Here is a 109,481-nt window from a genome sequence, read left to right as displayed (position 1 = left end):
CAACAACAACAAAAAAATTACAGCTAATAGAAACATCAATTCCTCTTTTATATCACGTAAACTGGAGACCAAAGCACTAAGGGGTTTACTGGGAAAGTTTGGGTAAAGTACAGACGTGTTTTTGTAGCTAATAAAAAGAATGAGGAAACGGGGGGGGGGGGGGTTTAGTAGAGTCATAGAACTGTTAAATCTTCACTCTACTAACCTGCTCCTTTGATCTTCACCTATTCATTCACCTCATTGTGCTTAGTAACAGCAGATAAGGTGTCTTCACAGTGGATGACAGAGAATAATAACCTCACATGAAGAAATAAATCCTGCTACATAAACATTCACTTGAGCTGATCTCAGCCTAAGCGCACACAGCGCTTGCATACACGATGTGTGTGCTATCATGTGGATGAGTAACATTTGAAAGAGATGAGAGAAACCTTTTCTTGGAAAGGCAGTGACACCGGCTCAAGTGGGACTGCACTAAAGTGAGGGCAGACTTTCCTTTGTTTGTAATGTAAACATATTGCGACAAAACCCTACTGACCTAATTAACGACAACAAAGAGTTTCTGATTACGTGCGACCGGCCAGAAAACTTTCAGTACGTCAGCTTCATCATCATCTCATCTCAGCTCACAGCTGTTCACGGTCTGTGGGGGAATTCCTAATTCTTCGAGTAGGCGCAGCCTTCCTCTTGCTTGCTTTATGGGAACAGGGGGCCGGACTAGTCAGATGGTTTTCCTCAGAAACTATTATGTGTTGATTCACTGTGAGAGGGCGGGCTGATTACTCCCACTATTTCCTTCTTACTGGGAAGTGACTGTCGAGCTTTACGAAGGGGAGGGAATGTATGAGAAACGGAGAGGAGGGAAGGAGGCCGATGGGTGATGTGAAAGGTGGCGATATATAAGGGTTTACGCTCCAAATGTCAGATCACAAGCTGTGTCTGTCCCTGGAAGTTGGGGGGAGATGGGAGCCGAAGCCCAAGATGCAGAAGACGAGAGCAGATGTTCACTCGGTTTGGGAAGGTCTGCCGCTCATTCTACACTGAGTCATCTCCTGCTGTGAAGATGGGACTTGAAGAACACTGTAAACAAGGCCTTGGTGACTTTCATTTTTATTATTTTTCTTTCTCTTTGTGACTTTTCAGCGGCAAGTACTAAGCTGTAAGACATTTTGGATTTCAACCAAATTAAGAAACATTTTATTTATTCTTAGCATACATGTACTGAGACTCTTTAAAGAAATCCAAGTGAACTTTCAAATGTTTTTTGTTTTTTTTAGTCTGATAGACCCTTTCAGTGCCACGCAAATTTATGGAAGCTTATCTACACGTGTTGCGTCTCTTTTCGAAAGTACCTCAGTCTGACCTTAGTAACAGGCTGTTAAACCGGTTGTTTCCCACTCCTGCCGCTGGATAATTTCCTGTAAGTGTTCAGGTGTGGCTTTTCACTAAGTTTACTGTTGTGCATTACATATGTCCTAAAAGAATGTCTTATAAGGTCACAGCGGCTAAGATAACATTTACTGTCCCCACTACTGTCAATAACAGGCCAGGGCTTGAAAGAGGGCTTGAAAGCTTTTTTTTTTTTTTAGATAGAGGAAGAGATCCTGTCATGCGACACAGGCCTGTTAATGGTAAACTCACTTTCCATGACTCAAAGATAAAGTGATCAACTGTGTGCATGTGTAATCATATTGTCTCAAAGTTCTTTTCCTGGGAGTGTACAGCCATAACTGATTAGTCATTTCATTCCTTGACTATCATTGTGATCTGTTTCAGTGCTTGAATCGGCCCAGTAGTCAGACTTTCGTTTCAGTGGTTTTGGACTGTTTACAGGAATTCACAGGCTGGAAAAGAAAAAGAGGTTTTCTCAGAATACCCTGAAAGCATCTGCATTCTCTATCACCACAACATTTGCGATTATTTATATCCCATCAATTACTGTCCTTAAAATATCCTCATATTTCTATAAGAGTTACTTTGAGTTTGTGAGACTGTTGAACTTCACTGGGATGAGTCATCACTCTTCTACTGAAAAGACTTGTTGCTCAATCTTCCAAGGAAAGAAGATGGGGTGACATCAAACCCACATCCTCACAGCTCCTCTGAGAAAACAGAGACAGTGCTAAAGGACTACAGATGAACATGTTTGCTTGATATAATAGATACTTTATTGATCTCCACGGAAATTTGCCATCAATTGTAAGCGGCTTCATTGTCTTTTTTTTTTTTTTTTTAAGATGACTTGGATGTATGGTGGTGTTGTACGACAACTTGAATGACTGATTTACAAAATGTTCGACCATGAGAACTGAATTCCATAGATGGTGGCATCCGCTGGTGTCATCTATGGGCTCAGTTCTTTTGGCCTGGCATTACATTGTCAGCTTGATTACGCAGTCAGAAAGAACCGAAATGTGACAGTTATTCTAAGGTATTACATCATAATTGTGTCACCTTTTCATCTCTGCACATCTAAAGATAGCATGTGATTGGAGGGATAGCTTATGTTTTGATGTCTTTTATTTACTGAGTTTGTTTAAGTTGATGTCAAATTGTTGTATTCTAATAAGTAAAAAAGATTTAAATTCAACAATTTTGACTTGTATTTTTGTAATTGTTATAACCTTTTTCTGTTTTAAATCATTGCAACATTCATAAGTCATTTCGCAAGAGCTCGCGCATTCGGGGACAATGACAATGACAATGATGTCAAATTGTTGTATTTTAATAAATAAAAAAGATTTCAATTCAACAATTTTGACTTGTATTTTTGTAAATGTTATAACCTTTTTCTGTTTTAAATCATTGCAACATTCATAAGTCATTTCGCAAGAGCTCGCGCATTCGGGGACAATGACTCAGAACCATATGGCTAACCTGACATTTAGCCCACACATACAAGTGCCTCTAGACCGGATTCTGGTAAGAATGGGACTAATAAGGGCAAGACTCTGAAGCAAAAACACATTTCAGAAAACCAGTTCTAGTTTTTAAACACTTTTACATTCTAGGACACATCATGTACTGCACAAAAACGCCTGATACTGCATCCTCCACCACCTGCTACCAAAGGAAGAACCCATTTTTGGGCAGCGAAGCCAACTGCCTAAAATGCTACGCCGGAAGTGAATTTGCACACATCATTTCAGTCAAATGAATAAAAGTCAGTAGTAAAAGTCAGCATTTTAATTCAAGGTCAGTTATGAAGGCTCAATTTTTGCCCACCATTATTTTAGTGGAGGCTGTGTACTTGAACTATTGCTGTGTGTATGGTGTGAACCCGTATATGAAATATGCAATACTGCTCTGAATAAATAGATGTTTGTCACGTGGAGTAAAGGTCATATTTCATCAGGGAAATTAAAAAGTTTCTCATTTTTATTTTTTTCCCGCAACAAAGATAACTATTGCCTATCTTTTTAAAAGGCAAGGGTTGTAATGATGCATACAAACAAACTCAAGAGTAATATGTTTAAGTTACAGAGGAAATGTTATTGACCGAGTTGACAAGTTTTCAGTTTTATTAGGGAGGGTGTGGGGGCAGAAATAAATTACATTTGTCACCTGTTTAAAAGCCTGCAACTGCAACGTTTAAAAACATTTTTGGTTGTTGGCCTAAAATGAAATAATTGAAATGTTTGTATTTCTAGTTTAGGGTCTTCTGAGTACTTGAGACACCAGTTGAACGTTTTAAACCCTCTCTGAGCCACACGGTCCTGAATCTGACGTCACAGCCTTCTGCTTCCTGATTGACAGAGACATTAGCCAATTGCAATAAGGGTAAACTCACGGCCCTTACAGACAACTATACATTGGCCATTATAACCCGTCGATCAATGACGTCACCATCCGTTTTCAACCAATGCGTAGGTGGGATTTTTGTCGGGATGTGTGCAACAGGCTGCGTCCCTGCTGGGAGTAGTTCAACGATCGGGGTTCAACCTCTGTTTCGTTGGACATTATTACTTTTCTGAAGCCTCTTTGCATTGCGATCGTCTGTTTTTGTTGGACCGGGGAAGGTAACAATAATATTTGGCCATAGCTACTTTTTAAAAGAAGACCTTGCTCAAGGCCTTGGCATGGATGAGGTACGGCCTACCAGCGGTGCTCCAGCCCATGGGATGGTGCCACTGTTTCCCCCTGGACTGCAGGCTATCTACGGAGAATGTAGGCGGCTTTACCCCGAGCAGGCAAACCCACTTCAAGTTACAGCCATTGTAAAATATTGGTAAGTAACAGACGTTTTTTTTGCTGCACTGTCACACAGAGGAGCGACTTTGTTTCTCCAGCATCTGGCACAGTGGTGGCTCGCCATCAGTTAGCTTAGCGGCTAGGCTAACTTTCTTTTTTAGCTGTTAGCACTACAGTTACCGAGATACTGTTATTGCGCTACACTGAGTTTTAACATTCAGGGCCAAGTTCCACCAATGAAATAAGGCGTCTCTATCAGACTATTAGCTGTCAGACAAGTGTTTCAAAAACAGTACCACAACTGAGCTGTTCGGGGTGACAAGTGAACACACTTCCTGATAACTTTTTGATATGGTTGTTGACCTGTTACCTTATTTTCAATTCAAATAGCGCATTTCCTTGCATTTCACAGGTTAGGGGGGCCGGACCCTTTAGACTACATCAGTATGTACAGGAGTATGGGCTGTCCGGCACAGGATATCCAGGAACATTGGCACTACGTCAGTTTTGGACTGAGTGATTTGTATGGAGATAACAGAGTTCATGAGTAAGTATACCAGCACAGCAGTGTTGCAGAGGTCTTCAGAGGCTTGATACTTGTTTGAGATTAAAATATTTGTTTACGTTTCCTTCTTTCCATAATATATTTGGTAAAGTTAAAAACAACAACAACTTTCAAAAGCCTTTGCATTTGCATTTGCCTTTGCCTTTTGCCTTTGGTACTAGACCACCTACTGACTAACTATGCGAGTAATGAGCCAATATTATCATCTCAGTGTCACATCAGAGTGACTTTCACAACTCACATTGACATAACAAAGGGGCTCAAGAACAGAACAACTTCTAAAGTCTGTGTGTGTGTGTGTGTGTGTGTGTGTGTGTGTGTGTGTGTGTGTGTGTGTGTGTGTGTGTGTGTGTGTGTGTGTGGTTTTTAGATTTACAGGGTCAGATGGGCCCAGCGGTTTTGGCTTTGAGCTCACATTCAGACTTAAAAGAGAAGTGGGAGAGACGGCACCACCGACGTGGCCAGCTGAGCTTATGCAAGGCCTGGCTCGATATGTATTTCAGTCAGGTAAGGTCACATCAAAGGAATGCAGCGCTTAAATTTCACATTTATGTAGCAATGATATTTGATCATTTTCACGGTGAGATTATTTGCTATTTTGAAAAGCAAAGTTTGAAATGGTTCTAAATACTTACTTGGTACTTTTGCAGGCACATTCCATGGAATGTTTCCCTGGTTAAAAAAGATAGATTCATTTCACTTGCCAATTTGTGTAAAGAACCTATAAAGACATTTTAAAAGGGAAGGCATAATACAAATAAGAAATGGAAGATGATGAGAGAACCTTTATGTTAAACCAAGTAGCAACAGCTTGAGATTGGCTTTTGGTATTAGAGGTGACACAATCTCTGTAGCATTTGTCGGTATCTTCGACACCACCAAAGTCCTTGTTGCTGCTCTTTGTTCTCATTTTAATGTAAAACCACCACAGTTGCTGTGTATTTTTTTTTTCCCCCACAGCAACAATTGGGCTTGATCTTGCCTTTCATGAATGTCTTCTTCCTGTGCTTTTAATGGCTGTTCACAGCAGTTGCTTCCTCCTTCCATCACAACTCAGAAAGTCATCTGTAACGTAATGGTCAGACCAACCAAGCAGCTTTGATCGGAGCTCGATTGAAACTTGGCAAAATGGCTGTGTCCAACGATGAAGGGTCTACATCTCTTGTTATTGCTTGCAATTATTATAAATATGTTGAAGATTAGACACCTTAGACATCCTGTGACAGGACGTCATCCTGTGACATCCTGTCACAGTTTCAGTGTGTATTTTAGGAGAGGTTTGTATCAGCAATCAGAGAGTGTTTGAATCTGTGCTCCCATGAAATCTCGCCCGGGGCGTCTTCTAATTAACTTAAAGGGATCCACTGTGTGACGTGGAGTCATGTGGTTTGCTGTGTTGCTGCCGAGACAAGTGATTGGCAGCCGAAGCGTGACAGTGGGACTGCAGCAGCCAAAAAGTTTAATCAATGCCGCCGGGTGTCCCATCAAACACGACTTGGAAAGGCTGCATTTTAATTGCGACGTTGGATCTGGTGTGAAGGCAGCGTTAATGTGAATAAGACGTTGTGAAGTGAAAAGGGACAAGGGGCCATTTATGAGCCGTGCAGACGCAGAGGCAGCTCCTCTCCTCTCTCCACCCGTCCCATCCCATCCCTTCGCTCCAGCTGGGGTCAATTTGCGCCTGGGTGGGCTGAGCTCCTGAGTTAAATGAATGACGACTCCTGGCCGTCATCACCCCCATTTTTCTCCCGTAGCGAATGCTCGCTGGCTGCATATGACCCCCCAAGACGACCATGATCACAGTGGAAGCGTTGTTTTGTGTTTTACTTTGTGCAGTCCGCTCCCTTTTTTTTTTTTTTTTTTCCTCTGTTACTCATTCTCCTTATCTGTCATCCCTCTTCCTGTTATTGCAACTTTCCTTCAGAAGCCCCTGTACTGTCGAATAACAAGGAGTTGGAAAGTATGACCGCTTTCCATTGGTGGATGAAGGCACCGGTCCAAATGCACAATGCAGATGGAAGCCTCATGGAAAAATTTGAAATCTTTGCATGTGTGTAAACATGTGCGTTAAAAAAAGGAAATCTCTGTTTGTTTGTTTTTTTGTCCTACAGAAAACACATTTTGTAGTGGAGATCATGTGTCGTGGCACAGTCCCCTGGATAACAGCGAATCACGTATCCAGCACATGTTGCTCACCGAGGATCCTCAAATGCTGCCGATTCAAACCCCGTTTGGCACAGTCAGCTTCCTCCAGGTAACATTTCAAAACAAGCTCTTATTTTTTTTTTCTGTCCCATAAGGTGTCAAAGTTTTGCATCCAACTCTGTGTTTAGTTTTCTGTTTCTATGGAAGAAATTGGCTCCGAACAGCTGTAGTCAACACCTTTTTTGCTGATTTATGCTGTTTCTTCTAGATTGTGGGTGTGTGCACAGAGGAGCTACAAGCTGCACAACAGTGGAATGGCCAAGGCATCCTGGAGCTGATGCGTGGAGTTAGAGTGTGAGTACAGGAATGAATCAGTTCAGAAAAGATTTGTCACTGGCTTTATTTATTTTTTTCTACCAAGTCTGCTACCTAATTCAACCTAATTCAAAGGTTTACGTGTTTCAGCCACATAATTTTCTGTTGTATTTTTCCTTTCTCTATAATTTTATATTTTTCAAAATTGGATTTTCACAATTTAGATGTGAGCTATGGCACATTCAGATATTTAGTTTTAGTAAATTTGTATCGTAGAAGCTCAGTAAGTACAGTGACAGTTGAAGTAATAGTGCAGTTTATTGTTCATTGAACTCAGATAACAAATGCTTGCTTTATTGGCTCTAAAACACAGTGTTAAATCAGTATTAATCATTTACTAACTGTATGTATCTAACGCTGATTATTGTACCATACGCAGAGCTGGCGGCCCCTGGCTGATCACCGACATGAGAAGAGGGGAGACCATTTTTGACATTGATCCACATCTACAAGTAAGGCTTAAATCATCATGGAATTCTTCAGAATGTGCGATCTGTATTTTCCCCACCATGAACTGCTTCTCTTTAATTTTGTCTTCCTCCTTCTTCAGAGGAATTTCCGTAATATATTTTTGGAATGATGCCTGACGGTGAAAGATGTTTTCTTATTAAAAGTTAAGGTCACGGACTAGTCTAGATTAAGAAACCAACTGTTAAAAGGGAAAATTTGATATAAAACAACAATTTTTCGAGCTGTGCATTTTGAAGTCACTGCAAGTCAACAGCATTTGAACTACCGTCCGGCGTCAACTAGTGTTAATTATTGCGTTTACTTGTTGCTCATCCAAGCAGGAGAGAGTGGACCAGGGCATTGAGACGGAGGGATCAAACCTGAGCGGGGTCAGTGCAAAGTGTGTGTGGGACGATCTGAGTCGCCCGCCAGAGGACGAGGAGGACAGCCGCTCCATCTGCATCGGGTCGCAGCCGCGGAGGCTCTCAGACAAAGGTACGGCCGCTCTGATCAGGTAGCGCAGGTGGTCGCAACGTCTCGTGGGATAACTTCACCTCGCCCAGCAGTGTTGTTCGGATTACTCCATAAAAGTAATCCATCGACTGATTACTGAGTACTCCTTAAAAAGTAATCTAATTACTTCTTTAACTACTTTGTCTCAAAAGTAATCATTTACTTTTTACTAGTAACTTTAGTTACAGTTGCTCAGTGTTTTGGAATGAACTTTATTAAAGTGCAAATTTTGCAATTGCAAATATTGCATCTGTCCTCTTAACATGAATGAATGTTTGCTCTCTGAACACAAACTGCACATTTCACAGAACAAAGTCATGTACAGCACTGGTGCCTTTTTGCACAGCCCTTGTGACATTGTTGTTTTTGGTAATCTTCCAAAATTTCAGACATTTTGTGGATCGGACATTTTTAGCTTGCAAAATATTTTGGAAAGGTAACGGACACGTTACTTGATCAAGTAATTATGATATAATTACCAGTTTTCCCACAGTAATCCCATTACATTACTCTGTTATTTAAAAAGTAGTTTAATTACAATGGTGGATTACTTAGTCATAGATTACTCGGCCACACTGTCGCCCAACTCCCTCTCACCACAACCAAAGGAGAAAAGAAAAGTGTGTGCGGTTGGAAGAGCTTATGCAGCTCTTTGGTGTGTTGACAGACACGGAGCAGATCAGGGAGACCTTGAGAAAGGGACTGGAGTTTAACAGCAAAGCGACGCTGCCACCCATCAACAGCCAGAGACAGAGCCACGAGAGACCTCAGTAAGTGTTCCTCCCACACAGCAGCGCAGTCACTTCAGCCCAGAGTTGCACCCACGGTAAAACTCTGCAGTGTCTGCGCCAGTTTGACGCATCTGACACGCCGTTGTCTGCTTGCTCGCGACAGACGTTCGTGTTTGCGACGTTCCCCGTTCCATTTTGTGATCTCAAAACTATAATCCGCCTCCTCTTCTTCCCCTATTTCCTCAGGAGTCGGAAAGACAGCTTAGAGAGCGAGAGCTCCGCGGCCATCGTCCCGCACGAACTGGTGCGGACACGGCAGCTGGAGAGCGTCCACTTGAAATTCAACCAGGAGTCGGGCACGCTGCTGCCCCTCTGTCTGCGGTACTGCCGCCGTTCTGCTCAGTTTGCAAAAATAATCCCCCTTTTCTTCCCGTCACCAAAAGAACGCCGGCAATCGTCATAACCCGCTGTGTCGGTCGCCTGCAGGGGTCGGCTGCTCCACGGCAGACACTTCACTTACAAAAGCATCAACGGCGACACGGCCATCACTTTCGTGTCCACGGGGGTGGAAGGAGCGTTCGCCACCGAAGAGCATCCGTACGCAGCCCACGGCCCCTGGCTCCAGGTATGCATCAATTCGTTAGTATAAAGTTTTTGTGTGTGTGTGTGTGTGTGTGTGTGTGTGTGTGTGTGTGTGTGTGTGTGTGTGTGTGTGTGTGTGTGTGTGTGTGTGTGTGTGTGTGTGTGTTTTTGAACCAGCTTTTTCTCGTGTATAGATACTGTTGACCGAAGAGTTTGTGGAACAGATGCTCGGGGATATACAAGACCTGTGCAGCCGCGAAGAGGTCAGTGAAGAGCTGCTGCAATTTCTGCCGCATTTCGTCGACCCTGTTGTTAAAATCTGCACGCTCTCCGTTCATCCAGGCGAAGCTACCGAAAGAGTACAGTTGGCCAGAAAAGAAGCTGAAGATTTCTGTTCTGCCAGACTCTGTGTTTGATAATCCGCTGCAATGAGACGGCGGCAACAACAACAAAAGACATAATCGCAAGAAAATGCCAACAAAGCAACCCACACACAAAGCCTTCCACCGTGGGACGTCGTGAACGAGAGACCTCCTCGACCAGGCAGAAACTCTCTGGGCGAGATGATGCAGCTTTTCCATGATGCACCTGCGGGGGAACCCATTTCACTCCCTCAGATGAACTTTCTGAAAGAGCTCTCAGACCAGCCGCACTGTTTTTGTATGTTCTCTGTGGCGTCAGTGCCTTTGAAAATGTCGACACCAGTCTCGCAGACGGTAAACCTGTAAAAACATCCATTAAGGTGACTCTCGAGCTGTCGTGCACAACAGCATTGAACCCACAAGATAAAAGAAACGTTTACTATTATGTCTGAGGATGTGTCCCGGATGATGACCAGGGTGCTGCTCCCACACAGCTCTATTTATTCCTTTACCATTAGAAAGGATGAACATGTTACAAATTGAACCTTTATCAGTGTTTTTATGTATATTTACAAATGCTGGACATTTTTTTTTTTTTTTTTACACTTTTTAAGTTTTTTTTTGTGGTCTCACCAAAGTTTCAACTGTTGGCAGTGAACTGCCAGTACCGTCTGTGTCTTTGTATGTATTTGTCTTGACTCACTGATGGCAGAGGCAGGCAGGCTGTGCTGTGATGAGCTTTTATCCGTAACATCACACAGGCATCTCTGCTGTTTCTTATTTGTCAAGGGGTTTTAGCACCTGTGCCGAGAACGTGACGCCAACATTTTTCTCCTTTTTTTTTCTTTTTTTTAAAAAAAAATGTTTGTTTAAGAATATAACACTATCTGTTACAAATGTTTAAAAACCTGGAATTTATGTTCAGTCTTTTCTAAGGATGGCCTTTGTTTAAAAGATGAGTATTAGCATCAAAAATGCTCAGTGCCTTGAGGTAATAATGACCACGTAACCTCTGTTGACTCCCAATGCTGCCTTTGGCTTCTTGACACATCCCTCCAAGTCTGAGGCTGCCGTGCCAAGTGTTTGGTTTTTTTTGATACAGAAATTGCATTCCAGTTAAACACAAAACTGAGATGAAAAATATTGCTACGATGTCTTTAAAGAATTGGGCTTGTAGAACATGAGTGTCTTACTTTGAGTGTCAAAGGTTTAAAAGTCTAGACGATATGTATTTTGTGATTTCTATCTTATTGACTGAACTGACTGATTGTAATCCCAAGTGCATTAAAGAGTGTAGATATGTACACAAATAAAGCTGCAACACTAAAAATACATCTAGGGAATGTTTACTCAAGTAGCCTGTCTATAAATGGCAGTGCCAGTTTACTCATCAATTCACACAAATACCACCACCAGGAGAATTTTTTTTAAATATTAAGATAAGTTCCAATGAGGTAAAAACAAGAGAATTATAGTAATGTATATTTTGCAATGTTATATTATAAATATGATTATGACTGCTTAATAGGCCCCACATTAAGGAAAAATCTTTTTGCAGTTGCTTTCAAATATGAATAACATTAACATTATTTGCAAAGTCTATACTGTGGGAACAGATAGCTTTGTTATAATAGTGTGATGTGGCCCGAGATGCCCTGGGCATCTTTGAGTGAGAGATGTAATACTGGAGGTCTTCATGTTAAATCAGGCTAACGTTCAAATTTGCCAGGTCCACACTTCATTGCATGTTAAAGTGTAATAATAACCACGTTTCGTGTGTGTGTGTGTGTATATATATATATATATATATATATATATATATATATATATATATATATATATATATATATATATATATACATATATATATATATGTATATATATATATACATATATATATATATATGTATATATATACATACATATATATATATATATATACATACATATATATATATATATATACATATATATACATCGTATATATACATCATATGTACATATATCGTGTGTGTGTGTGTGTATATATATATATATATATATATACATATATATATATATATATATATATACATATATATATATGTATATATATACATATATATACATATATATATATATGTATATATATATATACATATATATATATATATATGTATATATATACATACATATATATATATATATATACATACATATATATATATATATATATATATATATATATATATATATATATATATATATATATATATATATATGAGAGAGAGAGAGAGAGAGAGAGAGAGAGAGAGAGAGAGAGAGAGAGGAAAATAAAAGAGAATCCACACTGGGCTTTTGTGCTCATTCACCATCTCTCCGGTAGAGTTTGCTGTGGCCGCTCTCTTCGGCTGCTTCCTGCCGGCTCCTCCCCGTCTATTTATCAATTGTGTGACGGTGCTGCTGGAGTGGTGGAGGGGTCCTGAGGCAGCGTGAGAAGCACCGAGTGACTGTGACCTCCACACCGACCAGTCTTCTCAGCCTGGCCGCGCTTCACGGTCGGAAACAACAACCACGGAGTTGTTGCCGAGTCGAGAGAAAACAGCCGAGATCGCGTCGACTTCCGGGGGGGCGGGGGGGAACCAACCACACAGACGGAGGCTCGCGGGGCGGACGGACGGACGGACGGCTGGCGGTCTGACCGGAGGGAGCTGCGCTCATCGCCGGCTGGGTACGGAGCTCTGCGGCGCTGTTAGGTGCACCGGTGTTTCGGATTAATGAGCGACCCCGTTAACTGGCGACTCGGCCAGAGTGAGAAGAAAAAAAAAATGCGTCAGTGGTTGTCGTAGTTACAGCGCAGATAGACTTGAACCACAACAAAGGTGGGGTTTTTTTAAGGCAAATGTTTGGTGTTGGCGTGTGTTTGTTTGAGAGAACAGCTAAAGTGCGAAGGCAAAGGTATTTTTAGCTGGTTGTTGAACTACAGTGGGGAAAACAATCAGGTTCATGTGGCCACGATGATCAGCCTTTTTTTGTTGTTGTTGCTGAGACATAGCTGCAAGTCGTGTTGTGTTTTTGGTTTCTCTGCTCGTTCAAGTTAGTGGAAAAACACAGTATTTTATGATGACATGGCTAATATCTGTTTACTTTGGCTTCATTCGGGGGGTTTAGTTGAGGCAGATTCCCGGAGTGAGTGGCTTTTTGCTGAAACAGACTGAGCAGGAGTCAAGAGGGTTTTTGAAAGTGTGACTTTTAATGCAAGTAGGATTTTTCATCTCTTGACAACTAAATAAAGTTGATGGTTGACTGTCCTTGTGATGTTCGAATGTTAACCATTCACGAGTGGGGGTTCTCCAATTCCACTCTTTGTTGTTGCAGACACGTTCAGCCAAAAGTCAGCAGTTCAGAGGCTCAATTATTAATCCTGCTCAAGGCCAATCATCAATTTATTAGACTGGTTTGTTAAATCCGAGTCACCGCAGTCTGCTGAGCACAACAAAAAACAAATTGTTGCCATTTCTTTTCCTCCACGCGATCACGCCGAGTGTGTTTAATTTGTCTGTGTGGAAATTCTTTGTGGACTTCTGGCAAGCGTGACCTTGCACTCAGTCCAATGCGAGTGTCACAATCCTGTTTTGACTGCGACACCGAGGCTGCCTGTAGTTGTCTTATCACTCTGTTATGCACCGCAGCTTGTGTTGCCATGTTATGAATTCCCCAACTTCAAGTCACAAGCTTATTATACTGCTGAACACATTTTCCAAGTCCTGTTTTTGGAGGCTGGTGGGAGTTTCACAGCGGTTCCAATGTGCACAAGTGAAATTGTAAATCAGCTACGTGCGAAGTTTCAAAGGGCAACGATAGGAAGCAAAATTTATGTTTTTGTGACAGGCTGTAAACAGACAGCAACATATCTTGTTGTTGTAGTTTTTTTTTTTTTTTTTTTTTAATATAATTTATCATGTCAAGCTGCATCCACTAGAGTCTGTGGTGAAGGATAAAGATGGGAAAAGGGTTGTAAAATATGACATTTAAAATGAAAATGAAAGTTAGTTGGACCAAGTTCTCTCAAGGACGTTTCTTTACGAATTTCAGCAGGGCCTCACATTTAATAAACAAGTCATTCTCTTTATTTGTCCCCTTCCAGTCACAAGGACCAGATTGGATTCCAGCCAAAGCCATGGACGCGAGCTGGGAAAACAACCTGGAAGAGGAGCTCCTGTGTCCCATTTGCCTCAATGTCTTCGAGCAGCCCATCCAGCTGCCGTGCCGGCACAACTTCTGCAAGGGCTGCATCACCGAGGCGTGGGCCAAACACGCCGCCGCCGTCCGCTGCCCCGAGTGCAACCACCACTACGAGCAGAAGCCCCCGCTGGAGAGGAACTCCAAGCTGGCCAACATAGTGATGCGCTTTAACGCGCTGAGCTCCGGCAAGGTGGCCGCCTCGCTGGACTGCGCACTCTGCGCCCGCGGCCCGCCGCTGCCGGCGCGCAAGGTGTGCCTGCGCTGCAAGGAGCCCTGCTGCCAGGCCCACGTCCAGGCGCACCTGCAGCAGCCGTGCGCGGCGCCGGGGCACCTGTTGGTGGACGCCGAGGAGCTGAGCGCTTGGACGTGTCCCAGCCACGAGGAGTACAGGCTGTTCCACTGCGAGGAGGAGCAGGTGGCCCTGTGTCCCTTCTGCTGCATCTCCCACTGCACGAACCAAAGGCACGCCGTCTGCGACGTCAACGCCAGGCGCTTGCAGATCCAGGTACGTGGAGAGGCGCCCACCCCCGACCCCACCCCAGCCGTCTACTCTCACTGATTTGTGGACTTTTAAAAGATCCGACAGACGCATTACTCTTTCATAAAAGCTTTTCTATCCCCCTCCCCTCCTCCCTCTGTACATTAGTGTATAAAAGCCTGCTCGCTTTGCCTCTTTTTTTATTCACATCTGATGCGAAAGAGGTGGGCAGGTGAAAGCAGCCGCACCCCCCCCACTGCAACCCCTCGAGGGAGCGCGCACATGCACACACACGCCTGCCTGCCTGCCTGCGTGCGCCACATGCCACTTCCATAACCTCAATCGAGCCGCGCATTCCATTCCGACGCGCCCTCACATTAGCCGCTGTGTGCCCCCCGGGTGAACGGCGTGATGCAATCTGAACCCCCCCACGCCCCCAAGGAGATGATGTCGCCTGCACGGTGCGGCCTGAAGCGCACGCAGTTTATTTACGTTACCGGACTTGATTGGTTTTCCAGGTTTGGCCCATGAGGAAACGGATGAAAGATGGGAATGTGAGGTTCCGGGAGGTGAGAAGTTGAAGGTTTTGAGACGATTGAGGCATAAGTCAACTGTAATGTAACATTATTGCGCCTATAGTGTTAATTTGTGCAAATCTCAGTTGACATCCATGCAGCTGGAGGCCACCTGTGTGCTGAGGTTTTTAAGTCGGTTCGCAGTTTTCATGTCTGTCCTCATCTTGAATGTGGAGGGCAGGAGAAGAACCATGTGACCTTTAAAGATCCCACACCATGCAAAAGTCACCTTTAATAGTGTGTCCTCTGACACTAATCTCTGTCAGTTATTGTATCCTCTGCGTCATTGTGTCTGGGAAAACAACCGCTTGTGATGTCACAAAGGGCACTGACACCTACCTCAGTTGGTTCTTCTACCAGGTTAGCGGTAGAACCCTCAGCTCGGTGTCCGTGCCGCCCCCTGAGATCACCTCGCGCTCGTTTGATATTTGTTTCCTTCACAAACGTGAAAAATAAAACGTTTTTGGCAGGAAGTTAAAACACAGTGCTGTTTTTCTGGTAGGCTACAAACAGAGGGCTAAATGGAGCATTTTCTGGAGTCAACATGCAAGTCTGCCTCACTGGAGTCTGGGATGAAAAACAAAGAGCAGGAAATAGGTGGTTTTGATGTGCTTTCATTCCAGTTGGAAATGTTGCAGACGACAAAATGTAATTTTTTTGTTTTTTTTTCCTTCTGATTCCTGGCGCTCTGCTTCCAAGCTATGTTTGGGACAAAAGATGTCTGTTCAGCCTATTTCACAGCTGCTCTCTGCACACAGACGAACGCAGCCACCCCCAGCTCCGGCGCTGCTCGCAGGGAAAATGGAGTCACCCACAAGTCAGAGGTTTCTGACTATTTTAAGTCATCGCTGTCAACGCTCGGGCCTTCCGACACGCCGAGCTTTCCTGATAAATACGGCGCCGGGCCGAAGTTTTCTCCCGGTGTACCACGTCATTTGACCGAGTAATCTGAAGCTGAAGTCTCTTCATTACTCGTTGAAAGAGCTCTGCTCTATTTTGGGTTTTTTTTTTTTAAAAGGGGGGGTATTTTAAAATTCCCCTGGCGGCACTCTTGTTGCTTTTGGGCTCATATCCTTGGTTACCTTTGGCTCAGATGGAAGGCTTTTAACAGCCGACCACACGGAAGCGCGCCGGCCGTTCCGATGCAGGAACAGGAGACTAATGTAGTCACACATCACCCTGCTTCCACTCCCCGGTTGAGAGGAGGAGCCGTCCCACGCGGCCTCACCTTTGGCTTTCTCACGCAACTCGGCGCCTCGTGGCAGCCGCGGCTGTTTGCGTTTCCTTGCGTGCGCCTTGGAGTTAGTCACTTCCCCAGAATGCAGTGGGCCGTCCGTTGACATCGGGCGAAAGGGGAACAGTTGTCGGCTGATTGTGAAAGAGGCTCTCTGTTCCGTCGGAACCCTCGGGCTCCTCATTTAAACAGGAGTTTCCTGGCAACCCCTGGGTGCCTGGGTGCCTAAATGGGACAGTGGGTGGGAAGAAGAGCCACGGTCGGCAGATTTAATCTCGATAAAGGTAGGCTCTCACGTAGCAACGGAATGGGGATCAGCAAGCAGAACCGACCCCCCCCCCCCTGCCCAACCCCCACCCTCCCACGCAGCCCCTCCTGACTCTTTCTGCACACAATGTGACCAGCAACGGACTTCTAGGGGAAACGCTGTCAGATGAGGAAGGCAGAGTTCAGTTCAGCAGCCTCACACAAATAGTAATAGCGGAAAAGGGGAAACCGGCATATTGCAAACGGGGAGAGAGCAGATGCTCCATTTGACCTTCTGTGTTTGGATAGGCGGGGCCGAGAGCCGACTGGCGGTCGACTGGGTGGAACAAACACCTGGCTGTCAGTTTAGGCACCGGCGCCCTTCGTGTCATCACTGGAAACTGTGTTTTAGCCATGGATCTATTATAAGAACTGGATACCGGACTGGCAATATGGCGGTGCGCTGATTTTTCCCAGTGGCCACTTGAGGTACTGCACCCAAAAAAATCCCATGGGCCCAAAAAGCATTTTTCCTATAGACCGCAATACAAAAATAAACGCATTTAAAACGGCTGACAAGGACGACTGTGACCTGAAACGTGATTGAATCTGTGTATGCGCTGGGTGAGCAACTTCATTGAAATGTGTGGGCTGCCATCTTGGAGTCTTGGGGTGTGGTTTTAGCATACAATTTTTAAACAGTGGAGCAAGTGGAAAAAGCAGCAAATGATGGGGCGTTTTCATTTCTGGGAACTTGAACAGCAGGCTTGAGACGCATCAGTGTTGTTACATTAACATCAACATTGGCATTTGCAAAAGTTCAAATGCATTAGCAGTAATTATCACAATAGTATTCTGTTTCTCTCATTGCCAGCCTAGAAGTTGTAAATGATTGACTCGACAGTGTGACCTAAACACTAACTAACTTGCAGCTGTGCAGTTTTTAGGTAACAGGCATTATGGGTTGCTGTCTGTACAGGCAGTATGTAGTAAAACTGCCAATAAAAGAAAGAGAAGAGAACTTCCTTTCAGCGTCAGCTGTCAGAGTGACTCCACCACCAACTTTGTGGGCATCTTTCTCCGTCAGCGTTCCTCTCTGCCGCCTTCACTCTCTCTCTCTTCCCACTTTCTTTCTTCCCCTCTGACTGTTCCCGGCGTGTGCAAGCACACTCCTTTGACTTTCCCTGCCATCCCATGCGGAGTGCAAAAGAGCGCGCGCACACACAGACGACAATCCATCACCAGTGCAAACAATGGGAGCGACGCATGTGGCAAGAGCAGAAAGCACGGAGTGGGGGGAGAGCGAGCGAGCAAGCGAGACGTCCCCCGCTCACTCGCTCGCTCACCCTCGCGCAAACATTAGCATTCACACATGAACATGTACACAAAGCGTGGTTGTTGCCATGACAGCCGCTTTCCTCTTACTCCGGCGTGGTGCCATTCCCCTGCACTAAGAGAGAGTTCATTAGCGAGCGTACCTGCCCTCCCCCGTTTCCCACTTTCACGTCGTCCGACGTCCTTGGCCACGCGCTAAATGGAGCAGAATTGTGTTCGCTTCTTTCTCTTTTCTTCTCTCTCTCCTCCCCCCCTTCACTTTAATTAAGCCAGAGGAGGAGGTGTGCCGCTCCCCACGATTGTCTTCACTTGATGTAACTCGGTAGCAATCAGAGGTGTTTTTGTGCAACTGCTCTCCTAATGAATAAATGCAAGGCAGCTGTTGTTTCCTATCTGCTCTCTCTCTCTCTCTCTCTCTCTCTCTCTCATCTGGTTTGGGCTGGAGGTCTCACCAGCTAATGAGTGGCCGCTGAGGTCACAGAGCAGAATTCGTGGCCCATTTGTTTGCTTTATTTCCTTTCTTCTTCTTCTTCTTCTTCTTCTTTATCATTGTGTCCCGCTGCGAATCGCCTGTCTGATCCACCTCTGGTACGTCACCTCGCCGCAGGCCGCGCTAATGAGGCAGCAGGAGAAGCTGGATGGTCGCGTGGTGAACATCGACGAGCGGCTCGCCAAGCTGGAGTCGGACAAGACTCTGATGAAGGTACGGGGCAGGCGGTGCACGCGGGGACACGGCTCAGAGCAAATTGGCCAGTTTGTCTAAATATCTTCATTACATTAAAGAAAGAAATTAAATGTTCTGGGGGGCATTAGTGAGTTATTTTCTTATGCCGGTCTTGAAATAGTGCCGAAATAATAATACGAGCGAGAAGAATCAAATAAATCCTGATTGAAAAATAGTTTTATTGATTTTTTTTTTTTTTTGTATTGAAAGTGCATGACTGTAGCAAACAGTTTAACAAACAGCTGCAGCAGCTGCATTTTTTCTTTCTCCATGCTAAGAAAAATGGATGCGGCATAGGCTGCCGAGCATGGGCCAGAAATACCCAGTAACCAGTAATCACAATTTTGTTCCTTTGTATTCAATCTATTTTGGCTTCAGAATCTCTGCGTTGATGTTTTTATTTCATTCCTCTCAAGTATTCCATGTGACATTTACTTGACCCCACTTAAGTTCCTCTTAACTTTCCCAAATCACAGCAACGTTCTGCATGTCAAATGTTTAATCGGCTGGAAAAAAAAAATCAGCTGTAATAAAATCAAATCAATTGATTGCCCTTACTGGACCCGAGGAAACATCTTGCGAGCCACAATCAACGTTGCATAACATTTTTAACATGCCGCTAATAGAGCGCGCTCTGTTGCTCATAAACTCTATTTACCGTCTCAGTCAATCTAAGTCAGGTCGCGTCCTGTCTCCCACGTGGCTTCTCTGCACAGGCCACGGTGTCGGAGCTGAAGGAGCGCGCGAGGGCCCAGTACCAGAGGATGCACGCGCTGCTGGAGGCCGACCAGGCCGAGACGGCGCAGATGCTCGGCGACGCGTTGGCGGCGTGCGTGCGCAAGACCGCCCAGCCCGCGCTGCTGCTGAAGGAGAAGCGGCGGGAAGCGGAGAAACTCCGCCGCTCCTTGCAAATGTTCTTCCAGCGGTCGGGCAGCCTGAACTTCATGAAGGTGCGCAGAGCAGAGCAGCCGGGGGTGCTTGTTCCCGAGGAGCCATGTGGCACATTCGGTTGGAGTTTTTGGTTGTTTTTTTTTAACAGAGACCTGTGTCCCTTTGTCTTTTTCAGAACACGAAATCTCATCAGCTGCTAATGAACAGGTGAGCGCTTCCAATCAACTTACAAACACATGTTTTTACTATTTTTTATTAATATAATAGGCTTGCATGGCAGCAGAGTTTGAAATTCAGTGGATCTTAACAGTTAATCTCACATTCAGTCCTTCATATAGAAAAGCAACCTTCTCTATTCAGCCCTGCTGTTGCATAAAAACTGGTTTGCAGGCTTCCTCTATGCTGATTTGATGATCGTACGGTGGTATAGTTATTTTATAATACAAATAGTACTGACAATAAAATAATTTTCCTTATAAAATACAATATACAAAACAATACATTACAAAACTTTAAATAATAGCAGCATCACATTTACCCTCCAAAGCCCCATTTTTATATACTGTCCATGAAAGCTTAAACAATACAGATTTGTGCAAAAATAGTGTAGTAGAATCTTTTTTTTTTTTTTTTTATTGACACCGTTGCATAAATAAATTTATTGAGTGGCAACATCCTTACAGTTTTTCTTTTGGGGTCCTTCAAATTTGGGTAAACAAATGGGTGACATGGCAACCAACATAAAGTGCCCTATGACCCATTAGGAAGGAGCTACAGTCATGGAACCGACACTCAAGTGTTTGTCTCATCTTGCTCTACAATTGACTAATACACTTTTTTTTTACGCCACATAAACCGGAAGTGAGGTAAAGTGGGCAAATTAGCACAAAAACCGTTAACAAAATCGCCATTGTTCTCTCCCAGACGACGGCCATGGAAACTCAGAATTATCCTGAATGCTGCAATAGCGGAAATTTTATCTGGAGCTGAACATTAAAAGAGTGACTCCCCCTTTGTTGTGAAATGTTCTGTTTTCTGGGTGTGTCAGCTCATTCAGAAACTGACCTTGGACTGGTTTAACGTGTCCGTGTGCCGCCGACTCTTCCCACAGGTCAAACCTTCACCTGAGCGCCGCCGTCCCTCCGCTCAGACACTGGCACGCCAACTCCCACCGCCTGCTGTCTGAACTCTCCAGCAGAGAGAGGAACCTGCGCAGGATGTTGCAGGGTGAGAGATCTCACCGTCGGTCAGACGTGAGTAAAACATCCGTTTGCGGTGTTTACCTCGCTCTTAACTCCTCATCTCTGCTTCGCCAGAACCCATCAACGAGAAGTCCATCCTGGAGATCGTGCTGTCTCACGCCGGCTCGGCCGCCGCCAAAACGGGGACTGGCGTGGGGCAGCAGAAGAGGAAATACGATGCTGCTTTCCCAGAGAGCAACATGTCCAGCTCAGCCTCCCACGATCCCCCACTATTACAGCTGTACAACGGCAAGAAGCCCTTCCCCTCCGACCGGGGTCTCTGTGCAGCGTCGGCGTACTCCTCCGACAGCCTCCCCCACAACCCTCACGCTGCTCCCGGCTACGGCCGAATCCTGGGCTCCTCGGTCCATCACATGGTGGGTCTGGGGCCCAGTCACTACTCGCTGCTCTTGCCGGGTCTCCATGCCCAGTATCAGACTGTTCCCCCTCCGTGACCTCTCAGGAGTCCAACCTCCTCGCGGCCAGCTGCAGCTGCAGCAGCAGCAGCATTTTTTTTCTTCCTTCCCCATACTAAGAATAATGGATGCTTCATAGGCAGCCAAGCATGGACCAGAAATTTGCCAGAAATACCCAGTAACCAGTAATCGCAATTTTGTTCCTTTGTATTAAATCTGTTTTGGCTTCAGAATCTCTGTGTTTGTTTGTTTTTTTTTCACAAGAATTCCATGTGACATTTTCTTGACCCCGCTTGCGTTCCTCTTAACTCGCCCCAAATCACAGCGACGCTCTTCATGTCTTTAATTTCTCTGATTCGAGTGCTAGCGGGAATTAAGAAACCTGTCTTCGATCCACTCGAGCGGTAAACTAAAGAATAAAGAAAGGAAAACATACCCTTCATCAAGTCCTGTCATGGGATTTGAGAGACTTGAGCGCCTAAAACGACTGTCAACGCGCTCTTGTTTTGCGCTTGCCAATTCCCTCGTTCCCCACTTTCTGGCTGAATGCGCGCGGGGAAGTTCTCGTGTGGCCGCCGAGTCGCGCCGGATTACAAAGGCTGGCCAGGTTTTGTTTTGTTTTTTTGTTTTTTTCCCCCTCTCACACAGGTGGATTAAACGGATTCGATGTCTAGAAATAATGAAATAAAAGGCAGTGTAATTGGGGGGGGGGGGGGGGGGGGGTCATGTGAAATTTTAAACGCCGCTTCATTTGTTTGTGGCGTTGGTGACGAGGGCCTCGCCATTGCTAGGCAGCGGCAGTGGCAGCAGCAGGGTCTGTTTGCAGTGAGAGGGGGATTTTTACAGGTTGACTCACCGAGTTCAGAATTGGAAAAGTCCTGGTAGTCACACGTCTCAATCTCCGGCTCGCCCGCATATCTGGACGCGCGTCCGTGATCTCCTGTGTTTTTTTTGTTTTTTTCCAGAGGAAGATTTGCGGCGGACGCTGATTTGTCACGGACGGGGACGCGGCGCGCTCATTATCCGCCAATTTAGGACAGTCCACTTCCTTGTCAACATCCTGTTCTCAGGGAGGGAGGGAGAGAGAGAGAAAAAATCTTTGTCTCGTCCCTCTTTGTCTCATTATTGGTGCTTGTGTCAACTTAGGTCAGAGAACAGGAATAACTGATGAGTGGCGCCTCCCACCTCGTCGCCTCAGCCTCCTTCCTCTCCTGGGGTATCATTTGCCGGGACTGACTGCGGAGGAGGAGGAGGGTGAAAGAAAAAAAAAACGGCGGATGAAGCGCGGAGTTTTAATGAGGGCTGGGACACCACAGTCATCTACTTATCTGTCACTCAAACTCCTTTTCATCATCGCCCTCCCGCCCGCCCCTCCTCCACAGAAGGCGAATCGGAGGGAGTGGAGTCAAGGACCGAGAGTCTGGGAGAGGGGAGGAAGAGAGGAATAGAGGGGAGGGGCGAGCGGCTCGCATCATTTATTGAAATGGCGCAAAGAAAAGAAGAAAAAAAACAACTCATTTTTGTTTCTTCTCATGTCCGGAACTGGTTTGGCGTTTTTCGGCCCCTTCCATTTGAATTCAAGAGAGCAGAGCCGCTCTCTTCCACAGAACTTGGCCGTCTTCGTCAGAACGGATACAGGCAGGCAGACGAGGAGGGGGAGCAGGGGGAGAAGGAGGAGGAGGAGCTGAGATTTAGTTACAGTATGGCACGAATTGGACATTGTGTGTGTGTGTGTGTGTGTGTGTGTGTGTGTGTGTGTGTGTGTGTGTGTGCGTGCGCGCGCGCGTGTGTAAGCCTATTAGCATTCCCCTTGAGCGCTGTTCCTCCTCTGTGTGAATGGTATTAATAAAACATACAGTCGATCTTCTGAATTAGGCCACGCTATCGTTTAATCCATATAAATAATTTTGTTTAAAGCCGCGAATCAGATTCCTGCTATTTTTAAATAGCGGGAAACATCACAGCCGAAAGACGAGGCATAAGAGGAAATTGCAATATTCAGCCTTTGCACATTAGACATATTTTCAAAGCTTTTTTTTTTCATCGCAGATTTCAGTCGAGTACCCCAAGCCCCCCCCCCCCCCCCCGCCCCCATAATTTATCAAAAAATTATTATCGATCTCCAGGAAACAGCACATGTAACCCTCTGCTTACACTTTGCTTCCTGCTTTTCTGTTTGTCTTTTGCTTTGTTCCTTCCATTCTAACCCTGTGAGGCAGTCTGCGGGGGGAGGGGCGAGGAGTGAACACCTGGCAGGCAGTGTTGTCACTAACGTGGGGGAGGTGCTTGTGTTGCATCAGCGGCGCCCTTTATTACATCACAAAGGGGAGGTTCGCTGCCCAAACTTTCAGACCACGGAGGCAGGCATCTCAATAATAAAAATAAGCACTCTTGTCTGGATAGTTCACTTAAAAATACATCTTCTTGTTTGCACCGAACATTGAATAATCCACATATTGGAATATATATTTGACTCCTTAAACTCTCTGTTCACAGACCTCGGATCTTCTTGCAGCTGGTCAAAGCACGGTTAAGTCCTCCCTCTCTGGACTTTGGTCCTTGTTCCTGGAATCTGATGGAACGTCCCACTTTTTCAGGTCATGGCCTCAAATGCTCCTGACGGTATCGTTAATACCGCTGGGACCGGGACCAGGACTTTCCACATCTGTTGCAGCTGTTTCCCTACCTCTTCTCTTGGTCCCGATCTCCTTATTTCACTCCTATCAAGCCTCAGCTGGATTCGCCAAATCTGCCTGCAAGTCACCGCGTCGTCTTTTCGGTGTGCAAAGACGTGACTGACACCATGGTGGTCTTCGGTCGGGCTACTTGGAGCAGCATTTATACTGGTGTGGGTTTCTGCCATGGTAATCATTATCATTTACTTCATTTGTTTTTTAGGTGCAAAAGATGTCTCAAGCCATAGTATGGGAAAATGTGTGTGTGTGTGCTGAGTGAGGTCACGCATACAGACTGATGCACTTGACAGCTGTGCTCTGTAGTGGCAGGTGTGTGTTACAGCTGATATGTATGTCGACGAGGCCAGCGTGCCTCTGCCTGAAACAGGATGCGAGCGAGCGCGCACTGTGCACGTTTCAAGTGTCTACGTGGTCCTGTGTGTCTCCTCGCCGCATGGGAAACTGTCAGCTGCTGTGCAGCTGCCGTTTGCGGCAGTGGGAGTGAGTGTGGGCACGGCCATCGCACTCCCCCGAGCTGCTTTCCCAGGCATCGTCCGGCCTTTTATCAAAGTGCACATTGATAGAGAGGCGCTTCCTTCTGACAAAGTACTGGTGCTGTGTTTGTGGCCCGCTGCGTTGCTGCTAATTGTTTAGCAGCGTTAAATAAAGCACTGAATTTAGCTGTGAATCCCCGAACTCACTGCTTTATCGAAGTAGGAAAGATGAGAATATTTTAGAGTAGTGATGAGGATTCTGGCCAGAGCGTTTGGCTCAAATCACCAAGAAGACCACAGTGGCCATTTCAGCTAAGAAAAATTGATGAAATGAAGAGAAACAAATCAAGGTCACGTCAAATTCTGGATTTTTTCTCAGCAGAGAATAACACGTAAAATCAATTCACGATGAAATCAATTAAAAATCAATTTCGGAACCATGGAATAATTATATATGCACTTAGATAAATTAGCTTTTTGCATAAATAAATAATATTTTTTGTATTAAATGCACCAATTGAGAATTCAGATCTAATTGTGTGTTCAATAATTCATTTATGCATTTATTTCCACTTCTAATGAAACAACTGCACACTGAATTATTTATTTGATGATTTATTTGGCTGTTGGACTAAAACACATTGACTCTTATAAGACACAAAAATAAACTTCATTAACCTGCCTAAGTCTACAATGGTAAAACTCCATTTGGATTTAAAGTACTGCATATTTAAAATGTATTTTAAGAAAAAACATTAGAGATGTATGTCACGTGTCCATTTGCTGCAGACAAAAAATGTTCAGACTGAGCTGAGATGAGACTGACCTGCCACATGTTTGGACGGAGCTGGGGCGACTCTAGTTTAGGAGGAAGGGTTGTCTGGCAACCGAAAGGTTGGTGGTTCAAATCCAACTCCATCCCAGTGTCCTTGGGCACACTTTGTGGTGTTGGCTGGTGGTCGGAGGAGCATATTGGCAGTCTGCCCCAGGGCAGCTGTTGCTACAAATGTAGCTTACCAGCACCAGTGTGAATGTGGTGTGAAGGAATAATGTAAAGTGCTCTGAGTGCCTGGAAAATGGCTACATACCATTTTTATATTTGTGGTGTTCAACACGCTACATATTAATCTCTAAAATCATTTGTAAAGTGAATTCTGCAGGACACAGGAGCATTGAGAGGGAACAGACAAGAGTCAACCTTCACCTGAACTTGGAGGTGAGGCCTCAACACACCAAACGGGCCGTAAAAGAAAACCCTTACACCTAATAAAAGTTTCACAAAGGTTCACAAATCCAGCGACCGGATGAAGTTTTACGAGTCAGAAAATAAAAAGCAGCAAACCTCTGCTCCGAGTCAAGGTGACATTTACTCGTTAAGAGGATTTCTCTGCCTTGTCCCATCTCCCCCAATGAGGGTTTTTCTCCCTCTGGAGGTGGCGCAATTCAACGGCACCTCCCTCACGACTCCTTTAAGGCGCCGGCGAGTCGTGAAGCAGGTTGTGTGGTGTCACGTGGGTTGCTGCCTCTCCCTATTTCCTCCTCTGGAGAATGAAGACATCGCTGGCACAACACCAGCCAATGAGGTTGATCTGGGTTGAGGGCTTGACAGTTACACCGTAATGACGCAGCATTGCGGTGTAATTGTTTTAAAAAGGCAGCCCAACCCTCTTCTTCTGCGTTTCTAATGTATTGGCGGCTGCTTAATACCACTGGAGCAGGTGGAACAACAGCCGTCTTAAGGTGCTGCACTGTTCCTTCCTGGTCAAAATTGGGTATTCCCAGCAAGACAGGATCCCATGCTGTGCATCCAGGGCAAACATATGGACTCAATATTGGCACTTATTCTCATCACCGTCAAATAAATAAATTGTTTCGATTTATGCTTTATCTGTCTGCTGCAGCCACACCTTTAGAAACCACAGGGTTTCTTCGCACCAGAAACAGCCCCTCCCACCCACAAGACCACATGAAATAAACAAGGACTTGGCCACTGCTCATCGTTGCCATCCACTATGCACTTTGCAGCTAGATTCTGACTGTGTTATTTATTTGTCTGTTGAAAAAAAAAAAATGACAAGGACAACAACAAACTTCACTGCAGATTTATAGAATCATAATAAAAGGATTTCTGACTATAGTGTTGATGACGGCAACACAATTTACTCTCAATCCTTCTTTAAACAATTCACCTCAGGAAGGGAATATGTCCTTATTTTGTTAATTTTCCATCCGGATGGGTACTGTATCATTTGGAATTGGATGAATTCCTAACTTCAGAAACCCAACATCCATTTGGCCTATTTAGCGAATGATACCAAGAGTAGTTTTAAAAGGTGCCACTGTACATAATTTATTGAAACCGGCTTATCGTTGGTTCTGTTTGCATCGGTGACTTTCATAACAAAATATCTTGCATTCAATAAAGATACAAAATACAGACATTGAAGAAGAACAGTATTCTCGCCAACAACAAGAGTCAATACACTGAACTACACCACTTATAAGCGAGTCACCCGGGTAGCTTTCAAGCCCCACCCCCACACACACACTGAACTTTACTTTTACAAGAAAACTTCAAAACTTCTTCTTTCTGTATCCGCTGGTGGGAGCATTTCCCACCACAAGTGCCCATGTCCACATTGCTGTTATCAACAACACATACGGTAGAAAACCTGGTAGCATGACAAAGCAAAGATAGACCTTCAGGAAATAAGAAACTCAACTGAAGTCAAACACAGAAGTGATGATGAAAAAAAAACTGACAGAAGGAGAGAGCGTCAAAGCATTTCATGGTGCTCTTCCCTCCTACAGAAAGTTGAGCTGCCGCTAGAGAAAGTCTCACGTGGCCGCGTGGAAGAAGAACTCTTTATTTTAGACAAAAAAAAAAAAGGTGATAATCTGGTACAAAAGTCTGTGTTATTTCTTCGAACGAATGGATGGGCTGTTTACAAAAAAGGAACTTGACTGTCCCTTTACTGTGTCTGCTTCTTCTTTGCTGGTTTAACGGGGACAATCTCCTCATCTTCTTCCTCGTCGTCGTCATCTCCCTCCTCGTCAGACTCTTCCTCCTTGACCTGTGAGCCTGCAAAAGAAACGCCTTCTGTTGATCTCTGGTAATACTTTAAAGATAAAGGAAACTTTCTCACTGACTACATAATATGCCGCTGCCTGTCCTCAGAGTGCCGCTGGGCATGCGCCAGATTGAGAGGAGCATTAAAAGTGAAACACTGCGTAGAACAAGATACATGGAAACCTCATTCATGCGTTTCAGCACTTTTGAGTGGGTGCAAAATTCCAATGCGATAGTGTGAAAGGTTGCGGCCTCCTGGCACTGTTAGCTTTTCATGCAGTTTGAGCGAATTCAAGGGAGAGTGAATAATACAAGGCAGGAAATTCAATATATTCTCAGGCTGAAGCCAGCTATGAATACATTATCTTAGCTTTGTCACTGCGAGATGAAATCTTTCTATATGTATATATATATATATATATATATATATATATATATATATATATATATATATATATATATATATATATTTAAAAAAAAAAAATACCATGGGATTATTTGATTTAGGGGCATTTTTTGCAGTGTTCTGCTTATTTTAAGGAAAAGAATCTTGATATTACAGACCATGAGATAAATGTCTTGCTCTGTCCAAACCGCAACCCAGAAAATTATCAAGGCAACCAGTACAGAATCTTTAGGGTTGGAAATGCATGACTTTCTTAAACTTTTCTTACATTTAAATAAAGTATGCAACAAACAAACAGTTGTCAGTTGTTATGATACAACCTGAACCAGTGTGAACTGTTGCTTATCTTTTAAGCAAAAAAGGCAACACAATCTCATTTTGAGTGGATTTTTTTTTTTATTTTTTTTTTTAAACTTTGAATAAATGGAAAGCTACTTATGAGGTGCAGGCCGCTGACAGTGACTGGTCCTGTCCCAGCCTTCAGCCTAATGGTCACTGGGGCTTTCAGCTCAAACTCTCCCAGGCTCACCTGCAGGAATTAAATAAGAAAAGGAAAAAAAAAAGGTTGTCGGCTAAATGACACAAGGCACCTAAAACGATTTAAGACACATCCGGAGATAGAATCAGGGTGGTGACTATACCATGGGCAGACAGTTGACGTGAAGGTTGGCGATGGGCACGGAGATGGTTTTTCCTTGGTGGTTCATGGCTGTCACCTCCACCACGTTGCTCTCCTCCTTGGCATCCTCGCCCAGACAAACCTGTAGGGCGGAATGGGGGGAAAAACAGCAACAACAAAATCCCAAATGATGAGCAAAGAACAAAACTGGTGGGTTAACACACACGCTAAACTGTTGAATCGTCCAAAACAAATTAGCGCCAGAAAGAGACAAGTGTACACACTGTTCGGAGTTCCAGAAAATGCTCCACGTCCTCATCGTCATCTTCCTGGAAAGTGAAGAACGACAATTTGGAAGACAGCTCGCAGCCTGGAAAAGAATGACCCAAAGACAAGATTTTATTTAGTAATCTTTAAAAAGAAATACGGCGTGGATAAATACAAAAGATAATGGAGAAACACCGACGCGGATTATTCACATCGTGGAGGGGACCCACGTGTGCGCCGCCGAGGAGACGAACAGATTTAAGAGCGTAAATGTTTCTTACTGAACAGGAAGCTCTCCAGCGTAGGCTGGCCGGACAGACCGAGCCCCGAGGAGTCGTCGTCGCTGTCGCTAAAAGACATTGTGTCGCGGTTTGAAATTTGGATTTGCTATTTGTAGCCAAAATGAAAAACCCTCCACGAAAAAAAACAACAAACGTGGCGCAAAAGTATGAGCACATGCGAAACGTCATCAGCATGCGCCGCTAATCTCCCCGCCCCATCCAACGTTTTCGACTTTGTTTGCAGTCAGATGCCATACAACTGTTGTTTCTGCGTTAATAATACAGACGTGTAAATAAAAATGTGCACTTAGAAGGACATTTATGGGACTTAACAGAAAAACGACAATTATAAAACTAAATTTTAATCAAATATGTTAAATCTTTGGTTTTAACCAATGAAATATAAATATTTTTGAGGAAATGCAGATCATTCAATAGAAAAATATAAATAACCTGCAATTTAGACAAAGACTAACTTGAAAGAGAATATGGATTTAACAGATCACAGCAGAATTGCCTCTGTCTACAAGCAAGACCTACAAAATAAGAGTAAACTTATTTTGTAGTACCAGAAATTTTCACTTATTGCTAAATTAAAAAAAAAAATACAGAAAACCATTAGGTAACTTATTATGGTTTATTAATTCGTATTTATTTTACATACAAATTTTACATGATAAACAGTTACAGTTTTGACCCTTCCCCAACAAAATCAAAATGTACAGTTGGAGCCCTTTCTGTGTCACAGCCCATCATATCAAACCCCAATTGGCAGAACAGAAGCTTCAAGGATCAAGTGAGTGTCAAATGAACCTTAAACCAAAGGGGCAGTAACACTCTAATCTGAAGATGAAAAGAATCGATTGGCGACCTCTATTTGGAGCTGAATCACAGCCATGTGAGACGGCTGGAATAGGAAGTGCTGTAACAAAAACAGGAGATTTCCCTCGAAGCCAGCCACAGCTTTAATGACCAAAATAATATAGTGTATGATTGACCAGGACAGAATGTCAGCCAGCTACAGTCTTGTGCTCACAGAGGTGAGTGGTTGTCATCTACCTCTGAATAACATGAGAGTTGCTCTAAAGCAAATGTATTACACCCGTGCACATAAAGAATGTACACAGCACCGGAACATCACACTGCAGGGCAAGTACTGTAGAACAGCTGATTACTCTTGTCATCTCCCATCCATAACTCGAGTGCTTTTTTGGTTTAAATACAATTATTTTTTTTATTTTTTTATTTTATTTTTTTTAAAAAGAGGGTAACTGTCAGAATATAAAACATTCATTGACGGATGGGAACAGGCCCAGGAATTATTGTGTGCGCTCCCACAGTTAAACAGTGCTTTGGAACAAAACTGAGGCTCAGCTGAGAAGACATTCATTTGAAATGATGCAATGTTGGAACAATGCAGGGGGGAATGCAAGGTAACAGATGTAAACTATACTTAAAAAAGCAACAACAACAAAAAGAATGAGCAAAAGAACGTTTAAGCAAAGCCACAACTTTACGCACTACCGGATCACCTGCTGCTGCTGTTTTTTCTTTTGTAAGTCAGGTTTGGAATTAGAGTTTAAGAAAACATCACACAGCATTTTGACAGAGAAAAGCTGATGTATCCTTGACTTTATGGTTACTCAAATCATTTAATGTACGTAAATTGGTGCATACATAAATATGAATTAAGTGCCTGAACCTCTCCCACAGACTCACCCCCGACAGTCATTTAGGGATCAGAGACGGGGTTCTGTGCTTGATTCGAGGGAGGCATGTGGGTTCTGAATGTCCACTAACGGCTCTGGAATTGAAATGAGGACAAAGCCAATGGAGTAACATGACAGATTTTGAGCCAAAAATGATGTTGGAAAACGTCAAACACAAAGAACAAACAAAAAAGCTGCAGTCTGCGATATAAAGCAAAGTCTGAAGGCAACAAACCAAAAGGCAAGTGTGTAGTTGAAAGGGGGAAGTAAGCCCCGGCTAAAAGAAGAAGAATAAAAACAGAGCGAGACAGGTCAAAAAGCAAAAGCAATGAAGGGAAATAAGCTGAAGCTTGTAAACACATTGAAGCTTCTCTGTTGAGTTCAAAATGTGACTGGCAGACAATTCGGATCAACTCTCAAGCAGCTGTAACACTTTTTCCTTTAACTGGTTTGTGATGCTCACAAACCCCAAGAAGCTACACTTACTGTTCACGTTGAACGTGAACGGATTTAATGTTTTTATTTTCATTTTTACATTTTTTTTTCTTTCCGTTTCATCAGGTTAGCAACACACCGCGCGAAGGGCACTTCCTCTGAGGCTTTGATGGAGCAGCGGCGACTACTGCGATGCCACGACGATGGAAGGCAAACTAACGTAGCACCTAACACCTTATACGAAGCCGTTCTAAATGTGTCAGCGGCCGCGTTATTCATCTCCGTCGAAGCAGGGGGGCGGAAGCAGGACGCCGCCTCGGATGGAGGACGTCCTTGTTTCGCAGCTCTGCCTCCGACGTGGCTCGCTCTCGGCATGCAGGGCACATCCACAACAGTTATAATGCGTTAAATCAGAGAAAAAGGCTTGCGGAGTTGTTCCTTCCTGCAGAGGTATATCGGTAGAGAGGGGGGGGCTCCAGAAATCCCGACTGGAGCACCGCTCCTATTTGCTGGCTCACGTCACTTCACTACGGACCACAGGTCGGACGTGCAGCTTCGGAACTCTCTGCTGCGGCCGACGGAGCCAAAGCGTCGGAGAGCAGCTCTGGGACTCTGCTGTGCTTCTGTACACAAATCCTAAAAAAAAAAGACAACCACCCCCCCCAACCAGGGCACGCCCAGATGGTAATGTAGTATCAAATCATCACGAGGTTCGTCTCGTGAAGGTAGCAAACGTATTTTTAAGCCTCTTGCGGCTCTCGGTGTCTGTCACTGTGGCACCGTATTTCTTCATAAACTGCGACCCATGATGATGATATCTTTGGGGAAACCCTCCATTTTGGCCACTTCAAAGCATCCCAGCTTACTATAGAAGTCCAACATTCTCTTATCAGTCTGGCGGACCTTGCAGAAAGCACCGAGCGACCCTGTGGGTAACAGACAAAATTAGAAATGTGACAATTGAAGAAAAGTGAAAGAAACTAGTAATAATCAATAAGCTGCTGTGACCTACCATTGGCCTTAAGAGAAGAAAGAAGGCATCCCATCATGCTCTTGGCCACACTGGGGTCAGTGACCTTGGCGTGAATGTCGACCTTGATAAGGGAGGGGAAATTTGAGAGGAAGGAGTCGGGAAGGCCCTCTTCCTCTTCGTGGAAACTCAGCATCATCTTCTGCAGGGAACAGGAAGCAGACAAGGTCAAAATACGAAAACATCAAAATATCAAAGAATAAACAAAACGTGAGAAAGTGAATTATGACGGCGGAAAAAAAACAAACAAAAAAACAACTTACCTCAGCGTCAGTGAGGTCCTTCTGAGAGTCGGGCTTGCTGTATTTCTCTTGCATGAAGGGAATCCAGCTCAACTTGCATTTCTTGATGAATGGCTTGACGTCCACAGTGCCGAGAGCGTAGCCACAGATCCCTTCGTCGTCCTCCAGCACAAACCCGTACTCTGAACTCAGTGACAGGAGGCCTCCCACCAACCTGGGAACAAGCAGTCAGACAAGCACTATGTTAGAAGTGTGCTGGGGGGGGGGGGGGACGACAAATCGGTCTCTGGCCGTAAAGAATCCATCTTGATTTGTTACCTGTCTCCTATAAGGTCAGGGTCGTCCTCCGAGAAGGGCTCATCCTCCATTCCTTCACAATACATCTCTTTGCAGATTTTATAAACTGCGGCCTGCAAACACAAAGACAGAAAACGCTGAAAAACAGCCAATCCCAAATTCACGCAGACGGTAAACTGCATGCAAAGTCAGTGCAGAATGAGAGCCGCCTTTGCAAAACTGCAAATATATGATCAGAATAGTTGGACAGTGTCTCACGCCTGATTTCCATGAGCGTTCATATAAATGTTAATGAACAGAATTGCCTCATTATAAAACACATTTCTTATGCCGAAGCATAACGAGGCGATAATTAGTATTAGGGAGGACGACTGATGGGTAACTAGTCAAACAATGCTCTGCACAGAAGCATGATTACAAAACAGAAAGAAACTTCTCACCTCGTCCTTGGGATAGTACGGCCTTATAGAATAGAGTTTAGTTGTTGGCAGTGAAGGAGGAGGCTGGTAGAAAAGATCGTTTGCACCATCAATTGGCAACAATCTCTGCGGGCATCAAGAAAAAACAGGTTCAGTCGACTCCTGTGACTGGCTGAGGCGCAGCTTTGGTTCCCTGCCTCACTTTGCATTTGCTAGAACTGAGCCACTATCAGGCCAAAAGGAACCAGATAGAGAGCAAACCGCTTCTGGAGTTTCTTTTCTTTTCTTTCTTTTTTTTTTTTTTAGAAAAATGATAAGAAATATTCCTTATAGACCTGACAGTGGGCGAGAACAGCAAGCACCTCGTGATGTTCATGACCAGAGCACAGTAACAGCACATACATGTTTGCATTTCAGGTTTTTGGGGCGGAGGGGGTTTGGGTAGCAGTTTGGTCTGACCAAGGCTTTACTGGCTGAAGGAGATGCTCCTTTCCCTTTTTTTTGGAATCAGACATTCGCTGCGCAGGACGCTCCTGTTGAGAAAAGTAACATCGCTTGCGCAGAGAGCCAGGGAGAACTCCAGGAAAAAAAAAAAAGCCAAAGTGGCAAACCTCATGGCGGCGAGCTGAGCCACACAATACCAGCTGCCGCCCCAAGTCTGGCTACTGTCCATTAATGGAGCTGAATAATTTGGGCTGTGAGCGGTTGTGTTTAATCATGGAGTTGTCCCATCGCAAACATGCTCGGATTCTCGCCGGCGCTGCGGACCGCTGGCGCGCGCGTGCGTGCTTGCGGCACTCGCTGACAGGGAGTTCTGCTGGGGTATTTTTGTGCGCTGTGCTTCCCTGCAAAGAAACGAGATGTTGTGAAAAAATAAAACCTAGCCATGCTCGCGTGCGCCGCTCGCGCGGTGGGGAAAGCAGCATCTCCTTGGGCAGTCGCTGAAAGAGATTCAAATTAATTCGCTGAGGAAGTGCTGCGCCAAAACGAAGACACGCTGGCCCCCGCGCGAGCTCGTTACAGCGAGGGCGGGTTTCGAGTCACCCACTTCCGGAAAGAAGCCCGACGAGGTCTTCAAAACAGCAACGCTGTCATGCTATTGGGGGGAAACCCAGCAAAGTGAAAATTCTCTCTCTTCGTCATTTGCAATCAGCTGACCTTTGACAGACCAAAGCCCTTTTCATACCCGACACATATCACCGTCGTCTTTACTGATAACACGTTTTTTTTTTTTTTTTCTTTCCATTGGATGGCTGGATATTCAGTGCATTAGATACCTGGAACTCTCCCGCTAGACCTCCCCTAAAGGCCCAGGGCTCTTGGTCTCCTCTAAGGAATTGTGCTGAGGACTGACTACGACACCCTGTTAGGAGCAGAGCCAAGCGGACAGTGTTACCACAGGATGGGGCTCTCTGACACAGATGAGGCGAGTGGGGAGATGGGGAAGAAGGGGGGTGGGTGGGGGGGGGGCGGTCATATATAATCTAATAGCATTATCCATAGATGTATTTTTTGCTCTAATCATTGTTACGTAAGAGCCTAGTTTGGACATTTACTAAAGGGTTTTTATCGCCAAATGGGGATCCAGCAACCAAAGCTTACGCGTCTTGACAGACGAAATCTGTTTCCAATCAGCTCAGTGCCAAAATTCCCGTTTTAGCAAAAACCTTTTTTGAACGACCTGACAGAACAGTTGTCTGTTCTCCACGCCGTGGACCACAAGCACTTTGAACGCTTGTAGGCAGAAAAAATAAATTGGGAGCAGATGTGCCGATGGAACTGGAATATCAAACAGGCCGTAAGAAGCACAAACTCCGACTCGGTCCGGCCTGCAGGAGTAAGCTTCAGCTGCCGTCTCCCCACTCGTCCGAGCGTCCCGAGTGAAGTCACATTCTCGACGTATCTGCCTCGTCACATGATGTCGGGGCGAGAGGGGCGGGGGTGGGGTTTATCGAACCAGGAAGACGAAATGAGGGGACACTATGGGACATTCCCAAAGTTTAGTGGCTTTTCAGGTTTACGGTAAAGCCACGTTTAGACAGGACACGGAAATCCCTCAACAGGAAGAATACATGTTGTGAGGCAGGGATATATTTGCAGACACAAGGGGGCTGTTTAGCTTCTGATGGTCTAAGTGGTCTGAACCCGGTGGATGAGCAGCCATTTTCATGTGACCAGGCAACTTGCAGCGCGTGGGTGGTTGGCTAGCACCTCTTTACGTCTGTACCTCACACTGAAAGCTACAGGAATTCCTCTGACGAACTGACACAACACAGCGCTCGGACGCACCCACGGGAGGAACTGGGAAACTTGCACGTGCTTAAAAGTGGAACCGGCGAGTGAGCCAAAGGTGTCGCCTGATTCTGTTCAGACTGCGTGAATCAGACACAATCAAGGGTCTGAAAATAACCCGTTAGTTCGTGTATGTGTGTGTTTGAACACGCTGGTCACATTACAGCAGTCACAAATGATCATTGCATAACCAAATGAGCGTTTGGATTCAAAAGACAAGTTTTAGTTCCCTTGAGTAGGTGCGTCAGGCTGCTCTGAGCCACTTCTACTGGCCTTCTGATAGAAACAAAAAACAAGTTAGAGATATGCTGCCAAAGAGAGAAATTTAGGCGTTAAGACTTAAGGTTCCAAACTGTATCGCTGCGCAAAATGTGACTTCATCCGGAGGCCCGCGTCCTTCCCTCTAAAAACAGCACTTTACATTTACAAGTGTAGTATATGAAATAAAAAAAATATATATATTAACAAAGCTGTTTTAAGGATGGACACGAAACGCCAACATTGCGCGTACATCGGCCACTGTCGATCCAATAGCAGTAGAAACTTGTACTGTGGATTCTTCCATCTGTACACGGCGAAGGGAGAAAACAATAGAAAATAGTTAATAGTAAGTGTTTTCATTACAGTAACCAGGGTGGTTGTGACCGAGTGCCAGCTGCACAGCTTCTATTGGGGGGGGGGGGGGGGGGGCAGCTAATGGCAACGGCTGACGTCAACACTTCGTGACACTGCGGTTATTGGCAAAATAATTACTGGGGGCAACATTTGCCTCTCTGTTTGCTCCTTGGTGCATTAAGCCCAGGCGTGTTGGTTTTGGTGCGGCTCTTGCCAGTGTGGGTATGCTGCCTGCTGTGTACAGTGGGCCACAATCCTCAGCTTTACCATTTTGCCGGACAGGACAGAAAACCTGCGAATGAAACTGGGTTACGGGGGCGGTAACCTACAGGCCATGCTGGTGCTTCATGCCGTTTCAATGAACGCTCCGACAAAATGATCGGAGCGGTTCACGGAGAGCTTATTTTCACTCAAACTGTATCACAGTGAACCATTTTGAAGGAGTAACGCTAGCAAGAATATCATAAAAAGGGGGATGGACTCCACTCTGATACAGAGTAAGTAAAGTAGTTACAAGGTTTAAAAAAATATATGCCACTCAATTCACTTAATAATGTAAATACAATAATGTGGCTCTGCAGAGATAAACTAGTTCTGATCTGTCTTTTTAAAAAAAACACAAACGGCGCATGCACCAGAATGGCCTTCCACATACAGTCAGTCAGTCAACTTGCTCTCCAAGCTCGCAGGCGCGCTAGGGCACAGGGGAGGTGGGGGGCTTCCCCCTGGCTCCCTTCACCACAGACAGAGAGATGGAAGCAAGTGTGTCTGTGTGTCAACACAGCAATGATGTTACTGGAGACACAGCAAGCAGCAATACCCCTCCTGGGCCGTTCGCCACGAGGCCACATTTTGGACTTTGTTCACGTGGAACGTAGGGGGGGAGGGGGGAGGGGGCGAGACCAGCAGTGCAGGTGGCATTCAGTCAAAGAAAAAAAAAAAAGGAAGAAGGAAAAAAAACAAAAAACTATTCTTGTGTGAGCAGTTCATGATATACTAATGAGAGGCTACTGAGAGGTGATGCACTCTTGACTATTTTGTGCAAGGCTGATAATGTCATAAAAAAATGAGCCAAGTGAATTTTTACTGTTTACCACTGGCCAAAATAGGAGCCACAGATCACAAAGTCTTGTTTGTGCTATTGGCATCTGTTAAGCAGACTTTGAAAGGAACTGTAGCTGTTTCTAAACTGGCTATGTGGCTGCATCACACTGGACTACCACACGGTTCATGCAGCTATGCCATCCATAAATTAAATGGCTTTTGCTTTAATAATTTAGGATTTAAAAATATGGATTTGGGTGTAAATGATCTCTGACGCTAAAAATGACAATTGCTCATGGTGTTGGAGTACTAGTGCTCTCACACAGTACAGGTGCAGTGGAGCCACTCATACGTACCTAGCCACTGAACAAATGATTTGACCATACAAATGATGCTCTTAATGTCCCAGATGTAGGGGTAGAGGTCATACAGGATGGTGCGATTTGCCGTGTTAGATAGCCGCGTGAACATGTGGATGACCGAGCAGCACATCTCTTCAAACTTGTCTGCCCTGGTCTTCCATTCCGTGGCCTGCAGGCAAAAAGAGAGTGATTTCAGATTGGAACCAAGCACATGCATATAGAGCATTTCTAAATTCATTTCTGTGCGTTTCTACTTTTCTCAAAACGTTTGAAATGAATTTAACTTCTTCAAACATCAACAATATTTAAAGAATTATGTCATCATTTTAGTGTCATGTAATTTGACATGTCCATGTGAACAGTTAACCAGTGGTAGGGCAAAATAAAAATTCAATACACTGTGGCGCAGCGACCCTCTATCGCTTGTACTAACTACACCACCCAATGGATATTCATGGTAGTACACATCCACCATTTTGTTTTCAGGACCGAGGAATGTGACAATGATTAACTCCTTTTTTCAACTTCTCCAGACTCTCCTCCGGGTTTATTTCACGAACTGACCCACCTTTTCAGTTTCCTTTGGCTTGCAGTTGACGCTGACAACGCTGCTGTTCGCTCTGAGCCAGTTGAACTCCCTTAACATCTGCACAGCCTTGTTGCCGTGCTCATAAGGCAGATAGAAGAGTTCCGCAAGCAAGGTCAAGTCCTCAATTGTGAGGGGCTCTGCAGTAAACAGAGGATCCCCAATGGGTCCAGGCACGTAAACATCCTGTGGATGCAAAACAACAGCAATATTTATTATGGACTCCCAGTGGAATTTTGGTGCGGTTGCAAAAATAAATGGGGGAACGAATGCTGCAAATATTTACTGTACCTGTTTGAGCTGGTCGTCTGTCTGCATGGGAGCGATGTCACTCCCGCAGTCTTCTTGGATGGACTCTTCGGGGGACTTGGACTCTACCACAGTCTCCTTGTCCGTGTCCATGGGCTTCAGGTCTTCAGCAATCTTGTCAACCAGTATCGGACCAACATGCTTCTCCTCTGCATCGACTTCGGCTTCAGGCTCGTCTACCATCTTCTCAACCACCATCTCCATGGGCTCTTCATCTGAATCCTTTTTTTCCACTTCCACCTGACCGGGAACAATGTAAAATCAGCGGCTATTTTTTTTTTTTTTTTACCTCACCACCTCAGAAAAAATTCTAAGGTACAGAACAGGGTGTATGGATCAATGCGGAGTATTATAAAAGCAAAATGAACCACACCTCTTCTTCCTCCGGAGGTATTTTTGCCATGGGGTGCGTGACTTGATTCAAACAGAGCGGTGGCATGGCTGGAGATATAATGGGCTCCTGGAAAACAGTGGTGACTGTTGTGGAAGAGCAGAGAGAGGAAGCCATGGGTGGCTCATCAGTAGCTGTGCCTTCAGCATCACTCTGAGGCACCTGACAGTCTGAGAAGACAGAAGCCTCACCGTGTTACATTATGTGACCACAAGAAAACATTTTTTTTTTTTTTTTTTAGGTTGTGCATGCCACCTTATTAAGAAAAATCCAAATCATGCTGCTGGATGAATCTTGCGTGCTGAAACAATACAAAATGGGATTTATCTTACCGTTGTACTGGCGAGGAACACAGAATTCCCCTAGCCATTCGGTCAGCGCCAGTTTCAGGGCAAGCTGCGGGCTGTAGAGCATATCCGTCTCAAGCTCCTCATCGCTGCCCTCGTTTTCTAGTTTGATCTGGATGGACACTGTGCTGTCCTCACCATCAGCTAGTAATGAGAATAGAAATTCACACAAAACAAAATGAGGCACAGTGTGGCAGCACATTAAATCACTGTGAGTCCTTATCGAACTATGACCATCACATTCAGGTACAAATCTCAAGCAACTTACTCATGACCACATCTTTGCGCACTCCATTCATATTAGACTTGTACCAGGTGGCCAGAGTGTGGATTGCAACAAAGTTGGACTCAAATTCGCAGTTGGGGTTGGTCAGGACTCCCTTTAGCCTGGGGATCAGTTCTGTGGAGCGGCCTTTGTATGGGCCTAAGAAAAGCCTCTTCTGGTCGTAATCATTGGCATGAATGTTGTCCCAGATCACGGGCGCTCGTCTTAAGATTTTTGACACCTCCTCAATAGATTCCACTGTTATATCTTTCGATACCACCTTTGGACCTGTCAAACAAGGCAAGATATCCCAAATGATAGTTGTATCAACTGTCTGAACATTGACAGCTCTGCATCAAACAGGAGAAAAATGTTGATTGAAAAGAAGAGCTGTTTGATCAGCTAATCATGTTTCAGGGGAACTAACAGAGGTTTAAAATAGTTTTAAAAAAGGTGTTGCATTGCATGAGAGCTCACATCATGGCTGCCTGTTGACACTCATGTGGTGCAAATTAACATCATCAACGCTTCTCTAATCACATATGCGATTGCTTGCTGCAAAAACTGTAAAAACAAGTTTGGGACTCACCTGTCCATAAGATATCAATTCCAGGTAGCAATTTTTCTCCTACTGTATGGAGGTAGGGTGACTGTGGGACGTTTGGATAGCAAAAGGTTCCACAGTATTCTGGATTTGAGCAAAGATGGTACCGGGGGACACAAAATAGTAATGTAAGATTAGCAACAGATTTTTGAAAGTAGGAAAATTATCTGTGATGAATGTGGGTACCTGTGGGACAGAAGAGGAAGGTTTCTGGCTCTCCAAGGTACTGGAAGATTTCGTTGGTGATAGAAACCTGAGCGTGTGCGAATGAGCTGAACACCTCTTTGTCAGCAGGGCACATATTGTGGTCGATGTCATCAAAAAGTAAGGCAAATGATTTGCAGCCAAAATGGGTAACCTGAACATTACATTGAAAAAAACAAACAAACAAACAAACAAACAAAAAGAAAACGGTAAGAAAAAGACAGCAAGTTTGATGTGGATGTGGCTCAACAGTCTTGTTGAAATTGATTTAAGAGTAAATACCTGATCAAGCTTCCTTTTGAGTGCAGAAACCTCTTTCTGATTAGAGAATGTGATGTCCAGTCCAGGAGATATGGCATAGATGAACTCTATCCCATGCTCCTTAGCAGCACCAATTAAGGTCATGAGTTGTTCTAAAAGATAGTCAAGAGACACACACGGTAACTAATACTGGTATATTTATATAAAATGTATGCATATTTTTTTTCTGTCCCGGTCAAGATCATATAATCCATGAAATTGGAGTGATTACCTGCTTCTTCGACAGAGTACATTTCCCGCCAGAACATTCTGTGCTTGCAATCGTCTTTGGGTGCATACAGGTAGGTATTCAGCCCCCATTTCTGTTGTCTGTGGAATTTAGAATTTTCACATTTGTAAGATCATATGGCCGAGTAAGTTGCTTCAACTGATTCAAACGTGCACAGAATAATTTCTATGGCTTATCATACCTTCTAAACAACTCTTTCCTCTGTTCCATTGTCCATGGTCGACCATAGAAGCCTGCATTGTCACACAACACATTTGGTTTCCATGCAGCCTGCAATGCTCAAGACATTTCCTGTGCACAATGAACTGCCATCTTCCCCAGCACACAATAGTCCCCCAGGATTAAACACGATTAGATTGATTAATTCAGATCACTATAGTATTTATGACAACAGTTTTCCTCTAGGACAGTTTTGCCTTTTCATACATGACTTAAATTTTTATTTTTTATCGAAATGGGATGCAACCGCATCCGAATCCAGTAACATTTACACCTTTGATGATTAACATTTCAATGTGTCATGCATGAATGTGCATGCAAATCAAGCTAAAATTCATTGTTACTTCTTAAATCGAAATTGATTACCTTCCACCACTCCACTTATGAATTTCCGAAGCCCCGTCGGTTCGACTGCAAGGCCAGAATCTTCCACCGGGCCAGGAGCCTCGGCACAAGCCTCTCCGGAGACTGGGCTGGGACTCTGCTCATTGTCCACCGCAGGTGTCTCTAACGTTTTATCTTTTTGAACCATCGCTCAAGAATCCTAGTAGCCTAACTCTAGTAAGACACAAAATAGAATATTGCCTTTACTGAACTCTGCAGACAAATCTTCCCGACGAAATTCTATCGAACCGCCACTGCCGCACGTCAGCTAGCTTGCTAATCTTCAAAGTACGGCAAATATTTCGCATCCGCTTCTACAATACGCAGCACTGAAAGCGTGAAGCAGTATGCCGCAACATTTTGGTGGTTAATAACTCGGGAAACACAAAAATACTCGCTCTTCTGGACTCTGTCATGTTCTTCTCTCTAATTACGATTTGCCCTGGTTTTTTCCGTCCGTTTCTTCCTGTTTACACCGAGTGCGCATGCTCAGGGGACTAGCTCAAACCAGTCAAAACCAGATTTGCGTGACAAAACACTGCAAAGATGTCACAGTCTTAAAGTGGCAGACGACTCATTTTGGTGCAAAATTGTAAACTCGGCGTGAAACTATCAAATGTGCTGCTAAACCACTTTGTTTTAGTAATGACACCACAGCTGACAACGAGTACGTGGTTGAAATGTCTTTTCATGTTTATACGTTTGGCTTTAACGACGATACATTTGATTGAAACCAGAAAACTAACTCCATTTTGTTTTGTTTTTTAACCGTTTTTTTTTTTTTTTAAATAAATACAACACCATAGTTTAAGGTGCACAATTATTTTTGTCTTTTTGAAAATATACGTTTGGGGAACTGCAGTCATTTTGGTAGTTCCGTGAAACATCGCCACAGATTTTTTTTTTTTTTTTACCTGTTTAGAATTCCAGTCCATATTCAGAAGGCAGTCAGAGGGGAGGAGCCTCTCTTGTTGTGACCCCAGTTTGTGTGTATCCTGTGTCAGCAAAACACATGTGCTTTGTTTTGAACTACAAATCTTAATCGGAGTTGCAGATGCTAAAAAATAGAATCTTCAGTCTTGGAGTTCAGAGGGGGAGGTTATTTTATTTTATAACGTTTCTGGCGTTTTGCCTTGTCACAGCAGCAGAAGAAACATAGGTAAATGATAAGTTTTCCTCTTTCCAAGTCATTTTTGGGGTCTTCGTTGTTACAATCAACAGGCATTCTGTGAACCTTCTAAAATATGATGGCATGTTCTTATCCCGATATCCCATGACACTAAAATAATTATATGAATACATTTTATATATTTGGACCAAATCAACCTCACTAAACTTTATGCATTCCTTACATTTCTTTATGAATACCCATTTCTGTGGATCATTTGATCATTTCCGGACTTATCTGAATGTGCATTTGCCTTTGATGTGTTACGTTTTAAAACACAGCCAGCAGTGAGAAAAGTAAAATGAAAGAAAGAACAGCAGAGGTTTTCAAGTTCTTTTTATTCAGGTCTGAACTACATTCAAATCTTGACCACCTCCATTATTTTGGAGTTCATTCCACCTTTAAAATGTTTCTCTCCATACATTTTAAATTTGATTTTACATTTAAATAAAAAAATTATTTTACTTATTCCATTTTTTTTCCTTTTAATTATTTCATTACAAATCTTCACTTCAATAGAAGGTGTTAGCTTGCAGAACCAAAATAAAAAAAAAATCATAAAACAAAAAGCAAACAAAATGCAACAACTTAAATGTAAAGACAGTGTTGCCGTTGAGGAGCCAGTGGTTGGCTCTGAGGTAAGGGTCAGCTGCTTCCTGTCGCAGGCCTTACGTTACCTCTTCAGTTGCTGCTGGGCCTGCCTCAGTAAAGTGTCAAAGTCTAGTGCATTTAACTTGCTTCTTGCAGGTGTAGGTTCGTACTCTCTATTTGAATCTGAAAATAGAACAACATGGTTACAATTTTGCCAAATAAATAACAGAGATTGCACAATGTCATGCTCCAAGCTTTATGGATCCAGAATACAAAAATAACTCGCAAACTGTACCAAAATGTGACACCAAACAGGCCAAATGCTCAAAAAATCTCAAACTAGGATAGCATAGAGCTATTGCTTAAATGTTTTATTGCATTATAAAAGTGTACATTTCACACTATGTGAAATAAAGGCATTTGACAATCTTTACTCTTCAAACGTTAAAAACAAGTACGACTTGGTTTCTTACCCAGATCAGCGTAGCTGGCCTGGCAGAACTGCCTTCGTCCACCAAAACAGAGATCAAACGGCAGCTCATCAGGTTTGCGCAGCTTGCTTCCATTCTCGATGGCTGTGAAAGCATCCTTGGTGTCGTAAAAAGTCACAAACCCATAGTGATCCCTGTGACAGGTATGGAGAAAAAAAAAAGTTGTATTTATTTCTGTGTTAAGTGGTTTCAGAGGACAAACAGGCCTTACATCTAGATCCAAGTTGTGACTTGCATTAAAAAGAGCGACCTGGTAATGTTGCCAGGAGGCTCCAGTTATGAACAAGCCTCAGTTCACTTTAGCACTGTAGCTTGGCCTAAGAGGTCATGGACAAGACCAATGAGGTTCAAAGACAGTGCAGTCTACTCACATCGCCACGCCATTGAAGTTTCAGGAGTCAAACAATCACTTGTTTAACAATCACAAATAAACATGAGTACACCTGCAGACATGCGGTTTTGGAACCTACCCATGATCCCTAAAGTGCAGGGTGCAGTCTTCAATCTCACCAAATAGGGAGAACCGCTCTTTAAGTTCTTTTTGGGTCATTGTTCCACGAATGCGACCAACATAAACAACACGGCGCTCCTCCTGCAAGATAAAGACAAGACCATTAGATAATTTTATTTACATTGTAAAAATTCCTTTATTTACTTTATACACCAGAGCCCCTCCCCCCTGACTTACAATGGCTTTCTCCTTGGATTTCATTTCCAAATTCATCCTTGGAGATTGACCGTAGCTTGGCCTGCATGAGGGTCTGAGAAGGGAAAAAGACAGATGGTTATAGCCATAGTTTTTGTTAAAACAAAGTTAAAATGCAGAGACATGGTTTATATCGAGGCGGTTACCTGGGCAATCTCCTGCTCGTGTTCCACTGAGGTCGTCTCTCAGGCGACGGGGAACGTGACCGTGAGCGACTCCAAGAGCCAGAGCGAGAGGAAGAGTAGGAGTACCTTCTCCTCCTTAGAGGAGAGCAGGAGACAGAGGAGGAGGACCGATAGGAACGGGATGAGGAGCTGGATCTACTTCTTGAGCGACTGGGCTGATATCTGGTGGGGAAAAGAATATCATGAATGAGGAGGAGGAAAAAATAGAACAGATTAGCTCAGATCTATATGTTAGCGTTCCGATTCCAACCTTTTCTTGGGTGGAGACTGAGATCTGGACCGAGATCTAGAGGAATGAGAGTCGGAACTGCTGGACACGGGGCTTGGAGAGCGGTGGAATCTCTTCCTAGGCCGTCCTCTGTTTTCCTCCTTAGGACTAGATCTCAGACTGGGTGAGCTGGAAGCTGCATGTCGACGGTAGGACCTGCCGAGGGGCCCTGGCTTGGGGCTTTGTTCCTGAACAGTCTCCTCGTGAGCCGGTGAAGCTTCTGGAGTTTCTAAAACAGAGCTCCTTTCCATTCCATCAGTCCTGTGATCCAAAACCTCTGTCAACTGGACCTCTTGTGCTTTGGTTGTAAACGTGGCAACTGCGGTGGGTCGGGCAGACATGGTAGGAGCAGTAAGACGTGTTTGTGTAGTGGTCGTGTTGGGCTTTATGGGTTTGATAGTGATAGAGGGTTGTTGTTTGACATTCCAGCGCTTGCCTACATCTTCTGTGCCTTTGTTGGGCAGGCAATAGTCATGGTCCATGCAGACCACCTCTGGGGCAACAGTGGCAGCAGTCGGGGTGGGTCTGCTGCGGTACCTACATGATAGTAGGGGCCGCGGCTCTATCTGAATAATCTTTGAGGGGCTCGTCTTTGAGGCCTCAGCAGTCTTGCTTTTTCCCATTAAGGCGACAGGGGCCAGGGGTTTCCACATTTGATGAGGAGGAGTTGCTGGGGGAGTCAGAGCTGCACAGGAAAAGGTACATAAATCAGTTATAAACCAGCTGACAATCACTGTTGAAGGTAGGAGAATAATGTCCTGTTTAACACAGCCATATATATCAACTATTATACTGTGACAACTATGATCTGAATTTACTTTATGATCCAATTTTAAATTCTGAGTGAAAATGATGAGTTACCTGCAGTACTTGTGAAGTCATTAGCTATAACACGCTTAACAACATTTCTTTCTGGAGCCGGGCCAGCGCTGCAAAAAATAAAAGCACAAACTAAAATAAAATACACGGAAGAGGCAATCATAGATGGATTGTTGAGAGGCCCACTATGGCCACACGAAAAGGAGAGTTTGCGGTAGGTCTTGGCAAAAAGTGTGTCACCTGCACACACAAAAAAGGGACCACTGTCCCAGAAACTACAGCACCATCACTCAGAGCAGCATGGGAGCTGTAGGGTAACTCACCTAGAGTTTCCTACAGCTGCTGCTCTACCAGAGACCTCCGGCACACATTTTTCCTCTTTGGCTAAAAAGAGAAGGCACAGGGAAATATATGCATCGTCAGAAACCCAAGCAACTCGACAAAAACAAACATGCAATCGTTTAAATCAACTACAGTTAACACATTAACTGTATTTGCATCCTACAGATACTACGCATGAAAACCTAGTGCACCATTTTACATGATGGGAATTATGCAGAGGTCAAGGACGTGTATTTGCCACATGGTCAACTGTATGATAGCTCAATACAAAGTCCTCTGGCGGGAGTAATGGCGCGTGCAGCAGCTTGTCAGGGGCTTGTTCATTCACCCAAACAAAACGGCAGGCCGAGAGTTAAATGGATTTGCGAACAGGGCAAAATTCCAACAGCAGAGCAGACGGAAGCACAAAGGAGCGTCTTTGCCCCCTGCAGCGGCCATTTACCAAGAGAAGGTACCCACACTGAAAAGGGAAATATTGCCATTTTGCAATGTTTTTATTTTAATTAAAAATACTTGGTTCAAAAAATTATGACCCTAAAGTGGCCTTAGACATGCTGTTGGTCATGTTATTCCTTGTAATATTGAGTTAAAATTAAGACAGTTTAAATAAGCCTTTGCTACCCTGTGAAATGTTTTAATTAGTCGTCCACAAAACAAAGATGGCACATGCCTTATGTCAGGTCCAGCCATTAGGAAACACCAAACCTGACAGACAGGACTACATTCAGCATCTTATTACACAGTCTGACCCACTAAACTCCTGGCATGACAAACAACCCCTTTCCAAAAACTAAAAATAGATTGCCTAGCATGTAATGGACATTACCCCTCTTCTTCCCAAGCGTTTAATGATTACCTTGCGTTTCCTCAAATTGTTCCAACAAACTGGTAAGATCAGCAGCTTCAATACCTACAAAGAACACATTGGATTGCAGTGATAAATTGATTTTAGCATTTTCAAACATTACTTGCAGAGGGAATGATGACAGAGCATGCATGCTCATAAAGTGGTAAGAAAAACAGTAAATGGCAAAACCATCAATTGAAATTTAAAATTAAAATTTTAAAAGACAATATTTCAAGTCACTCACCTATTTCACTGGTGAAGGCCTCAATCAGTTCCTGAGTGGGGCTCTTAGCTCTTTCGAGCTTTACTTCTGTAGTGGGTTTCCCTTTCATTGCCATCAAGTCAGGTTCCATTTTTAGATGCTTGGTCTTCGAGGGATGAGGTACACTTGCTACTCCAGTATCAATGGCTTTGGGGGACTTGCCTTCTGATGAAATTGGGTTGTCAACCAATGTAGGGGCTTTCACCTCAGGCATCACCGTGTAAACAGAGTTCTTCTGAGAGGCACTGGGAGCAGACATTGGAGCAGCATTTTTTTTGGTGGCCTCTGTAGTGGTGTTTAAGCCGGTAGCAAGGGGCACTACAGATTTGGAACGTCCAGCATTTACGTCTGAAAGTGCCGTGGAACAATTCCCGCTTGAAGATGTCAAGAGGGGTGTTTCAGGATGAGCTGAAGCTGCAGAATCATTGCCATGGGATTCATTAGGTACTGCAGAGGTGTGCTCAACACTTAAATTCTTCTCTGTATTGGGGGCAGGGATTTGGTGTGTTTGAGGTACAGAAGGCGTTACAGGTTTGTGTGTTTGTTGGGGTTTCTGAACAGTAGAAGCAGTTGAAACCCTACTGGATGAGGAAACCATGTAGGCTGGAGGCACCAGGAGTGCCTCTGGGGTTGGTGGGGCACATCGTCCTCTTGGTTGCCAGGCAGTTTTGGCCTCATCCACTTCTTTTTTTGCTGGCTGGGAGACGGGACGCCGTGGATCCTTTGCGATGGGGTCAGGTAGGCAGGGGATAGGGGGAAGTTCTTTGGGAAGCTCGGGCAGGCTAGGCCACTTTGAGCTGTTGTTGGCATCCTGATTCTCCACTGGAGCTGGCTTTTTCTGCTGTCTAAGCCGTCGGTATTCAGCTAGACTGAGTGATTTGGGCTTGGGCTCCGGCGCTGCAGAGGCCACAGGGGGGAGATCCTCACTAACAGGTAGTGTCATGGGATTAGCAGCAGCTGTGGCACTCTGTGAAGACACTTGGAGCAGGACAGCTGAGGGTGTTGCTGTTGAATCTTCCACATTCTCAGGGGCTGGGTGTTTAGCGTTCACACCAGGTTGTTGGGAGCTTACTACTGCGGGAGAACAACTGCGCTGACTGTCATTAGAGACAGCTTTTGCAGAGGCCGTTTCCTCTTTAAATGACACTGATGAGGTGACGCTCCCATTTGTTTCAGGCGATTGTGCTGTAGTGGTGATTTCAGCATGCGTTTTCTTTTGGCATGGGTCTGCTTTGATAGCATTTATACCAGACAAAGATTGAGCTGAGACAGAAGGCACTGCTGAGATTTTGTGCCTTTTCTCATCTTTGAGAGACTTTCTTTTAGGCTTTTTAGGCAATTCCTGGATTGCTTTTTTTGAAGTGCCACTCCTCAGGACCCTTCCTTCAACAGTTTTAGGAAGACACAGTTCCTTGGATTTCTTTTTCTTTCGTCTCCGACTGGGACTTTTCTCCTTTCTGTCATCCTTCTGTCTTTTGATGATCATCTCATCTTTTTTATCTGAAGATGTTGTAGGAGCTGAAATCATGGACAAGGGAGCAGCACTGAAGGTTATATCTTCATCATCATCAACAACTATATGCTCTGAACTGTCAGAGCCTAGATCATCTGTGTCATCTTGATGCTTTGGCTCATTGTGTGGCAGAGAGACAGGAAGATCCATGTCTGGAATGGCCAGAATGGGTTCTCCATTTTCACCCTGGTCCACAACTTCAAGTAAGATGCCTCCTTCTGGTAGAATCTGTTCACCCTCCTCATTTTCCACACAAATGGCCATACAGTAGGGGTGTATGTGCCTAACCAAATCCCCAAGGCTAACGGAAACACAATTTTCATCCTCCTGCTCATAGGTGACAGGAAATGGGAGCGCCAAACCTTCCCAGTCAAGCATGTTATTTTGAGGAGAAGAATCATGCCCCACTGGGCTCAGTGTGAGGGACCGATCCTCTTCTTCCTCCCCATCACTTCTCTGACGGGAGTCTGCTTGTTTCCTGGGGAGATTCTGGGTGCAGACGAGGAGAAATAAAAATCCAGATAAGTACGGAATTCTGTCTCTGGTTTAAAACCTGCATCATCACATATACAAATAAAACAAGGTACCTTTCCAGTAAATGAAGGTCTTGCAATACTTGCTGTGTCTTTTTCTGGAGGAGAGCGGGACAAACACAGCAGTCTCCTAAGCTGGAGACACAAACAAACAGTAAGTAAAATGATAACCTTTTAAAGTTAACATATGAAGCACTTTTACATCCTTGTTGAGTTATGCATATTTTCCTTCCACTCCCCCCTTCACCGTCTGCCACATGTTTGCAACCAAATCAGGGCTTGGTGAGAGCAAAGGAGATTGTTGGAGCAATGTAGGACAGCTGAGACACTAACCGGAGAGTTTTCTCTGCCCTTCTGACCTGACAGCAGGTCTGAGTCAGGCAGTGTGTCAAAGGGGGACAGGTTTTCATCATCCACGTTGTCCAGAATTTCTGTTAGGGCAGTAAGCAGCGTGGCTTCGTTCTCATCGTCCAGTACCTTTGTCTGAATAAAATCATCCAAATAATGTTAGGAAGAAAAATCAACTTCGCTTCACTGCCAAGGCATGGTGGATAGACTAAAAAGTGCAACAACTTATGGTGAAATTAGTCTTGCCTCCGTGTTTGGCGTGTCCTCAAATATTGAAAGAATTGAGGGGTCTAAACAGCTTTGAAGAGCCTCCAAAGGTTCTTCTGAGGTCAGCGCAGTGTTCTAGAGGGGAAAGACGTGTTAGTCAAAAACATTTTAAAAATTAAAAATCTAACTTAATCTTTACAACATCTTTGTAATGTTAAATTGGATTTGTTATTATTTCCAAGAGAAAGTGCAATCTAAAATTAAAGTCTTGTCAGTTTTAGGGATGTGCTGCTAAAATGTTAAACTTCCTTTGTGGAGAAAGGAGCTTTGAGAATGATTACTCAAATTAGTCTGGAAAAATACAAACAAACAAAAAACCCAGAAAGCCAGGGACAGTACATGTTTTAGGTTTCTGCATTAGAATGAAAAGAACAATTGCCAATGTTCACTATCTGCAATAAACAGACAAAGACAAAAACAAAAACAACATGGACTTGTAGGAATGCAGGCGAGTAATAAACTGCCAAAAGTACTGACAGCTTCCAAACCAACCCAAAATCAAAGCTTTTCAGGGTAGAGGTGAAAACTGCCCATAAATAGTGTTTAAGTAATAATGGAAACTAAGTTTAAAAAAAAAAAAAGGTTCAAATGAATCCAGCCAGGGAAAAAAAAACTCAGCCACAACCAATAAATGATACGAGTTAGATTTGATTTCTTCAGATTTAATCGGGTGTAATGTCGTAACTGCGCAATGTCTGCCACACATGGTCCCCTTAAAAAGATAGACGACTAGCAACAGCTTGAGTTCTAGTCAAAAACTGTAGCATAAAAGCTATATAGCCCCACGTGTTTCTAACTACACATGCATACACTGCGCGCAGACATGTTTGTTCCTCGCCGCACCCCGTCCAGAGGGTGGCGACTACCACCACGTGTTGCACTACAACAAACCAGACCGGGGACGCTCGTTTCAGCATCTCACTCATAGATGCGCATCTAATAAGAGTCAAATCTTTCAACGACCGTTCAAATACTTTTCATGCATAGATCACATAAAATATGTGAATTGACGTGTTGATCTAGCGAAAGGGCGACTAGCTTAGTCAATCATTCCTGCTACGCATGTGCAACGGAAGCCGACACGTGATCTCGCCCATTCAAGCACATGTGGGTATACATGTAAGGTTTGAATGAACACATACCGGGCAGTACATCGTCTATACAGATAATTACGCGCATGTAATATTGATTCCATTGTGAGTATTGTAACACATAAGTGGCCTATGTGTAGGACCGCCGACGCGACATTACTACTGCAGTGTGTTGGCACGAAGCCTGCAACGCGCATCACGAGGGGAGAAAAATTACATAATGCACAAAATAACCAAAATTTAAGAGAAAATGTTGACAGACAGCATGGCACCGTGACAGAGTTAGCTGGCTTTTGTTGCGTTTGTTGACACGTGCAGATGAAACTTCCGACCAACAGGACACAATGAACTATTGCAATTTAACACAAAAATAGACCTTTAAAGGAGCATTTGCGCCGTTAATTATGAGCCGAGGAGACATTTCAGGTTAATATCTAATGAAAAACGCAACTGTCACTTCGGTTGTTCTGAATATAGTTTCTTAGACAAGGAAGGAAACGTGAGTCGAAGTAAAATTTTTTAAAAAAAAGTGAACATGCTATTATGCCATATTATCACACAGTTTGCAAACTGCCAGAACACTCACAATAAAACCTAACACGGGAATCAAAATTCCGAACACAGACGTGTTACCAGGCCCACGGACATTTGAAATGTTTGAATGCGTGTAACTTTAACAAGCGATTCTACATCTGCATCCACGTGTCACTTTTCCCAACCGGAATATCCAGCTCTCTCAAACACCGGCTCCTTCGTGCTCCACGAAACCCTCGCGAAACTTCTAACAATCAAAGTAGAGGACAGGGGGGTGAGTAGAGAATAAGTTGTTTACCTCGTCTAGTGTATCCATTGCGAAAAAATCCATACTGCACGCAGTTAAAGTCTCCTCGCCGACTCTCCACCGCGCCGCCATCTTGAAAGTGTACCCCCCTCCCTCCGCGGCTGCTCCGTCGACTTTCCGAATGAAAAGTAATGAGTAGCTGATTGGACGAGGCTCCCAGCCGGCAAAGGACACGTGGTCCATCATTCCCGGCAAAAATGACGCAGAGTGACGTCCGGGTTCAGGGGTCAGGCCACCACGTTTCTTCCGTAAGTTTTGTTTTCCTCGTGGTTGACTATATCCGGTGATGTGTTGCTTCGGAATTCTCTGCTGCAAAAATAAACTTTGTACTAATAGAAAGCACACAAGTGTCTATACGCATTTCACCTTTGCCCTTACCCGTATTCATCGTCGGTGTTTTATAAATTAACAAAGTTATTTGCAACTGCAGACAAACTATTAACCCAGGAATAGGTGAAGTTGGTCTGACTCTAATGTGCCTGCCCGGTGTTCCTCTCTTATGCTCTCTTCTCAGCCAACCTCCAAGCAACAAACAAAACAATTGACACAACTTTAACCAGGTAATCAGACAGTTTCCTTGGTGATGTGATTATTCTCTCTCTCTGTATGTGTGTGTGTACAGACAGACACACACACACACACACACACACACACACACACACACACACTAAATCCCTTCATAGTGAACTCAAATAATGATTGACTGTAGTCTGGTGCTTTCATTTATGCATAATCATAATGTAAAACTGAATATTTTAGTGTGAGAGTGATGATTACACCATATAAATTTCTGATGTGCCCAGCAGGAAACACGCAGCTGCATTGATTGCTGTCCATCACTGATGGTCCTGCTAATGCTTGGTCATTGTCACAGATAGCTGGCAACTAGATGCAGCTCTGAGTGCTGACACTGTTATCGAGCACACCTGTTTTTCCTCCTGCGCAACGCAATCAGTTGAAAAAAAGCTTGCCTCTGCTGAAATTCTGTTGAAGTCACTGGGGGTAGAGATGAAAGCTGGAAATGTAAATGCTCAAGGTTGTTGTTTTTTCTATTTTCAATTCAGTGTTCTCTTGTGTGCTGTTTGTGACACAGTCCTTAAATATTCCAGTACTGTTTTCAACATGGAGAACAAAGTGCAAAACCTGTAGCGCACATCTGTCTCTTCCAGGAGCTTGCCCCCAACCCAACCCTGGGGAAAAACTGTAAGGAACAGGACGGAATTTAATGATATTCAGCTTTTTATCCCAATTTTCTCAGGCATTTCTGAAGTTTATGGTGACATAAAGGAAATGGCTCTGCAGTAATGAAGAACCTATTGCTCACTGCTCTCTAGAGTGGTGGGTCAAATGTAAAATACTGTTTTCACATGCTTAAATATGTGACCATTAGTGAAGTGAATTAGTTGTTTCTTTGCAGCAGATTAAAAACAGACCTAACAATTAGTGTGTTTGAAGACAGCATAAGCTTTCTTGGTTTGGATGACCCAGTTGTGAAGTTCTAGTTGCATATCTGATTTCAAGTCATAGATTTGAACAGCCCTCTTGGACCGCCAAAATTAAACTACATTTACCAAATTGAAATGAAAGCATAGTGAAGTTTCTCATGCCTGTTTTGTGTAACATTAGATTTTATACATTTAAATATTTTTGAACAGTTGCCATGTTGCATTTAATTAATTAAAAAAAAAAACCCAACAGAATATTGAAGCATATCTAACGTCAAAAGGCTTTACTCATTTCATCTCTTTGCTTTATTGGTATCACTGATATATGTTCTTGTATACTGATGTTTGTCCCCAGGGGGCAGTATTTAGTTCAACTTGAGTGAGCCCTCATTTCGTTATACTCAAAAGAAAAAAATAACTTATTTTAACACAAGAGAAAACGGTGGAAGTCAAACATTGTATCAAGATTAAAAGAAGGAAAAAAAAATCATTTGCAGCTATTTACACATTTAGTTCATTGACATTTGTCTGGTTTGTCCCCAAAAGGTTTAAATTATGTGTTTCCTTTTTAATGTAATCCCATTGGTGGCCAGTCCTAATACACTGTGTTTTAATTCTGACAGATACAGCCAGTTGTTGAGCTGTGGAAGAAAGACAAACCAGGGGAGCACGCCCACCAGGTTAGAGACCAACCTGCAGATGAGTTTTCTGTCTCTGTGCTCTATATTCTGGCTTGAATCCAGAATCCCCTCAGGCAACAATTATGAGACTCACTGATCAATTTTGTCATTTGCTGCATTTCATTTCAACAGGAATCTCCTTTGAGAACCAAAGGCTTTTATTAATTCTCACAGTATTTAACGCATGCATAAAAATGAGCTGGTGCTGAAATGCATTGAACGCTCCACACACAACCAGTAATTTCCCCAGTATCTTTTCCATAATGTTTTTTTTTTAAGTATTATCTAGTGGTAGTTATGACAGAAGTTGTAAATCACTGTTGATGCTGGTGGAAAATAATCCTTTACAAGGGTTTTGCATACACCCTGCATTAAGGAATCAATATCCATTTATCTGATGCTGTCAGCCAGCTGCTGTTCTTTCACATTTATAGCTTAATTGACCTTTGCTTCATCTGCGCCCGTTCCCTAAAGTAGCCTCAGACACAGGTGGCCAAAAAACACTCTGCTCATCATGACCTGCCCTGTCACGTCTCCTCCCGCTGCGGACGGCGGGGGTGCGCGCCGCGCGTCTGTCGCAGCCGCCAGACTCGCAAGCGGGCTCGCTTGTGTGCGCGAGCGAGACGGAGGCAGAGACAGAGAGTGGAACACGCCACAGTGTGCGTCTCAGACACACTTCCCTAAGTGCTACCTACCGCTGCTCTGCCGTTGCCATGGATACAGTGCCCTCTCTCCTCTCTCTTGGCGGGTATGGAGGGATGGGGCTGGAGAGGAGTGAGGCGAGGGGAAGTGGCTCTGGCTGCTGCCTCTGCGTCATATTCATACCAGTGCAGCCGAGAGGTGCCCCCCTCTTCCCCTCGTCCACCGCCATTCCTCCTCCTCCTCCGCCTCCTCCTCCTCCTCATCGTCTAATTTCCACGCAGATCCCCGTGCGCTTGTGGCCCTTATCTGCATCTGCTCATCACTCTCTCCCTCTCTCTCTGCCTCTCTCTCCCCCTCTCACTCTGTGTTTGCGCAGTTGCTTTCCTCCGTGTGGTTGGCTGACCCGGGCAGACTTTGTTTTTCCAGCGAGCTCGCGCGCAGAGGGAAGACAAAAGGTAAGCTTTGAGACGGTGAGATCTTTCAGAGTGTTCGACTGAGACAGACAGAAGTGAGTGGGTGGAAATATCTAAAAGAGAGGGGGAAGAAGGAGGCGCAGAACAGTTGCAAGACAAAAGACTGTGAGATTAAGACACTAATTGCATGAACTCACCTGAGATAACTAGTGCAGCTGGGGATGTCATGATTCTTGTCCCTGCATGTGAGCAAAGTATTTCAGGTTTGCGTGACGAGACGCGTACTTTGTGCAGTTTATCGGTCTGGGAGTTTGTTGTTTGCCTCAGAATGTTGCTCCGCTGCTGCTTGCTGCTGCTGTGTCCCCGCAGCAGAAAGAAAAAGACGGACAACAGAAAGGGGGCAAGTTTGTCATTCGCAGGGCGCTTGTTTTGAGCAATGTGCGCGTACATCTGGACTGCATCTCTGCATCTGCGAGGGAGAGCGAGAGGAGGAGGAGGAGGAGGAGGAGGAGGATGGCTGACAGTGCCATCGGAGATGAAGTGCGCAGCTTCAAAGCCCTAATCGCTTCTGGAAAGAGAAGCCATTTCCCAAATCACATTCGCGCACCCATCATCTATTTCCTCCCTCTCGCGCCCGTTCTCCTCTGTCTCACTCACTCTCTCTCGCACTCACTCACTCACTCACTCTCTCTCTCTCTGCAGTGCCGTGGCCGCCTCACTCTCTGCGTTTGCCAGTGTCTGCCTTTGTTCAGAGTTCGCCACGTCTTAGTGGCAGAGAGCTCTGTAAATGTCAAACCGAAGCGAATTGTGACCTCCAAGGTGCAAAAGGGAGTAGATGGGTGACAAGAGTGGCAGCGTGACACAGTGGGGGGGGTGAAAGAGGAACAAATGTAATACAGTGGAAGAGACTAAAGAAGCGCCGGGGAGGAAATGAAAAGACAAGAGGAAAACTAGTAAAGGGGGGGAATATAAGAGGAGACGACCCACCGGGCCTGTGACATTTAGCTGTGATGTTTCTACCAGCGCCGACTGTGTGGGTTGTGTCAGCTTTTGTTTCAGCGAGAAGCAGATAGTTTTTTTTTTTTTTTTTTTCCCCTCCTCTCTTCTGCGTGACTGTTTTTAGTCACAGACAGCAGAGAGCTTTGTTGAACAAGGGTTTAACTCACTTGAAGGCATTTTGTGACAGGCACACAAATAAACAGGGATTATTTCATTCCGGCACCCCTCACTCGGTAGAATTTGTCACACGTTTGATGTTTTCCAAATGCAGTTTTCTTTTCTTTGAACGGTTCCAAACACATTTCCATGTGATTTTTGTCATTTCTTCATTCAGTTTACAGTATGTTAATTTCATTATTGGCCTCAATTGCCAAAATATTTATCTATTTATTATTACATTGATGCTTTGCAACTTATTTTTTCTATTGGCTCTTTATGGCACTGTCATTCCATGCTTTTTCAGCCCTCCACTCAGTCGCGTTATCATTTAAGATAGCAAATTATCCAAACGCAGATTTCACCGATATCCTTATTGACCTTTTATCGTATGGATGTTTTTATTTACCTTTGTAAAATGTATCAGTAGTTTTATTGCAACTGAAAGCCCATTTAATTACCCAGTTTTTAAACGCAACATTTTGTTTACTTCATCTTCAACTTCATCTTTTAATCTTTTTCTTTTGCATTTTGTAACAGCTGGGCACCTTGTGTCCGTGTGACAGCATCACATGCAAATGTAGACTTTTAGCTCATGGGCCTCAGTTATGTGTTCATGATTTTGTGAAGTGGGGCGTGAAGTTAGGAGATTATTTGCTCGAAGGCCGCACCGAGGCTAAAAGACAGGACACGGGATCAAAAGGTGGACGAAACCAGTGATGTAAAACAAAAAAAAAGACAAATCTTGAAGGTTAACGTCACATCGACGGGGACCAAAGATGAACACAACCTCGTGACGCCTCGGACGGTGTGTAAGCAGAGGTAGGGCAGGCTCAGCCGTCTGCAGCCGAGTCTGTTTACATGCAGCCGCCGCTGTTTGCGCGCACGCTCGCGGCCCCGTGCACGCTCGCCCTGCCTCCCGTGGGCCGCCAGTGTCCCTGCGCTCCAGGTGGGCTTTGCATTTTTAATCGATACTGTCTGTAGTGATTAACACCAGTCTTTTCTTGGCGGTGCAGAAACAGAGGGGAGAGAGAACGTGGCGAGAGAGAGGGGTGACGGAAAGAGAGATGGAAATCTGTCAGGGGGATGCGTGTGCATGTGCGCGTGTGCGTGTGCGCGAGTTTGGCAGTAATGACCCTGTGCCTCTGGGCTGTTTATCTCCCACAGCAGCACAAGGCAAAAATGGACGCTGCATCATTGCTGCGCGCACACACACACACACAGATGTGTTTCTCCTTTTTGTCTCCTTTGCTTTAATTGCCTCCCTCCTGCATTCTCCCTTTCACTTGACTCGCACACACACACACACACACACACACACACACACACACACACACACACACACACAGATCTGACATACCATAAAGCCCCCCCCCCTTTTTTTGTCCCATTTCATTCGCCTCTCGTCTTCCCTCCCACTTGTGTTGCAATATGCCCATTAATGATGCAGCTCCAGTGCGCACCGCTGCCAACTTCCTGCCTCTGACAGAGAGCGAGGAATGTAGTTGTGGCGTACATGCCCCGCTTTGTACCACTCCCTCTAATCTCTCCACCTCCCTCCTGTCCGCCTGTGTTGTTCTCCCCCCTCAGAGCCAGCCCATGCGAGCGGCGTGTGGACTGAGCGTTGCCGTTTCTCCCCAAGCAGAGCCCAACATGTGAGAAGATGTCCGTTGGAGGTTGCGCTTGTCCCGGTGAGTGCTCGGCTCTTTCTCTGTCTCTCCCCTCTTGCCTTCCCTTCCTTCCTTCTTCTTCTTCTGTCTGTGCGCTCAGGCTTGCTGTCAGAGCAATGACTTATGTAAAAGTGCTGCAAAGCTGCCCAGGGCCAGCTGTGTTTGTGTGCGTGCGTGCGTGCGTGCTTGCTTACGTGTGTGTGTGTGTGTGTGTGTGTGTGTGTGTGTGTGTGTGTGTGTGTGTGTGTGTGTGTGTGTGTGTGTCGGCCGGGGCCATGCTACACACTCAACACATGTCCTAAAACAAGGTTATGGACTGAGGCTTGCACACTTTAGGATTGAGTTGTTCAGCACGCCGTCACGCCAGCTGACTGTGTAGCAGATCGATGGCTCTTTATGCTTTGCCGAGCACACTGAAATATGTATCTATAAGTATATAATACAAGTTCACTGTTTCCGACACTTTTTTTTTTGTATTCAGTCAATGTAGGTTTGTGTTACGGTTGTTTTTCCTCCTTGCACACCCAGAGGAATTGCTGCAAATCGCTGCCACCGTCCAGGATATTGTTTTATTGTTGGCGTCCCCTGGGTTTGTACTTTAATGAGTCACTTTCACTTAGCAGCTGTAGAATGATTTCAAACTAGTAAGTATAAGGCAGCAAAGAGGGCACTTGGGACGATTCCAACGTGAGCCGGATTGCCGTGGAGTCTGGCTGCTTGATTATGGAACAGCACTTTGTCACTGTGACTTTGCATTTTGCAAAACGCTCAAATTAGTATTTCCTGCTCACTTGTTAAACCCGTCTCTCCTGAATCAGAGCTCTGGGTCGATTAACATTAACGGTTTATCGCCATTTTCTTGTAGGTTTTTTTTTTTTTTTTTTTTTTTGCGCTCCACTCAAGTGCAAGGGTGTCACGGTGAGCGAACAGAGATTCTCCTCTGCCGTGCAAATGTCACTTTTATTCAAGTAGATTCTCTGTCGTGATCTCTAGCGTGTATTGTCAAATACTTTTTTTTTTTTTTTTTTTTTGACATCGCACACTATCTCTTTAGTGGTACAGCAGATTGCCAGGGGATGAGCTCAGTGCTGCACAAGGGAGCAAGCAACAGACAGAAATTAAAGCAGAATCTGCTTAGGGGGGGATCTTAGTAAAGACAGATTGAATTAGGGTGTCCTCTGCTTGATGTTCTCTTTTCAGATCTTTCGCCTTCTCCGCGATCTCACTTCCTCGCTCAGCTCTTGTCGTTCCCCCTGCATCTCTGCCTCCTTTTGCTCCTTCTGCTAACAGCCTCTAATGTGGAGCAGAAACTCCTAATGACATCCACATGTTTCTCAAGGATGTGCCAGAGAGGGGGCGGAGAAACCCTGCCGAGATCTGCCGTCTGCTTGTTGTGCGTTGACGTCGGAGCGCTCGCAGGTTTACACACGCCGGCCTTGCGTGTTAGACGCGGAGAGTGCGCGCGCGCACACGCACACGCACGCACACTTTCACAAACAGCCCGATAAGACAAGTTCAGGCCGGTGGATCTCTTGGATAACCACAGAGCGCCATTGATCGACACCCGGTTGCAGTTTTGCTCAGCCGCGCGGCGTTTAGCGCTGCAAATCATTACATTCGAAGGCTGGTTTGTTTACATTCTTGCGCGATGGCGGACGGAATGCTTTGTGTATGATTCTGCGTGTTGGGGAAAACACAAACCCGCTCCCCATTCCAGCAGGGCTCGCGCTGCTCCTCATCTGGTCTTCGTTTCGTTATTGGCTCGGGGTGTCAAAGAATAGAAGAATCTGAACTGAGCGCTATTTGCATGCGACAGAATGTGAGCTGCAGGCAGGCAGGCTCCTCCAGTCTGCCTGCCTGGCTCGTTGGAAGCGTTGTGATACCCTGCCACTGTTGTGACTTTGCTGTGAATCAGCCTTTTCTGAGCCTTTGTTAGCTGCGCGGAGAAGATCCGTCCTTACACAGCGGAGCCAATCACATCCTTTGTTCAAGCTAAATAGTAAAAATAGATTGCCTCTGAGCTGAAGACCCCCCCCCACCCACCCACTCTCACGTGCTTCCACTCAAGTCTGCACTCCCCTCTTCTCAACACTCCTCCTTTCCGTCTCTCACCCATCTCACTCTAACCTCTCCCTCCCTCCCCTTTCAGCCTTCCTTCTCTCACTCTCTCCTTCCTTCGCCCTCGCTCACCCCCCCCCTCCTCCTCCGCCGCCCCCGCATCCCTCACTCTCTGCCTTTTTTTTTTTTCCAGTAACGGCGGTGTTACCTCATGCAGAAAGTCACATGGCTCCTGCTTGGGAGAAAAGTGACTTAAAGCAGAGCCAAGATGGCAGCCAAACAGCCCGGGCATCTTTCATGATTACCGTTACACAACGCCACGACGGGTCTGCGCGTCACCCCGCCGCGCTGAAAGTCTGCGCCTCTCCCTCCTTTTCCCGCTCAGCCCACACCCACTCCCCCCACCCCCCGCTCCTCATCCTGTCCTCGCTCCACATCAGCGAGTCCCTCAGATCTTGTTTGCAAAATCAAAATGGCTGTGTGTGTGTGTGTGTGTGTGTGTGTGTGTGTGTGTGTGTGTGTGTGTGTGTGTGTGTGTGTGTGTGTGTGTGGCGGCGGAAAGGAAGAAGGAATGCGTGGGAGACAGAGATGCTGGAAGTCAGAGAGATGGGGGGGCGCGCTGAGTGTGTGTGTGTGGGGGGGGGGGGGCAGAGCGCTGATGAGCGGCAGTGATGTCACATCTGCTGTAAGCCGCCAGGATGCTGCCATGTGCCACACTGGCGCGAGGATGGGGGGGGAACTAAAACGGTTTGTCTGTCAGCATGAAAGCTGTCCGTGTGCATGCGTGCACGGGGCACCGCGTCGGGAACAGAAGCACATTGATGACGTTGTGTCGTCGTTTGGGATCCTTCTGCTACGTCTCCTGGCTAAAAACACAATCGTGGGCATTTCGTACGTGACCATAAAACGGCGCTGCAAACTGTAATCAGGTCAATGCATTCCTCTTTAATAATGCCGATAAGAGTTCCCTCTCGTATGACTCGCAGCGATGGTGATGGTGTGGGTGGCGTTGCTTCATTCTATGGAGCAGAGTGCGGCTCGTGGTTTCGGGCGGCCTTCGAGGAGCGACTTCAATATAGGCGTCAGCGCGAGTTCACACGTCGGACAAATCACAGCTGTTTTTTTGTTTTTTGACTGGAAATCTGCAAACTGCCCATGAATAAGCAGAATCGAGGTACAACTCTACCACTGCGACCAAAATAACATTACAATGAGGTCAGCATTTGAGAAGATCAAAATAAAAGGGGTGAGTGTAAAATGAGTTTAAAAGAGAAAACAAACAGAACAATCTCCTGCGGCGTTGCCCGGCATTTTGAGTCGGCGACCCCCGAATGTCCACAACGTCTGCATGAACATTGCGAGCTGTTTGTTTCGTTATCCTTCCATCTATCTCGAACACGCGCTGTTGAACTTCCTCCTCGGCAAGCCCCAGCCACATCCTCTGGGTGCTGTCTGTGTCGGTGCCCTCTGCTGCCAGGCCGCTATCACTACCAGCCAGGTGTCACAACAGTTTCCATGACAGTCCTGTGCTTTCGCTGTGGCGCCGTGCAGGGGCTAAAACAGGAACAGGAACACGCCCGTCGCCAGCGCTCAGTTCCTCACAACTACTCTATACTTCCCCCAAGAGGAGTGCATAGAAAAGGGGCGTGTTTATTGCTATTACTAAGGTCAATTTGTTCCAGTCCTAAAATGCCACAATTGATCCAAAAGTTAAAAACCTGATTTTCTTTTGGATTTCAAATTTCTATTTTGGGAGCAAAATTATAACCTTTCATGGCTGCATGAAGAATTGGCATTGTCGTGCTACTGACACAACACCTGTTTAAAGCAGTCCGTGTAAAGTGGATCAGGTAGTGACTCCAAGAGGATCCATCACTGGTTTTACACTGTCTAAAAATGGACACGCATGTTGTTTGTGTAGTGCGGAGGAACATTTATTCTTATCAGCGACTGCCAGCCTTTCTTCACGGTTATACCGTTTTGTCGCTGTGCTAAATTAGATTTGGTTTAAATGCAGAAGAAACCGGATTAAAGTCAAAGCTCTGACAAACTCCTACCTTCACTTACAATGTCCCAAATTCAATACCGTGCCCCATCTGTCCCCCAGTCATCTGACTGTGATGGTGACACGGGCCGCCAGCAGAGGGAGGTGCTGTTCCTTTACATCGCCTCATTGGTTCAAAGCAAACACACAACACGTCTCTAATCTCTGAAATTGTGGGGGATTAGATGAAAATAGCTGGACAGGAGGACTCATCAGGGCCATTATTAATTGATCTGATGTTATATAATGTGCGTCATGGCTGCAGACTGCACACAGTATTTCTGCCAATGCTATTTCATAAACACTGGCTTTGTAGAGTAAGAGGATTGGGTCACTGAAATGCACTGTTTCGGCTCTCTGCATCTCATACATCTCTGCTGGGGTTGACTGGCAGCTCAAGTGAAACCCTCAACAAATTGAGCTTTAAAGGCACTTTGAGACCACAAAAGGTTCCTCAGCCTTTGGCTGCATTGCATGTAAATGGTAAAGTGGTTATTGATTAAAAGGGAGGCAGCAGATTATGTCAGATTATCAAGGGGCAGCAACAGCAGGCTTGGGATCTGGTACAGAGAGTTCCTCATCAGCTGAGTCCAAATTAATTTGCTAAAAAAAAATATATATTTTTAAGTTGTCCTGTAAACAGATTGTTTGAATTATAATATATAGATTTTTGATAGAGATAAGTGCATTTTTTATTCTCGTATATAATAAATATTATGAGCGTTTGAGCCTATACCACAAGCAAGTCTTGCAAATGAAAAATTGCGTGCCCAAAAGATGAATTTTAACTTTTAGAAACTGAATTCAGTGTCCACATGATACAAGGATAACAATGCTTGTCTTCAATAATGACAATTTAATTATTATTTTAAAAAACAAACAAACAAACAAAAAAAACTCACAAGATGGAGACAACTGCACAATATGTTCTGGTCAGACGTTGACAGTCAATGGTGTAACTATCGCTGCATGCATAGATATATTTTCTGCTGTGAATTTAAGCTGCATGTTTACAACTGCTAAACTGTCCCTCTCGCTTGGGGACCATCTAGCGGTACTTCTGTGGCATTTGGCCCACGTTTGTTTGCTGACCGAGACAAAATAGTGCTGCCGGTCTACCGCGGAGGTAGTCCCGTGTTTGTCCCCGACTGTGAGTTGGGATGGGCGGAGGAGCTTTGGAGGAGGCGGGGCCTTTGTTTGTTCGTATCCCGACTGGCAGGAAGGAACAAAGGGTCTTGTAGTAGTAATAGTTGATGGGCAACCCCGTCCCGCTCAAACAGATGACGTTTGGATCGGATTGCAGATAGACATTACTCGAGAATCGGCCATCTATTCCGGCGCGTTCCGTACCACTTGGTCAGCCGTGCTGTTCGTGCAACTGCGTTACCAACGGTCGGCGCTCGAGTGCTCACCATCCGGCCGCTCCGGCTAGCAGCGAGGCTAGCTGGCTACAAGCACCGAGCGGAGGTGTTGGCCAACACCGCCTTTCGGTGGACGTTTCTCTGCAGGTAACCCGTTCGAAATACTACTCAGCTTTAGGTACATGCACGCTTCACGCTAGCACCGTGTTAGTAAGTCGCTCATAAAGCAGCCGGGTTTCTCCGCTGGTGACGACGATACGAGCAGTTAAGCAACTAAGCTAGGTTAGTAGTTTAGCCATCACCGACAAAATGGTCATCACAACGGTCCCTGCAGTTAATTTCTCAACCGGTGCTGCGCTTCAGAGTGGATTGCGATGTGTTGTTTTAGTCTGCTGTGCATGTTCTCAGTTCAGGCACGAAAAGTTGACAGCAGTTAGGAAGAGTGTGTGTGTGTGTGTGTGTGTGTGTGTGTGTGTGTGTGTGTGTGTGTGTGTGTGTGTGTGTGTGTGTGTGTTCTCGCATTGCTTTTTATGTTTCACTGGTGTGGGACCAGGCTCTGGTTTCAGCCCTATTGTTTGCAGCGGGGGCTCTAGGTGGGCGAAACTGCTCCCAAGTACCACTTGATTTTAAACTTAAATCGAATTACATGTGGTAATGCATTAGGTCTTCCCATCCGATCCCACCCCGGTTCCTGTGATGGATGCAGGATCATCCATCTCCATTTGTCAAATGTACTCCATTTATTTAGAGCGCTTCCTGATTCATGTCTGCCACTAAGCTGTTACATCTGCTCTCTGAATTTGTCATGCGTCGTTAGTGTTTGTCCTTCCAAGTGGATGGTGCTCGTCCAGTGCTGGTCTTTTGCACAAAAATATTTTCCTCCACGTCAGAAGGCGGTGTAACCCGCAAGAAAAAGAGCCCTCTGTATGTAGCAGTCAAATCTGTGTTTGGCCCCAGCATGGACACAAATGCAGTGAGTTTTTGGGGAACCGGTCTGTTAGGGTCAGAGGCAATGCACAGAGAATCATTGTCGGCTGTTCCCAGTGTAGGTTCACCCTCATTGTGGTTGAACAAACAAGATGACCCGCCACGACTCCCCAAGTATGTTGGAAGAGGGAAAGAAATGGATGAGAGTGAATGAATAAGGAGTTACTATTCTAGAGCGAGCATAGACGGCCCATTGTAGGCACCTGACCCCCCAGTGGAAACCCCTGTCTCTCAATTTGTTTTGGTCTAGACTTTCACCACTCCCACGTCTGGAGTAAAATGGTATCTGGACGGCCATTAATCAACCATAAAATGTTTATTTTAATGTTTGTAGAGCTCCATTAAATTAAATTCCACATCGGTTTGGTCCCTGCTGCGTACAAGACATCTACCATTTTACTTTGTTTGTGTATATTGTGATTATGTCAAACTCATGCAATTACTATAATATATCCAAACATCTGAAATTCAGAATATCTTCAGTATTGGGCCCAAAAATTTGACTCTATATTGTTATTAGTCTAATGGCAAACAAACAAGCTGTCAGGGTTTCCTGTTATCCTAACACTGCGCGGATCTTTTTACCCCACGACGATTAGATTGCAGCACTTATTAAAATTCCTCCAGTTGCCACTGCATTTTTCAGCATCGGTCAACAGCGCAGGGTCGCCTCTTGTGATGTGTGCCTGGTCGGGTTTCCTGCTCTTGTTAGTTGCTCTCAAATGTCCCAGTTTGCTTCTCTTTCGCTCTGCGCACGACATACCTCTGGTCAGCCCCCAGATAAATGCAGCAGTTGTCTGTGTGAGGTCTCCAGTTGGGCAGAGAGCCATAATAGATGTTTTTCTTTCCTTTCGGAGCGCCGAATTGTTGGAGCATGAATGGCTTATTTGGGCAGACAAGGGTTAACAACAGCCGGGTAGCGAGTAGGGGGATGGGTGGTTGAGGCAACCAAAGGGGGGGGGGGGGACGCTCGCACTCGATGCAATGCACGGGCTAGGATCTCATGGGGCTGTATGCAGAGAGGAGGTTTTCGGCGTAACCCGAAGAACAACACAAGAACACAAAGAACATGCGCGAGTCGGCCCACCTCCTCCCATTTTAGTCATTTGTTTTCTTACAATTCTGCAGGTTGCTAAATATGGCTGCGCTCCCCTCGCAGTCATCTGTGTTCTTGTCCACTTACCAGATTGAAGATGATGCATTAGATAATGAAAGCAGCAGGAAATTGTTTTGGCAGCGGGTTTTTTTTTTTTCTCTCCCTCCCATCCAGCAAATCTCAACAAAATCATCCAACATTAGATTACTTAGATGATGCTGTGATTTGAATGAGCTAAATCTAAAGTAATCTAAATCTCCTCTAAATCTATGCTCCAACCCCCCCCCCTCTCCTTCTATGCCATGTGCAGGCTGTTCGTCAAAGTCATTCAAGCTGTACTCTCCTAAGGAGCCCCCCAACGGCGGCAGCTTTCCCCCCTTCCACCCAGGCGCTATGCTGGACAGAGATGTGGGGTAGGTTCCACTCGTAACCTTGGTAAAAGAAAACAAGAATTTGTCTTTATGCTTGCACTATTTCAAAGGCAGTATGTGCATTATGCCTATTTTCATTTTAGGAGTGATTTTTTCTGTATTCATTTCACGTCATTTATTTTAACCTGCTGCTCATTATTTGTGCTCGTTATGTGGCCATTTATATTTATTGGTTATATTAAAGCTGAACTCAAACATGGGGCAAAAAAAGAAAAACAAACTGTGTACATTTAGATGCATCACCTGGAGTACTAGTAAAAATATCGGTCTCATAGTTCCATACAATGTACGTTGAATACATGTTTTTTTGGTCATAGCAAATAGACACGGACCTCTATTAATAGATACATTGTTTGTAGTTTAGAAATATTTGAGCGCAAAAGCAAACATGGACAAGCTGCCGTTTTCCTGCAGCACGCAGTAAACCTGTTTCTTAACTTAACTCATAGGTAAATATTTGCGTTGCTTTTTGCTCTATTCCTTGGAAGCAAAGTTATGGTGCCGTGTTACGATTTGATCAGTTTTTTTTCCAAATATCTGTAAACTCCATGTAAGTCGTTTCAGTTACATGGACCGTTGAATTGAAATCGTTTGAGCTACATGATAAAGTCAGGGTGCTTTACTCGTAGAGCATCTCTAGACCACTCCCACACGGACACTGCTGAATCTGTTTTTATAACTCGTTTATAACAGTTGTTAGTATCACAGCCTTTTGCTGGTTGCAGTTTTGCCCAAATATTTGTGTTTTCCTTTGTTTAGGCCCACTCCCATGTACCCCCCATCATACATGGAGCCTGGAATGGGGTGAGTGCGCCACTCTGCGTTTAAACAAATGTTTGTGTTCAACGTGCTCCTGATTAAATTAGATTCTCTGTGCTTGTGCTCTTTGATTATATTACGGGTGTGGTGGTTAATCCGCGGTCACAGTTTGACCTGCCGAGTGTTGAATCCTGTTCTGTTTGTGTCCCAGGAGACCCACACCATACGGGAATCAGACAGACTACAGGATATATGAGCTCAACAAAAGACTACAGAACTGGACAGAGGTGGGGAACCCTTTGCTCTGCATATTCACCTCATGCAAACTGCTTAATGTTCAACATTTGCCCCCAGCAGTAAGTAGTTCACCGCGAGCGCTGCCATGTTTTGAGATTCTCCCTCCCAGCTGCGGTTTACCGTGCAGCTAACCACTGTGGGAGATTTAGTGGGAAATTAATCCTGAGAAGTCGCTTACTTAATTTACATTTAGGCTTTTAATAGGATTATCAGTATCTTATCAACCTGGCTGAAGCGTGCTTGGTTTTCCAACAGTTAATATGCTGGTGTTACAGCAATTTACACAGTTGTAAGGTATTCACCTCTATCAATTCTAGCAAGAAAATGCGTACAAAGTGAGAGCTCGCAATGCTGATATAGATTTTTTTTTCATTTGAGATTTCTCAGCTTGAGGTTTTTATGCAACACGGGTTAAAAAAGGTTAAGAATGCAAAACCAACAAAATGTCAGTTGGATAAGTTTAAAGTGTCACAGCTTTATTCGTCTCTGAGGTTTGCTTTTCTCAATATATTTTCTCAGATTTTTGTTCCTCTTGATCACTTGGATTTAAAGCAAATCCGCACTGGACTGCACGCGATGCTAATGCGCGGCTTTCCAACCTTTGTTTTGTGGCTCCGTTTGGTTTTCGCCCCGGCGGAAATCACAAACCAAATTTGAATCCGAGTATTGCATTTCATGCTGTGCTTTGTATATTAATAATATTTGAAAATTCCTCATTTGCATTTCACTTTGCTTAGAATTTTCTGCACGTAATGGATCAATACAGCACTCAACGGAGCGCACTGTTGGATCAAATAGTTATTGGGTTGGTGTAGTGTTATTCTGGGGAACAAGGATTATTCTGGTTGGTTTGGTCTAATTGGTTTTTGAATGTTTTTGTTCATGTTACTGAACACGAGCGTTTCCTGCAGCATGTGCATTTTTAAAAATTCTTTAAATCGAGTCTGCACTTTGTTTACACTCCCTGTACAATACTTGAAGTCATTTTAATGTATGTGCGTGTGATTATTTGAATTTGCTAATGACTTTTCCAACTGTTTTTTTATATACAAGCCGACTGAATGAATGATGGACTAAAAGACTTCCTGTCTTTCCAGGACTGTGACAACCTCTGGTGGGATGCTTTTACCACAGAGTTTTTCGAGGATGATGCCATGCTCACCATCACCTTCTGTCTAGAGGATGGACCCAAACGATACAGTAAGAATTGACATTTTAAACAATCCTGGCGCTGATTCAGATTTTTTTTTTCTGTTGTGTGTGACGAACTAAAGTTTTGTGGGTCAGTGTGTACCGTCCGGTTTACTCAACAAAATCAATTGTTTGTGCCCGCAGCCATTGGCAGGACGCTGATCCCACGATACTTCCGGAGTATTTTTGAAGGGGGCGCCACTGAGCTTTTCTACGTGTTGAAGCATCCCAAGGAGTCCTTCCACAGTAATTTTGTGTCCCTTGACTGCGATCAGTGCACCATGGTCACCCAAAATGGCAAACCCATGTTCACGCAGGTGCGGTTCGCTAAGCACAGAGTGTACGCTGCCGCCGGAGCGCTGCCACTGCGGCCACTTCTGAAACGTTTCACTTCCCTCTGCCTCAGGTTTGTGTGGAGGGACGCCTTTACCTCGAGTTCATGTTTGATGACATGATGAGGATCAAGACGTGGCACTTCAGCATCAGACAACACAGGGAAGTCCTGCCGAGGAGCATTTTGGCGATGCATGTAAGTCTCCGCTCTGAAAAAGAAAAAGCCGCTCACACACTTTTCTTAAAAGCTCACCTGTCTGTGAATTAATCGTCGCAGGATCCACAGATGCTTGACCAGCTGGCCAAAAATATCACCAGATGTGGGCTGTCCAACTCTACACTCAACTACCTCCGTGTAAGCGGGTTTAGATTTCAGATTTCACTGAAACGACTCGACTTTATGTGCTGAGCCTGAACTCATCCTCTTATTTTGTCCCTGTCCCTCCCTCAAGCTATGTGTGATATTGGAGCCCATGCAAGAGTTGATGTCCAGACACAAGACTTACAGCTTGAGTCCCAGAGACTGCCTGAAGACCTGCCTCTTCCAGAAGTGGCAGAGAATGGTGGCACCTCCAGGTCTGGCCCTTGACATTAACCCAACCTTCTTCAATACACAGGGTGTCCCAAAACATTTGACATCATTTCGCAGGCCAGTAATTTTGGCAATTCTTGTTAAAATAACCTCAAATTTTCACAGAATGTATAGAAACAGATCAAGATTTTACATTTAATGTTTTATTTTTGTTCTGTTTTCAGGTTGACTCCCAAAGAGAAGTCATTTTGCGTCTTGTAATGTGCTTACACTCAGTCACCCAATTGTGACACGGCAAACCCTGTTGGCGTGTGCCATGTCACAGGCGGTGCACATAATGAACACTTATGAAATTAGTCCTATAATAAACTTATGATGTTCAACACCTGAACTGTTCAATTTCATTAAGCTAGCCTTGGTAGTTTTCCAAATAATGGCTTTTAAAATTATGTCAACTTTTTTTTGGGACACTCTGTATTCTGCTCAAAAACACATCAGCCTGCCTGCAAGAGGCCTCGAACTAGTGACTTTCCAAATACCCGAGTGCTTAACGCCATTTACCAAATTCACCCTTGCAGCTGAACCGGCCAGACAAGCTCCGAACAAGCGGCGGAAACGGAAGGTGTCCGGCGGGAGCACCGTGAGCTCGGGCGGCGGCAACAATAACAACAGCAACAGCAAAAAGAAGAGTCCAGCCAACAGCTTTTCCCTCTCCAACCAGGTACCTGAAAGCATTGCGTCTGCTTCACCTTCACATGCGCCCTGAAGAATTCAGCTGAGCGCAGCACGGGCAGTGCAGTGCAGTGGGGTGGAGGAGCAGCAGCCAGAGAGAAAGGCAAGGTTAGACAGATGTGCAGAGGTGGTTAGCAGTAGGTGGAGCAAGGGAGGGGAGTACTGGGGGCTATTTGGGAGGACTCTGGAAGCATGGTCAGGGTTTAGCTGTAGTGGGAAGGGGCTGAGAACATTAAATTCACCTGGGATTGATGGGTTGAGATAGCAGAACCCCAATGTGAACCAGTGATGGGCAGTCCTTGGTCCTCTGGGGGCCACAGGGTTCTGGGTTTATATAGAGGGGTTCCCAGTGACCTCCACCTGTTTTTTTTTTTTTTACAGTGATACATGTTGGGTTACCTCACACTCAGACTCAGCGTTTCTTCTCGAAATCTGCGGTATTAACTGGGTTTTAGAGACACCGTCCAGTCTGCGAGCGCACAATTCACACAGCACCGCTGTCTTCGCTTACCTTGTTGCTTGAATTGAGTGAAAGAGACCCGAGGTGGAATGAACCCCCACCTGACCCCGATGCAGCCGCCTCAGGATCAGGGACGCCCACTGCTGGCCAGTAGGAAGAGCTCCTCGATCATCGTTGTTGTGAAATTTAGAGAAAAAAAAGCAAAACATTAATTTAAAAAACCCCAGGATGCGGGACCAATTTCAGTTTGAATTAGGGAATCACAATTAGGGATGTAACGCTATCGGCAATTTTGAGTCCTGGTTTTGTCACAGACGTGATGATTTCAAGCCTCCGACCCAAGTGTAGGTTTGTTTTTGTGCAGAAAGTGACAGAGATGGCGAGATTTAAAAATGACATGTGGATGGATGCCAACGCCGAGAAATGAACAGCAAAGTGGGACTGACAGGAAAAACACACCCACTGAATTGTTATTGCAAGGTGCACGCATTATCTAAGCAACCGCTGCTGCACTTCTTCAGGTTTTAAGTAAGAAAAAAATTGCGCACTCGGGTACCGAGACATCCCGATATCGTTACATCCCCAGATCCAAAGCATCACGTCGGTCAACTTCAAACTCAGATCACACTTGTCAGGCAAAGGTGCTCAATGGTTGCAAGCGCGTCCATGCAGGGCGACCCGACCCGCGTGCAGCCTCCCCTGCGCCCGTGGGGATAATATGTGCCGGCCCTTGCTGTCCCCTTTAGGACGTGATGATGGTGGGAGAGCCCACTCTGATGGGAGGGGAGTTTGGTGACGAGGACGAGCGTCTGATCACGCGGCTGGAGAACGCGCAGTTCGATGGGGCGAATGGCCTGGAGGATGAGGACAGTTTCACCAGCTCGCCCACACTGGGGGCACACTCGCCCTGGAACAGCAAGGCCCCCTCCAGTCAGGAGAGCAAGAACGACAACTCCCAGTCGTCCCAGTAGAGCGCGGCGGTCTCCCCAGAAAGCCCCACTTTTCTTTAAGACCGGGAGGGAAAAAAGAGCCCACTGGGATCCACCCGAGCTGGCCGACCCCCCCACCCCCCCAACCCCTGCTAGCCAGAGGAGTGCTCTTGTCCGATTATTTCCCCCATGTTTTATTCTGTTTTGTTGTTTAACAGACCAGGAGGAGTGGCTAGGGAGGGGGGGGGATAAAGTCGGGCATGTTCAGTGGTGCTCAGCCTTGGCCCTCGTCGGCTCTGCCGCTTAGTCCTCCTAGAGGCGTGGTGAGACCGGAGGGGTGGCCGTTTGTGTCGAATGTACGCTCACCTCCCTTCCACCCCCATGATCGAAGCTCGCCCCAGCATTTGAGCCAAAGGCGGCGTGCGCTGTTGTCCGCTGCGTCAGTGGGTTCTTGTTCCAACCTCGGGTCTCTCGGGCGTGCGGTTCCCCTTTGAAGACGCACCTCCGTCGCTTTTCTGTTTCGCTCATGTCAACGGCGGGGGCGGGGAGGGAAAAAACAGAAACGGAAAGGAAATGCTTAGCTTTTATTTAACGCATTTTTTTTGTTTTGCAGGCTCCAGAAAATTGTGTGCATTCTTAGTGTCAGAGAATCCAACAATCGTTTTTTAAAAACTTCAATCATTTGTTTTTGTAGGACCTGGTTGGAACAAAAACCTGTACAGTGCCGGAGCTTGAGGACCGGAGTTGAGAACCACTTCGCTAAATCTTACTTGCTACACGCCACATGGACACTTACTGACACGCACACACACACCCACACACATAACCAAACCAGCACGCACACACACACACACACACACACACACACACATGCACACACACGCACGCACGCACGCACACACACACACACACATACATGCACACACACACACACACACACACACACTCACTCTCTCTCACTCACTCAGCTACAACTACAGCGTAAAACATTGAGGTACTGAAGAGAGGCGGTACGCAGCATGTCTGGACCAGAGCACCAGATGCTACAGAAGTGTGTTCATTTTTTTCTATGTTTTAGAGTTGCTTTTTGATTTTGTTTTTTATTATTATTTTTGTAAACAATTTCTAAAAGATAAACAGACAAGCAAGCAAGGAAACAAAACACCCCAGAATATTCTTTGCACTGTTTTCCACTATTAACTCCAATTCTATTTTTCTTATGAATTGACAGTGTATTTTCTTTCTTTTTTTATTCTTGCTAATGTAAGAAACTGTAAAACATCTGAAACTTACAGTATATTAATGTATAAGTATTGCTGTTAGATCATTCTTGTGATGGTAATAACTTTCATGTAAGTCTGTGCTTGATATAATGTCACCCATCTGTCAGACATCACAGTTGTCGCACCGCCGGCCCCATTGGCTTCAAATGGGGGAGAGCACTGCTCGCGTTTCAAATCTGTACTACATCATGTTTTGATGCGAGTCCAAATCAGCAAAGCAGAGAGACGACGTTCTCCGACATGACCATCACGCGCCTGTTTTGGTTCCGATGACTTGTCTTTGCAGAAGCTGTTTCGTTTTGTGTTATAAATCTCTATCTGGGGGTCTTCTCTTCAGAGAACATAACAACAGAAAAACTTCTCAAATTTGCTACACGAAAAAAAAATATTTTAAAGAAAAAAGTTTTGACAGGATTGTAAAATAATAAGACTTTTGTATTAAGTTTCCCAGAAGTGTTTTTAATCACAATAAAGAAAGCTGCAGACCAAGGAACCACATGTAAAGATTCTTTAGATATTGATCTCACTGTGCTGTTTTATGTTCTATGAAGAAGCATTTTGTTGGCTTTACTCCTCATGTTTGTGTCTGTGCTTGTATATTTTTAGGTAGTAATTTCTGTAAAGTTTATTCAGTGTATTCCTTCCTAGAACTATGAGGAACTCAATCTAATGTAAAGAGATGAAAAGCCTCTTGATTTTTTTTAAATGTGGTTTTTAATTGTACAATCACTGATAAAAAGAATTTTGCCCTCATTTTAGCAAACTGTATTTATTTTTCTATTAACTGACGTCCTGATTAGGTCCAAACCACCTGTACAATAGTCATGGTAATATATAGAGGGGTTTGTGAGGGTTGCCAAGTACCTAGACCAGGGTAGAGGTCATGGTACTTTGTGTTTTTTGACATGCAGCTCCCCGGGTTATTCAAGCCTGTTAATTGCGTTGGTTCAGCTTGTTCGCATTAAAGAAATATTTAACATCCAGTTTCTCTGTTGTAGCTTCATGATCTATCTGAAAAGTTTAAAGAAACCGGTAATTCCAAACAGTTCCGTGGAGTTCTTATTTGAGGTCACGGTCCCTTTAACAACCACACGACTTAAAAAAAAAAAAGAACTGAATAAATAATTAAAATACAAAAAAACAAAAAAACTTTTAAGCTAAATGTGGGCCTGCAGGTATCGGCCTCTAGGTGCCGCAGCGGCATGTCGCTAGTTAGAAAGACACGATGGAAACGACTCTTATCTTCCGAATTTAAATCATGGCACCAGATCTCCTGTAGGGGGCCCACTGGAGGCGGTTTCCCTTTTTATCCTGACCGCTCACTGAGCTAGCAAGCTGCTCGACTCTTCCGTCCTCCGAAAACCAAGACATTATTGAGACTGGAGAGGATCGAGAAAAGACCCAAACATTTAGGGTTCTGCAACAAGGCAAGACCAAGACGTATATTTCAAAGAAAAATCGCAACAAAACGGAACAAATGACCAGTATCTTATTTAAAATTCAAGTTTGCTACTACATAACAGCAACATTTCTTATTTTTTTCCCTCCTCACATATTGCTGCTTTGCCAGTTAATTTGAAACATTTAAAACACCAACAACTTTTCCTCATAAAATTTAACCGAAAATTACGGCATGCCAAGCCTGACCAAAATGCGTAAAAACCTTTTGTGTCTGACCTCAACACTAAAAAAAAATACACTCATCTCACTCATGGAGCTTGTGGAAGACGTCAAAGTTCTGTATGGCTCTGGGGATGAGGTAATGAACCAAAAGCTTTCTTTTCTTTTATTATGTCAGTGCAGTATTGCTGAGTGTGGACTGGTCTTGATCAGAAATCCCAAGTCAGTCCAGTCCGAGATTGAGACGAGACAAGACTGAGTAAAAATGCCTCAGAGCCCGAGACGAGACCCTTAAAAAGTGGTCTCAAAGACCAGTCTCGAGACCAAGGCCTATCTGGAGTAAGTACTACAACACTTCTGTAAATACATATTACCAACAGCCTTTCCTTTTTCCCTTCTTAACCCTAGAAATGTTTTATTTTTATTTTGTATTGCCTTATTTGTTTTTAATTGACATAATATGCCGTTGCTGTAGTTATGCAAGTTTTCCCTCTGTGGGATTAATAAAGGCGTTATATTCTATTTTGTTCTAACTTGACATATTTCCAGAGGTTAGGGTGTGTTTTAATGTGAAATAGCTAATAGGTCAGGTTTCAGTTTGATGGCCCACACATTGGAGATAAAAAAAAAAAGAAAAAAGATTAGGTTTCATTAAAAGTTTGGTTGATACAATTATTTCCATTGGACATTGCATTGTACTTTGTATCGACACCGTGTAATATCATATGACATGATGGAAAACCAACCCTGTTATATCGACACCATATAGTATCATCACATGATGGAAAAGCAAGCCTGTTTTACATAACAGAAAGAGTCCCCTGGCTTGGCCTTTAATCATTTGTCCTTTTAATTTTTTAGTAGATTAAAGACAGATTCTGTGTCACAGTGAGTAATCTGCAAACCAACTCAAGGACGACAGTCACTTAGTGCATTTGTTGCAAGAAGTCATGCACTGGTTGCTTGTTAAATTGCGTGTTAAATTCAGTTTAAAGTTACACTGAAAATCTTTGGCACTTTATTAATTTTTCGTCGGCAGTCCTGGTTGATGGAGCTTTTGAAGCACAGGTAATACTTGAAATGACCCAGCACAGTGTATAATGGAGCTTTTAGATATTCATGAGTATTGATGAGCTGATACCATGACGACACACCTGATGGTAAAACGGGTCAGTCGTACAGGACTTTTCAAAAGCCTCTGTGTTGCAATTCTTTAGGTCATTTAGAAACAGTATCTTTGTTGACATAGTTCAAGTACAGAGAAAAAGCTACGTGTTGAATTCAAGAGCTGCGGAGAATATGGGTTTTAAAAAAACATTGAGTTAAATGTTAACTGTGTGCACTTCAATCAATCAAACCAAACACGTGTTACTTGGTGCCACCTGGGCAACAGTTCCACTCGTGATAATCTCATGTGATCTTGAGCCGCTGCTGCTGCTGCTGCTGTTTACAGGCCTGACCTCAACGAGCTGAACGAGATGGCCCGTACAGTCTTCACATGTTAAAGACACTTGTCGACTGCTCTCCTCCTGGTTGGCAGCTTAAAGGATCAGATTCAATTGGCAGCGCGATCTGCTTGCATCGGTCAGTGCCACTGGTGAGGGAAGTGGAAGAGGTGGGAGGGAAGGCGTGGGGGGGGGGGGGGGGGGGGGGTCCGGCACTAAAGTGCGGCTGCCTGGTTTGCATCGGCGGAGAAAAGGGAAATCAGTCCACATGTAGGGGGCCATTGTTCTTCAGTCGAGTTCCTTTTATATGCAAACGTCGTGCATCTGCGCTGAGCAAGAGTGGTGTGATGCGATCCGCACCACTAGGTAGGGAGGGCCCCGCTCTTTGGTTTGCGCTTCATTGCCCCGTCAGAGCGGCGCCTCCAGCAGCAGCAGCAGCAGCAGGTTGTTGGTAAGTAATCCCGCTCACTTACAGAACACCGCTCTGCTGGTGGTGACTCTCGAGTCGTGCTATCGCTTGACTGCTGCTTCACAGCAAACACGGACTTATTTCATTTGCCTCATAAACTGGTACTGATTTATTTACCTCATAAACAATAAGGGCCTAAAACAAAAACAACAACAGCATAAAGTTTTCCTGGAACGGATAATTCTTTACTTCCTCCTGTAGTCAGTCAACTTTGGCCCCAAGAAGAAAAGAACACACCCAAAAAAAATAGGCGTGCGCCTCTTTATCATGATGACCCGTATATCCAGGAAACGGACGTTGCCTTTAAGCGCCCTCGGCCAGGTCACCGCTTCCTCCTCACCCCCGTCACCCAAGGGCCCTCCCATTCTCCCTCTTCCCTCCCTCCACCGGGACCTCCCATCCATCCCTCTCTCGCTCCCTCCCTGCCAGTGTCATCCAGGCGGGAGTCAGGCAGGGCCCCGCAGTTGTGTGTGAGCTGACAGCGGGAGCAGGGCCGTATCAGGTTTCCAAGGGGGCGGTAAAAAGAAAAATCACACACAGTACCTGAAGAGTGTCGCGATAAATCAGCCCTGTAAGGAGGTGAGTTGACCTGGGAGAGAGCTGCTAAACTCCTGCCTTCCTCTTTCCTCCCCCTCTCCGCTCCGGCCTTCTACAGGAGACTCACTGTTTCCCACCTTGCGTCAGGTAACACCGCAGACTTGTCGTCGTGTCGGGTTGATGACGATGGACCACAAACGGGCTCTCCCGCTGAGAGGAAGGGAAGAGGTTCCGCTGATTTCAACAGCTTGGTTAGGGAAAGGCACACACACGCTTGACTGTTGAGAAGATACGCGACTTGAGGATATTGGTTTAACATTACATGTTGCAGAATGTGTCACACGGCTGTTTGTGACGTTTTGGCTCTCAGGGCGATGAAGGCAGAATGCAGCGTTTCTCGGCGTGTTGACACTGTGAACACACGGGCTGTGGGCCGCACCCACACACCTTGTTGAATCATCCGCGCAGGTGGAGGAGCCGGTGGAGACTTGACGTGTGTTGTTTTCTCTGATTGCTTCCTTTGAGAAAATCGTGACTGATCTCACTTTTGTCTGTCTGACTCAACCCTTGCGGGTTTCTTCGCAGGCCAGTTTAACTCTCTGGCGTCACAACGGCGTCTCATCCTCTCGTGTCTTTTTTCCGTTCTTCTTTTCCAGACCCGTCAGGCCACAGACTCCGTGCCATGAGGTGACGGCCCTCTGAACCCTCATCGTCCAGCCAATATTTTTTCTGTTTCTCCCGTCGCCCACTTTGCCAGCAGACATGGTGTTTCGTCGGCGGGGCCTCGACGGCGGAATGCTCCGGGCCTGTGCGCTAGCCCTGCTGCTGGGTCTCAGCCTGGCCCAGCCAGCCCCCCAGAACCCATCCTGCGGAGGATCCGCAGCAAAGAACCTCACTCAGCCTGACTACCTCGACACGGTGAGCAGCAGCCCCCTGGGTTCCATCTCGCCCTTCGTCAAATCCTTCCTGGGGACCGTCCAGCCAAACGCCTTTCCTCAAGGTGAGTGTGAAAACATGTCATGAAAAGTCTTAATCTAAAGGTGAGAACTAATGTGAAATATAGATGCGTTTCTTTTTTGGGAGTTCATTTTTGGAATGGGATCAGTAACGATTTGAAAATGTGTATTTGTAAAAATATTGAAGGGCAAAATACTTCATGATTATAAGGATAAACGATTGAATTGTGAGTCAACTGGGAAGAATAATTTGTTTTTTTTGTTTGTTTTTCCTTTTTGATTTTGTATTACTAACATTCCAGGTAAATTTTATGCACTGTATAGGATAGGCAAGAATAAGCTTTGGCTTCAGCCTTTAATTTACACCTTAAACAAATATAAACCATTCGTTCATTCAAAATCCTGTTGAAGTGGCCTGGCCTTTGTGATCTTTACTGGGTTTTTTTTTCCATCATGGGGCAAAGGTGCTTTATCAGCAGTATTCTTACATTCTGACTCCAATAAAACCCTGAGACGTCAGCGTTTGTTAATCATTGAAAGCAAGCAGGACTTTTCCAAACTTGGTCAGTCCTACACTTGTTATTTTTAGCGGTTTGTTTCCCTGTTACTCAGAACCCTTGCTGTGTATTGTAACTACTGACTCTTTAACCCTTCAACGTTCCCTCCCGCTCTGAATTATTTTTCCACAACGAGGAGCGAAATAGACACGAAAGATTAAAAGCCATTGTCTGACATCAGTGGCCTCATTAACAGATTGGTGTATGTGGCAATTTTGCTGATTTCTGAAATGGGTTTTAAGTAGCAGCCGCTGGAGAACCTGTAGGGTTTTTGTTTGGAATGCGGCGGAACTATGAAAAGAAAAGACTTAATGGCTCCTTGTAAACCATGCGTTTGCCGGTCAAATGCTATAAAGTCACCAGGTCTCACGTTGATCAGGGTTGTAAATCAGTAATATTGCCACACAGCCGTTGCTCTGTGGCAGTTGTCTCAGTGAGCAAACAGAAGGGCGTAGTGATCGTCATACATCAAAGCTAAAAACGCAAACCAAATGCGACCAGGAACTTAAAGGGAGAGGGACGTCACATATTGACCCCATTTTCAGATGTTTGTCTTTGATCTGCAACCTCAACGGAGCTTCCTTGTGCAAATAGTAACCAAAGACCCCAACATAAATCGTTATTGATCAGTACAGGGAACGGCATATTTAGCCCCCTGTTTATGGTCCCCTCCTAAAAAAAAAAATCTTTTAGCTTCCTGGTAAAACTGATTTGCCGCCTGGAAAAGAACCTAAAGATTCACACCAAACGTGACTTGGGACATTATCATTGACCTGGGGAACAAGTCAGTGCCCTTTGTGATGTCAAAGGGCAATTATTTTGATGATGCTTTTCTCACTTCTAGGCAGTTTGTTGACAGACTGGAACGCATTGTTACTTTAGTAATAATGTGAATTTACATCAGTAATAAGTGCTTGATATGGGACCTTTGAGAGCTCTATAATTAGAGTTTATTTATCAAGGTTGAGGACATTTTAAAGTTTGGGAAAATACATCTTAAATCTTCCAATGTGCTGCTGACCAAGTGAGCGGTTCACTTCAAATCTGATTAGTTAAAGCATTAAAAAGCAGGTTTTCCATTCTGCTTTATTCTTTTCTGGGTCACAAAGCAAAAACCCAGACTTCCGTGTCCTGTTTTCCTGGTGACTTCAAGTTGGAGGTTTCAAATTCCCCTTCGCACAATGACAGATTAAAGACTTTTCTATGGCGCGCAGGGCACATTGTTGCTACTAGCTGGGCGGGGGCTTTTTTTTTTGTACATGGACAACTAGAACGCAGGTGTAGAGTTGTGCTTCAACCCCTTTGTGCTTTGTAATATGGAGCCACTGACACCATCTCTCTCTCTCTTGATTCCTTTTAAGAACTGATCATCAAGTTGATCAACGACATGACGAACCCAGAAAACCTCAGAGAAGTAAGCAAAAGTACAAAAACACCATTTAGGATTGTAGGATGCACTCTGCGTGGAGGTCCGCTGTGGGAAAACACATTAGCGCCCTCCTCAGAAAGCCCTGAGGCGGTAACATGAGAGTGTCAAGGAAGCCTTTTGTGTTTGTGTGTGTTTGTGTTTGTGTGTGTGTGTGTGTGTGTGTGTGTGTGTCCGTGTCCGTCCCCTTTTCAACTGGAGCTGCTCTCGAACTCTCGTGACGTTGATGCTCACCACTCCTGAGTCACAGCAAACCCACAAAAATCCGCTTTTGTTCAATCGTGCTGGTCTCGTTTTTTTCGAAACCGATTCCGTTGTGTTGGCAATTTCTTGAAAAATAAATCAAATGAAATCAAAAATCAACTGTGTGCGTCCTCTTGTGTGTCCAGGCCCTGGTCTACGAAATAGGTTTCCTGGTGTGCTTGGCCATCGGCGTCGTGTACATTGTCCTGATGCCCTTGGTTGGCATCCTGTTGGCGTGCTGTCGCTGCTGCGGCAACTGCGGCGGGAAGATGCATCAGAAGCAGAAGTCGTCCACCAGCTGTCGCAGGACGGCACTCTACTGGGGCACGTTCGTCACGACAGTCATTATCCTGTGAGTGCGTGTGTGTCGGGGGAAGAGAGGTTGTGGAGAGGGTGGGGGGAGTATTTTTTTGATAACGCTTTATCTGAAACAAAAAGAAAAGCCCCAGCAGTTTTTGTCCTGTGTTCACTTCCCACGGTTCTGTTAGGAATCATGTAACCGTCACGTAAATACGGGAAAAATTGGATGGCGGTTCTCTGAGGTGGAAACGAATGAACAGATACATAAATGCTGGAAATATTAAACACCCACTTGCTGTACCATAGAAATTTAGGCTGAACCGGCATACCTTTTATGTACCACAGTACGTCGGGGGCGAAGTTGAGGGGTGCGCGTCGTCTTCCTGCTATTGTGGCTCCTGTAATATTTATACAAGTTCAATCCTGTGTTTGTGTGCATGCAGGGCCGGGAACATAATCATGTTTAAAGGAAACAATGACTTCAGAAACAGCCTGAACCAGACTCCAAAGGAGTTGGACAATAACTTGGACAACGTGGACACCTTCCTCGCTGCGGTCCCTCAGGTAACACTGGGCTTCAATTCAGGGGTGTGGCTGACGAGCAGTGAGAGGTTTTGGCACTTTTTAACTTTCACTTCTAAAAGACAAACCAACCAACCTTTCTTCAAGGTCAGGTCATTCCAGATTGCTTATGAAGACTGGGGTGTTTCTTTTCCATGACGCAACCGTGCAGCACTTTGCTGGCCGCATTTTGCTGTGATGGGAGAGAACGCAAACAAGGCATCCATCTCAATTTATTGTCGGCAGTCTTGATTTGCCTTCATTTGTCAATACCAGTTTAAAAATATCTAGGTAACTTTAGTTCTCTATGCTCGCTATCACAGTTCTTCTTTTGTGTGAGACCCTTATCCAGATGCCCAGTTAGTCCACCGGTTAATAACAAACTCTGTGCAGTCCTAATGTGCTTGACTTAAAGGCACAGGGAAGCAATGAGAATAAAGGGAGAAGGGCAGGATTATTTTCTGTTAGTTTTTTTCTTTTTTTTTAGGCAGCCATCCAGTCACCATTATTGACATAGTTCATGTTTGGTTAAGTCATTAAGTCATTGTTGAACAGGTTGTCTTTCCTACCTGCAGCAACTCAACTACGTGGTGAATGAGAGCTCCAGAACTGTAAACGAGGTTGAAAAGAATCTTGACGGTGAGCAGGGGAATAGCCAGAAACAAAAAAGACAATTTTATTGGCTTTTTTTGTGCCCCCCTCCCCATCCCACTTTTTCAGGCATTTAACCGTGTCGTACCTTTCTTGTCTGTTTCTCGGTTTCAGACATTGGAAATCAGCTAGGAGGAGCGATCCAGAATCGGGTAAATGACATCCTGAACAAAGCGGTGGACTCGGTTAGACTCATGGACCAAGGTAAGACATTGCTGCGTGCTGTGTCCTGTTTGATTATGAGCATGTAGGTGCTTGTGTGCGGTTTAAAAAATTTGTGTGGCATAACTTTGAAGGTGATTGGGCAATTGGGCAGGAGCCTTTCTGTGGGGTGATGGGTGAGATTTAGAATAAGAATAAGAATGTTTATTTCCCCACAATGGAGAAATTGCCTGTGCATTAGCTGTGATGTGCACCTTGCAGGTAAAAGTCCTGAGTCCTAGAAAAATCAAACCCAAGACATAACACGGTGAAGCCGCTTCAGCGTCCGCTAGACCTTTTGCTGTTTCCTGTGTGTGTCTGAAACCGGCTTGCAGCTTCTGCTTCTTGCTGGTCACAACGAAAAGGAAGTTCAGTGGTGATGGAATCCAATGAAACTGACAGGAACCACTTGGCCTCAGTGCTTGGCATGACGCATGATTGAATTTTCAGATACGATCTAACCTGAGGGTCAACAGTTATAGATAGAAAGCAATGAAGGGCCCGTGTTATGTAACCTTTTGTTGTAAAATCTGATTGCATTGATTTTTTTGTGTCAGTCTTTTGTGCCCTTGTCTTTGGTCACACTGTTGTGTTTTTGCACTGACAGAGACTGGTAACACCGATGGACAACTGAGCACGTTGGATACGCTCTTGACCGATCTGCAGACAGACGTGGACAGACTCAAGACCAACGTCACCGCTGTAAAAGATCGTGTTAGTGCCACAATCAACAACCCGGTCTGCAAAACCTGCGGCTCGCTGCATCCTCTGCTGCAAGAGCTGACGCTGGACTCGCTCACCGTCTCTGTAAGTGCTCACCGGATTTGAGTACTTTCGTCACTTTGGTCGGTTCAGACCATTTAGGATTAGCATGAGGGACGCTCTGGAAAAATTTGGCAAACCTCAACCCTGATCACGAACAGGCAGTACCAGTCATTATCAGCCTTCAAAGCTGCTTCTGACACAGTCTGACACAGGCTGACAGGGTGTGACACATGACAGTGGCCCACAATTTTGGACTTTGAGCAGCTGATTATTGTGTATATGTTTTTCAGCTTCTGTGGTTGCTACTACCAATACATTATTATTATTAGTAGTAGTAATAATGATGATAATAATAATAATAATAATAATAATAATAATAATAATAATAATAATAAAATGCCGTGCCATTCTCCAGTCTTCTACTCTACTCATTCTTTTACATTATCTCATTTACATTTTAACCTTGGCCAATGTGGGCTTTTTCTGACTGAGGTCTGCTGCCCTCCTCTGGCAGTGTAGAGTATAACTCCATCCTACATGCTGATGCTGCTCATGTCGCTGCTCTGTTTCTTACAGAAGTCAAGCTTGAATGACATTCAGGCTGCCGTGGATAAAATCAAGACTCTCAACCTCACATCCAAAATCGCAGAGGTCAGTCACAAAAAAAGTTTTCTTTTTATTTTAACAATGTCTGCCGAAATATAGAAGTGCAGTGATTATTTTTAATCAGTAAGATAAAAAGAGAGAGAGTAAAGCTAACATTTAGAATTGAGAATGCATTTCTTTTTATTATTTTTTTGCTTAAGGACGTATTCAGTCTTGTGCGCATAGTAACTGCCATGAGTTGCAGCCCAAATCCATGCTGTAACTGCTGCTCCATTAACTAAACTGAACAGGTGTAAGGATGGTGGGAAGAGCGTGAACGTAACCGTAGAGAACGCAGGAAAAGCAAAACACAGATTTGCAATTGCGAGTTGTAAATTCATGCAACCGAAGAATCACTTTAGAGACACAATGTTGCCCGTCATCGGAAGGCAAACTTCACACTGGAGTGGACAGCTTGCCATAAATCACTCGCAGAAACAGAAGGACTATGTTTTTGAGCATTGGCTTGACCCCACTCTGAATGTCTGTTTGTCGCGTCGCCAGGTGGAGAACTTCTACAAAAGCATCCCCGCCAGAGTGTCTCAAGAAACTGTTGATGTAGTTGCAAGTAAGCGTTTTGCATCTGCACCCACAAACTGTTTTGAGGCGAGGACAAAGACATTTTTAAAAAGAGATCCGTGTGTGTGTTCGTGTTACAGGCAGCAAGACGTTTTTGGATAACATCAAAACCCAGATCTCTTCAGTGACGGAGGAAATCCCCCTAGATGCTCTGTCTGACGTGTCGCAGAGCATTGAGCAAGTGCAGAGTGAAATCAACAGACTCGCGCCACAAATTCTACACATAGACAGTATTAGGTGAGAAGCCTCAAAGGCCACGTGCTTGCGTGTCGTCAAATGCACAGGGAGCTGCGTGTTTTAAAGACAAATGTCCTCCCTCAGGTGGAGAGTCAGTTTGATCGTGTGCTGCCTGGTCCTCCTGGTGGTGGTGTGCAACATCCTGGGTCTCCTGCTGGGCCCCATTGGCCTTAAGGCCCACGAAGACCCGACCAAACGCTCCTGCACGGCTGACTGTGGCGGCACCTTCTTCATGATGTGAGTGCTGCAGCTCAACTCTTTGACGTGCACCAAGTTAATTTCCAGCCAGGCGCCCTCGACCAAATGCCTTGTATGAAAGTCTGGATTGGGAGGAGGAGGACAAATGCATAGAAGCGATCTCACTGTGCACCATACGCGTGCGTATTCCATTGCATTTTATCGACCTTTTGATCTTGACTGCTTTTCAGGAGTGCAGGCTTCAGCTTCGTCTTCTCCTGGCTCTTCATGATCATTGTTGTGCTGCTGTTCGCGGTCGGCGGCGGCTTTTACACCCTTGGCTGTAAGCCCTGGGACACTGGAGAACTGCTGAAGGTAGACATAGAGACATATCAACCTGTGGTATTTAGAAATATTATCTTAAGTAATATCCATAAACTTGGTTCTAATATTTTTCATCTTTTTAGTTTGTTGATGCCCAATATGAGCTTGGTCCTGTGCTGGGATTTGATAGTAACATCACCTACTCTGGAGCCTATCAGTATGTGATTCCGATCCACTGTGAACAGAAACTGTTTGGTTTTGTCTCATGTGTTTGTGTGACGTCTATTGTACATTGTCCAGAATTCAGATTTTTCATTTTCTGTTTTTCTTTCAGAGACTGTCTGGATAACAAAACGGTGTGGACGACATTCCACTTGAGTCAGACCATCAACCTGGATGACCTGCTGAATGTGTCAAATGTGAGAGTAACACGTAACACGCAGACGTAGACGCAGGAGCCCTTCGCTCGCTACACTTCTCCCCCACCTCACACCTCCGTTTCTCACACACAGTACACAGATGAGATCCAGGGTATCTTCGATAAGGCAGACATCACCCTGGAAGCCATCACCATCCTGACCCCTGCTGATAAAAGCCAGCTGACTGAATTCTCCAGCACGGCTGCGTCCTTGGACATGTCTGCCGTCATGATGGAGGTTGGTGCCTGTCTTTCTTTTTCCACCTCAGAGTCGCTCGGCCACACACACGTCGGCAGGTCTGCGACTGCGCAACACTAAATGCTTGCTCTTCCTTCTTAGATGGAGAATATCTACAAGCTCAATCTGAATACGACGGCTGATAAACTCGACCTGGCTGCTGATGGTCATGTGAGTCACCGGGCTTTTCTAAAAACAGCTTCTTTTTGCCCCGCAATGTTTCTACTCTGCATCTCTGGAGCTCAACATGTTTGGCTGTTTATAGACAAACCCTGCGATTGAAAAAGAGCTCCAAGATGAGGCCACAGACCTGAGGAATCTCCAGTCTTGGGTGGAAACAACCATCTACCCTCAAATGGTGAGCAGCTTTCCTCTTCGTGGCAGCCACCTCCTTGACTCTGCAGCGCTCAGTACTCCTTATCTGCCTCCAACTCAAATGCTGTTTTTCCCTTTAGCGGAACATCAATTCGACCATGCAAAGCCTGCAATCCTCCGTGGGGAAAATCACTGTGAGCACACGACGCCCGGACGCGGCCAGAATTGAGCTCAAGTCTTTTTTTATTCTCTTCACTCACTCTTTCTTCTTCGTCTCGTTTCCCTCCAGCCGATGGTGGGGGACTTGCTGACCAACGTGGAGGCAGCGCAAGCCTTCATCAACACAAACACGACACAGATCATCAAGACTGTGAGTTGGGGGGCCCGCGAGTCACATGAGCTTTCGGGGGTGGTGGACACTCTTGCCATGTGGCTTGTTAAGTAATGCCTGCGTTAGGTTCAGCCATTGAGCGAGGGAAGAGGTCTGGGGATGACTCTGAAAGCGACGCCTCTGCCTGTCTCCATTGCTGTTTATTTACACACGTAGAGGCATGAGTGCAGCGTAGTTAATAAAAAAATTGCACAGGGACGTGCAGAATGTGTGTCCTCTTCTCCGCACAAAATCCCTCTCGGTGTAATCGAACAAAATTTTGTTGCCGGAATATTTGGACGTAAGCAGGATGAACGTTACTGTCTGACCTCTTCTCCAATGAAATGGGAACTCGAATGGCCCCTGGACATGAAATGCGGTGTGTCCCAGTGTCCCTGCCTGCTAGTCATTATACCAGTGGAGTTACTTCTGGGTCACTACAGAGGACTTATTTCCCAGAATTCTGCCTGCCGAGATGACATGGCATTCATCGGATTCCTCATGACTTGCGCATGAACAAAATGAGTGGAATTCACTCCTGTCTCCCTCTGCTTCTGTCCCAGGAGAGCCAAAAGTTTTTGGACTGTCAGCTGGGCTACTTCACAGTTTATGCAGACTGGGCCAAAGAGACGGTAAAAGACTGTTTATTCACATCGTTATTTCACAAATGTCTTGACCGATAAGAACCATCGCTGATCTTTGCATCTCCCACCAACAGATCACCAACGAGTTGGGACGTTGCGGGCCGGTGGCGAAAGCTGTGCTGTCGGTTGAGACAATTCTCTGCTCGCAGCTGGTGGACTCTATGGTAATCATCTTGCACCGTTATCGCTGAAAGTTTTTTTCTCAACTTTGAGGGTTTACACTCGAGCAAATATGTCTAAAGGTTCCATGTTATTTGCGTGATCAGATTTCCGTGTGTATGACAAGACTGCAGCAGCAATGGCGTTATGGCAATTTCCAGGGTTATTACATTAATTTTGGTTGTCTACTTCCAACAATAAACAAGGGTTCTAGGTCAAAATGCAAAAAAACAAAACAAAAAAAATATTTTGAGCTGTAGAGACCTCAGAAAACACGTGTCTCTTGCCTTCAGTCTGAAGAGGCTGTTTTGGCTCTCTTCCCCCCTCCCCTACCTGCTCCGTCCGTGGCTCTGCCTTGGAAAAGCTCACTTCCCTGGGATTGGCCAGCTGCTCACTGCGAGCACTATCTTTTTGCAAAAAAAACCCCCAAAAAACCCGGTGAGAAGTTTCTGTAATGATCGTCTCGACTTGTGACGTAGAGTCGAGCAAAATCCTAAAAGCTTGTTTTCGCAAAGTAACACAAAAAAGCAGCCCATCTAGAAATACGTAAGATGTAATTTAATCGTACTACCGTTGCAGTATCGCAAAAGGGGTCCCATTATGAAAGGTTTTTTATAATAGAACCCCTATTATAAAAAAACATTTACAATAGGGTCCCATTACGTATGAAATGTGCATTTTATATGTTGTCGCATATAAAATGCACATCAGCAGGACACGCAGCATACTTATTAGCCCTGTGTTTGTGGCTTACTGCAAAAGCGCTCGTTGGTTTTGGAAGTGGACAAAGACAATGTGACAACAGAGGAGAGAATAAACACCTGGTTTGTGTCGCACCCATCCGGGTGAGTTATAACAAAGGTTAAGGTGCTCTTCGTGATGTCACAATGGGACACTTGAATTACACATTTTTCATTTGCATAATGTGGGACCTTTGCCTCAAAACTTTGGTTAAACCGCTTTATTGTGAAAATGATCTTCTTTTGCGTTGCATAACATCCTCCCCTCCTCTCCCGTCTTCTCCTTAGAATACATTCTGGTTCGGCCTGGGCTGGTGCTTGGTCTTTTTCATCCCCAGCATCATCTTGTCTATCAAACTCGCCAAGTTCTACCGCAAAATGAAATACACTGATGTCTATGAGTAAGTGTCCCCCTCACCCCCTCCACATGCAGTCTTCTTGAGGTATCCCAGCAATTCCCTAACTGATCAGTCTCACTGTGCTAGCACAACTTCAGCCTCCGCTGAAATTCTTTGTCCACCCTGTGATGACACAGTGTGTCCACCAAGTGGGGACTATGAGTGTCCACCTAGTGGGAATAATGAGGGTCCACCCAGCTGTGACAATGAGTGTCTACCGAGTGAAGACATTAAATATCCACCCAGTAAAGACAATGAGTGTCCACCTACTGAAGACACTGAGCGTCCACCCAGTGAAGACTCTGAGTGGCCACCCAGTGAAGACTCTGAGTGTCCACCTAGTGAAGACTCGTGAGTGTCCACTCAGCTGTGACAATGAGCGTCCACCCAGTGAAGACTCTGAGTGTCCACCCGGTGAAGACTCGTGAGTGTCCACTCAGCTGTGACAATGAGCGTCCACCCAGTGAAGACTCTGAGTGTCCACCCGGTGAAGACTCGTGAGTGTCCACTCAGCTGTGACAATCAGTGTCCACCCTGTGAAGACACTGAGTGGCATGACAAGCCCTTGAGTGAGTCCCCACAAGCTCAGGAACAGTACAACTTATCGGACACCGCGGAGAATGAGAGCTAGCTGACTGTCTTCACGAGAGAGGGGGCGCAATAACTGCCCCCGCGCAAATGTGACACTCGTGTGCTACTGGGAAGATGTGAGCGCTGAAGACGTGACGGTGGAGAACACATCGTTTGTGCGGTTAAGGTTGACCCTCAGGAAGGACATGAGACGTTTGGTGATCTGCGATACCTCAACTGTTAATTTGCTGATCTGTGAATCAAATGTCTGTGATATTTCTTCTTATTTTTACAGAGATGAGTAGCGTGAAAATCAACCGCTCAACTCTGAACTGCTGATGCTGCTGCTGCTTTCATAATTCTGAGAATGTTTCCAGCAAATTCCACAATCGACTGTAGGGAGTCAATTGCATTCACATGTGAGTAGTAGGCCCAACACTGTGATTCAAAAAAGAAATGTGGGTATTTGTGAAGCGTAGCATGAATTCAAAAGGGAATCTGAAACCCTGTACTGTTCATCTGGACACTGCTGTGTTATCAGAGTGGAACCGTGCGTGTATCTGTGCCAATCTCTCTGAGGAGACATTTCTTACGTTTAACTTGCAGTTGAACTGCAAAATCCATTTTCTGTACAAATCCTGACGTGATTCTTGTCGTGTGACCGATGTGACTGCTATCATGAGTCCTGCCATATTTTCAAACATATGAAGTGTTTTTCGTACCATTTCCAGAATTGTTGTTTTCTTTTTTCTTTTTTATAAGCGTAACTTCTGACTGATGTGATTTGTCTTTTGATGCGGATCGTTCTTTTGTACATTACGTTTTCTCATTTCAAACTGTAGACTGTAAAGTGCAAAAGTGCACGTTAATGGTTCGGAACATTTCTGTCTTGCTGTTGTGGAGAGAGGAGAGAGAAAAAAAAAAACCCATCCGACTGCACTGACTCTTGTGTGCATTTTTTCTGCTCGTTGCGCCGTAACGTGTGAGGAATCTTAGATCAGTCTGTCGCTAATGTCCACAGCGACCTCCAGAAGGCTTCTCCGCGGTGTCTATAACTCACTGTGTCCCTTTGGACGGCATAAGAAGCTTAATTACTCTGCAGCTATAAGTGGCTGGCGTCTGAAAACCCCGGATTATTACCATTATTGCAGTTTATCTCCCCTCCAACAGCGTGGGCACATCGGCAAACTCGCATGGCCGTGCTGACACGCATGGGCCGTACAAATTTAGAAGAACGGCTCAGACTGCACAAGCACACAGCTCTCACTTTGTGGTGATTTACTTTTAGACTCTGTGTCCCTCCGTATGGGACTCATCTTGTCAAGCAGAACTAATGAGACATTGCAAATAGAATAGAAATTTCTTAAACAACGTTAATCTCGCCGGCTGGGCGATTCACTCCACCCCCGTTGTTGCTTTGCCTGACTTTGGAATGTTTGCACACAAATGGGATCACAGCCTTTGGTGGGGGGAAAAGTGGTGAATTTAATTGGAGGCTGATGATCCATTGGGCTCATTCGCAGTCCCGTTTTCTTTGCAGCGCTTCCATTTGTGCCGCTCTGTAGGGCACTACTTAAAGCCGTGCAGAGGACACGGAGAACCCTGGCAGCATCTGCCTGGATCTATTACCCTTTACAGGATTCCGCCTATAATTAGAACAAGCGGATCGATGGCCTAAGAGCCACTGGGGCGACGGGAGACCTTGTAACGTCGGGAGGTGAATGCAGAGAGAGATTCGATAGGTAAAATAGGAGCGGGGAGGAAAATGGATGGAGAGGGGCGATGCTTGATATCAGGTTGCGACTCCTCCTGTGTCTCGCTGCCGTGCTGCTCCGTCTGGGGAGCAGACGGCCCCTCCGTAAACCACCCGCCGGAGCACTCGCTGACCTTCACTCACCCTGGACTCCCACCCACACGTACCTTTGTGAGAAAAGGCCTCTCTACTGTGGCAACCAGCAATGCCCCTGTCCCACCTGTGTTGTAGTTAAAACCTTAGAAGTTCTAACAACTGAACATCTCTGAATTGTGGAGAGTGAATTTGCCCGGCCAGCTCCTTCAACCACACACACACACAATAAAACATGTAGCCAATTGTTTTGTAACCCCATAGGTTTGTTTTTTTAAGATATACCTTCTAAGTTGTAAATAACCAGTTCAACTGTTTCAAGTTAACTATGATGTTTTTATAAACTAGTAATGCTGAAATAGTTAATAAAAACGAGCTAGAAAAAGGAAAAAAAAAAAAAAAACTTTGCTCCTTATGCACGTTATTGGAACTTAACGGCCCACAACTGAAGTGATGAATACTGTCGGTGTAGCTTAAACCTTAATCTCACTGATGACAAGGATGATGTGCATTGCTGAGTTCTGTACATAAGAAATAAGAAATTCAGGGCATGTTTTATATTCATTTTAATAGCATACAGCACTCTTTCATAAATACTTGCATACATTTTCTTTTTTTAAATACTGCTCAGGGGGAAGCGTCATCAAAAGTCATCAATTGTCACGTGGAACTGAGTTAATCAAAAAAACAAAAACAAAAAATGCTTCCTTCTTTATTAATGATAACCGGAAGCAGAGTTAAGGCAGAGTTAACATTTAACATCCTGACAGTGACTATCGCCGGCCGAGTGGGTAAGTGGACAAGGTTCCAGTGACTCAGATGGACTGAAGACACGTGCAGCACGAATTGGAACTCATAGCGCAGAGCTGCAAATTGCCCCAAAGATATTTGGCCACGCCTGTTTATAGGTTTATGCACTCAGACCAGTATTAGGAGATCAGCTGGGTGTCTGCAATAAAATGGAACCATTATAAAACAATCTGAGCTCAAAAACAAAAACAAACCCCCAAAACTGCGTAAGAAAGATAAAAAAAAAAAAGCAGCCTTGAGTCTTCCTGCGCGTTTTTCTTTTGCCAGATGCAGCAGGAATGTGACAATATCCTGCTACTTCAAGGCAGCGCTGAGAATGAGAGCTTTGATTGGTTGGCAGCATTTTTAGAGTCTGAATGTTACTTTGTCAAACCAGTTCCAGTGCAACTACCTTGGACACGCCGTGTTTTCTAAAAGGTTAACACAATTTTTTTTTTTCTTTATAGAAAGGTTCACATTTATACAGCAAAAAAAAAAACATTAATTATTTTAATTAATAACGACATTAATGAACGTTGAACGCTACAAGAAAACCAAGGCTCGGAAGAGGCACTTAAATGTAGTTCAGCTTACTGCACTTAATCAAGAAACGTTCTCTGTAAATGTTAAAGGCATAATAGCAAAAACAATACCGACAGGGGCGAAATAGTGCAATCAGTGTCAGGCCATGGAGAAAACAATCTGGAGCAAAGCAAGAGGAGCAATGAAGGAGGAAGTACACGACCAGCTAATGTAAGCAGCAGCAGCTGTAGCTGCGGCTGTGGCAGCAGGGATATTAATCACACTGTGCCCGGCCCACACTCGACTCCTAACTGAATTACCCCAGAAATTGAATTTTCCGTTGAACTGTGAGTCACTTGAACTGAAAACCGAGTTTGGAATGTCCTGTGACGGAGCAGAGCGCGACACGGTGGCAGCCAGAGAGACGGACGGTAACAGCGGTGCGAGGCGGGCTCGCGGTTTTTAGTTTGGCTTGCAGAGCTGTGAGGTTGTTGTTTTGTGCATTTTTATATATATGTATATATATATATATATATGTATATATATATATATATATATATATATATATATATATATATATATATATATACATATATAAAAAAAGACAAGAAACAACAACCAAAAAAAACCCAGGTCAGCTGGAGAGAGAACGCGAGGCTCACGTGCGTCCTCTCCCTCTTTGTGTCTTTTCTAGCAAAAACCTCTCCTTGAAACACTTGAACACAAAGGGGCGGCTTGTCCTCCCTCACGACACTTTGCAGAGTGAAAAACCTCTGCGAACCCACGCGGACGAGGCTGCTGCAATTGGGACGTCGGCCGCACCTGACAAGGCCGGTTACATTCTACACGTAGGTCAGACCCCGACAAGGCGGGCGGTGTGGGGTTAGTGGCTTCGCTTCCGTCAGGGTGAACGCACCGCACCGTCTGTCCGCCGATGCTACACGTCGTCGTCGCCGCCGACCGACGGTCCTTGAACGAAGGCTGTGAGCGTTGACACAACAATGTGCAGTTAAGGCTTGAGACTTAAATAACAGTCGACCGATGCAGTATGTACACACGAAGAAAGCGTATTTACACTGGTAAGATCCTCAGTGGTCATTTCTTTTTGTCTTGCACTTCATCTGGTTTACCACTGGTTATAAAATACTGTCAATACCTGCGGAACACCGACATTCTTTTTTTTTTTTTTCCGCCTTCGATTGTCGGAAAACGCAGTTTCGATGCGGTGAGGCCAACATGGAGGATTTTGTTCAGTTCCGCGTCGCTCACACCGGGTCGGCAGACAGCGTGGACGGCTGCTGCTCGGCGAGGAGAAGAGCCGAGACGTTGTTGCACGGCGGCGATGAGGAGACGAGACGGTCCGAGCCGGGCTCCGCGGCGGGCTGGCGAGGGGGCGCGGGGGGCGGGAAGGAGGGCGACTGGAGGATGTCGGCGTAGTGCTGGCTGGGCTTGGCCTCCCGCTGGAGGACCCTCCTCAGCAGGGGCTTCAGCAGGCCGATGGTCAGCTGGCCGCCCCGGGGGTCCGCGAAGGGGGCCGGCTGCGACGGGCCGACGCTGTACAGGGCGAAGGAGGAGGCGGACGGGGACGAGGGCGAGTTGTTGGGGGACGAGAGGTTCTTCAGCACCAGGTTGAGGATGGCGGTGACGGTGAGGTCCTCCGGGCACAGGGCCCACAGCAGGTCCAGGTAGGGATCCAGGTCCCGGTGCTGGGCCACCTCGCACAGCAGCGTGGTGAAGATCTCTTTGTTGAGCAGCGGGCTCTGCTTGCAGAACTCCTGGGCCACGCGGGTCACCTTCTCCCACCGCTGCTTGGCCATGAGGACCCTCATTGCCTGCAGGATGGCGTTGGGCCGGCCGCTGACCAGCAGCAGCTCCACCTCCAGGTCCTGGTGCTGGGCCTTGTCCCGCGACAGCACGGCCAGGGCCCGTTTGTAGAGCGGCGTGCCGCTCCAGGAGGAGGCGGAGGAGGAGGATGATGAAGAGGACGAGGAGGTCACGCTCAGGCCCAGGCTGGCCGAGCCCTGCTGCTGCTGCTGCTGGGCCAGCGCCAGGAACCCGGGCAGCCAGCTGGGCTGGAACCTGAGTAGCGAATGGCAGAGGAGCTCAAACACGGGCACGGCGGCGTCGGGCTCGGCCCTGCGGTTGTTGGGGACGTCGGCGGGGCTCAGGACCGTCTTCCACACGTCCGGTGGGGCCTTGGAGGACAGGGCGCCCTCGCTGTTGCGGTGCAGCCGCAGGGCGAGCTGCGCCGCCCTCCACGCCTGGCCCGGGAACAGGCGGAAGACGGAGTTGAGGTGGAGCAGGGCGTCTACGTCCAGCTCCGGGGACGACAGCACCCGGGCCACCTCCATCTCCACCAGGCTCTCGCACACCGCCTCCACCTCCGCCACGCCCCCCCCCACTAATCTGGCCTTCAACTCCTCCAGGCACGCCAGGGCCTTGAGCTCCACCTCCACGGAGGCCGTGAGCTTATCCTGGCCCTTGTCCTCCGCCTCCCTCTGCCTGGAGCTGCCGGTGTTGACGTAGTCCCTGAGGATGGAGGCCAGGGCAATGGGAGCCTGGAACCTGCCGCCCCTTTTGAGCGCGTCCACGGTGAGCTGGGTCCTGCTCAGGCTCCTCTGCTGGTAGTACTTGCAGGCCTCCTCGAACACGGCCTCCACCAGCAGCGCCCCAGAGTGAACGTGTTCCGCGGCGCCCCAGTTGGAGTGCTTCGTCTTGGGGTTGCAGTCGTTGGCCTCGGCCTCCTTTGACACGACCGCAAAGAGTCCGGTCGGGGTGAAGAGATGGGGGGTGCACTTTTTGGCCTGGTTCACGTACAGCAACCCCTCTTTCTTCAGCGAGATGGTCTCCAACTCTTTGCCGTTCTTGACATCGACCAAACGGAGGGTTTTCTCCATCAGCAGCGCCAGGGTGTCCCGGTACAGGCGGAGGTCGGTGCGAGCGCCGGGCGTCAAAGAGTCGCTCCCGGCCGCCTTGTACACCTTCCGCAGAACGCCGTCTCTCTGCAGGTGACACACCCAGCCCGTGCTGAACAGCAGCAGCAGACCTCCGCACGCCGTCGGGGAGAAGTTGCGGATCTCGGGCGGGTCGCGGGTGGACAGGTACCCCAGGCAGTCCACCACCAGCCTCTTGAAGTCCGACTCCTTGGCCGTCTTCAAGGGCGTGTTCTTGCAGGCGGTGCTGACCGTGAAGGAGTCGTGGCGAGGGGACCACGAGAGGAGAAACCCGGAGATGCTCCGCAGCGGCCTCGCCCTCAGGTCGGGCAGGAGGTGCACGCGCTCGCCCGAGCCCACCAGGGTGAACCTGGGATTGTTGTGCAGGGTGATCTTCACTCCGCCGAGGACGACGGCGGCCTCCTCCACCTCCACCTCCCTCCTGCAGACGCAGTACCTCAGCTTGTTCCTGGCCGAGCCCAGCGCAGGGGAGCTCTCCGAGGGCGGCCTCTCCTCGCACCACACGACCAGGGTGCCACTCGCGCACACGGACACCACTCTGGCCCGCGGGCTGTTGCATAGGTCAGAGGTCTGCAGCAGGCGCCAGCCGCCCTTGCACGGCTGGAACCTCCAGAACTCCGCTTTCCCATCCTCGTAGATTACGGCCGCGGTGGCTGCAGCCAAGTACAAGACATCCACGATGGGCGCCGCTCGGGTGGGACACAGATCCTGCCTCTTCTGGTTGTGGATCAGTTGGGGTCTCTCGTGCTGGTCCAAAGTCACGAGACCGACGTGAGGCTTGCGCTGGATAATATGGACGTGACGTCCCTCCGGGCTCAGGCGAACATTTGACAGAGGAGTTTTCGGCTCGTTGTCGGTCGCTTTAAAGATGTCCGTTAGCTCGTTACTTCCAGTGTAGTCCCCGAAATCTGACAGCTGCTCCAGCACCAACCGCGCCATAACTCCCTTGCGCTCAGCCCGAGCGGAGGAATGCGGCTAAGCTCGTGTTAGTAACTTTACGGCGACCTATTAACTAGCCCGCTAGCTTGCGGAGCGCATAGTTGCTACATGGGTGCCTAGCCGAATGGCATCCCCCGTTGGCTCCTACCGCGGTCTTCATCCCGCTGTTACGGCTCCGGCGGAAGGATACGTCATCTGCGTGCCGTCGGCCCCGCTTAAGCACATGTCGACGGGTCGAAACCGGGCGAAACGGGCCGCTGACAGCAGACGTTGGGCAGGTTTACGGTCCAAATGGAGGAGGACTCCGCAGTCATTCCGATGCTAGGCTAGCACTGACTGCCCTGACATCACGGGATTGTGAGTTTCCGGATACCGAGCGTGTTTTGCATAAAGGGGCGGAACGGGAGGCAGAGCAAAGAGCGTGACGCGCCACCGAGCTCAACAAGCGCCTCGCGGTAAGAGTCGTTCACTGGCCACAGTCAGGTGTGTTGGCATTTGAGTGAAAGTAAAACTGTGAAAAAGGCCAAACACACACAGACGAACATAGACGCATCTATTTATGGAGGTCAGTATCTGTCACTGTTTGGAAAAAACAAAACAAAAACAACAACCTCTAAACTTTCTCAGCCATTTCACAAAATACTATATATAATAATGTCCATTGGTTATATTATATATATTATACAAATATAGTATATAAGTATTTTAGAAAATATGAATTTGCCATTTGAATCAACAACACCAACACCAACACCAACACCACCACCACCAACAACAGCATGGACAATCTCCAAACTTGCACAGTTCTTTTTTCAAATCTGAGTATCTGAATGCTGAAGGCCTTCAAAACCTGTTCAACACACAGAAAACTGCTTTAGAGAGACCTTAATATCATTTTTAATAGATTTAAGTTTCAGTTATTTCTTTGTGTGTTGATGTGTATTAGATTAGAGATGCACTGAGTGATGTATCTGACTTTGCAGAAAAAAACAAAACAATTGAAAGACTTTAGCCTTGAACCACCAGGAGCATTTACCCTATAAAATGCTATTTGTGGAAAATAAAGGAACATAATCTTTCATGTATCCACAAGTATCTCTCCCAGATACTACTGGTAGGCTTTTGATACTTTTTGCAAGACCATTTGTAACAATTCATGCATTCCACATTTTGGACAAATTCTATTCAAAAAAAGTAAAGAAACAAATGGCATTGCATGTCCAATTTCTGTTTCTCTTTGACACCATTGGGCATTGTGACAAATCAGTTTCAGTATGCCAACATTAACTTTGGCAGGAGGCTGTGAAAAGCGTGGCTGGTTCGATACCAACCTGAGAAAATGACTCAGTATCAGGATGCTCCCTGCTTCACACCCCAGATGTGACAGCAGGAGGATTTCACTGGGGGTTGGTTGAACTTACATGTCAGAATAGAAAGAAAAGCTGTGAGGTGTTTCAGGGGCCAACTAACAGGCCCACACAGAGGGAGGAAAAGAAATTAATTACAGTCTGAGTTAAATGCTAATTTGCAGTGACTCACAATGTAATTTAATGTTTGTTCATTACCGAACAAACTGGCAACTTGTAAGTCAGCCCACACTGTGAAGCTGTGCTGGTAAATAAATTGAACTGTGATGAAATTTGGACCACCAGAAGGAGAACGAGACAGACTTTCTAATACGGCTGGAACAGGCACAACAGTTGGCTACATCTCCAGTAGATATTTTGAATCTGATAAATGAGAATATCTTTGCGCTCATCCTTTTGTGTTACTTTCTGCAAACGTTCCCTCTGAGCTTTTAGAATGCTGTCCAACAAGGTGGCTTTTCATCTGCTGTTCACAGCCATGACTGAACGATAAGGGCCCCAGTCACTTAAGTTCATAATAAGCTGGCCAGTGTTTAACAGCATTAGATGAATTAGAGCAAGAGCTTGTGATACCAATCATGTAATCAAGTGATGTGGAGGTGGATTTTTTTTTCCTGCTAGAGTGCATGTTCAAAAAAACCCACACAAAAAATCAGAAGATAAAAACATCTTTCTACACTTTTAAGTGGTATCAGCTGAGTCTTATCTGCTTTGATTATTTCTTATATCCTGCTGTTTCACTCTTTGTCCAGTGGGAGGCAGACTCGATCTTCACTGAGTTAATGTTCACGACAAAGCAAATATAATATTTCAAAGCTGCGCTCTGGCATCCTTTATAATCAATACAGCTTGTATTGTTTCCACTGTCTGCTTCACTGTCTGCTTGCGTTGAACGTGTCTCAAAGCACACACAGCACTCCCTGTGTGTTTCTATGACTGTCACATGGACGTAGACACCAAGCACCGGTTCCCGCTGTGGCTGCTTCCTAACACTTAACTAAACTTGATGAATCATGTGACTTTTATTGTTGTTTCTGTGTCCCCCCTCGTGGACAACAAAGTCAATTAACAGCTGTTATTTTTCAGTTTCCCCCCCCTAAAGTTTTCTGAATAAATAAGCTTTTAGTCTGGCACTCAAAAATTATTATATTTTCCATTCGAGAGTCACATATTACTTATCTACCTAGTCTGCGTATTGAGCTGTTATTTTATTCTGCAGTCTCCATGACATAAACAGAATTAGAATAACTTTAGTTGCACTTTCAAAGCGGCACCTTTCTTTCGGCCTCTGTTTAATGATGTGAAGCGTCTCTATTGTCGTGCCTTAATGTCTTTTAAAGGAGGAAGGCTTAAATTCCCGGATGTGCCATTGCGTTTATATCGTATTATGCCTGCGCCATTGCCGATAAAGTGTACGGATGCGAGATGCTATTCACAAAGCATTTTCAAGCTTTTCTCTGCTGCCTCCAGACAAGGCCTGCCTTGGACGGGAAGCGTCCTCTATTAGAGAGTATGTTTAGTGTGCTGTGCCTGTAGACAGGAAGATAAACTGCTCGTCTGGAGACCGGAGGGGAGCGGAGGCAGGGGAGATTTCCCTTTTTTTTGTGTTACACAGTGCATGAGAGGAAAACCCAACGGCTGCAAGGTTCTGCCGCTCAGTGTAAAGAACATGAGCTGTCTGCTCCCCCGTTCCCTCAAGATAAAATTCTATTCAAGCACAATTTTGCAGGAAGTGTGGGCGTGTTAAAAAAAATGAATGCTATTTCTATGTCTGTTTGTGGTTTGTGCGAGATGCTGCTTCTCTGTATCTGCGCGACAAGTGAAAGTTGCAGCTGCCTGTCAGAGTCCCGACTCCTCTGGGAGGTAGCAGGTGTTACTTCAAGTTCACTGCCGCTGAGCAAGTTTTCCTCTCCTATGACAAATCTCACTTTGATTCTATAAGTAACATCGCTGGGGCTTCCTGGAGTCACAGGAGTTTGTTGCTAAGCAGAGATGCCAAGGAATAAGACATTGTGGACACTTATGTTTTATTTTTCTAAATGTTGAGGTTAGTTTGTTTCACTTTTTCTCACTTGCATGTCAGTGACCTTCCTCAAGATGAGTGAATTTCTTTGTTCTATTATTATTTTTTGAAGGAGGTGGTAAACACAGTGCTAAACATGCTGTTTTTCTACCTAAAAACATTTCAGGGTAATTAAATTGTACAAGGCTGCCCCACTGGAGTACGTGCAAGTCTCTGAGAGGCATTGTTTCCAAACTCAAAACGCCCAAAAATAAAGGGAACACTGCACCGCTTCTCACAAATCTATATGAGAATCATATATCATCTTGATTTCCCAACGCTTGAGAGTGCTACCCAGTTATTCCATCGCCGAGCTCCACTCCTGACAGTGATGGAGCCCTTTAAGCTGTAAATAATGTAAGGCAAGAACATAATTTGACGTGGAAGTGCATACATCTCAGCAGCTCCCCCTCCATTATGCTGACTGTGTAATGAACGTGTAAGAGTGCGTTGAGTTGGCGTCTCGTGATGAACTGAGGGGTCCTCGAGTGCAGAGAGGGGAAGCTGAGCGCTCCATTAGGAAGACAAACAGACTGGGCGATGAATGAGGCGTGAATGAAACCATTCACAGCGCAGTAACGGGGCTCGCGCTCTGTAGCTTCATCGGCTGTTAATTTGAGCAAACAAAGAAAGTTAATGGCCAGGAGACAGGACAGTTACAGCAGTGACTGTAACCTGAGAACGAGCAAAACCTGGCGAAATGAAACTCCAACTGTCGACTGGGAATGTTTGCAGCAGAATTGCGGCGCTCGCACGGGCTGATAGGATAATAGGCCATTTGCAGTTGGCTGTCCCTCCAAATCTCGCACAAGACTCTTATCTCAATGATCCATACAGCCACTCGGAGCTGGAATAGTATTAGCTCTCACGCTGCGCTATTAATCAGATTCATGGCCCTCGGCTCTTCTCTGGCTGCGCTGATGTTTCTCGCTCTTGCTCTCTGTTCTCCTCCCTGATCCGCAGCTCGTTTTTTTTCTTTTTCCTTTTTGGCCCCCTTGCCTTTACGGAGAGAAACCAAACCCCCCAGAGTCAAAGATGGCGGCCCATTCATTTCAATGAAGTTGCTCACTCAGCGCATACGCCGAAAAAGTTTTTGACTTCCGCATTATTGGGCCCATAGAGCATGCGCAGTGGTGTCACTTCCCATCATGCCTCTGTAACTTACGTGATCTATTTGGCCATCTTCCGATTCTGGAGAACGTCACTTACAGACACGTCAGGACGCAGCCAATCAGAACAAGCTGAGACAGCAGCACGTACGATGTCGTGACGTCACGCTGGGAATAAACTCTTTTCTGGTGATTTTCTGGCCTTTGTCATTTTTTTTAAACAACTAAAAAAAGACCATAACTGAAAAATCCGCAACAGAAAGATTTGCTATGAATCGTGTTTCAGGTCACAGTTGTCCTGTCAGCCGTTTATTTTTGTATTGCGGTCTATGGGGAAAATGCTTTTTGGGCCCATGGGATTGTTTTTGCTGCAGTACCTCGAGTGGCCACTGGAAAAAATCGGCTCGCCACCATAGTGCCAGTCTGGTTATCCAGTTCTTATAATAGATCCGTGAGAGAAACAGAGACTCGCAGTATTGCTGCTATGACAGTGCAGCGCGGCTCCTGACCACACGTTGGCAGCGTTTGCTTTAGAAGACCAGGATGAAAGCAGGACGTTGCGCTGTGACAACTGTAATAACCAGATTGTTTTTCGACTCGTCAAACCGTTCCCCCATCTGCGATTGTGACAGGGTAGCTTGCCAGCCTGTAACAGCATCTTTTCTCCGGCTCTTTACTCATTGTTCTTCTTCGTGGAAACAGGTGTGAGTCACAGTGAAGCGAAATAAATAAATAAATAACTAAAAAGTCTTGCCTGAGCACCAGATCAAAGCCGGGATCCATCCCCGGCCTCCGCCTGGATTTCCTGTTTCATTTCACACCCCCACCCCACCCCACCCATGAACCCCCCGCTCTCTCATTAATCAGCCGGGATTTGTATCAAGGTTCTCCCTCTACCTATCCTGCCCCCCCCCGCCGCCTCTCTAAGCCCCATCCTCAGCTCGTCTCCTTTTCCACCTCCATCAACTCCGCCGTCCCGGGATCAGGAATAATTGCCGCTCAGATAAACGGTCGCATGCAGTTTTCCTTTTGCGCCCCCTCCCCTACACCCACCTGAAAACAAGCGCCTCGCCTCTCCTCGCCACTACCGAACAGTCAAAGCGGCACCACTGTGGCCTTTGATCACGCTGAGCATCCTTCTTCCCCCAGCCCGGCCCAATTTAACTGGTTATGCTTTCCACCGCAAGCCTCGATGCTGTCACTTAAAAGTCGGCACCTCGGCTCAGATTGAAACCAGATCAGATCCGTTCAAAACAGAAGCTCTGCGTGTGTTTGTCAGAATGGGATTTTCTATACCGTATGTATGTGTGTGTGACTTGTTTTCCATGTTAGGCCCATGTTTTTAATGGCGGTTCCCCCCTTTAAGTTTGCCCCACTTGCGCTGGAAGAGAAGCAGCAGAACCTTGCGAGCGATGAGGACTTTGAAACGGCGGCGGCGGCAGTGAAATTCTAATGTCTTGCCACGTCATCACAATGCTCAGGCACTTGGAGTCGTCTGCGTGTGCTCTCAGCACTTTTCCCTTGGTGCGTCGGGAATCCTTTGTGCAGGCTAGCGGTGGCTGGGATTAGCGCGCCTTAACGACAACATCTGCCCATGCGTGCACGCAGGCTAGCAGAGAGAGAGGCGCCGTCTCCTTTGTGTTCCCGCTGCGTTCATTAGCCCAACAATATTTTCCGTTCCGAGACGCATATGGAGCGGCCTCCCGCCTGATCCCGCATACAAACACTATGACGGGGGACGGCTCATTATGAGGACTAATGAGGACTAACATGTGATTTGCCGAGGCGCGACGGCAGACACTGAAACAGGTGGTTATCAGCTGATCTACGAATGCAGTGACTTACATCTTTGAAGGAGTTTGTTACAATGCCTGATTTATTTATGCACAGTTTAGCATTTTAATTTGTCTCTCTTGACATTTCAATTTGACTTCTGTTTTTAGTTGCATAGTTCCTGCATATTCCTTCATTTTACTAATGAGGAAAACCTACATGCATCATACAACTTATCCATCCATCCATCCATCCATCACCACACTCAAGGCGATAGGGGTTTTGCTGGAGCCTCTCTATCCCAGCTGTCATTTGGCAAAGGCAGGATTACACGCTGGACAAGTAGTCAGTTCATCACAGGGCCACACTGACAGACAAACAACATACAACTTATCTTAGTGCCAATCTGACTGACTTAGTTTCACAGACACAGTCTGGCAAGTGGGAGTCAAGTCGTTGGACTCACAACTCCACACGGGAACAGCAATCAATCAGCTTTTACTGAGAAGATGCAAGGCCATTTTGAAGGGCAGGCGAGACGTTTGCGTGCAAGTTTCTCTCACACATTGCCATGTTTTCCAATTTGCAGCTCCTTTTTCTCTCCAGTCAGTGAAATTATTAGCGATAACTGGCGAAACTGCACTTTCCTGTGTGCTGAACTCCTACATTCTCTCCCTGCTGTGCATGAAAGCGTCCTAAAAAAGATAACCAGCCTTCATCCAAACTGCAGACCTCGTGACTGACAGCCCCCGAGTCTCCCGCTTGACAAGCAGCGCTGTGGAAATGGCAGGGGGCACTCCCAGTCCAATGGCTTATCGTCTAGTTAGATGGACTGCTGTTGTCATTCTGTCACCGTCGGCCCGATCCTGCGTCTGCTGTCTGACTCGTGTTAGATCTTGGCGAGGAGAGCGCCTGTCTCTTGGGCAACCGAGGCTCGCGCCCGTTTCGTCTTTCCTCAAGACACCTATGGAGAATATGGTACATTAAAGAAACCTTTGATTTTGATGTTCTCGTTTTCAACAGTTTTTATCTGAAGTTATGGGTTCACTGTTACTGTTAGGATGCCTGTGTTTCAGGTAGATATGAATACTTAATCATTATCTTTGCATAGAACGCTTTGTAAGATTTGACCAAAAATATGATTTAAATGCAACATTTGCTCATTAAAGGGGATATGAGAGCTTATTGCAGCTCCTTTTATGTTACGGGCAAGTTTGAGGATCTAGGAAAAATAGTTAAAAGTATTTTTTCAGTATGAAACTTCTTCTTAACATACTTATATAACATAGATACTGTTGGGGTCAATTTGACCAAGCAGTCAAACTGGAGGTAAAAGGGTGTCAGAAATGTCAGACTATTTCTTTCTTTGCAGCTGTGAGACATATTTCACCCCGATCACACACACACACACACACACACACACACACACACACACACACACACACACACACACACACAGGTGCAGGTGCATGTGTTCTGACTTTTGACGAGAACTCCACCCACATTCAGTGCAAACTCAACAGGGGAGGGGCAAAACATATAAAAGATTCTCTGCATGGGAGTCCGACCAACATTACACTGTGCCAGGCAGACCTTTACAAAATGCACCTTTCAAGGACCCCAGCTGCTGCAGCCACAGTGAAGGAGATCCAGGAGAGGACTGCACCAAGTACACAAGTGCGTGAGGTAAGTAAGTAAGTTTGTGTGTGTGTGTGTGTGTGGTATATGTAATAGTTTATGAGAGTGTGTTGTGTGAGTCTTGGGATCAGCAAAAAGACACAGTAGTAAAGTAATCATGGTCCTCTTGTTTCTAGGTTGCTGCTGAGGGGAAAAGAAAGAGGAAGAGGTGCCAGGTCTGCAGGCCATCTGACGATGTCAAGACAAGCATGTCCTGTGCGAAATGTGCAAAATTGATTTGCAAAAAGCACAGTGTGATGACATGTCACTCGTGTGCTGTGTAGATGGACAGACAGACAGACACACACACAAACACCTTGTTCATAATGCGATTGCTTGTTATTCTGTTCATTTCTGGTTTACAAACAGTGCATGTATGTAAAACAAAAGGTAAATGTTATGTTTCAATGTTGTATAAAACTATAGTGTTTCATATGTTGGTCTTTCAAAAGTAAAAAAGTTGTGAAACATGAAAAAAAGTTTGGACATTTTTTATGAACAACAAGTGAATTATCCTAATTGAACTATTACCTGTTAGAGGTAAGGAACACCACTGCACTAAATATTGATAGAATAGTTAGTAATGGAGTTAGTAATGAAATATTAACAATGCTTGTTAGGATTTTTTCTTTTGGATAATTAAACATGCACCGGGTCAAATTGACCCGGGAACATCATTGCTGTTCCTGACAAATGAACAGAGCAGGAAGGTTAAAGGTACAGTGTGTCAAATTCTCTTGTCTAGTGGTCAGATATTAGATTGCAGCGTTCATTCGCTTACCCTTCCTCTACCAAGCTTGTCAGTGAACTACGGTGGCCTGCAGACACAAACCTGGATACCTCATCCACATTCTTCTTCACTGGTTTATTTGAGGACGTCAGCGTTCACCCTGGATATGAAATGCGTTGTCAGGCGAACTGGATTGTCCACACCGGCTTCCTTAAAAGAATGGCAGTGCAAGATGGCAACTAAATGGGAGCAAGACTCTTGTTCTATGTTTATTCTTGTATAAATGAAAAACGCTCTATGGATAGAAAACCGCACAGTTTCTAAGTCTTTCTCTTCCCAACTGGTGGAAATCACAAGAAAGCATCAACATTGCTGGAAGCTAAACCAGCTGTTTTGCCGGTTGCTGTAAATTGAGGGCTGAAGAGCTGTTTTCTACAGACGCATACTCTAATGAAATGATGCGAGGCGGCAACGCGAGTGTCTGCGATGAGAATAAAAATGTAAAAAAATGATCTGAAATGGGACCTTTTCAAGTGTGACGAGCCACATTTTTAGATATGAAATTCAATTTGAAAGCGCCTCCTCTGTGATCGCATTAGTGACAACAAATGGAAAAAGGAAGCAAAAAAAAATGGGCTGTTTGGATTCAACGTAGACTGATCCATATCATCGCTATGGAGATCATCTCAGTACCAAATTATAAAATACTCCCCTCACACCCAAAGGGAAATGAAGCAGCATTTTGCTGCTGATTGGATCCGCTCCATCTCGCGTCACCCTCCCTGCTGCTGCTGCTGTAGATGCCCGACTCATTTATTTGACCTTAGTCTCCCCTTTCTGTGGATGGTGGAGAGAATATGAATACATATAGCTGCACCTTGCACATTACAACCTCATTGATTCATTCACTGTGTGGCTGCATCTCCTGAGGAAATGGCTTTGACACCGCTGGCCTCTGCTTGATAAATTAGGTCCCTGGGTAGGCATCCAGCATTACAGTGCACATTCATTATGAGCTAACCACAGGGCGTATGGCGTGGACGGCTCTCTATCACCGCACATTAGTCGGGGCATCGTCAGAAACAGTGTAAGGCCTCCGCAGTAGAAACAAAGTTTCACACCGAAGAATCTCACAACAGCTGAAATTCACGTTTAAGCATTTGATGAATCCGCCCGCTGTGGGTCTACAGGCTACATCCTAATTGGCCCCTGGCATTGAACGTGAAGAGAAAAAAACCCAGCAGAATTTGAGACCGAAGAAGGAGCGAGTTCAGGGACGCCACAGTGAGCAATCAGCTTCTAATTGGATGAAGGAGGGGCTCAGGGGAGAGAGGAGATTGGTGGAGAGGATCACAATGGGTGTAATGATTTTCCTGTGAGCTGCAGGAGGCAGAGTCAGGCCCCATCAGGTCGGCGTGGAAGGAGGAAGGAAGAAGAGGAGGGGATCAGAGGATGAGGAGCCGGTTATCTTGAGACTCATTTGTGTAGGAGAGAGAGAGGGAGAGCGAGAGAGCGAGACAGAGAGAGGGAGAGCTGCCACAGACTCTTGCCGTATCAGTGTCTGACTTCTTTCCTCTCCGGTCGCCTCTGTGTTATTTTCTTCGACTTTTAGCCTGAGGAACTTCTGGAAGCAGCCGTGTGTCAGGCCATCTGTCTCTCCAGGAGTGTTTATTGCAATCCGGATTTTTTTCTTGTTTATTACGTGAACAATTTTGACAACAGACAGACAAATCAGAACAGAACAAATATTGGTGGGAATCGGATGGCATGATCTCTGATGTACACAGTCACAGCAAACTTTACACTGGCATAAAGAGTAGGTGCAATGTTCTGTCTGGCACAGTAGGCCCAGGCTCAGGGATTAGTGATTTTCTTTTTTTTTTTACCCTGGAATCGCAGCTCGTCCAGGAAGGGTGTGAAATCAAGCGGGACATCAGAAAACGGGGATTAAGACAGAGCGGCCTTCCCCTGATGGAACTCGCTGATAAAGAGAAAAATGTTTGCGGAGCGCCGCTGAAGCACTCTGCTCTCTGCGGGGCAGGTAATTCAGCCTGCCTGTTGGATTGCAATTTATCACTCGATAGCCGGAGCCGGTTGTTACGTCACGGAGCTGGGCAGCAGACGATAAATGATAACAACAATAAAAGGGCCGTTCATTTGTATGCAGGCCACTTTCTTACTGCTTGATGATGCTATATCGAGGACGCCTGGCCTCTGCTGTTGCTGCGGTGTTGTCCGGCAACTGCTGCTGCTTTGCTCAGACCAGTCCCCTGCGTCACGCTTAACAAAGTCCCCAATGCTTTGAATCCATTGCGTTTTTGCAAACCAGCGGTGCAAGTCGGTGGGCCTCAAACGAGATGCACAAGCCCCAGACAAGATGAAGTCTTTCCCAGACGGCTGACTGTTACCCTGTCAACTGCATCTGACTGGTTAACTTCATTTTCCACTCTGCCCTTAAGTTTTTTGCCTCTGACGAGGCTGTAATCAGCTTCCTCTGAACAACCAGCAGCAACTCTTTCCGCTGCTGGGACGGTACGCGGCGTCTGGATTTATTATAGCCGCTGTTTTTATGTCTACGAGGGATGCGAGACGGAGTAGCGCTGTGTCCGAGGTGTAAATTGGACTGTGGATCAGGGAAAATGGCAGACAGTCGCGCTGCAGGCCAGATGAATGGATAACGGTGCTTCTGTTCCAGTGCTCTCTTGGCATATGGCAAATAAACTCACAACAACCCCTCCCCGCCCTCCATCCCTCACTGGGGAGGGCTGTCTTCTGATGTGCGAGCGTGCACGTGCACCTACACCTGCATACGCACCGCACGCACGCGCACGTCTCCTAAAACCAAGCTGAGGTTTACGGATGAGGGAAGTTTCCTGCTCGTTTGCAGGGAAATTTATCCGTCTCATAAAACAGTCAATTTTGTTTACTCACCACTACGGCTTCTATCTTTTAAAAACAAATAATTTCTATATTTCAACACTACCTGCGGGATTTTATCCTTTGTTGTCAAAGTAAAATGTTGCACTAGTGCAGCAGAGAAACCCCAATGAATAAGCCGCTGTTATATATCTGAAAATGAGGGATGATCAGTTTTTTTTTTTTAGCGATTCTTCAAATGACACATTCATTATGCAAGTGAGGACAACATAGATCCTGTTATATTAACATATTTTGTCACCTACATCTCGCAAAACGGTATTTCTGCTGAGAGGAATCCACCTCCACACAACAGGAATGCTGGTGACCAAGGAAGGTGTGTGAGAGAGGATGAGGGTGGGTGTTGGATTCATTTTTTAAATTTTTTATTATTGTTTTTACCTCCTCTACGCCTAATTCTGCTCGCTTCCGAAGCCCCCCGTGTGTGTGACTCAGCCGGCGTCTTAGATAACCGGAAGATGGGCTGGAGAGACAACGTGCGACGGTGCGGGGCTTCTAAAAACAGACGCCTTATTGCATCCATCTGAGACTTTAATCTTTAATCCAACGGGCACATTCATCACGGCGATATAAATCACACGGCTCCTCTAATAAAGGTGCCCTCCGTTAATTGAAATTAGTGTGCTTATTTCTTCCTTTGAGCGCAATCAGTGAGCGGCAAAGTTTTCCTTCAGCCCGCGCCTCACTTAATTTGGCTGCGCGATGAAGTCTTTTCAATAATCTAACAAATAGGCGCGCAATAAATAGTGTCACATCCCGCCGTGATTGATGATGTTTATATCCAAGAGCGGTGACAGCGACAGATGCTGTGATTAAACAGACACTGTTTGCACATGCGCACATGGAAGCTTAGGCTACAACCGGGCTGCACAAGAAAAAAACATTTTCGACTTTGATGTACAACGGAAAAGAAAGACTAATAAAGAATAATTTGAAGAGCAGACTGAAAAAAATGCTAGCGTTGAAAACAAAAAACAACAACAGAATATTAGTATGTCTATTGTTATTACTAAAAATAATGGAGTCTTCATAAAGGAACTGCCCCTTGCTCGTGCAAAAATACATTCCAGATAGAACAGATTCTTGTCCGTGTAATGGCTCGGTCCGCCGCAGACAAAGAGGTTCTTGAGGTTCAATTGTAACGTGATGAAAAGCTGCGTGTCCTTCTCAGCCTATTAGGGACCTGGAAGTGGCCTAAGATTGGCTTTAAGGATGCCCCCTGGAGGCACCTGTCATTGCTCTCTCTGGCCTTGTCCAAAGGAAAGAGGACCCAGAGGTATTACTCTCAAATTGCCGGACAGACTCATTATATTCTATGGCTCTACTATCAGGCAGGCCACTGAAGTGGTGTTAAGAAGTCTGGAATATACTGACGGAATGGATGGATGGATGGATGGATGGAGGGGTGGAGTGATGGACGGATGGACGGATGGACGGACCAAGGATTTAAAAGTCATAGTTCATCTGCAGATTCATGTTTTAAGTAAATGACATGCAGTGGATTATTGAGGCTTAAAATACGCGAGGGACAAAGGATAAACACATGACTGAAATGACGGATGGAGAGATAATCACGCGGGTGGATTGTGTGGTCCAAAGTCATTGTTTTTTTCAGCTAAATATATCATTAGATTAGATCACAAAAAACAACTTTCAGACAACACAGAGTTCTATTTTTTCCCACGAAATTACTCTCCCAGTCACAGCAAGTGCCGCCAGTAGGGTGATTAGAATTTATTATGCACACACCCGCGCTGCCTTTAAACATCTGAGAGGTTGCCGCCTCAATGGCGGCGCTTCTTAAGTTTTAACACTGTGGCTCGTGTTGCAGCGCGGCGACACGACTAACAAGCAGACGCCCCGTCACGCTGCTCTGCCTCCGAGTCTTTTTCATGATTCAGCAATCTATAGCTGCGCCGCCGAGATAATGTGGCGGCTTTAAGGGGATTTCACACCGGTGGGTGCGGCCCAGCCCCTCCCACCAACCCGCCCCGACGCGGCCGCGCGGTTCTTCCACCGCGGGCGCGGCGGCCAGTGTTTGATTGGGAGCCGCCAGCAGAGCGAGGCGAACGTGGGCTGCAGTCTTAATACCTTTGGCATCAGCTGGAGGACTGAAGGATTTAGGAGCCCGCTAAGCCAATATCAGGGGAGATATTGGGCAGACTGATTTCAGATGCCGTGTGACTAATTGTAAGGGGTGTGTGGGGGGGGGCTTTTCCAGAACTAACCCGGTCCGTGTTTGTTCCACTGTCAACGCCGGCCATCTGGATCTTAATAAAATGAGGGTAGGCGTTGATTTTCTGTCAGAGTTTAGCCGGGCAACACCTGTTGCGTGCAAATGAGGCGTCGTCTGCTGAGGGAATCAGACGTTTTCACCCTAATGAGTCTGAGCAGAGGGCTGTTTTTCACGCTCTCCGCTCTTCCATGGCAGCTGGAAAGACATTCCTGTGAACGTTTTTCCATTTTTCTTGCTTGTACTCCTAAATTGTACCAGTGCTATCCTTTGTTTTGCCATTTCCACGGCCAAGCAGCGGGCCTGTAAACGAAGAGAGGAAAATGTATGGATCCAGTGAGAGAGGGCGTGAAGTGAGTCAGTGCGAGAGAGGAGTTTGTAGTCGGTCACAGGTGATTGACTCGGGTGACTTTGGCGGGGAAGCAAAAGAGTTTGCATTAGCAATATAAACCACAGCCAGAATGCATTTGTTACATGAAAATACACTTTCATCCTATTGTATTATATTCTGTTCTTCTACCGTCTGACCTCAACCCAAAGTCGCTGTCCAAGTCTGACTTATTAAATGTCATTGAGATTTTTAGTGTTCATCATTTGTCTCAAGACATGAGCCAAAACATTTCCTATGTCCGGTCGTAGCTTTGTGTGAATGATGCCTTTTCATTTCGTGCAGGAAATGAAGCTGATTCTTCAAACGTACACCGCTGGACGGCAGTCCTGATGAAATGCAAACAGAGCCGCTGCAAATAACACGGCGAGAGAAAGCCTGTAGGTAGCAGTATTTATGGTCCTACTTCCATCAGAATGATGACTTTACAACATCCACGGTGGTGG

General features: G+C 45.5%; 8 protein-coding genes, 1 long non-coding RNA gene and 1 other non-coding gene across 21 annotated transcripts; 5 read left to right on the top strand and 5 right to left on the bottom strand.

Moving 5' to 3' along the window:
- The first annotated feature begins 3,861 nt into the window (after positions 1-3,861).
- sufu (suppressor of fused homolog (Drosophila)) lies at positions 3,862-11,248 on the top strand. Of its 2 annotated transcripts, none has more exons than XM_076018613.1 (12): positions 3,862-4,228; positions 4,604-4,738; positions 5,127-5,263; positions 6,868-7,010; positions 7,170-7,255; positions 7,656-7,728; positions 8,068-8,221; positions 8,907-9,009; positions 9,217-9,351; positions 9,457-9,595; positions 9,747-9,815; positions 9,895-11,248. In XM_076018613.1, exons 1-12 carry the CDS (start codon positions 4,080-4,082, stop codon positions 9,982-9,984), a joined length of 1,413 nt encoding a protein of 470 aa, XP_075874728.1. In that variant the 5' UTR covers positions 3,862-4,079; the 3' UTR covers positions 9,985-11,248. The 2 variants fall into 2 exon arrangements, with proteins under 2 accessions (XP_075874728.1, XP_075874727.1); XM_076018612.1 differs by having other exon boundaries at positions 3,863-4,228; positions 8,065-8,221.
- Positions 11,249-12,303: 1,055 nt separating this feature from the next.
- On the top strand, positions 12,304-24,125 carry LOC142883599 (E3 ubiquitin-protein ligase TRIM8-like). 3 transcript variants are annotated; one of them, XM_076018608.1, is made up of 7 exons: positions 12,304-12,624; positions 14,041-14,643; positions 18,614-18,709; positions 19,447-19,680; positions 19,797-19,828; positions 20,733-20,874; positions 23,775-24,125. In XM_076018608.1, the coding sequence occupies exons 2-7, from the start codon at positions 14,074-14,076 to the stop codon at positions 24,075-24,077; spliced, it is 1,377 nt and encodes a 458-aa protein (XP_075874723.1). In that variant the 5' UTR covers positions 12,304-12,624; positions 14,041-14,073; the 3' UTR covers positions 24,078-24,125. The 3 variants fall into 3 exon arrangements, with proteins under 3 accessions (XP_075874723.1, XP_075874722.1, XP_075874721.1); XM_076018607.1 differs by lacking the exon at positions 23,775-24,125 and adding an exon at positions 20,938-21,511 and having other exon boundaries at positions 12,325-12,649; positions 20,733-20,848; XM_076018606.1 differs by lacking the exon at positions 23,775-24,125 and adding an exon at positions 20,938-21,511 and having other exon boundaries at positions 12,328-12,624; positions 20,733-20,848.
- A 9-nt stretch (positions 24,126-24,134) lies between these two features.
- On the top strand, positions 24,135-27,919 carry LOC142883601 (uncharacterized). The gene is made up of 2 exons (XR_012926063.1): positions 24,135-25,663; positions 26,349-27,919. It is a non-coding gene; the product is annotated as an uncharacterized LOC142883601 (long non-coding RNA).
- On the bottom strand, positions 26,772-29,274 carry npm3 (nucleophosmin/nucleoplasmin, 3). Its single transcript, XM_076018611.1, has 5 exons — positions 29,091-29,274; positions 28,827-28,912; positions 28,565-28,684; positions 28,359-28,452; positions 26,772-27,529 (listed from the first exon to the last, which is right to left on the bottom strand). The coding sequence occupies exons 1-5, from the start codon at positions 29,167-29,169 to the stop codon at positions 27,420-27,422; spliced, it is 489 nt and encodes a 162-aa protein (XP_075874726.1). The 5' UTR covers positions 29,170-29,274; the 3' UTR covers positions 26,772-27,419.
- Positions 29,275-29,713: 439 nt separating this feature from the next.
- Positions 29,714-41,889, bottom strand: oga (O-GlcNAcase). 4 transcript variants are annotated; one of them, XM_076018598.1, is made up of 20 exons: positions 41,793-41,889; positions 41,377-41,568; positions 40,973-41,024; positions 40,774-40,871; positions 40,524-40,654; positions 40,224-40,395; positions 40,023-40,121; positions 39,437-39,721; positions 39,154-39,312; positions 38,804-38,991; positions 38,413-38,670; positions 38,104-38,307; positions 37,530-37,704; positions 36,026-36,079; positions 34,500-34,585; positions 33,244-33,348; positions 32,825-32,916; positions 32,528-32,720; positions 32,247-32,406; positions 29,714-32,160 (listed from the first exon to the last, which is right to left on the bottom strand). In XM_076018598.1, exons 2-20 carry the CDS (start codon positions 41,540-41,542, stop codon positions 32,024-32,026), a joined length of 2,814 nt encoding a protein of 937 aa, XP_075874713.1. In that variant the 5' UTR covers positions 41,543-41,568; positions 41,793-41,889; the 3' UTR covers positions 29,714-32,023. The 4 variants fall into 4 exon arrangements, with proteins under 4 accessions (XP_075874713.1, XP_075874712.1, XP_075874715.1 ...); XM_076018597.1 differs by having other exon boundaries at positions 41,377-41,882; XM_076018600.1 differs by having other exon boundaries at positions 38,804-38,907; positions 41,377-41,881.
- Positions 41,890-42,792: 903 nt separating this feature from the next.
- pprc1 (PPARG related coactivator 1) lies at positions 42,793-51,872 on the bottom strand. Its single transcript, XM_076018596.1, has 14 exons — positions 51,658-51,872; positions 49,714-49,809; positions 49,453-49,602; positions 49,174-49,254; positions 47,056-49,075; positions 46,821-46,874; positions 45,946-46,006; positions 45,665-45,732; positions 44,786-45,488; positions 44,497-44,697; positions 44,333-44,405; positions 44,115-44,236; positions 43,627-43,778; positions 42,793-43,336 (listed from the first exon to the last, which is right to left on the bottom strand). Exons 1-14 carry the CDS (start codon positions 51,850-51,852, stop codon positions 43,236-43,238), a joined length of 4,077 nt encoding a protein of 1,358 aa, XP_075874711.1. The 5' UTR covers positions 51,853-51,872; the 3' UTR covers positions 42,793-43,235.
- On the bottom strand, positions 43,867-44,006 carry LOC142883846 (small nucleolar RNA SNORA50). Its single transcript, XR_012926087.1, has one exon. It is a non-coding gene; the product is annotated as a small nucleolar RNA SNORA50 (small nucleolar RNA).
- Positions 51,795-73,147, top strand: ldb1a (LIM domain binding 1a). Of its 5 annotated transcripts, XM_076018602.1 has the most exons (15): positions 51,795-51,914; positions 52,181-52,226; positions 53,735-53,791; positions 54,810-54,888; positions 57,592-57,692; positions 65,528-65,630; positions 66,408-66,452; positions 66,619-66,694; positions 67,802-67,904; positions 68,040-68,212; positions 68,302-68,424; positions 68,506-68,583; positions 68,681-68,804; positions 69,339-69,481; positions 70,699-70,965. In XM_076018602.1, exons 5-15 carry the CDS (start codon positions 57,665-57,667, stop codon positions 70,921-70,923), a joined length of 1,221 nt encoding a protein of 406 aa, XP_075874717.1. In that variant the 5' UTR covers positions 51,795-51,914; positions 52,181-52,226; positions 53,735-53,791; positions 54,810-54,888; positions 57,592-57,664; the 3' UTR covers positions 70,924-70,965. The 5 variants fall into 5 exon arrangements, with proteins under 5 accessions (XP_075874717.1, XP_075874716.1, XP_075874720.1 ...); XM_076018601.1 differs by lacking the exon at positions 51,795-51,914 and having other exon boundaries at positions 51,982-52,226; XM_076018605.1 differs by lacking the exons at positions 51,795-51,914; positions 70,699-70,965 and adding an exon at positions 71,495-71,713 and having other exon boundaries at positions 51,988-52,226.
- A 1,608-nt stretch (positions 73,148-74,755) lies between these two features.
- On the top strand, positions 74,756-88,648 carry prom2 (prominin 2). Of its 2 annotated transcripts, none has more exons than XM_076018593.1 (23): positions 74,756-74,852; positions 76,892-77,235; positions 79,110-79,162; positions 79,564-79,769; positions 80,161-80,281; positions 80,854-80,917; positions 81,044-81,133; positions 81,738-81,937; positions 82,472-82,546; positions 83,045-83,108; positions 83,200-83,356; positions 83,441-83,593; positions 83,785-83,908; positions 84,001-84,074; positions 84,192-84,276; positions 84,370-84,513; positions 84,616-84,684; positions 84,779-84,871; positions 84,969-85,022; positions 85,118-85,198; positions 85,762-85,830; positions 85,917-86,006; positions 87,030-88,648. In XM_076018593.1, exons 2-23 carry the CDS (start codon positions 76,998-77,000, stop codon positions 87,144-87,146), a joined length of 2,421 nt encoding a protein of 806 aa, XP_075874708.1. In that variant the 5' UTR covers positions 74,756-74,852; positions 76,892-76,997; the 3' UTR covers positions 87,147-88,648. The 2 variants fall into 2 exon arrangements, with proteins under 2 accessions (XP_075874708.1, XP_075874709.1); XM_076018594.1 differs by lacking the exon at positions 74,756-74,852 and adding an exon at positions 76,256-76,382.
- A 1,459-nt stretch (positions 88,649-90,107) lies between these two features.
- On the bottom strand, positions 90,108-95,122 carry hps6 (HPS6 biogenesis of lysosomal organelles complex 2 subunit 3). The gene has a single exon (XM_076018592.1). The coding sequence runs from the start codon at positions 94,757-94,759 to the stop codon at positions 92,132-92,134; it is 2,628 nt and encodes an 875-aa protein (XP_075874707.1). The 5' UTR covers positions 94,760-95,122; the 3' UTR covers positions 90,108-92,131.
- Between the last annotated feature and the right edge of the window lie 14,359 nt (positions 95,123-109,481).

Source organism: Nelusetta ayraudi, unplaced genomic scaffold, assembly GCF_046127955.1.
Source record: "Nelusetta ayraudi isolate G7.1 ecotype Tasmania unplaced genomic scaffold, CSIRO-AGI_Nayr_v1 ptg000008l, whole genome shotgun sequence".
Classification (NCBI taxonomy): domain Eukaryota; kingdom Metazoa; phylum Chordata; class Actinopteri; order Tetraodontiformes; family Monacanthidae; genus Nelusetta; species Nelusetta ayraudi.
Note: the sequence above shows the minus strand (reverse complement) of the source record. Positions and strands in the feature narration are given on the sequence as shown.

Coding starts and splice junctions, on each gene's coding strand:
- sufu (XM_076018612.1), top strand. CDS start 4,080: ATGGATGAGGTACGGCCTACCAGCGGTGCTCCAGCCCATGGGATGGTG. Junction 7,729..8,064: donor ACATTGATCCACATCTACAA/GTAAGGCTTAAA, acceptor TGCTCATCCAAG/CAGGAGAGAGTGGACCAGGG. Junction 9,816..9,894: donor ACCTGTGCAGCCGCGAAGAG/GTCAGTGAAGAG, acceptor CCGTTCATCCAG/GCGAAGCTACCGAAAGAGTA.
- npm3 (XM_076018611.1), bottom strand. CDS start 29,169: ATGTCTTTTAGCGACAGCGACGACGACTCCTCGGGGCTCGGTCTGTCC. Junction 28,913..29,090: donor GCTGGAGAGCTTCCTGTTCA/GTAAGAAACATT, acceptor ATTCTTTTCCAG/GCTGCGAGCTGTCTTCCAAA. Junction 27,530..28,358: donor CAGCGGCCTGCACCTCATAA/GTAGCTTTCCAT, acceptor TTTCTTTTGCAG/GCTCACAGGTCAAGGAGGAA.
- prom2 (XM_076018593.1), top strand. CDS start 76,998: ATGGTGTTTCGTCGGCGGGGCCTCGACGGCGGAATGCTCCGGGCCTGT. Junction 79,163..79,563: donor ACCCAGAAAACCTCAGAGAA/GTAAGCAAAAGT, acceptor TTGTGTGTCCAG/GCCCTGGTCTACGAAATAGG. Junction 80,918..81,043: donor GGTTGAAAAGAATCTTGACG/GTGAGCAGGGGA, acceptor TCTCGGTTTCAG/ACATTGGAAATCAGCTAGGA.
- ldb1a (XM_076018602.1), top strand. CDS start 57,665: ATGTCCGTTGGAGGTTGCGCTTGTCCCG. Junction 57,693..65,527: donor TGGAGGTTGCGCTTGTCCCG/GTGAGTGCTCGG, acceptor TGCCATGTGCAG/GCTGTTCGTCAAAGTCATTC. Junction 68,584..68,680: donor CTACACTCAACTACCTCCGT/GTAAGCGGGTTT, acceptor CCCTCCCTCAAG/CTATGTGTGATATTGGAGCC.
- hps6 (XM_076018592.1), bottom strand. CDS start 94,759: ATGGCGCGGTTGGTGCTGGAGCAGCTGTCAGATTTCGGGGACTACACT.
- LOC142883599 (XM_076018607.1), top strand. CDS start 14,074: ATGGACGCGAGCTGGGAAAACAACCTGGAAGAGGAGCTCCTGTGTCCC. Junction 14,644..18,613: donor CCAGGCGCTTGCAGATCCAG/GTACGTGGAGAG, acceptor ACCTCGCCGCAG/GCCGCGCTAATGAGGCAGCA. Junction 18,710..19,446: donor CGGACAAGACTCTGATGAAG/GTACGGGGCAGG, acceptor TTCTCTGCACAG/GCCACGGTGTCGGAGCTGAA.
- oga (XM_076018598.1), bottom strand. CDS start 41,542: ATGGTTCAAAAAGATAAAACGTTAGAGACACCTGCGGTGGACAATGAG. Junction 39,722..40,022: donor AATTGATATCTTATGGACAG/GTGAGTCCCAAA, acceptor CTTGTTTGACAG/GTCCAAAGGTGGTATCGAAA. Junction 38,671..38,803: donor TACCTCCGGAGGAAGAAGAG/GTGTGGTTCATT, acceptor GTTCCCGGTCAG/GTGGAAGTGGAAAAAAAGGA.
- pprc1 (XM_076018596.1), bottom strand. CDS start 51,852: ATGATGGACCACGTGTCCTTTGCCGGCTGGGAGCCTCGTCCAATCAGC. Junction 49,255..49,452: donor AGGGCAGAGAAAACTCTCCG/GTTAGTGTCTCA, acceptor TTGTGTCTCCAG/CTTAGGAGACTGCTGTGTTT. Junction 44,406..44,496: donor ACGAGCAGGAGATTGCCCAG/GTAACCGCCTCG, acceptor TTCCCTTCTCAG/ACCCTCATGCAGGCCAAGCT.